Source organism: Rhododendron vialii, chromosome 10a (genome assembly GCF_030253575.1).
Source record: "Rhododendron vialii isolate Sample 1 chromosome 10a, ASM3025357v1".
NCBI classification, from domain to species: Eukaryota; Viridiplantae; Streptophyta; class Magnoliopsida; order Ericales; family Ericaceae; genus Rhododendron; species Rhododendron vialii.
The window spans coordinates 6,823,197-6,953,616 of NC_080566.1; the positions used below are offsets into that span (position 1 = coordinate 6,823,197).

General features: G+C 40.1%; 2 protein-coding genes and 7 non-coding genes across 9 annotated transcripts; all 9 read right to left on the minus strand.

The window, feature by feature from the left end:
- Nucleotides 1-1,543: 1,543 nt before the first annotated feature.
- Nucleotides 1,544-10,095, minus strand: LOC131302814 (F-box/kelch-repeat protein At3g06240-like). The gene is made up of 3 exons (XM_058329608.1): nucleotides 9,833-10,095; nucleotides 4,526-4,586; nucleotides 1,544-4,434 (listed from the first exon to the last, which is right to left on the minus strand). Exons 1-3 carry the CDS (start codon nucleotides 10,076-10,078, stop codon nucleotides 3,518-3,520), a joined length of 1,224 nt encoding a protein of 407 aa, XP_058185591.1. The 5' UTR covers nucleotides 10,079-10,095; the 3' UTR covers nucleotides 1,544-3,517.
- Nucleotides 10,096-22,121: 12,026 nt separating this feature from the next.
- Nucleotides 22,122-22,325, minus strand: LOC131305730 (U2 spliceosomal RNA). The gene has a single exon (XR_009193293.1). It is a non-coding gene; the product is annotated as a U2 spliceosomal RNA (small nuclear RNA).
- Nucleotides 22,326-44,787: 22,462 nt separating this feature from the next.
- On the minus strand, nucleotides 44,788-45,863 carry LOC131302815 (uncharacterized). The gene is made up of 2 exons (XM_058329609.1): nucleotides 45,762-45,863; nucleotides 44,788-45,360 (listed from the first exon to the last, which is right to left on the minus strand). Exons 1-2 carry the CDS (start codon nucleotides 45,861-45,863, stop codon nucleotides 44,788-44,790), a joined length of 675 nt encoding a protein of 224 aa, XP_058185592.1.
- Nucleotides 45,864-50,678: 4,815 nt separating this feature from the next.
- On the minus strand, nucleotides 50,679-50,883 carry LOC131305725 (U2 spliceosomal RNA). The gene has a single exon (XR_009193289.1). It is a non-coding gene; the product is annotated as a U2 spliceosomal RNA (small nuclear RNA).
- A 16,024-nt stretch (nucleotides 50,884-66,907) lies between these two features.
- Nucleotides 66,908-67,102, minus strand: LOC131305733 (U2 spliceosomal RNA). The gene has a single exon (XR_009193296.1). It is a non-coding gene; the product is annotated as a U2 spliceosomal RNA (small nuclear RNA).
- Nucleotides 67,103-78,399: 11,297 nt separating this feature from the next.
- Nucleotides 78,400-78,603, minus strand: LOC131305732 (U2 spliceosomal RNA). Its single transcript, XR_009193295.1, has one exon. It is a non-coding gene; the product is annotated as a U2 spliceosomal RNA (small nuclear RNA).
- Nucleotides 78,604-93,182: 14,579 nt separating this feature from the next.
- Nucleotides 93,183-93,377, minus strand: LOC131305727 (U2 spliceosomal RNA). Its single transcript, XR_009193291.1, has one exon. It is a non-coding gene; the product is annotated as a U2 spliceosomal RNA (small nuclear RNA).
- Nucleotides 93,378-103,114: 9,737 nt separating this feature from the next.
- LOC131305724 (U2 spliceosomal RNA) lies at nucleotides 103,115-103,319 on the minus strand. Its single transcript, XR_009193288.1, has one exon. It is a non-coding gene; the product is annotated as a U2 spliceosomal RNA (small nuclear RNA).
- Nucleotides 103,320-121,378: 18,059 nt separating this feature from the next.
- Nucleotides 121,379-121,574, minus strand: LOC131305735 (U2 spliceosomal RNA). Its single transcript, XR_009193297.1, has one exon. It is a non-coding gene; the product is annotated as a U2 spliceosomal RNA (small nuclear RNA).
- Nucleotides 121,575-130,420: the final 8,846 nt, after the last annotated feature.

A 130,420-nucleotide genomic window follows, 5' to 3' on the forward strand; every position in this document is an offset into this window, starting at 1 on the left:
AAAATTAAGCATTTTGGTGATAGATGAAAAGAAAAGTATGAAAAAAAGAATGTTTTGATTGGCCATTCTATTTTCTCATCCAATCCAAAAAAAATGGTGAAATTTGGTAAGAAATGATTCCCTTTTTTTATCTCTCATTTTCTCACCATTCAAAGGTGATTAAGGATATCATAAAATTCATAAAACGAGAATGTAAGAATCAATGATTTGTCCATTAAAAAAAAATGAATAATCCAGATTCACACTTATATGAATTGAATGGTCCCAGAAAATGTCTCATTACTTTAGGCCAAGTAAGGGTAACCTCAAATCAAATGTCCACTCACGTGCGATTGTAAGGTGTGTTTACTTCTCTTCTTAAGTACCTCCCTACTTCCTAAAACAAAAAAAACAAAAAAGTACCTCCCCGCCAATCCTCATGCACAAAAAAATGAAAAGGATCAGAACTACCAATAAACAAAACTACACAAGGGGTGAACTGTGAAGTGGAAATGAAATAGAAACTTGAGTCGCGTGTGTGTGTGAAAGAGAGGGATATGTGAGTTGTGAGGTTATGCAATTTTGTGTTTTTAATAGTACAAGTTATTTGGTGTGTTTGTGTGAAATATTTGCTTTCTAATTTTCCATCACCGTTCACCTGACTCAACATCTCTGACTCAACACCTTGTACTTGAAAGGAACAAACACTTTGAACTCAACAATAGGCAAGGCTGTGGCTGTGGCTGTGGTGATTTGGTCGTCAGCTTGGCGTTGAGGCAGTAAGGCTGTGGCTGGCAGAGGATGGGTTGAGATGAAGGCTGAGAACGGCAATGGTTTTTGGCAACAAGCGGCAGCTGTTTGGCGGCGGATGGGATGCGAGGTTACGCCGGTTTATTTGCGGCAGTGGCTTTCCAATCGTTTTTGGGACCGGCGACATACGGCGGGTTCACGGCGGTCTTGCTTTGTGGCAGCAAAGGGTTGGCGCTTCGGATTCCAAATTTGCATTTAGGGTTTTGGGGTGTATCTGGACTTTATTGTTGGGCTAATACCCTTGTATTTGAAAGAGATGAAGCGTAAATACTTTCAAAGATCAATAAAACTTTTTCGCCTTTAAAAAAATTAAAAACTCCCAACCCAAGATACTTCGAACAGAAAAGGGTGACATAAGACATTGCGGAAATAGGAAAAATGTAAGCTGTATTTAGCATCCTCCTACATGAATGTACATAGTAAGTCGAATAAATATCAAAATACAGGTATTATATAGCACATTGACTACCAGTCTACCAACAGACAAAAGTGTAACAATCTGAGGTTCCATGAAGCCCCAACACAGAGAAAAAGAAACATAGTATGTAAGTAATAAGAGGGAGAATTCAAAAATCACCCTTGACCATTTATCAAAACCGTTCGTAGACATCTGACCTTTTAGATACGTCAAATAAACAACTGTACTATTGAAATACTCATCAATGTTTCCCCCGCCATCAAACTCTGTCTACATACAAACGGAATCTGTGACATGGCAACGAGATATGGTCCAATTTTTCGCATGCGGATCTTTGTGTGAACATGTACAACTCAAGTGTAAAATCGAAAAGGTACCATAGGGGAGAGGTCCACCATCATTCTCCCTCAAATGCCACACCATCATTGATTGATACAAAAATGCAGACGCTTGAGTCCTTTGTTTTCAAGACAAGACAACAAATTGGGCTGTTGCATATAAGATCAGTGAAATCACCAAACTCTCTCACTCATTTAAGAACCCTAATTTCCTCTTCACCATCGGGTAATACGTCTGTTTTAAGTCCTGATGGTTTTACTCTGTGGGTCCACTACCATTTAGGTGTCAATTTTCCCTCCGAAATACAATGCAATTGCCATGTTACGTCCACGTAATTTCCATAATCACTAAGAGAGTAAACATTTCTGAACCATCAGCTCAATAGCCACACCATCTATTTCACTAGAAAAATTATTGGTGCTCCTGGAGCAATGCTCTAGCCTCTAGGTGCCTCTTACACCACACATTTTTGTAGAACTCACACCAAAGCATGTGGATCTCAAACAAGTGTGGTGGAAGAGACCCCTTGAGTATTGCTCCAGCAGCTCCAAATTAATAATCTCTCTGGCTTTGTAATATGAGATCATATTGATGTAGGAACTATATCGATATCCGATTATGTTTCTTCTATTTCAGTTAACTCAAGTGCTTTTTGGTGCCAAAGTGAAAGCTTCCAAAATCACATGTTAACCTCGTTGACAACAAGAAGTGGGAATCCATCAATTTTATGCTGCACAATACTGTACTGTAGAGAAGACAAGAAGGAATGGCATCCTACTAGATGAATGTACCCCCAGTCAATAGAAACATATGAATCAAAAGTCAAAATGAAAGGTATCATATAGCACATAGACTACCAGCAGACAATAGTGTAACCTTCTGAGGTTCCATGAATCCCCTGCACAAAAAAAGAAAGCGTAGTATACCTAAAAATGAAAATTAACCAATAACCGCACTAATGGTACATCCTGGAGGAAAAAATCTATCGTCCATGACCGAAAAAATGCTTGGTTAGAAATTGGATTAGTCGATGGAACAGATTCACTGTCATTATTTCCATTAAAAAGTAAATGCGGGAAATAATAAGACTGACCATGAAGGTTTTAACCATTGGCCCGAGCACTGGATATTTTTGTCGATGATGTGAAAGCAATAGAAGATGGGTATACAGGATATGCCATGTCTTCTAAAGATTAACCATGTGTCTTACACACAATGTCATTAAATCATATCTTACAGCTACTACTGCATTAGTAACCATATGAAGAGAATAAAAAACCTACAGAAAAAGACTAAAATTGGTGGCATATTCATCAATCAATATCTAAACCCCATCTCAGCCAAAGAATAAAAGTTCTCTCATTGATTCACTATTCAACACCCTTAGTTGTCTGCCTTTTGCAGATTCGGGAAATTCAGACGGGTGATAAGCAAATCAAAATTCAACAGATATTCACGGTCAAAGTTGGTTGTTGCGATTGAGAATCCAGTTCTATACTTAAAATTAGAGTGAATAAAGTTAAATGTCTGATCGATGAAGATCCAATTTGGATGGAAACACATTCCATTATGAAATATACAGAAGAAAAGCCAAGTAAATCCAATGTGTTGTACCTAAAATGGAGTGACAGAGGTAGAAGTATGATCAAGACCATATTCGGAGGCATACAAATTGTACAGTAGGAAAGATTGAAAGATATTCAAGAAAACAAAAGCAGACTACAGATGCATGAAAAGTTAAATGGGTATCCATCATCCTTGTAATTGCTCACTGGGATAGACTGCCTTGGAAGACAGTCAAGAGACATCTCGGAAGCTGAATGGAGCCACTCGTTTACCTTATTAGTTTTTCTTTAGCAGTACTGCAAATGGCAGCAACCTCTGAAAGGACTTCACAAGCCCTTTGTGCAGCACGAAGAGTATTTTAGTTACTCGAGGTCACGAAAGCACATAATGGAAATGTAATTTGATCTAAGACGCTATGTGTCCATCAGGCGCATTGTGTCTATTGACCGAAACCAAGCTCTCCGTGTATGGAACAGCATGTAAATTTGATAGACGACCATGGACTTGATACTCCTTTCTTTCTCGAGTATTACTGTTGTACAACATTATCTGTCCAAGGTTCTTCACAAGGACCTCACCATTTTGCCGAAATCCCAATACCTCGTCAAATGCCGGGAAGCAGGGTCCGATAGTGAACTTCTTAGTCCACGACACCTCGACATCCTCTTTGTTCATTAGCCATATGTCAAAGCACCTTCCTGCCCACCAATTTTGACAAATAACCAGGGCAAGGGAATCTTTCAAAACAGAAAGTTTCGGGTGGTGTGACAAGCAAACTTCTGGCACGGGCATCTCTTTGAACTCCTCATCGGTCATACTAAACGCCACAATCGCCAGTCCAACAGGATGGCAACCACCACTGTAAGCATACCAAAAAAAATCCCCATTCCACGATGTGAATAGACTCTCACTACAGAGGAAACCGGACTCGATGGGGCCCTCATCGTCAACTTCTCTCCAAGAATCTGTACTCAATTCATATATTTCAACTCTTTCATCGTATATTTCAACTCTTTCATCGATGCCCATAATGCTTATATTTCCGAATTTAACCACTTTATAATCATTCGTAATGGGATCATACCCAATTCCCAAATTACTAAAAAAGTCATTTTTGTAGGAAGGTTGAGGAAGTACCCTGAATTCATTCATTGAAGGGTTGCATATCACAATGGTGGAGTTTAAACCGCTGGTGAGACAAACGACGCCATTACAAGGACCCAAGATTTGTAGCGCTTCAATATCTATACCAGTGAAAGATATATCTATATCCTCAACGGGGTTTTCGCCGGTGACAAATGACAAGGCCATACCGCCGAGTTTTTTGTCGATTTATGCATTTCCAAAAAACTATTTGTCAAAATATACTTTTTTTCAAACTATTTTTAAAAAGAGAATAAATTTTACACGGACCCTCCGTGTATACGGGAGGGTCCGCCGAACCAATTACATGAAGACAGCTCAGCTTTTGCAGCTGAGTAAAAAAGACAAACGGCAAAAAAAAAATTCATTTAGGATCCTATACAACAGAAACTTGATTATAAGAGTCATAAAGACAAAATTTAATTATGACACTTTAGAATAATATGATCAGAATAACAAGATCTTTGCACCGGTTCAAACGGATTGAAAATTAGAACACTTAACTTTTTAACCATATTTTTAAATAAATAAATAATCTAAAAAATTATGCACTCTAATTTTTAATCCGTTTGAATCGGTGAGAAAATTTGATCATATTATTCTAAAGAAACATAATTAATTTTATCTTTATGGCTCTCATAATAAGATCTTTGAACAAATTCAAACGGATTAAAAATTAGAGTGCATAATTTTTTAGATTATTTATTTATTTAAAAATATGGTTAAAAAGTTAAGTGTTCCAATTTTCAATCCGTTTGAACCGGTGCAAAGATCTTGTTATTCTGATCATATTATTCTAAAGTGTCATAGTTAAATTTTGTCTTTATGACTCTTATAATCAAGTTTCTGTTCTATAGGATCCTAAATGAAATTTTTTTTTTGCCGTTTGTCTTTTTTACTCAGCTGCAAAAGCTGAGCTGTCTTCATGTAATTGGTTCGGCGGACCCTCCCGTATACACGGAGGGTCCGTGTAAAATTTATTCTCTTTTAAAAATAGTTCAAAACGCACATTCAATGTGAATCACGCATATCGAATGTGCATTATCCGGCGCTGGCATATGCGAGCCGGGCCAGCTGGATATCCAGCGTGTATCACGCATATCCAATGTGCATGATGCATATTCCATATGTGTGATGCATATTTGATAGGCGTCAGCGTTTAAAATCAGATCAGATTGCAAAAGTGTATGCGTCTCGCATACGCTGTACTGTCTCCATTCTCGCGATCTACGATGGTCGTACTGTACGTTCACCGTCGTTCGCCGTTTGCCTCTCTCCGATCTCCGACGTCGCCGTTCGTCATTCTCTCCTCCCTCTCACTGTAAGTCCCTCTCTCTCTCTCCGTAGGTATATATGTATGTATGTATCTCTCTCTCTCTCCGTAGGTATGTATATATATATATATATATATATATATATATATCTCTCTCTCTCTCTCTCTCTCTCCTCGTAGGCCTGTGTTCAATTGCTTGAATGAAAGCTTCATTTACCTCTCTCATGGCTGTAAAAATACTTTTGGCTAACCCTAGGAAAAGTTTGTTTTCTAGGGCTCCGTTTGTTTCGACTTAAAATCTTTTACGTAGAAAAATATTTTCTTGAAAAATCTTTTACTTGGAAAACAATTACCGCACTTTGATTTTTTGGTGTTTGGCTATATTGATCAAAAATATTTGTCCTCCATTTTTGGATTCGGGCAACAAGCAGGGAGACTTAAGGGGTTATGATGAATTGGTACTTGAGAAACCCATGCTCTCTGTCTTTTTCTCTGATTAGAGAAAAGGAAATTAGACACATATGCATAATGGGTAAGAAATGGAGGATCGGATAGGAATTGACTCAAGTGGGGAGAGAGAGAGCCTCTTGTAATCTGTTGGAAGTTGAGCGAGACAGTGGAAACTTGAGATCGGGAGGGCTGGAGGGGTTTGTAAAACAATTTACCGAGATTCATCTGGTAAGTTGTTTTTGGTGATTTGAGTGAAAATGTTTGACAATAAAAATATTTTACCCAGTTTATAAGCAACCAAACCAAGGAAAATGAGGAAGATATTTTACCGGAAAAACTATTTTACATTGAAACAAATGGAGCCTAGGTGTAAAAATGAGGCTAGTGGTGACACAGTTATGTCATGTGAGTGTGAGGAAATAATTATGTTAAACCTGGAAATTTTTTGTGACCATATGTGATGAGGTTGCTAACGTAGGTAGCTTTGCTAGGATTCCTCTTTGGAAGTTTTGCTTGTGTTTGTCATGACTGGGAAATTGTTTGTTTGCTTTCTTTTTAGAATTAATATCAAATAGGACAAAACAATGCAAGTTGAGTCCAAAACTAAAGTTACATATATATTTGGATTTTGGAATACGTAATAGCATATGTCAGCTGATCCCATATATGGTGGTTTTGTATTTCTATATTTTCTTGATTACACTCCATATCAATGTGTGAATATGCATAACCACAGCCACAAGGGTGGTGCAGTGAATAATGTGTTAAAAGTCTATCGATATCCGAAAAAAGTGTTTTGATATGTATGCACCACATAATTAGCACATAGCAGTGAACCACCAAATTAGCATATCTATCACTTATATAGTATTGGTTTTGTCTTAGGAAGTCACATCGGATGCAAAATATTGATATTGGTGTAAGAGTCTACGCGTGTCTCTAGGCCTCCGCGTTGTGGTACTGGAGGACATCTTCAGAAGAAGCATGGGGACACTAACCACAAGAAGGTCGTTGATGCTACAAAGGGTAGAGGTGGGTGTAGAGGTAAGGCTAGGGGTAGGGGTGGGGCCAGAGGTTGACATACAGGTACATTTCTTTTTAATTTTGTGCTTTATTTGTTTTGCATAATCGATTAGTAGGATTAGCACAACCTGGCGTGGGTTTTGATTGTGGAATTTTTATAATTGTATTGGTAATTAGGATGGCAAATGGATCGGTGTGGACATTGAATGATTTTGTTATTGTTTCTGCTATTTCTTTGAGACGCTCAGAATACGGTGAAGAAGTATAGCATGCAACAGAATAATGTGATGAAGACATCAGCATCGTCACCGACTATGTTGGTGTACAAATGCAAGAACCCGGTCCCATGTCAGTGGCGACTAAGAGCAAGAAAGTGTAAGGATGCCGATGAGTGGATAATCAGTCGATACGCAGGACCACACACTTGCGTTGCGGAGAGTGTAACCCAAGATCATCATAATCTTGACGCATGATTCATTTATGAAATTATTGCCCTTATCGTGAAAAAAGATGCAAGCACGAAGGTGAAGGTCCTTCAAGCAATGATTTTAGATAGGCCAGAGGGATTCCAACCATCGTATGCGAAGACTTAGGCTGTGAAGCAAATTGCTATAGCAAGAATTTTTAGGAACTGGGATGAGTCGAACGCAGAAGTCGAAAGTTTCTTGGCCGCGGTGAAAGTTAAAAATCCAAGTACGGAGTACATCCTGCTGTCGAAAGATACAAACATACCAGGATGCCGCACGTGTGATCATTTTTTCTGGGCATTTGGGCCAGCCATTGAAGGGTTCAAATATTCCAGGCCTGTGATAAGCATTGATGGTACCTTCCTAACAGGAAAGTACAAAGGTGTAATTTTGGTTGCTTTGAGTCAGGACGCGGAAAATCAAATATTCCCTATTGCATTTGCCATTGTGGAGAAGGAGGATGTTGATAATTGGGGGTGGTTCTTGTCATGCCTCAGACATTTTGTCACAAATTGAACAGAATTGTGTCTAATTTCAGACAGGCATACTGGTCTATTGTCGTACATCAAAGGAGATCCGCTTTGGAGACCCCCCCATGCTTATCATCGTTATTGTGCCCGTCACATTGGGGCAAACTATATGAGAAGGTTCAACAAAATTGTGGGCAACCAAGTAAAAGTTACGGCCATGGAAATCCAAAAACGAAAGTTTAAAGCACAGCTTGAAAAGACTAAAAAGTTCGGCGACGACGAAAAGGTCTACAAGGAACTAACGGAGGATTTGGTTTTAAAGAAATGGTCATTCGCGCATGATGGAGGTAGGCATTACGGATCAGAAACAACAAACATCTCAGAGAGCTTGAATGGGATCCTAAAAGAAGCTAGGCACCTGCCAATAATGGGAACGGTTATGATGACATTCTACAAAAGCGTGAACTATTTCAATGACAGAGCCGTAGAAGCACTAAAAAAAATTGAGATAGCGGGAAACTGGAGCACGTTTGCCATAAAAAAGTACAAACACTGGAGGAATAAGGCATCAAGACACCAGGTCATTGAGTTTGACCGCGCGGCACAAACTTACGAGGTGCAGACTCCATTGAATCGGATGAGCCCATATAAAGGAAATCACAGGCATTCAGTTGACATGATCAATCGTACGTGCAGTTGCAACAAATTTCAACAATGGAAGATGCCGTGCTCGCATGTGCTTGCGACGTGCATGTTCATGAAAACTTCCCCTTTCGAATACTTCAGCGATGTTTGGTCACTCAAATCAATTATACAAATGTATGCCTCTCAACCATTTAGGTCCCCGCGTGACAAGGTGTATTGGCCTGAAATCATTGGGCCAACCATCATTCCAGACTAAGAACGTATCCGGGGGAGAGGGCGACCCCAAGTCACACGGTTCAGGAACGAGATGGATTGGATTGAGCACCAACCATCACAGAGACAGTCATGCACATTGTGTGGACAAGAAGGACATAATCGAAGAAAAATGTTCCAGAAGCAGGGCAGAAGCGTCAAGTTCAGGAACGAATTTGTAATCGGTAGTAGTAAGATATTTACATATGTATGGAGCTATGTTGTCTTGTACTTGTTTAAATTTCAAATCTTTGTTTTTAAATTCGTAATTTGTAGTTTGTAACTTTCGAGTATGTTTGTAATTTATGATTGTGGTCACATTATAGTTTACTTGTCTCATTGTTGCCAACAATTATTTGTTTTCAATGCCCATTAAAAATAATACTAATTGTTCCAAAAAATACATAACGGGCATATGCAAAATAGTTATTATTTGTAATTAACACCTGCCACTTGGCCATGTTGTCATATTAATCTAAAAATAATAATTACATGGTTAACGCCTTTTGTATATGCATTCTTGAATAACCATATCATCAACTAAGGGGGGTGCAAGTGCAACGTATCCCTGTTATATTCCACCGACCATTCAATAACTCTGTTTGCTGTGAGAACTCTCCAGTCTTTGGGAGCCAAAAAAATGCATGTCCCATTCATCAACATTGACACCTCTACGAGAACTCTCTCTATTTTCTTTTCTTTTTTCTGAATGAAATCGTCAATCCATTTCGATACTTCAATGACTGTTGATCCATTCATACATATAATGCATCACTCACATTCAATATGCATGACGCATATTGGATATGCATCACGCATATGGAATATGCATCATGCACATTGGATATGCGTGATACACGCTGGATATCCAGCTGGCCCAGCTCGCATATGCCAGCGCGGATAATGCACATCCGATATGCATGATGCACATTGAATGTGCATTTTGAACTATTTTTAAAAATAGTTTGAAAAAACGTAAATTTTGACAAATAGTTACTTGGAAAGGCATAAATCGACAAAAAACTCCCATACCGCCCTCGAGGGATCCCTTAACGAAGAGGCAGTCAGTGTTTTGGTTGACGGGAATAGAGGTGAAGTGATCATGATGGAGGGAAATGAAGCTAGGATTTTGGATGAGAGCATACCAGTTTTTGCAGACTGATTTGAATCGAAGAAGGGATTTCACTGGAAGCCTCAGCAGAATCTCCATGAGCAAATCTTCCGGTAGCTTTACGATAGCCATTTTTATTTGATGGTCCGACTGAAGAGTTTTTTGTCGATTTATTCGTTTTCACGGAACTATTTTCCAAAATATACGTTTTTTCAAACTATTTTAAAAAATAGTTCAAAACGCACATTCAATGTGCATCACGCATATCGGATGTGCATTATCCACGCTGGCATATGCGAGCCGGGCCAGCTGGATATACAGCGTGTATCACGCATACCGCATATGCGTGATGCATATTCTATATGCGTGATGCCTATCCAATATGCGTCATGCATATTGAATGTGAGTGATGCGTTATATATACAACAGCCATTGAAGTATCGAAATGGATTGACGATTTCATTCAGAAAAAATAAAAAGAAAATGGAGAGAGTTCTCGTAGAGGTGTCAATGTTGATGAATGAGACATGCATTTTTTTGGCTCCCAAAGAGTGGAGAGAGTTCTCACAGCAAACGGAGTTATTGAACGACCGATGGAATATAACAGGGGATACGTTGCACCTGCACCCCCCTTAGTTGATGATATGGTTAGATGAGAACGCATATACAAAAGGCGTTAACTATGTAATTGTTTTTTTTAGATTGATGTGACAACATGGCCAAGTGGTTGGTGTTAATTACTAATAATAACTATTTTACATATGCCCGTTATGTATTTTTTGGAACAATTAGTATTATTTTTAATAGGCATTGAAAACAGATAATTGTTGGCAACAATGAAACAAGTAAACTATAATGTGACCACAATCATAAATTACAAACATACTCGAAAGTTACAACCTACAAATTTAAAAACAAAGCTTTCAAATTAAAACAAGTACAAGACAACATAGCTCCATACATATGTAAATATCTTACTACTACCGATTACAAATTCGTTCTTGAACTTGACGCTTCTGCCCTGCTTCCGGAACATTTTCTTCGATTATGTCCCTCTTGTCCACACAATGTGCATGATTGTCTCTGTGATGGTTGGTGCTCAATCCAATCCATCTCGTTCCTGAACCGTGTGATTTGGGGTCACTCTCGCCCCCGGATACGTTCTTGGTCTGGAATGATGGTTGGCCCAATGATTTCAGGCCAATACGCCTTGTCACGCGGGGGCCTAAATGGTTGAGAGGCATACATTTGTATAATTGATTTGAGTGACCAAACATCGCTGAAGTATTTGAAAGGGGAAGTTTTCATGAATATGCACGTCGCAAGCACATGTGAGCACTATTGGGAAACTGAATCTCCAAGACCCAGTAATGACGCGTACAGATTATACAACAAAAATTGTAAAAACCCTACAAGGAGAAATTAGGGTTTTACCACAACTCCTGCGTCACGAACGCTGGTTGAACTTGTTACAGCACATCTTGCTTTATGCCACGAATACTGCTCGACCGTACCTTACAATCTTTTGCCATATTCCCTTATACCTCGAATCACGTACCCGTTTGTGGAAACCCTACGTGATTGTTTGTTCTCTCTCTCAGCCCACTTTTTTGATTTCTCAAAAACGTCTTTTGACCTAGAGAACGAAGCGGTATATTTATAGGGCTAGGGCAGGGACCTAAGGATAAATAAATCTGGGCTCCTTGTGTAGATAAGAAATCTTAATCCCACCAGGATTTTATTTCTTATCACACAAATTACAATTCACCCCACTATAGAATTGTAATTGCACTCCCGTCCATATCTCAATTATATTTTGAGCTCCATGTTATTAAATACTTATTAATTTTCCCACGTTAAGATTACAGATACCCGTTGATTAAAATAAATTACTAACAAGCACATCATCTTCCATTGTTGAAACTTGTTGCAACTGCACGTACGATTGGTCATGTCAACTGAATGCCTGTGATTTCCTTTATATGGGCTCGTCCGATTCATTGGAGTCTGCACCTCGTAAGTTTGTGCCGCGCGGTCAAACTCAATGACCTGGTGTCTTGATGCTTTATTCCTCCAGTGTTTGTACTTTTTTATGGCAAACGTGCTCCAGTTTCCCCCCGTCTCAATTTTTTTCGTGCTTCTACAGCCCTGTCATTGAAATAGTTAACGCTTTTTGTAGAATGTCATCATAACCGTTCCCATTATTGGCAGGTGCCTAGCTTCTTTTAGAACCCCATTCAAGCTTTCTAAGATGTTTGTTGTTTCCGATCTGTAACGCCTACCTCCATCATGCACGAATGACCATTTCTTTAAAACCAAATCCTCCGTTAGTTCTTTGTAGACCTTTTCTTCGTCGCCAAACTTTTTAGTCTTTTCAAGTTGAGTTTTAAACTTTCATTTTTGAATTTCCATGGCCGTATCTTTTACTTGGTTGCCCACAATTTTGTTGAACCTCCTCATATAGTTTGCCCCAATGTGACGGGCACAATAACGATGATAAGCATGGGGGGGGGGGTCTCCAAAGCGGACCTCCTTTGATGTACGACAATAGACCAGTATGCCTGTCTGAAATTAGACACAATTCTGTTCGATTTGTGACAAAATGTCTGAGGCATGACAAGAACCACCCCCAATTATCAACATCCTTCTTCTCCACAATGGCAAATGCAATAGGGAATATTTGATTTTCCGCGTCCTGACTCACAGCAACCAAGATTACACCCTTGTACTTTCCTGTTAGGAAGGTACCATCAATGCTTATCACAGGCTTAGAATGTTTGAACCCTTCGATGGCTGGCCCAAATGCCCAGAAAAGACGATAGAACGTGTGGCATCCTGGTATGTTTGTATCTTTCGACAGTAGGATGTACTCAGTACCTGGATTTTTAACTTTCACCGCGGCCAAGAAACTTTCGACTTCTGTGTACGACTCATCCCAGTTCCCAAAAATTCTTGCTATAGCAATTTGCTTCGCAACCCAAGTCTTCGCATACGACAGAGGCTCTCTCTCTCTCTCTCTCTCTCTCTCTCTCCCCCCTCACTTGAGTCAATTCCTATCTATCTGATCCTCCATTTCTTACCCATTATGCATAAGTGTCTAATTTCCTTTTCTCTAATCAGAGAAAAAGACAGAGAGCATGGGTTTCTCAAGCACCAATTCATCATAACCCCTTAAGTCTCCCTGCTTGTTGCTCGAATCCGAAAATGGAGGACAAATATTTTTTTATCAATATAGCCAAACATCAAAAAATCAAAGTGCGGTCATTGTTTTCCAACTAAAATACTTTTCAGGAAAATATTTTTCTACGTAAAAGATTTTAAGTCGAAACAAACGGAGCCCTAGAAAACAAACTTTTCCTAGGGTTAGCCAAAAGTATTCTCAGCCATGGGAGAGGTAAATGAAGCTTTCATTCAAGCAGTTGAACACAGCAGTTGAACACAGCCTACGGGAGAGAGAGAGAGATACATATATACATACCTATGGAGAGAGAGAGAGAGGGACTTACAGTGAGGGGGAGGAGTGAATGACGAACAGCGACGGAGATCTGAGAGAGGCGAACGGCGAACGGAGGTGAACGTACAGTACGGCGATCGTAGATCGCGAGAATGGAGACAGTACAGCGTATGCGAGACGCATACACTTTTTTGCAATCTAATTTTAAACCCTAACGCCTATGGAATATGCATCACACATATCCAATGTGCATCATGCATATTGGATATGCGTGATACATGCTGGATATCCAGCTGGCCCGGCTCGCGTATGCCAGCGCGGATAATGCACATCTGATATGCGTGATGCACATGGAATGTGTGTTTTAAACTATTTTAAAAATAGATTGAAAAAATGTATATTTTGACAAATAATTATTGAAAACGAATAAATCGACAAAAAACTCTTTGACTGAATGGTCATCCCTGTGCTTGAATAGGGAGTGATCTCTGGGTTGGAATTAGGGTTTCTTTTCTTTTTAATTTTAGTTCATCTGTGAAAATTCGAATTGAAAAGAATATGAATACATACATGGGATATATATACCGCATACATACATATTTAAGATTTTTTCCGGATCCCACAAAAATAATCCGAGCCATTCATTTTGTTCAAAATACTATGTTATTTAGGATTCTTGTAAAATACCAGCTCAATCATATATCAGTAAGAGCGTTTAGCAAAAATTGATATTTTGTAAATGCTATTATTGATATTCGATTGAGCTGATAATATACGCAAAAGCCCTAAACAACATATTTTGAACACAATAAGCATCCGAATCATCTCAGGTCCCAAAGACGTATGAACACGAAGTAATGTATGTACTCATAGCAGCTTTGAATTCGAATTTAGTTGCACGAGGCTCGTGTTCGGGTCCTCGTAACTAGTGTGAGACCTGAGATGGGTCCAAAATGATTTTTCGCAAAAATTATGAAAATGTTTTTCTTTGTGATGTTTTTTAACAACAATTTCTTTTCGAAAGATTAGGGTTGTAATTTTCACATTTTCATTTTTTTATATTCTATTCATGTGACTTAGATCATATTTTTTTCTAAGCAATTCACTTGTTTGCACATTAAAATATAGTAATATAAATCCGTATGAATTGAAATAGAGAACAAAGTGTACAGATCAATTACTTCCGCATATAAGTTCTAAAATTCTTTGCCAAACTGATTGATATGCTGATTAGAGATAATTACAAAGGAATTGTGTAAACATACACGACCTCAACTATTTATTAAAAATCTCTCCCTCTCAACCCTAGCCACCACAACTCATCGATCTTCTCTCTTCCCCTTCCCCGCCCCCCATGGGTTCCATACCCTTGTGTGGTGGCGGGAGGGGGAGATTAGGTAGTACCGACTCCATTTCTTTCTTTTTTTATTTTTTTTCCTTCCGTCTCTCCAGATCGACTTGTCATCTGTGAGAGTTTTGTCTCTCATTTTATGAGAGTTTTGTCTCTTGTTCAACGAGAGTTATTAGTTTCGTTTTTAGACAAATTTTGTCTACAGATCGGATTCTTCTCTCAATTGAGGTTGCTTCACAACGATATTTGTGCTTTAGCGTTCTATCCTTACACGATGTCTTTGGCGAGACAACTCGTGGTGGCTTGGCAGATCTGTAGTTCTTGGGAGTTCATTGGCGCGTTCATACTTGGGTGGAGTGCATCTGATCGTTTAGATATGTGGTGTCTTTTGTCCTTAATTTTGCACTTTTTCTCGTTTGAGACTCCTAATTAGATATTAGGCAGTTTAAAAGTGTCGCTATTGCATCAGGCCATATCTAGGTTAGAATGAAAGATATCAATGGTCTTGTGATTTAGTTGTTTTGTATTTTTAGACGATTAGTTTGGCTTTGTGCAATTTCTTTGTAATGATCTCCGTTTTGTAAGTGCCGCTGGACGTTTATCAATACAATCTTCTCACTCTTGGAAAAAAAATTTTTTTTTTAAGACCCCCACATAATTATCTATTTATAATATTTTTATTTTGTTTTCCTTTCTCTTTACAAGACATCGTCACAAGGTGAAACAGATCACATAACAAGATTTTAAAAAACCAGGACCACAAAATTGCTTCTTTGGGCTTCCAATTTTCATGGTCTAAGCAACAAAATCACCTCACAACTAGATGAAATTTCCTGGATTCGATTTGGTTTATCTAATTCTGATAAGATGTATCTGAAATTTGAAGAACAAATTCTCGAGATATTATTGACACCATACATCAATTACATGTAGTATCATCATACGATAGCAAATTCCCACGTGCACATATTGAATTTCCATGAAACTTGATATACAACGGGTGAATTTAGTCGATATATTTAGATTATTGATGAAGTTCTATGAATTTTTTTTTTCCCGGGTATGCAATAAAACTGTTAAAGTCAAATGAAAAATATTATTTGGGTGGGGCCAAGGCAATTAAGCCATCGCGTAAAAGTGGTTAGTTCAAACTACGCTGCCCGTATGCGAACCCCTGTAGTCCCTTTCGAACGACAATTGAGAAGATTGCCAACCAAAATTTATTGAACAAAATTAAACCCGCAAATAAAATTTACAGTTTCACACTTCAAATTTAGAAAAGAGCTTGTCATTATGAGAACAGAAACAAAAACTACATTGATGTTATAGAGCAAGATGGTGAGAGGATCTGGATCTCACATCTATAGGTTTTGCTCAAAAGAACTTCCTTTTTTTGATCAACCACGGAAGTAAGGAATGGCAAATAGAGAACTCCACAATATGCAGCTTTAGATTAGACTAAAATAAGGATAGTTGAAACATTTGTTGCCGATAACTCGGTATCTGCTCCAGTGAACTGAGTAATCCCGATTACCAATTCCACCGTCCATTACCTTATTACTACTGGTTTGATCGAACATGCCAAAATCTAAACAGCCCCAACGGCGCATCAACATACTTGAAGGAGAGTAGTTGGGTAGGCAGAGGAAACTCACTCAACTATTACCCAATGAAAGAAACACCAAAATCATTCGCAAAACTCTCACCTAAAATGGAAGCACAATCCCATGGAGGCACCTTCTCTGATACGTCGCCTGATTATATTGCCCCCAACATTCCTGAACAATCGACTTAATAGCCGCACCACATGTATACCTTTCTACAGTAGTAAAAGCAGATCATATTTACCTAGGACATGTATCCATGCCTGGTTAAGGTGCCAAAGTGATAGCTTCCCTAAACTAGACATCTCCATATGAGAATAGATGCCAACCTAATTGACATCAAGATTAGGGAATCCTTCAATTATATACTGCATAGTCATATATTTTCGAGGAAAGAAGACATAAAAACACCCAGAAAAAACAATTGCTACAAGAACACCCAACTAAGTGAACTAGATGGAAAAAACACCCAGCTATTTTCAAATAAAAGTAACAGCTAATATGTAACAAGGAAATAATACCACCGAACATGCAGCTTTTCATCATTGCCATAGTACTGGATATTTTTAAGGGTGGTGTGACAAGAGTAGAAGATATGAGCTATGGCTTCTAAAGATTAACCTCGCTCTACTGTTTGGAGTGTTGTGTGCAATAAGTGTGAAGAATTAAAGATAAAGTAAAATGGCAAGACCAATTGTGGCTTTACTTTTCAGTCATTTCTTTTCTGTAGGGAATTGAAAAGTTGTTTGTCCATTGTAATAATGTAAGATATGCTTGTAAGGAATATATCCAAGGGAATTCATGTAGGGAATATGTCCATGTAGCCATGTGGCATCTTTATGCTTGGATGCTTTCACTGTCCTAGATTCTATGCTTCTCATTTCTCTATGAAAGGAAGAAGCCACCAGCATTGTACTCCAAGACTTGTGTAATAATATTTTCCTATGTGTCTTTTGATCCTCTCCCTTCTTAGTGATTTTGTTTCTTCCCAAATTGCTTTTAATCTTGTGCAACATCATTCACCATTCTACGGTTGCAGCTACTAGGGTTTTAGTAACAATAGTATATATGTAACAGACATCTACAGAAAAAACTAAAATTGGTGGCAAATTCCTCAATTCATAGCTTGCTTCATGTTTGTTGTGGTCCATTAACCAGTTTAATGTGTTTCACTATTTCTTAACATGACCGATTCAGACGAAATTTCTAATCAAGGGAAATCCATTTCAAAATGCATTCAAGAAAAACCCAAGTTAATTTAACGTGTCGTGTCTTGACATTAGAGTGACAAAGTTCGAAATAGTCTTATAAAAGAAGCTATTTGGATGCAAGTAAATCCCACTATTCAAACTATATCACAGAAAAGACGAGTAAAATCAAGACACAAGATAATAAACAGGTTGCCTATCGTCCAAGCATGAAACTCAAACCTTTCCCTCCTCTGCATCAATTTGCATACCAGAAGAAATCGCCTTCGAGGAGATTTCTCAGAAGCTGATGGGAACCATTCATTTACCTCCTCCTTTTTCCGTTCGCAGTATGTCAAATGACAGCAACCACCTAAAGGACTTGCGAGCCCATTGTGCGGCCAAAAACATATATTTTACCACCTGAGGTTTACAAAAGCCCATAATGGAGATATATAGATGACTCAAACTTGTCCATCATGCTCATTGTGTCTCTCGTAAAAAGCCAAACTCTCGTGTATGGAAGAGCTTGTAAATTTGGTGGTGGAGGATGACCTCATACTTGATCATGGATTTCATACTCCTTCCTTTCTCGAGTATTAAGTTTGTACGACATCATCTGTCCATATCCGCTCTCAAGAAGGAACTCACCGTTTTGCCGAAATCCCAATGCCCAGTCGAGTCCCTGGAAGGCTCCGATAGTGAACCTCAACATCCTCTTCATTCATCACTCATATGTCAAAGGACTTCTCCATCAAAAACTCTTCAGGTGGAAACAAAAATAGATTTGACACCAGTTTGGATAAATAACCATGGCAAAAATAGATCTGACACCAGTACAGAGAGAAGTTTCTCCTCTCTGTACTGGTCTAACAAGCAAACTTCTGGCACATGCATTTCTTCAAATACCTCGTTGGTCATGCTAAACACAACAACCACAGCACCACCATTATGGTAATGGTAGGCATACTAGAAACAATCCCCATTCCACGATGCGTACGAATCACAACAACAGTAGAAACCGGACTGGATAGGGGACTCAGTGTCAACTTCCCTACAAGAATCTGTACTCCAGTCATAAATTTCAATCATTTCATCAATGCCCTCAATTGGTAAATCAGTACTCATCATGCCAAATCTAACCACTTTATAATCATCTGAGGAAGTAACTGAATTCTTCCATCGAAGGGTGGCATAGCACAAGGGGGGCAGTTTAAACCGAATCAGGAGAGACGAACGACGCTGTTACAAGGAGCCAAGATCTGTAGGTGTTTAATATCTAGACCGGTGAAAGAAAAATTTTGAAAGGTTGTTTTGGATTTGCTTCTATAGCATTTGAAATGGAGGTAGGCTAAGTCCAATTTGAAGACCTAATTTTTTACCAAAAATCCGAAGTCACGGCCTTGACGCACAACTTTGCGGTCATCTTGTTAAAGTTTGGGCCATGATACAAAAGTTTGCAGCCATCTTGTCAAAGTTTGCGGCTGAAATTCCCTTATTAAAAAACCTCATGGAAGGAAAAGTGAAAGCTGTTGTTAACCTTCTAATAGTTGCTCCAAAAAGCACCAAACGCGCGCATTCCTTTGAAATTTGTTTATGTAAAGGGGGCAGAACCTCATGGAAGGAAAATTGAAAGCTGTTAAACCTTCTAATCCCATTCTCAGTGCAACTAGGCTATGACAGAATTATTTGGTTCTGATTGGGGTTTTGTTTGGAAGAATAATACATTGTTTGGAAAATAAAATGGGTTTTGAATCAGATATGTATTTCTGCAATACAATGATGGATGTCTATGTGAACTGTCTGTTCATAGGTTATGCCTCTTGGCTGTTTTATGGAACGTCTAATAGTGATCTGGTCTCTTGGACTATGATGATTGCGGGTTATGTTTTTGAAGGAAATATATGTGGTGCTTTCGACTCGTTCCAAGAAATGCGAATGGATTTGGAACCCAGTAATACTGGCTAGCTATTACGACACTTAGTATTGTTCAAGCTATTATTGAGAGGGAGGATGGAGTTCAAAAACTACGGAGATGTATAAACACCAACGATTTGATGAAGAAGTCGGGGTGGAGCTGCATTGAAGTCAAAGGATCGATCCATGGTTTCATTTCTAGAAATTGATGACACGCTCAAATGCTTGAAATCTACGAGCCACTGGATGTTATATGTAGGAATGAAATTACATCAAAAGAGAAAAACAGTGCTCCCGAGGTGCAATTCAAATGCGCCTGAGGCGCCCTACAAAATGAGAGAAAATAGGGTACGCTCGGTGCGCGATTCAATTGGGCCTGAGGCGCATTACATATGTGTGTAATTCAGGATGTCTTATTATAGTGTTAATGTCAACTGTCTGTAGCCTTACATTTGATGCTTTTTAAGCCTTTTGTTTCTTTTCACTGAAAATCTGAAACTTGGTAATACATACATGTATGGTAACGATAGAAATTTTCAAGATCATGTTAACTACACTTAAGCTATTGTTTTCCAATTGTCATGTTGGATTGTGACTTTTGATTTCGCATAAACCATTGTCTGGCTCTGCAACTATTTTGCCACAACCATTGCCTGCATAACCTCTCTCCGATTTCAGACGCATTTATTTGACAGTTTGGCATTTTATTTTATTTTTGCTTGGCAAAAGATGATTTTATAAAAGCTCGATAAGGGTACATCTGCGGGGAAGAAAATGTGGATAAGGAACATGTTGCTAATCCAAAAGAAAAAAATGCAAGAAGGGTACTGTATGTGAAGGTTCTCTGTTTTTCGAGCCAACGAGTCAAACATGGCGTTATGGTTTGTCATGGATGGCCTAGTGGTGATTGCAGAAGGGTTGAACTTCTCTTAACATGGGGTCATGATTCTTTGTGTATTTTGATCCGCCGTTCTTGTTGAAATTCTTCCGTCTAAGCTTCTTGGTTCGGTTATCTGGTTTTGGATTATAGGGAGAGGCACCCCTGTGATTTGGGTTTCGAAAATCAAATCTACAGAAAAGCGAGGAAATGAAATCATATGGCTCTTCTCTTTCTTCCCAACTGTCTAGAGCGTAGTATGTTTGATCCGCCTCATGAAAAATACAATCCAGCATTCAATAAGACTGAGCTGAAGGATTTTTACCTTTAGTCTTGCAAGTGGCACCAGTGGATAACTCAGAGGAAAAGTTGTGAAGCAAATTACCAGTGCGAAGCCTAGTCACTTCCGTTCCAAGAAACAATTAAACAACAGTTTCCAGTCGGCCTTTGCAACTACAAACCAGTTGTTGGAGAATCCATCTAGAGCCCCAAGCATCCATTGAGGAAGCATAATTTGTATTTGGAACCAGAATTATGGAGTTCACAGCTAAAATATTTTGCACTTTTGAGCATGTTGGCATGGAATTCAGTGGTTCATTACATCAAACGAGAAAAAAGTGAATGTTCCCGAGGAGCAATTCAAATGCGCTAGAGGCGCATTACAAAATGAGAGAAAATAGGATGCGCCCGGGGCGCGTTCAATTGCTCCCAAGGCACATTACAAAAAGAGAAAAAATATGGATGGGCCCAAGTGGAACTTAAATGCGCCTGAGGCACATGTGATGCAGCGAAGTGAATGCTCTCTAGGAGAAAATAGGATGCGCCCGGGGCGCGGTCAATTGCTCCTGAGGCACATTACAAAAGGACAGAAATTGTGGATGGGCTCAGGCGCAAATTAAATGCGCCTGGAGCGCACTCAAACTGCGCCCAAGGCGCATATGATGCAGCAAATTGAATGCTCCCAAGGAGCAATTCTCAGGCGCATTACGAAATGATAGAAAATAGGATGCGCCTAGGGCATGTTCAATTGCGCCTGAGGCACATTACAAAAAGATAGAAAATGTGGATGTGCTCGGGGGCAACTTAAATGCGCCTGGGTCGCACCCAAATTGCGCCTCAGGCGCATGAGATGCCGCAAATATTTTTAATTTATTTTTTTACTGAGTTTTTCTTGTCCGAATTGGGAAGAGACTAAAAAAAGGCAATCCTTTAAACATTATAAGGATTGTTAAAGCATAAGAGAGGCACAAGAAGCCCGTACAAAGTGATTCCGTGAGTTCCATCCATGAAGACTTCATTGACATAATATTTTGATTTGCAGGTATATATACATGATTCAAAAGTTTAGAAATGGTTGAAAAATGCAAGTAATATGTGGTTCTTGGACCTGGGGGCACTGTGCTCGTGCTTTTCATGGAGCTCTCTATCTTTGGCCTAAAAAAGTGATCAAAATTTTGTATTTTGGGGTTCTTAAGATCATAACTACAAGAAAACTACTCACAAAATGAACTGACTAAGAGTTTTTCATATTTTTGGGGTCAGTTTGTATTTTCTTTTGGGTAAGTTAAATTCATGAAATCCAAAACCATGTTACAAAAACGAGAGTTCACAACTTGAGAACTACGGAGTTCAGAACAGACCCACCAAAACATACAGATAGGGAAAGAGACCTTAGCCCCGCAATTAAACAGTTGACAACATTATCAATTACACACATCTGCAGATGTCAAGCTAACTAATTTGGTTCTAGACACAAAGTAGCAAAAACCGTTGAACTTTGTTTGGGTGAGGTGCGCCAGGTCAAGGCAATAGTGCATCACCAATGCAACGCACGAGAGGCCACCCCAGTAGCAAGCTACTATAGTGGGCCCGCCCTCTAAAAAAATTATTTATTTTTATAAAAAGTGAGCCGATGGCCGACTTATCAGATATTAAACTAATAAGAACATATACTACACTTGATCTTAGCCAGAAGGCCGAGAAAGGTATGTCTTCTCTTCTCTTGGGCTGCCTATTTTATAGTCACATTTTCTCTCCTTGTTTTTCTGCTTAGTCGTTGTGGGAAAAAACCCCGAAAGTAACACTCGGTTTTGCTGCTTTTACACATATTCTGCATGGTTTGTGTTGTCAGTTCTACTCGGTTGTATGAAGCCTCTAAGCACCTAGTGAGTCCTTGTGTCCACCATTTACATTGTAACTGCTTAACCTATTGAGTATCAGTTTGCTTGGGATAAAAAACCCACCTCAAAACTAGCCCTCTAGATATCTAAATTAGCCCTCTAAATTGCCCAATAATGAGTTCAATATGCATCTCTGTATAGCTTAGAATGTGATTGAGTTGGTTCTAGCTTTAGGAAGTCTTTGCTACCCTTTGAGTTCCCTTTGTTTTTTTCGTAATGGAAAGCAACTTACCAAAACAAACTTGTACTAAAGTTCATTGAGTGGACTCATTCAGTGCGTCGAGGATCAAAACCAAACACTCACACACAAATTGAGAGAAACTTAACTATTATTGGATCATACGCAATAACATTACATACAAAAAAAAAAAAACTCTCTAGAGAGCTCGACTATGGCCCTCTGGTTATCTCTCACCCTCACCACGACTCTCGCCTTGGTTGAATCCTGATGATGAAACGGTTTATGATAATAACCAATTTGGTAGGAAAGTAGATTGGACAAGCTTTCTAATGGTTCAAACCACGAGCGAATTGGAGTTCGGGAGTGTCTGGGGCAACTCCGCAAAGTTGGGACTTCTTGTGCCATTTCAAGATGCGCTCAGGGCGCATTGAAATGCGCCTGGGCGCGAAGGATTGCGCCTGAGACGCATTAATGCTGCTCAAACTTCTCAGACTTGCCTCGGACACCCTCGAACTCCAATTTGCGCGTGGTTTGAACCGTTAGAAAGCTTATCCAATTTACTTTCTATCCCAGTAGTTTGGATAAAAAATCATTTGTACATCAATTGAAGTGACCATTTTACCTTCGATGGGTCAAAATATGATTCATTCCGGTTAAACAAGTGTATGTTTCTCATTTTAAATTGGATAAAAACCCATTATACATCAATAATTAGTGTTTTAAAGTACTAAAAGATAGCAGAATCCAACCATATATGGGAGTTGAACGTACAGTTTCTCTTTCCCCACATTAAACCAAGCGATATTCTTGCTTCTGATTGGTATTTTTTATGGAAGAATGAATTAATCTGAATGATACATTGTTTGGCAACAACTATAACTGTGTTTTGAATCAGAATGATTGATGTCTATGTGAAATGATGGCACATTAGTTAGGGTAGTCCTATGGTACACACCCTTTATTAGGGGGTGTACCGTACGCATCATGATTTTAAACCCTTGGATTTCAAAGTAAATAATCCGGACCACCCATTTGTTAAATCAATTTATAAAATAAAAAAAGGGCTCAGCAGGTAACAGGTTGTTCACTCCTCCTTGACTTTCTCTCCCTCTCCCTCATGTGTAAAAAATACTACAAATTATATAACATAACCACAATTGTTATGACAACACAAAAAATTGACATTTTCTTACCACAATGTGTCGTACCAAAAGAAATCGATCAAAAGATACTAGATACACGACCAAAATATATCGTAGCACAATCAATAATTATTATACCCAAGCAAGATACATGTCTAAAATATCACAAATTAAATATTGTATAACTTAACATCCTAACAGTCCTGATTGATCATTTTAAAAATACACTCACTAACGACATTTAGACTGTACAGTCAATTTATAGTATTTGGTATGAAACCTAGTCCTCTGTTATAGTTGAATGTAATGTAGCTATGTGACTGTGACACAATAATAACAATCAAATCCGTTGAAATTTTTTATGTTTGTTGATTAAGTCACCTACGTAAATTTTTGTCGCAATCAGGTTTAGAAAGCTCCATCATCGACACACAAATTGAATAATAGAATGATATTTTCCATCCAATTAAGTGTCTAGCTATAAGCCATCAACTTCATTCTTGGTACGAATGACCTAATTAATATTATGTAAAAGATAGACGATTTTGATAAAATAAAAAAAACACCCTACGTGGGGCTCAGATGGTGCATTATTATATTTTAATGTTGTATTGAAATTGAACGATGAGATTTGTTGAAGTATGAAAATTTAAGGACTAACTATGTAATTTATCCTAAAAAATAACAACATTCTTTTAAAAAAAAATAGAAACGAAGGGTGTAAGACATGAACCCCAGATCTTTTAGATAAATGTCCAAACTTCAACACTTTATCACTATGGTACACAATTTAGAATTTGTAATTCTAAAGACAATTAGTTATATAATATTTTCTTGTATGTATGGGCTTTATTTTCAGGCTAAAAATTTGAGAAGACAGAGACCTCAAATGCCTCCGTCCTAGTGCTGGGCCTACATTTGTAGATCATATTATAGCCTATGTCATTGGTGTAAATCAATATGTCGATTATAATAATTTTTTTTGAAAGAAAGTACAATGACAATAAACTTACAAAATTATTTAGATTTTACTTCCACGACCTAGTTCCAAGGACCACCATTAAATTTTGATTGGTATGCATAGGGTGAAGGTTTGACACTGATCCATGTGTCAAATATATAGTGCCAATTGTTAAGTGCATCGCCCTGAATATTAATAAGATTGGGTATTAATGTAATTAATTTCACCAATTACAAAAAGGGAAGTAATTTTTACAATCTATTTTTTGATATTCACACTTATTTTTTTGTATTCCATTTTAGTGTCGAAAGTGTATGCATTTGAGACAGTAGGATAAATATTTTTTAAGTGACCTCTCATTTTTCCACGAAGGAATTTTGATTTTTTGAATTAAATTTTGTGGAGAAATAATTTGATTTAGACAATATTTTGAGAGGAAATTGTAGTTGTATTAAAAAATTTGGGTATAGTACTTACTTTTTGGTGAATTTCTTGGATGAAAATTTTGTGCGAGAACTTCATTTTTAGTTTAAATTATTGAGGTATTGTGTAGGGACAAATAACAATTTGAAAAAATAGTATGGAGGGAATCGAAAATTAAGATAATATGGTGGAAATTTTAAAATTTTAAAAACTAATGTGGCGGGAATTGAAAATAATTAGTGGTATTGTATTTTGCCAATTATAATTATCGTTTACTGAACATTCCGATTGAAATTTTTTTATACGACACGTTGTGGGTATGAAAACGCCAATTTATGGTGTTGTCATAACAAATTTGGTTATATTACTAAATTTGTGGTATGATATTTTGTTGATTATAACTATCGTTAATTGAACATTCTGATAGAATTTTTTTATACGACACGTTGTGGGTATGAAAACGTCAATTTATGGTGTTGTCATAACAAATTTGGTTATATTATTGAATTTGCGGTATGGTATTTTGTTAATAATAACTATCGTTAACTGAGCATTTCAATTGAATTTTTTTTATACAACACGTTGTGGGTATGAAAACGCCAATTTATGGTGTTGTCATAACAACTTTGGTTATATTACTGAATTTATGGTATGATATTTTGTTGATTATAACTCGTTAATTGAATATTCTGATTGAATTTTTTTATACGACACGTTGTGGGTATGAAATCGTCAATTTATGGTGTTGTCATAACAAATTTGATTATATTACTAAATTTGTGGTATTTTAGACATGTGTTATTACGGAATATTTTAATTAGTATCATTTGGTACGACACATTGTGGTAAGAAAACGTCAATTTATGGTATTGTCATAATAATTATGGTTTGTTATATAATTTGTGGTATTTAAATATATTTTCTTTTGATACGACACCTTGTGTTAAGAAAATGACAATTTTAGATGTTGTCATAATAATTGTGGATATTTTATAAAAAATTTGGCATTTTACAAATATTTTTGGCTTGAGTATAACAATTGTTGATTCTGGTACGACATATTTTGATTTTGTTACGGAATATCATACGAGTCAAAAAAAATTTGGTACGATTCATTGTGGTAAGATAATGCCAATTTATGGTATTGTTATAACATTTGTGGGTAACATTATTTAATTTTTGATATTGTACGCATATATTTGGTTAGGGTATAAATATTATGGATTTCGGTACGAATAATTATGGTTACATAATAACAATATTTTTTAATTATGGATAACCTGCTAATGACCTGTTCAACAGGTAAATTTTAATGTACAAGTCGTAACTAGAACCATAAATATGCATTCAAAAACCAAAATCCAGCATAATGAAAATCACAAATTGTCATAATTTAGACATACGGTATACCCTGTGTACCATAGCTTCCTCCCATTAGTTATGCCTCTTGGCTGTTTTATGAAAAACTGAATGTCTTGGTGTGCAAAACTGAATGCTCCCAAGGCGCATTACAAAAAGAGGGAAAATAGGATGTCCCAGGGAGCAATTCAATTGCGCCTGAGCAATATTAACTTGAACCTATGGAACAACAGTTGCAAAGCCGATTGGCTGAAAAGAAATTCTGGGTGTGCTAGGCTGGTGCGCAACTTAAATGTGCCTAACAAAAGGAGCGCAAAGCAGGATGCACGCCTAGGGTGCAATTCAAATGCGCCTGAGGCGCATGTGATGCATCTTTTTGCAGTGGTTTTTTCAAGTCCTAGTTACCTAGAGACTATAAAAGGCCAACCTTTAATATGGATTTTTCAAGCAAAAGAGACACACATGAAGCCAGTACGAAGGGCTTCCAAGAGTTCCATCCATGAAGATTTCATTGAACAACTTAGATCGACCTAGAATCAATTACTTCACTGAGGATTTCATATAGAATGTAAAATTACTCATCATCAAATTATTTCTCATCAATGGTGGCATTCTTTTCGAGAATAAATCGTTGTCAGTTTTTGGTTTTGCTCCAAACTCAAACATTCTTTTCACTTGGCAGGTTTTCTTCAATTGGCTTGTGGTACTTATGCTCACACCGTCGCATGGTTGATGGGCTGAAAAGGGAGGGACACTTCCAAGTCGCAACCGTATCTAGTTTAACTTTCAACTTATATTCTTATACTTGTGTGTTGTACCTGTTGTTGTATCAATTAACCTTCTCTTTTTTTGCTAGCAAACGCGGAGGAGGAACCAATACCTGTGAAATCGGCTAGTTCACAGCATGCTTTAGGCTTTTTTTGGATCAAAGATCTTTGATGGGATATATCAACCAAAGTTTAACGTCAAGCTTTTCACTTCATTTTTCCCTTTGCATATTCCTCCTTAAATTCATCATAGAATCCTTGATGCAAACACGTACAGCCTTGATGTGATTTAAACTTGGTTTGGACCGGGTGCACCAAGCCAAGGCGACACTGAAAAGACCCCAAGAGCAAGGTGGGCCTTCCCCCTCAAAAAATTAATTTAGTATCATGTCGGTTGATTGATGATCCACTTACAAACTAATAGGGAAAGAGGCCTTAGCCAACTAATTTGGTTCTTGACACAAAGTAGCAAAAACCTTTGAACTTGGTTTGGGTAGGGTGCGCCAGGCCAAGGAAGTAGTGCAACACCAAGGGGACGCATGAGATTTTTGGGCCAACCGAAACATTCTTAAAAGTCTTCTTTTTTGTTGAGATTTTTTCAATGGGTTTTGGCTTAAAATGAGGTGGGCCAGTTGGTAACCTCAATTCAGTCCACTAAGTCCTAGAGGCCCACTTAAAAACCCAAATTCCTCATTAGAAGCCCCACGCTCCGGCCACAATGACGGGTATACTAGTCCCGCTTTAAGAAAATCGCGGCCAAGTGTCAAAATAAGTAGCCAATAGTAATAAGAAGTGGCCAAGTGTAATAAAACGCGGCCATGAGTAATAACAAGCGGCCAAGTGTCAAACCAAGCGGCCAGGAGTAATAAGAAGCGGCCAAGAGTAATAAGAAGCGGCCAAGAGTAATAACAAGCGGCCAAGTGGTAAAATAACCGGCCAGGAGTAATAAGAAGCGGCCAAGTGTAATAAGATGCGGCTAAGAGTAATAACAAGCGGCCAAGTGGTAAAACAACCGGCCAGGAGTAATAAGAAGCGGCCAAGTGTAATAAGATGCGGCCAAGAGTAATAAGAAGCGGCTAGGAGTAATAAGATGTGGCCAAGATGTCCAAAAACATATCATACGTACACTAGTCACGCTTTTACCAGTAGTAAGCAAGAAAAAAACGCATGAACGACAACGATTTGAACTTCATACTTTGTACTGTTCAAGCTGTTGTTGAGAGGTGGGATGGAGTTGAAGAACTACGGAGATGTATGAACGACAATGATTTACTAAAGATGAAGCCAAGAAGGTGTTGCGTTGATGCCGAAGGTTGATCCTTGATTTTGCTTCTGGAGATCGATCATACCCTCAAATGTCAGAAATCTATGAGCCCGGCCGTGGATGTCATATGTAGGAATGAAATTGTTCTGTTTCCTTTTCAAAGTGCCTCGAGGCCCAAATTTTTTGTTCAAGATTTTTCTCATATACAAATAAATATGGGCTAACACACAAACCAATGAACTATGAAGTGTTTTTTTGTTGATCCAGAATTATGGAATTCATAGTTAGATTTTTCACTTTTGAGCACGTTGGCATGGAATTCAGTGGTTCATTGCATCAAAAGTGAAAAAAGTGAATGCTCCCAAGTAGCAATTCAAATTGCACCTGAGGCACATTACAAGAAGAGATAAAATGACGATGTGCCCGGGCGCAACTTAAATATGCCTGGGGCACACTCGAATTGCGCATGTGATGCAGCAAATATTTTTAATTTGTTTTTTTACCTCACTTTTTCTAGTCCGAATTGGCAGGAGACTAAAAAAAGACAATCCTTTAAATATTATAAGGATTGTTAAAGCATAAGAGAGACACAAGTAGCCCGTACGAAGTATTTTTAACTTTTGGGGAGAATGGTAATCATTTTCAAGGCAAAAATTGCATGGTTTTGCTACCGAAAGTAGACTTTATCACCGTGTTCTCCAAACTTCATTCCTTGGATTCTTATGCAAAGTGCGGGTACGTGGATAGAACAGCTCAAATTGTTTAGTCAAATTCTCTTTAAGAATAGCACCACTAGTTTCAGAATCATACTCAAAATGCCCTCCACTTTGAGAATGCCATTGAACTATTCCAGCAAATGGGCAATGGAAGTTTAGAACTAGTGGCTGATATCTTTTTTTTTTTTCCTTCTTTTGACGAGTTCTGTGGCTGATATCTCATCTTTAAATGCCTCATCGTTGTGTATACCAATATTGGTGGCTTGAAACTCTGGCTGATAGGATGATAAATAGTGCACTCGTGACATGAACATCGGTTATTGAGGGCTGTGGAGCCCGTGGGCTAGGTTTCGAAGCCCTGCAAATTGTTCATCAAATGGTGGAAAAAGGACTGGAGCAGAAAAGTATTGACCTTCTTGAGCTTATTATCTACTTAAGCCACTCTTGGCCTTCCTTCTAAGTGAAGGCTGTAGAGTCTTTTATGCCATGAAATGGAGATTCGGAATGGAACCCGATCTAAATCATTACACTGGTATTGTGGATTTGTTGAGTCAGTCTGGGAAGCTCAACGAGGCCTTCGGTATGGTTCTGAAACAAGTGGCTTTTCTATGAGGTAGTATTTGGGAAGCGCTATTAGCAGCCTGTAGAGTTCAATAGGAACAAAAAAAAATGGGGGGAATATGCAGCTGAAGGCTCTTGGATTTGGAACCCATTAATGCTTGCTATTACACTTAGTAATGTTCAAGAAGTTGTTTACATTTGATGCTTTTTAAGCCTTTTGTTTCTTTTCACTGAAAATCTGAAACTCGGTAATACCTACATGTATGGTAACTATAGAAGTTTTCAAGATCATGTTTTTGCTGACCTTAAAGTTTTCAAGATCATGTTAACTACACTTAAGATATTGTTTGCCAATTGTCATGTTGGATTGTGACTTTTGATTTCCCATGAAAGCAATAAAAATATTGCATCAACCATTGTCTGGCTCTGCAACTATTTTGCCACAACCATTGTCTGCATGACTTTTCTCCGATTTCAAACGCATTAATTTATTTGATAGTTTGGCATAGTTCTTTTTTTGCTTGGCAAAAGATAATTTTATAAAAGCTCGATAACGGTACATCGAGGGGAAGAAAAAGAGTTAAGATATTATTTGCCAATTGTCATGTTGGATTGTGACTTTTGATTTCCCATGAAAGCAATAAAAATATTGCATCAACCATTGTCTGGCTCTGCAACTATTTTGCCACAACCATTGTCTGCATGACTTCTCTCCGATTTCAAACGCATTAATTTATTTGATAGCTTGGCATAGTTCTTTTTTTGCTTGGCAAAAGATAATTTTATAAAAGCTCGTCAAGGGGAAGAAAAAGTGGATAAGCAACAAAAAAAAAAAATTACCAAAAGGGTACTGGGTACTGTATGTGAAGGATTCGTTTACAAATGCCATTGTGTTACAACTTATTGTCATGCTTTCAAATATCTTTTCCTTCAACAATATCAGCTGATTAATGATCTTCTTACGACTTTCTGCAGTGATACTAAGTGAATTTGTATTTGGAACTAGAATTATGGAGTTCACAGTTAAAACATTTTGCCACTTTCGAACATGTTGGCTTGTTATTTAGTGGTTCATTACATTGAAAGAGAAAAAAGTAAATGCTCCCGAGAAGCAATTCAAATGCGCCGCAAAATGAGAGAAAATAGGACGCACCCGAGGCACATTACAAAAAGAGAGAAAATGTGAATGCGCTTGGGCGCAACTTAAATGTGCCGGGGGCACATTGCGCCTGGGGTGCATGTGATGCAGCAAATGTTTCTAATTTGTTTCTTACTGAGTTTTTCTAGTTTGAATTGGTAGGCGACTAAAAAAAGGCAATCCTTTGAACATTATATGGATTGTAAAAGCATAAGAAGGGGACAAGAAGCCAGTACAAAGTGATTCCATGAGTTCCATCCATGAAGATTTCAGTGACATACGTTTTGATTCTTAGGTATAAATGATTCATAATTTGTTCTTCAATGCTTTGCAAGTTGTGTAGGAGATCATGGACCCCATAGTTTCCGAACCTTATAAGGATTGTTAAATTAGTTTCAATTTTACTGATAATTCCAAATCATCCTAGTTTATCCATGCTTATCCTAAATATGTACGCATGATCGATGTAGAAGCATTTCTTATACTAGACTATGGTGTGACAGGGTGATAAATAGAGAACTCGTGACACGGAAATCGATAATCGAGGGCAGTGGAGCACATGGGCTAGGTTTCGAAGCCCTGCAAATTTTTCGTCAAATGGTGGAAGAAGGTGTGGAGCCGAATAGTATGACCTTCGAACTTGAGCTTATTATCTGCTTGTAGCAACTCTGGCCTTCTAATTGAAGGTTGTAGAGTCTTTTATGCCATGAGGATTAGAGGTTGAGATTTTTGGGCATGGCCTATTAAATGACTCGAACCCAACATAAAGTTGGAGGGGCCAGGTTGACAACTTTTTAACTCCAACACGAATATGGTACACTCTAGGGGTGTGCAAAAAACCCGAGCCCCGACGGACCCGACCCGAAGGGTTTCGGGCGGGGCCGAACATGTGGTTCGGTCGGGTACGGGTTGATTTTTTTAAAAAAATCAGTTTTCGGTTTGGGGCTCGGGGTGCTGTTTTTCTTACCCGACCCGACCAAAAGGCAACTAATTCGTATAGATTACTTCGGTTTTGGTCGGACCCGACCCGACCAAAAAAATCGGTTACACGGACGGTTATTCCCCCTCCTTCGGTTCGGGTTCGGGGCCGAACCCGGCCCGCCGACCCGTGCACACCCCTAGTACACTCTGACGAATATGGTATACTTTTTGGGTAAGTTAAATTCATGAAAACCAAAGCCAAGTTACAAAAACTACAGAGTACACAACTTGAAAGAGACTTTAGCCCCGCAATTAAACAGTTGATTCACAATTACATGCATCTGCATATGTCAAGTCAACTAATTTGGTTCTAGACTAGTAGCAAAAGCTTTTGAACTTGGTTTGGGTGGGGTGGGCCAGGTCAAGGCAATAGTGCAACACCAAGGCAACGCATGAGAGACCCTAGTAGCTTGCTAATGTAGTGGGTCCTCCCCCTCAAAAAATTAATTTAATAAGGAGTTAGCCGATAGCCCACATATAACATATCAGTATATGGTCATGTTTTCTCTTCTCGTTTTTCTGCTTCATCAATGTGGGAAATAAACCCCAAAGTAACACACTGGTTTTTTCTGCTTTTTCACATATTTTGTTTGGTTTGTATCGTTAGCTCAACTTGGTTGTTTGAAGCCTCTGAGCACCTTGTGAATCTGTGTGTCTTATTGCTGAATTTATTGAGTATCAGATTGCTTAATATAAAAAAAACTCCCTCTAAATTAGTCGTGTAGATAGCTGGTTTCCCATCCTTTATTAGGGGTCAAGGTTGAACGTCTTGCTACTCTCTTTTTCTCCCTTCCCCTAAAACATGGTGATCAAGATATTTTGATAATGAGTGCTATGGTTTGCGCAGATTGTACTACTCCAAATGTTTTTTAGACTACATATTTGTGGAGGAATTTATGAACGGGGAGAGAAAAGAGCAAGCTAGAAAAATTGATTTATTTAAAGTGTGACCAGTGATCGCGGATTTAAATTAGGTAGGTGAGCCACACTTCAACTTATTTTTGCTATCCAAAGGTACGTACGCATTATTAATAATTACAGTAAAATTTATTTTTCATATCTCATCTTCTTTTTAACGTTGGAAGAATTGGATTCTCTGAATTACAGAAAACCGAGTGACGCTCTCTGCATTGGGAATGATTCTCCATAAATTACATATGGGTATTAGGTAAAGAATTGGGTTGGAACTGTGCGGTACCGTACTGCGCACTTTCGAGCAATTGGATCGCGCATCTAATGGCTCAGATGCAATCAACAATCGAAGAGCCATTTATTGCCGAGATGAGATTCGAGCCATCGGATGCACGATCCAATAACTCAGAGGTGCACAACATAGTGCTGTGCATACCACTGCCAACACCATCCCCTCCATTATCTACGGGGTATGCAAATAGCAGGGGAATATGGGAGGGAGAAAAAGGAACAGAAAAACGACTTTGAGATTAAATAGCTCCTTCATCTCCTTTTGAGAACAAAACAAAAAACGTACTCGAAACTTCTTCAAGGTTGGGTTCTGTAAGTACTAGCTTCTTGTGCCTCTCTTTATGCTTGAACAACCCTTGGAATTGTTGGGATTATTCCCCTAAATCAATTCCACGCGCAAACGGAAGGGTAGTCGAAAAAATTAAACACACAATAAACAAGGAAACAACAGACAAGAAAATACGTAGATCCCCAAATTAGGGTATACGTCCACGGGAGAGAGAGATAATCCACTATACGAAAAATAAGAGATTACAATGTGAGATGAAAAACTATCCTCGAGCTCCCAACACTTGGCTCACTATGTTTTTCACTCACCCCCATCATCTCTATTTTTTCTCACATTACTCTTCTATCACCTCACAGCCGGCTTACTCGGCAACTCCCGAAGGAGTTGTCCATTAACAGGAATCACTTCGTACAGACTTCTTGTGCTTCTCTTATGCTCTAACAATCCTTGTTATGTTTAAAGGATTGCCTTTTTAGTAGATCTCCTGCCAATTCGGACAAGAAAAACTCAATAAAAAATAAATCAAAAAGATTTGCTGCATCACATGCGCCTAAGGCACAATTCGAATGCGGCCCAGATGCATTTAAGTTTCGTCTGGGCGCATCCATACTTTCTCTGATTTTGCAATGCGCCTTAGGCGCATTTGAATTGCTCATCGGGAGCATTTAGTTTTTTCTCTTTTGATGTAATGAACCACTGAATTTCATGCCAACATGCTCAAAAGTGCAAAATGTTTTCACTGTGAACTCCGTAATTCTAGATCAAACAAAAAACAAAAACTCCAGATGTCATTGGTGATCTTTTGTTAGCCCATATATTATTTGGCTATGCGACAAATCATTGTACTCAACGAAATATATATTAGAAAAGCTTTGGGGTGGTTTAGGCAAGCGGAACCGCACTCCTCTTATGAACGATACATTGCCTTTTGAACCGAATTGGATGATGTTATTTCCTCAAAATACAAGGATCGATCTTTAAGAACACCTTTTTACCGTGAAACAAAACCACCGAACCAATTATTGCCCAACACTCAAATACTCTGAGAAATATATGATCACGATGTGTAGACAATGAGAAATATATGATCACAATGTGTAGAAATTACCAGAACGGAAAAAACTACAATACACACCATCATATACGAATTTTGTGGCCGATTTTTACGACTTTTTGTAGCTCACTTTATTAGTTTTTGTGGCTCATTTTAAGAAAGTGTGTACGGTACACATTTATGAATTTTGTGGCTTACTTTTATGAATTTTGGTGGCCCAATATATGAGATTTTATGGTTTATGTATGAATTTTTGTGGTGTTGTATACGAAAAACCCTCTTGAGGAGCACCCCTCTGAGCTCGACTCCCTCAAGTTATCTCTCACCCTCACCACAAGTCGTGCCATGGGTGAATCTTGATGATGAAACGGTTTTTGAGTACTTAATGAAGTGTTGTGAACCCAATGAATCTTGTGGCCGGGCTCTCTTACAGAATGAACGAATACCCTAGAGCTAGGGATGTGGGCATCAAATGGAACTTAGAATGTGTGAATGGGCGCGAAAACGTACTTTAGCCTTTGTCACTCTGATGATCTTTGAATCACTCTCCCTTTGAAAACCTTTTCATAGATAAAAACTTCATTATTTTAATTGTTCATTTCCAACATGGTTTAATATAGTGAAAGCCTTATTTTTTATTACATAATTGGTCTTAATCCGATTCAAAATGAAAACAACACGAGCATTTTATTGAAATAATTTTTTTCCCGACCAATTGAGAGTAAAATGGTCAAGTATTTTGATGTACAAATTAATTTTCATCGAAACCAATTCTTTAGGAAAGTAGATTGGACAAGCTTTCTAACGGTTCAAACCACGAGCAAATTGGAGTTCGGGAGTGTCTGGGGCAAGTCTGCAAAGTTGGGACTTGTTCTGGCATTTCAAGATGCGCCTGGGCGCAAAGGATTGCGCCTGAGATGCATTAATGCTGCTCAAACTTTGCGGACTTGCCCCGGACACCCCCGACCTCCAATTTGCCCTTGGTTTGAATCGTTAGAAAACTTGTCCAATTTACTTTTTATCCAAAGAAGTTTGGATAAAAAATCATTTGTACATCAAAAGAAGTGACCCTTTTACCCTCGATGGGTCAAACTATGATTCATTCCGGTAAAACGCGTGTATGTTTCTTATTTTAAGTTGGATCAAGACCCATTGTTTATGAATAAATAGAGATTTTAAAGTACTTAAAGATGGCGGAATCCAGCCATAAAAAAATTAGTGTTTTGTTAATGAAAACTGAATAGAAACAAGACAACGACAAAAATCGCCAAAGCCCATGAACACCTCGTGAATCCGTGTATCCCAATTACAATGTAGTAACTGCTGAATTTATTGAGTATCAAATTGCTTAGGATAAAACCCCCCTCTAAATTAGCCCTCTAGATAGATGGTTTCCCAACCTTTATTAGGGTCAAGGTAGAACGTCTTTCTTCCTTCCTTTAAAACATGATGATCAAGATATTTCGATAATGAGCGCTATATCATTCCTCGAACGAGAAGCCTGGCAAGGTGTTCGACCACGGCTAAACACTTTCTCAAGTTCTCTCTTTCAGTAACTGTCTACTGTGTGAGAGGAACAAAATAATTTTGTAGGGAAAGTCTCTAGACATAGAGAGCCTAACCTGTAGAAACCTTGTTGACATCAAATCCTGTATGTCTCATGGTCGTGCAGTGCGTCGAGGATCAAAACCAAACACTCACACACAAATTAAGAGAAACTTAACTATTATAGAATCATACATGTACAATAACATTACGAAAAACTCTCTTGAGGAGCACCCCTCTGAGCTCAACTCCTCAGGTTATCTCTCACCCTCACCACAAGTCTTGCCTTGGGTGAATCCTGATGATGAAACGGTTTTTGATTATTTAATGAAGTGTGGTGAGCCCAATGAATCTTGTGGCCAGGCAATCTTACAGAATGAACGAATACCCTAGAACTGGGGATGTGGGCATCAAATGGAACTTAGAATGTGTAAATGGGCACGAAAACGTACTTTAGCCTTTGTCACTCTGGTGATCTTTGAATCACTCTGCCTTCGAAAACCTTTACATAAATAAAACTTTATTATTTTAATTGTTCGTTTCCATCATGTTTTAATACAGTGAAGGCCTTATTTATTATTATATAATTTGTCTTAATTCGATTCAAAATGAAAACAATACGAGCATTTTATTTAAATAATTTTTTCCCGACCAATTGAGGATAAAATTGTCATGTATTTTGATGTACAAATTAATTTTCATCAAAACCAATTCGGTAGGAAAGTAGATTGGACAAGCTTTCTAACGGTTCAAACCACGAGCGAATTGGAGTTCGGAAGTGTCCGGGGCAAGTCCACAAATTTGGTACTTGTTGTGGCATTCAAAGATGCGCCCGGGGCGCATTTAAATGCGCCTGGGCACGAAGGATTGCACCTGAGATGCATTAATGCTGCTCAAACTTTGCGGACTTGCTCCGGACACCCTCGAACTCCAATTTGCGCGTGATTTGAACCGTTAGAAAGCTTGTCCAATTTATTTTCTATTCAATGTAGTTTGGATAAAAAATCATTTGTACATCAAATGAAGTGACAATTTTACCCTCAATGGGCCAAAATATGATTCATTCCGGTAAAACGCGCGTATGTTTCTCATTTTAAGTTGGATCAAGACCCATTGTATATGAATAAATAGAGATTTTAATGTACTACAAGATGGCGGAATCCAGGCATAAAAATTTTGCTTATGTGTTTCTCAGTGCTCATAGAGTATCCAAACTTCATCAAAGCGTAGGAAAAACCGTTTCATCACTTACATTCTCCCAAAACGGGGCTTAAATATTTTCAAATTCAAATTTGGATGTCTTGCTAAAACTACCAACACAACAAAAATTGAGAATATTTCCAAATGAGAAGACATAAAAGGATTAACAGTATTTTCTATATGTCATTCTGCTGCCACCACATTACAACTATGATGTTTAGTGCCGGCACAACGGATTTCTTACATTCTCTATTCCGGAAAATATTCTTAATCCAAAGACATTGGTAAAGTGATGGTGGTGTAGTAGGAGAAAAAGGAATTGAACATATTCTTAATCCAAAACACTTGCTCGAACTTCTTCAAGGTTTGGTTGTGTAATTATCTGCACATCGTGATCAAATATTTCTCAGAGTATTTGGGTGTTGGGCAATAATTGGTTCGTAAAGTTTCGCTTCACTCTAAAAAAAAGAACTTAAAGATCGTTGTATTTGGTTCAAACCATTAGCAAATTGGAGTTCGGGAGTGTTTGGGGCAAAGTCCGCAAAGTTGGACTTGTTGTGCAATATTCAGGATGCGCCCGGGGCGCATTGTAGTGCACCTGGGCGCAAAGGAATGCGCCAGAGGTGCATTAATGCTGCATAGCATGTCAAACTTTACGGATTTGCCCCGGACACCCCTGAACTCCAATTTTCTCGTGGTTTGGACCATTAGAAAGCTTGTCCAATTTACTTTCTAGCCCAAGTAGTTCGGAAAAAATATTGTTTGTACATCTAACGAAGTGACCATTTTACCCTTGATGGGTAAAAAATATGATTCATTCCGGTAAAACGCGTGTATGTTTCTCATTTTAAATTGGATAAAAACCCATTATACATCAATAAACGTACAGTTTTTCTTACCCCACATTGAACCAAGCGATATTCTTGCTTCTGATTGGTATTTTTTGTGGAAAAATGAATTAATCTGAATGATACATTGTTTGGCAACAACTATTACTGTGTTTTGAATCAGAATTATCGTTGTCTATGTGAAATGTTGGTGCATTAGTTATGCCTCTTGACTGTTTTATGAAAAACTGAATGTCTGTTTTAGTAGTTTATTACATCAAAAAAGAAAAACTGAATGCTCCCAAGGCGCATTACAAAAAGAGGGAAAATAGGATGTGCTCAGGGAGCAATTCAATTGTGCCTGAGAAACATTAACTTGAACCTATGGAACAGTTGTAAAGCTGGCTGGCTGGAAAGAAATTCTGGGTGTGCCCGGCCGGTGGGCAATTTAAATGTGCCTTACAAAAGGAGCGCAAAGCATGATGCACGCCTGGGGCGCAATTCAAATGCGTATGAGGCGCATGTGATACATCTTTTTGTAGTGGTTTTTTTTAGTCCTAGTTACCTGGAGACTATAAAAGGCCAACCTTTAATAAGGATTTTTCAAGAAAAAGAGACGCACATGAAGCCAGTACGAAGGGCTTCCAAGAGCTCCATCCATTAAGATTTCATTGAACAACTTGGATCGATCTTGAATCAATTACTTCATTGAGGATTTCATATAGAATGTAAAATTACTCATCAACAAATTATTTCTCATCAATTAATGGTGGCATTCTTTTCAAGAATATTTCATTGAATAAATCGTTGTCAGTTTTTGGTTTTGTTCCAAACTCAAACATTCGTTTCACTTGGTAGGTTTTCTGCAATTGGCTTGTGGTACTAATGCTCACACCGTCGCACGGTTGATGGGATGAAAAGGGAGGGACACTTCCAAGTCGTAACTGTATCTTGTTTAACTTTCAACTTCTATTCTTATACTTGTGTGTTGTACCTGTTGTGGTATCAATTAACCTTCTCTTTTTTTGCTAGCAAACGCGGAGGAGGAACCAATACCCGTGAAATCGGCTAGTTCACAGCATGCTTTAATCCGTGGAGTGGCCTGCAGAAGGAAGGTCTGCACTATTTTTCTCCTTTCTTGCTCAACTTGTTGAACTCTATTAGGCTTTGCTTGGATCAAAGATCTTTGATGGGATATATCATGGGGAATGGAATGATTGAGAAACCAAAGTTTAACGTCAGGGTTTTCACTTCATTTTTCCCTTTGCCTATTCCTCCTTAAATCCATCCAAGAATCCTTGACACAAACACGTACAGCATTGATTTGATTTAAACTTGGTTTGGACGGGGTGCACCAAGCCAAGGGGACACTCAAAAGACCCCAAGAGCAAGGTGGGCCTTTCCTCTCAAAAAATTAATTTAGTATCATATCAGCTGATTGATGATCCACTTACAAACTAATAGGGAAAGAGACCAACTAACGTGGTTCTTGACTCAAAGTAGCAAAAACCTTTGAACTTGGTTTGGGTAGGGTGTGCCAGGCCAAGGCAGTAGTGCAACACCAAGGTGACGCATGAGATTTTTGGGCCAACTGAAAAATTCTTAAAATTTTTTTTTTGTTGACATTTTTTCATTGAGTTTTGGCTTAAAATGAGGTGGGCCAGCTGGTAAACTCAATTTAGTCCACTTAGTCCTAGAGGCCCACTTCAAAACCCAAATACCTCATTAGAAGCCCCACGCTCCGGCCACGATGATGGGTATACTAGTTCCGCTTACAGAAAATCGTGGCCAAGTGTCAAAACAAGCAGCCAATAGTAATAAGAAGCGGCTAGTTGTAATAAAACGTGGCCAAGAGTAGTAATAACAAGTGGCCAAGTGTCAAAACAAGCGGCCAGGAGTAATAAGAAGCGGCCAAGTGTAATAAGACGTGGCCAAGAGTAATAACAAGCGGCCAATTGTAATAAGATGTGGCCAAGAGTAATAACTAGCGGCCAAATGTCAAAAAAACGGCTAGAGTAATAAGAAGCAGCCAAGAGTAATAAGACGCAGGCAGGAGTAATAACAAGCGGCCATGAGTAATGAAAAGCAACCAAGTGTTAAAACAAGCGGCCAGGAGTAATAAAAAGCGGCCAAGTGTAATAAGTCGCGTCCAAGAGTAATTACAAACGACCAAATGTCAAAAAAGCGTCTAGGAGTAATAAGAAGCAGCCAACAGTAATAAGACGCGGCCAAGAGTAATAACAAGCGGCCAAGTGTCGAAACAAGCGGCCATGAGTAATACGATGCAGTCAAGTGTAATAAGACACGGCCAAGAATTCCGAAAAAAGATCATACACTAAAACGCGTGTTCCGTAACCACGTTTAAAAAATAGCGGCCAGATGTTGAAACATGCTGCTAGGAGTGATAAGATGCGGCCTAGATGTCCGAAAACATATCATATGTTCACTAATCACTCGTTTACCAGTAGTAAGCAAGAAAAAAACGCATGAACGACAACGATTTGAACTTCATACTTTGTACTGTTCAAGCTGTTGTTGAGAGATGGGATGAAGTTGAAGAACTACGGAGATGTATGAATGACAATGATTTACTGATGAAGCCAAGAAGGAGCTGCATTGAAGCCGAAGGTTTGATCCATGGTTTTGCTTTTGGAGATCGATCACACCCTCAAATGCCAGAAATCTATGAGCTCGGCTATGGATGTCATATGTAAAGGCAGATCCTCTTAGAACTTAAGAATTCTGGAATCCCTTCCTGTAAGGCCCTAAGCAGACCACTGGCGCAGTACCCTGATTTTGATCTACAAGCCACACCACATGGCCCAAAAGCTTAAGCACAAGGTACTAGTAGTAGCCCACAATGTTTGTTACATGCCCAAGATCATCCATATAAACTTCCAATGTGGGACGGGGTGTTGCAATCTCCCCAACGTTATAGCCTCGCGCCCTCGCGAGGGGTTGAGCACTATAATCACGGATACTAATCAAACCAATAACCAAATCCAACCAAACTCCAAGGCCCACATGGTTGTGTACATGGATAGCTTTGATACCACCTGTAACAGCCCAAGTAGACCACTGGCCCAGTACCCCGATTTTGATCCACAAGCCATACCCTATGGCCAAAAGCTTAAGCACATGGTACTAGTAGTAGCCCATAAGGTTTGTGATATGCCCAAGATCATCCATATAAACTTCCAATGTGGGACGGGGTGTTGTACTTCCTATTTGAGAGACAATAGTGAACTTATTATTATGAAAAGGGGAAAGGGCTTTTTCAGCTTGCTGACTAAGGTTGGCAGCAAAATTCAATCAAAGGTAGATCCTCTTAGAACTTAAGAATCCCGGAATCCCTTCCTATTTGAGAGACAATAGTGAACTTATTATTATGAAAAGGGGAAAGGGCTTTTTCAGCTTGCTGACTAGGGTTGGCAGCAAAATTCAATCTTCGATACCACATAACATAAGAAAGTCGTGGAGTGCATAAGCCTTTGATGAGCATAATAGCCCCCTCGGGCATGCTCCTTGTACAACCTAGCGAAGAGCTAGTGAGGGCCGGAATAGAATATCGAATATAGTGTAGAATCAGATTTGAAGCTCTTTACTAGGATTGGAACAAGCGAGGAACAAGTGACCATCCTCAGAATGAACCTTAACAGCATGCACCCACCTACAACTGATTTACCCGGAGGATGAGAGACTAAGTTCCTCTTCCAGGTGGAAAAAGAATGCTTCTAATGAGGTCCATCATTTTGACATGGCCTTAAATCTCAGGAAAATGATTTATTGGTCAACATGAGTTCGATTCTTTTCCGCAAGCAATTCGGAAACTACCCATGCAACCCCTACCCAAGAGTCATTTTACAACTGAAATTCAGTGGACTTGATCAATGCACTGATTCATTTGATGGAGACCCAATTCGCTTAATATTTGTCTTGAATAATCAGTACCAAAAAATTGATAGCGAAATTTCAGAGAAAGGCCAGTTTAGCGAGAGGTGAGAGCTTCTCTCTCTGTAGAGGAGTGGCTACCTCGCCCTTCTTGCTTTTACTAGTACTAAGCAAGAAGAAAACACGTGTTCCATGACCACACTGTGTGGCCCGTGATATCCGGTTCGAGTCCTTCCTCCGCTGGTTCAGTGGCTTCCTAGCCTTCTCCACATAGCCTGCACAGTGAGCGCACGACTAAGACCTGGCCGAAGGTTGCCTGACAAGGCCCTCCGGCGAGAGGATAAGTATGTGCAGAAAGAAAGGGAAGAGACTAGGGTTTTGAGTCGGTATTCGCGAGTATGAGTGCGTACCTTCCCAGAGGCGTTATCCTTTGGTACTTATAGAGCCTCCCTGACTTGCTCTCCAAGCACGGGCACGTGCCTTGCGCGGGCCAGGCGGCGTCGTCGTGACGTCACCGGATGAATCTGGTAACCGTTTTGGTGTGAGCTGGCACATTCCACGTGCGTTCATGATTATCCTTTGGTGTAACCGCCTCAGCACGCGGGGTGACACGTGAGTGTGCAGGTGGCCGAGCCTGTAAGATCGTAGGGGTAGCCGAGCCTGAAGGGACTTTGGGCCAGGCAAAAATCGTCTACGGGGCCACCTCCCAAAGGTGGCCGAGCTTGACATGGTTCTTTCCATTGCTGGATGCAAAACGAAGGCAAAGCCGACGACCGGCATGTCTCTGCGTAGCCGAGCCCCGGCAAAGCCAGAGTTGAGTTCGGTCCGCTACAATAGCCCCTCAATCTCTACCGACGCCGAGCGCGTGGTAGGGATTGATGTTAGTTTTTGGCCGAATCTGCTTTTCGCCGAACGCGAGCCATTAATAAGCTTCTGCTGAGCCTCAGTCTTGCCGAGCGCGCCCGTTTACATGAGGACTTGAAGGTCGAGCGTGAGAAGGTGAGGAGCTACAAGGGCAGCCTGAAAGTGGTGAAGGCTCAGGTCGCCGAGATGGAGAAGGAAAGGGAAGAGATGGCGGAGAAGCTGAAGAAGGCCGAGCGTGAGGTGGCCAGGGTGTTGAGGAGAGAGAAGAGAAAAATGAAGGAGTTAGATGGGGCGGCGTATCAGGCTGGTTTCGACCGAGCTGGAGCCGAATATATGAGGGACGCTCGGTCGATGGTAAATGATGCCATCAGGATGAGAGTACCTTTCTTCTACCGAACGGGATATAAGGACGGTGTGAAGGCGACTTGTCGAGTCATGCAACTCGAGGCCGATATGAATTTGATGAAAACGATTCCCGCCCCAGTTATTCCCGAGCTCGTTCTTCCTTACATCGAAGAGGAGTGTGCACCCGTCCCTCTCGAGGAGTTTCCCGAGAGTGAAGAGGACGTGGAAGACCTTACTGATGCCGACGTCGATGCAGAAGACTTAACAGGCATGGAGAAAGATGGTGACGGTGGTAAGAAGGCTACCGCTGATGCCGAACAGGAGCCTATGAACATCGATAAGGATGCTCGGGCCAAAGTTGCAGCTGCCACTGGTGGTGCTGATGTCAATACTGTTGTAGCCGGAGCTAGTGTTAATGTTGAAGAGGCTGCTCAAGGTTGAGAGGGAAATGCCCGCAAGTGCCGGATTCGGGGTGGCCGATCACCGTAGTCGACTACCCTTTATTTTCGTACTATTTAACTTTTGATTTTCTAGCACTTGAACTTTTTGTTGGACTGGACGGGTCCGAACTCGGATTTTGCCGTTTTCAGATGTAATTTTGTGGGAAGTCGACTTTGAACGATACGCCGAGCTTGAATGCATGATGTGGTTCTCTTTCCTTTTGTTTGCAATGTTCTCATCTTTGGAAAATTTTGACATGCTTGTTTTGAAATGGTAGTTATCCATAGCCCCTACTTTGGTCTGGGTTCAGCTAAGTAGTTGAATAATAGCTGAGCCTTGACCAAAGGATGAAAATCGGGCAGAGTTTTATTTGCCGCCGAGCTTGACGTTATCCTTGGCCATTGTGCTAGTGTAGTTGATATTATGTAAGCAGCCGAAAGTTGGATGGGTGCCCTTCTTGTGACTGGGGCTCGGCTGAGTTGCCAGCCCCTGGCCAAGGTATTGAGGGTTTTGAATGTTGAACGTTTATGGGTGGTTTGCTCACCAAAGCGTGAGTGTAACCGGGCTGTAGCCGACCTTAATGTCTTGCTAAGCCAAACCGTAACCTAGATTCCAGCCGCAATGTGTGTCTCTAGGCTTGGTGGACCTGGTGTCCATTTGTTGCTTCTTTGGGCAGCAATACTGGCCGAAGCAAGGGCGTGAAAGCCGTTTGTGGGTGTGACCGTGGTCGCGCTCAGTGAAAGTGATGGTCCACTTGGACAGTTCGTCTGGTCGTGGGCATTTCGACTCGGGTCCTACCGCAAGTACTTGTTTAGAAGTGGAGGCACGATCGAGGTCGGCTTGGAGGTTTGATTCGGATTCTCTGGTGACCGGGCCGTGGATAACATGTATCGTCGGCCGCGGTTCATTGGGGTTGGGATTTCTGGCAGTTTGAAGGGTGGGTGTTTTTGTTCGGTCAATGTACTGATCGAGATGTCCTTGGGCCACTAGACGCTCCAGTAGTGCCTTATACGGGGCGCACGCCGTTGTGTAATGGCCGAGCTCATTATGGTACGAGCATTTCTTTTTTGGGTTCTGATCCGCTTGGCCATTGTCTCTGCCGAGCTTCCCTTGCGGCCACTAGAACCATGGTTGCCTCATGATCTCCTTTAAAAAAGACCAAATGGGTTCTTTAAAGTGGGTGGTTTCAACCACGTAGTCGTGCACTTTTGGTTGATGTTTTTTCCCCTCCTTGATGTTGTTGACATGTTTCTTCGGCTGGGGTTGCTGGGTCGACATTGCTGTCGGTAGCTGAGTGGTCGCCGTAGGTAGGAAGGTGGCTGAATTGGGAATCCCCTGGGCTGCTCGGTCTGCGTAGAACTCTTCGATAGCACAAAAGCGCTCCACTACACGCATCAACTCTCCCATGTCGTGTGGAGGTCGAATAGCCAATTCGTCTAGTATCTTACTGCCAGATTCCAATCCATTTTTGAAGGTGCGTGCGGCCCAGTACTCATCAATTCCAGGAGTTTCATTGAAAAGTTGCCAGTACCGCTCGGCGTAGTGTCTGAGTGTTTCATTTGGGAGCTTCCTCATTTGGGACAAGGATTCAGGCTCCTTGGCCGTCCTATTACTGGTGATAAAGCGAGTGTTGAAGGCGTGTTCAAGGTCGGCCAGGTTCCGTTTGGATCCAGCAGGCAATTTGTTGAACCACTGAAGTCCAAGGGAGCCGAGGCTGGATGGGAACGCTTTGCATTTGATTTCATGCTTAACGGTGCACAGCTCGATGGTTTGGCGGAAGTGAATGAGGTGAGTGTAGGCTTCGCAAGTGGTTGGATCAAACTTTGTGAACTTTGGCAGGTGGAAGTTAGGTTCGGCTGTGGTGTTGATTATGTGGGATGTGAAGGGCGAGACACTGAGGTCCTTTAGCTGTCGCTCAAAGCCCGGACGTGGTGGTTTGCCGAGTACATCTGTCCGTGTCCATTTTGGGTCTCTCTCTTTAGACTCCTTTTCTGAGGGTTTATCTCGGATTCGGCTTCGGAGCTTGTCGCGTAGATCCGCCATCCGTTGAGGGCCGTCAACCGACTTTTCCCTATAGCGACAAAGGTCGTTACCATTTTCCATCCCTTCGATCTGTACACCTTTCCCCTTTCGCCGAGCCTGTTTTCCAGCGTCGAGGTTTTCTGCTGGGATCTCTCCGAGGCGTTCGAAGACATGGCGTCTGGTTGCCGCGGAGTCTCGGCTATGGTGTGAAACCGTTGTGCGAGAGAACTCCGTGCGACCGGTCGAGTATGTTCTCGTGAAAGACTCGGTGTCCCTCGTGTGGGTTCACTCGCGGTGGGACCTTGAGCAGCGCGATCCTGATGTCGTGGGCCGATTGTAGAGGATAAGTTCCCTGGCGTCTCCCCTCTCTAGAGTAAACCCAAGGCAGTCTTTGACGGAGACGCGGTGGCCTGCCTCGTTGGGTTGCTCTTGCTGTGGAGGTGGAGGAGGAGGTGGGGGAGGAGGGCTTCTTCACCTCCGCCTTCCGCCTTCTGCCTCAAGTGGACATGGAGGCGGCCGGCGTCGCGTCCTGCAGATGTTGCTTCATCTGGGCCACCTCCGCCTTCAGTGCTGCCAGTTCATTATCTCTTTCGTTGTCTCGTCGTTGTAGCAGGCGGATGTAGGCCGCCATTATGTCGTCCACGGCCGGAGATAGCCTGGAGCTGGGCGGGAGCGAGATGGACATGTGCCTTTCGGGGAACGGTTGAAGAATTGTGTTTCCACTGGCGTCTTTGGCCCCCGAAACGGTAACGTCCGGTGGATCTCCGCCCATCGTGATTGAAATTTTGATTGTCTTTGGAAGAGGAAGGTGGTTTAGAGGAGTTTTGAGCCATTTGGATCAGAAGCGTTTCACGTCGGGTTCACCAATTGTGTGGCCCGTGATATCCGGTTCGAGTCCTTCCTCCGCTGGTTCAGTGGCTTCCTAGCCTTCTCCACGTAGCCTGCACAGTGAGCGCACGACTAAGACCTGGCCGGGGGTTGCTCGGCAAGGCCCTCCGGCGAGAGGATAAGTATGTGCAGGAAGAAAGGGAAGAGACTAGGGTTTTGAGTCGGTATTCGCGTGTATGAATGCGTACCTTCCCAGAGGCGTTATCCTTTGGTACTTATAGAGCCTCCCCGACTTGCTCTCCAAGCACGGGCACGTGCCTTGCGCGGGCCAGGCGGCGTCGTCGTGACGTCACCGGATGAATCTGGTAACCGTTTTCGTGTGAGCTGGCACATTCCACGTGCGCTCATGATTATCCTTTGGTGTAACCGCCTCAGCACGCGGGGCGACACGTGAGTGTGTAGGTGGCCGAGCCCGTAAGATCGCGGGGGTAGCCGAGCCTGAAGGGTAGCCGAGCCTAAAGGGTAGCCGAGCCTGAAGGGACTTTGGGCCAGGCAAAAATCATCTACGGGGCCACCTCCCAAAGGTGGCCGAGCTTGACATGGTTCTTTCCGTTGCTGGATGCAAAACGAAGGCAAAGCCGACGACCGGCATGTCTCGGCATAGCCGAGCCCCGGCAAAGCCAAAGTTGAGTTCGGTCCGCTACACACACTTTCAAAACATCAAGGCTAGGTTTCAAAACATGCGTCCAGGAGTAATAAGACGCGGCCAAAAGTAATAAGATGCGGCCAAGACGTCCAAAAACAGACCATACACTAATCACGCTTTTACTAGTAGTAAGCAAGAAGAAAATGCGTCTATTGGAGTGATAATAAAATTTTGAAACGTTGTTTTGGATTTGCTTCTATAGCATTTAAAATGGAGGTAGGCTAAGTCCAATTTGAAGACTTAATTTTTTACCAAAAATCCAAAGTCACGGCCATGACACACGACTTTGCAGTCATCTTGTTAAAGTTTGGGCCATGATACAAAAGTTTGCAGCCATCTTGTCAACGTTTGCTGCTGAAATTCCTTTATTAAAAAACCTCATGGAAGGCAAAGTGAAAGCTGTTGTTAACCTTCTAATAGTTGCTCCAAAAAGCACCAAACGCGCGCATTCCTTTGAAATTTGTTTATGTAAAGGGGGCAGAACCTCATGGAAGGAAAATTGAAAGCTGTTAAACCTTCTAATCCCATTCTCAATGCAACTAGCTATGACAGAATTATTTGGTTCTGATTAGGGTTTTGTTTGGAAGAATAATACATTGTTTGGAAAATAAAATGGGTTTTAATCAGATATGTATTTCTGCAATACAACGATGGATGTCTATGTGAACTGTCTGTTCATAGGTTTTGCCTCTTGGCTGTTTTATGGAGCGTCTAATAGTGATCTGGTCTCTTGGACTATGATGATTGCGGGCTATGTTTTTGAAGGAAATATATGTGGTGCTTTCGACTCGTTCCAAGAAATGAGAATGGATTTGGAACCTAGTACTATTGGCTAGCTATTACAACACTTAGTACTGTTCAAGCTGTTGTTGAGAGGGAGGATGGAGTTCAAGAACTACGGAGGTGTATGAACAACAACGATTTGATGAAGAAGCTGGGGTGGAGTAGCGTTGAAGCCAAAGGATCGATCCATGGTTTCATTTCAGGAAATTGATGACGAGCTCAAATGCTTGAAATCTATGAGCTAGCCACTGGATGTTATATGTAGGAATGCAATTACATCAAAAGAGAAAAACTATGCTCCCGAGGTGCAATTCAAATGCACCTGAGGCCCCCTACAAAATGAGAGAAAAAAGGGTACGCCCAGGGCGCGATGCAATTGTGCCTGAGTGGCATTGCATATGTGTGTAATTTAGGATGTCTTATTATAGTGTTGATGTCAACTGTCTGTAGCCTTACACTTGATGCTTTTTAAGCCTTTTGTTTCTTTTCACTGAAAATCTGAAACTGGGTAATACATACATGTATGGCAACGATAGAAGTTTTCAAGACCATGTTAACTACACTTAAGATATTGTTTTCCAATTGTCATGTTGAATTGTGACTTTTGATTTCGCATCAACCATTGTATGACTCTGCAACTATTTTGCTGCAACCATAGCCTGCATGACCTCTCTCCGATTTCAGATGCATTTATTTGATAGTTTGGCATTTTATTTTATTTTTGCTTGGCAAAAGATGATTTTATAAAAGCTTGATAAGGGTACATCTGCGGGGAAGAAAATGTGGATAAGGAACATGTTGCTAATCCAAAAGAAAAAAATGCAAGATGGGTACTGTATGTGAAGGTTCTTTGTTTTTCGAGCCAACGAGTCAAACATGGCGTTATGGTTTGTCATGGATGGCCTAGTGGTGATTGCAGATGGGTTGAACTTCACTTAACATGGGGTCTTGATTCGTTGTGTATTCTGATCTGCCGTTCTTCTTGTTGAAATTCTTCCGTCTAAGCTTCTTGGTTCGGTCATTTGGTTTTGGATTATAGGGAGAGGCACCTCTATGATTTGGGTTTTGAAAATCAAATCTCCAAAAAAGCGAGGGAATGAAATCATATGGCTCTTCTCTTTCTTCCCAACTGTCTAGCGCGTAGTTTGTTTGATCCGCCTCAGGAAAAATACAATCTAGTATGCAATAAGACTGAGCTGAAGGATCTTTACCTTTAGTCTTGGAAGTGGCACCACTAGATAACTCAGAGGAAAAGTTGTGAAGCAAATTACCAGTGCGAAGCCTATTCACTTCCGTTCCAAGAAACAATTAAACACCAGTTTCCAGTCGGCCTTTGCAACTACAAACCAGTCGGTAGAGAATCCATCTAGAGCCTCAACCATCCATTGAGGAAGCATAATTTGTATTTGGAACCAGAATTATGGAGTTCACAGCTAAAACATTTTGCACTTTTGACCATGTTGGCATGGAATTCAGTGGTTCATTACATCAGACAAGAAAAAAGTGAATGTTCCCGAGGAGCAATTCAAATGCGCTAGAGGCGCATTACGAAATGAGAGAAAATAGGATGCGCCCGGGGCGCGGTCAATTGCTCCCAAGGCACATTACAAAAAGAGAGAAAATATGGATGGGCCCGGGAGTAACTTAAATGCGCCTGAGGAACATGTGATGTAGCGAAGTGAATGCTCTCTAGGAGAAAATAGGATGCGCCCGGGGCGCATTCAATTGCTCCTAAGGCACACTACAAAAGGACAGAAATTGTGGATGCGCCCGGGCGCAAATTAAATGCACCTGGAGCACACTCGAACTGCGCCCGAGGCGCATGTGATGCAGCAAAGTGAATGCTCCCGGGGAGCAATTCTCTGGCACATTACAAAATGATGGAAAACAGGATGCACCCGGGGCATGTTCAATTGCGCCTGAGGCACATTACAAAAAGAGAGAAAATGTGGATGTGTCCGGGCGCAACTTAAATGCGCCTGGGTCGCACCCGAATTGCGCCTCAGGCACATGTGATGTAGCAAATATTTTTAATTTGTTTTTTAACTGAGTTTTTCTTGTCCGAATTGGGAAGAGACTAAAAAAAGGCAATACTTTAAACATTTTAAGGATTGTTAAAGCATAAGAGAGGCACAAGAAGCCCGTACAAAGTGATTCCGTGAGTTCCATCCATGAAGACTTCATTGGCATAATATTTTGATTTGCAGGTATATGTACATGATTCAAAAGTTTAGAAATGGTTGAAAAATGCTAGTAATATGTGGTTCTTGGACCTGGAGGCACTGTGCTCGTGCTTTTCATGGAGCTCTCTATCTTGGGCCCAAAAAAGTGATCAAAATTTTGTATTTTTGAGGTTCTTAAGATCATAACTACAAGAAAACTACTCACAAAATGAACTGACTGATAGTTTTTCGTATTTTGGGGTCGGATTGTATTTTCTTTTGGGTAAGTTAAATTCATGAAAACCAAAACCATGTTATGAAACCTACAGTTCACAACTTGAGAACTACAGAGTTCAGAACAGATCCACCAAAACATACTGATTGGGAAAGAGACCTTAGCCCCACAATTAAACAGTTTACAACATTATCAATTACACACATCTGCAGATGTCAAGCTAACTAATTTAGTTCTAGACACAAAGTAGTAGAAACCGTTGAACTTTGTTTGGGTGGGGTGCACCAGGTCAAGGCAATAGTGCAACACCAAGGCAACACATGAGAGGCCGACCCAGTAGCAAGCTACTATAGTGGGCCCTCCCTTTCAAAAAATTTATTTAATTTAATAAAGAGTGAGCTGATGGCCAACATATCAGATATTAAACTAATAAGAACAGATACTACACTTGATCTTAGCCAGAAGGCCGAGAAAGGTATGTCTTCTCTTCTTGGGATGCCTCTTTTATAGTCACATTTTCTCTCCTTGTTTTTCTGCTTAGTTGATGTGGGAAAAAAACCCCAAAGTAACAAACTGGGTTTTGCTGCTTTTGCACATATTCTGCTTGGTTTGTGCTGTTAGTTCTACTCGGTTGTTTGAAGCCTCTGAGCACCTAGTGAGTCCTTGTGTCCACCATTTACATTATAACTGCTTAATCTATTGAGTATCAGATTGCTTGGGATAAAAAAACCCCATCGAAATTAGCCCTCTAGATATCTAATTTAGCCATCTAAATTGCCCAATAATGAGTTCAATATACAACTCTGTATAGCTTAGAATGTGATTGAGTTGGTTCTGGCTTCAAGAAGTCTTTGCTACCCTTTGAGTTCCCTATGTTTTTTTCTTAATCAAAAGCAACTTACCAAAACAAACTTGTACTAAAGTTCATTGAGTGGACTCGTGCAGTGCATCGCGGATCAAAACCAAACACTCACACACAAATTGAGAGAAACTTAACTATTATTGGATCATACGCAATAACATTACAAAAAAAAAAACTCTCCAGAGAGCTCAACTCCGGCCCTCATGTTATCTCTTACCCTCACCATGACTCTCGCCTTGGTTGAACCCTGATGATGAAACGGTTTATGATAATTTAATGAAGTGTGGAGAGCCCAATGAACCTTGTGGACACTCTTAATAAATGAACAAGTACCCTAGAACTAGGGATGTGAGCATCGAATGGAGCTTAGAATGTGTAAATGGGCACAAAAATATACTTTAGCCTTTGTTGCTCCGATGATGTTTGAATCAGTCTCCCTTCGACGAACTTTTCATAAATAAACTTCATTATTTTAATTGTTTGTTTCCATAATGCTGCGAAAACCTTATTCATCATTATATAATTGGTTTTAATTTGATTTAAAATGAATACGATACAAGTATTTTATTGAAATAATGTGTTTTTCGACCAATTGAGTGTAAAATGGTCATGTATTTTGATGTACAATTATTTTTCATCGAAACCAATTCGGTAGTAAAGTAGATTGGACAAGCTTTATAATGGTTCAAACCACGAGTGAATTGGAGTTCGGGAGTGTCTGGGGCAAGTCCGCAAAGTTGGGACTTGTTGTGCCATTTCAAGATGCGCCTGGGCGCGAAGGAGACGCATTAATGCTGCTCAAACTTTGCGGACTTGCCCCGGACACCCCCGAACTCCAATTCGCGCGTGGTTTGAACCATTAGAAAGCTTGTCCAATTTATTTTCTATCCAAAGTAGTTTGGATAAAAAATCATTGTACATCAAAAGAAGTGACCATTTTACCCTCGATGGGTCAAATACTGATTCATTCCGGTAAAACAAGTGTATGTTTCTCATTTTAAATTGGATAAAGACCCATTATACATCAATAATTAGTATTTCAAAGTACTAAAAGATGGCGGAATCCAACCATATATGGGAGTTGAACGTACAGTTTCTCTTTCCCCACATTAAACCAAGTGATATTCTTGCTTCTGATTGGTATTTTTTGTGGAAGAATGAATTAATCTGAATGATACATTGTTTGGCAACAACTATAACTGTGTTTTGAATCAGAATGATTGATGTCTATGTGAAATGTTGGTGCATCAGTTATGCCTCTTGGTTGTTTTATGAAAAACTGAATGTCTGTTTCAGTAGTTCATATATTACATCAAAAAATAAAAACTGAATGCTCCCAAGGCGCATTACAAAAAGAGGGAAAATAGGATGTGCCCATGGAGCAATTCAATTGCGCCTGAGGAACATTAACATGAACCTATGGAACAACAGTTGTAAAGCCGGCTGGCCGAAAAGAAATTCTGGGTGTGCCCGGCCGGTGCGCAACTTAAATGTGCCTTACAAAAGGAGCGCAAAGCAGGATGCACGCTTGGGGCGCAATTCAAATGCGCCTGAGGCGCATGTGATGCATCTTTTTGCAGTGGTTTTTTTAGTCCTAGTTACCTGGAGACAATAAATGGCCAACCTTTATTAAGGATTTTTCAAGCAAAAGACACACACATGAAGATTTCATTGAACAACTTGGATCGATCTCGAATCAATTACTTCACTGAGGATTTCATATAGAATGTAAAATTACTCATCATCAAATTATTTCTCATCAATGGTGGCATTCTTTTCAAGAATAATTCATTGAATAAGTCGTTGTCAGTTTTTGGCTTTGTTCCAAACTCAAACATTCTTTTCACTTGGTAGGTTTTCCCCAATTGACTTGTGGTACTAATGCTCACATCGTCGCACGGTTGATGGGATGAAAAGGGAGGGACACTTCCAAGTCGCAACCGTATCTAGTTTAACTTTCAACTTCTATTCTTATACTTGTGTGTTGTACCTGTTGTTGTATCAATTAACCTTCTCTTTTTTTGCTAGCAAACGCAGAGGAGGAACCAATACCCCTGAAATCGGCTAGTTCATAGCATACTTTAATCCGTGGAGTGGCCTGCAAAGGAAGGTCTGCTCTATTTTTCTCCTTTCTTGCTCAACTTGTTGAACTCTATTTGGCTTTGTTTGGATCAAAGATCTTTGATGGGATATATCAAGGGGAATGGAATGATTGAGAAACCAAAGTTTAATGTCAGGCTTTTCACTTCATTTTTCCCTTTGCCAATTCCTCCCTAAATCCATCCAAGAATCCTTGACGCAAACACGTACAGCCTTGATGTGATTTAAACTTGGTTTGGATGGGGTGCACCAAGCCAAGGCGACACTCAAAAGTGCCCAAGAGCAAGGTGGGTCTTCCCCCTCAAAAAATTAATTTAGTATCGTGTCAGCTGATTGATGATCCACTTACAAACTACTAAGGAAAGAGACCTTAGCCAACTAAATTGGTTCTTGACACAAAGCAGCAAAAACCTTTGAACTTGGTTAGGGTAGGGTGTGCCAGACCAAGGCAATAGTGCAACACCAAGGCAACGCATGAGATTTTTGGGCCAACTTAAACATTTCTAAAAGTTTTTTTGTTTGTTGAGATTTTTTCAATGGGTATGGCTTAAAATGAGGTGGGCCAACAGGTGAGCTCAATTTAGTCCACAAAGTCCTAGAGGCCCACTTCAAAACCCAAATTCCTCATTAGAAGACCCACGCTCTGGCCACAATGATGGGTATACTAGTCCCGCTTTCAGAAAATTGCGGCCAAGTGTCAAAACAAGCAGCCAATGTAATAAGAAGGGGCCAAGTGTCAAAAAAAGCGGCCGGGAGTAATAAGAAGCGGCCAAGTGTCAAAACAAGCGGCCAAATGTAATAAAAAACGGCCAACTGTAATAAGACACGGCCAAGGGTAATAACAAGCGGCCAAGTGTCAAAACAAGCGGCCAGGAGTAATAAGAAGCGGCCAAGTGTAATAAGACGCAACCAAGAGTAATAACAAGCGGCCAAGTGTCAAAACAAGCCGCTAGGAGTAATAAAAAGCCGCCAAGAGTAATAAGGCGCGGCCAAGACTAATAAAAAGCTGCCAAGTATCAAAATAAGCGGCCAGGAGTAATACAATGCGGCCAAGTGTAATAAGACGCGGCCAAGATATTCAAAAAATGATCATACACTAAAATGCGTGTTTCGTAACCACGCTTTAAAAAATAGCGGCCAGATGTTTAAACATGATGCCCGGATTAATAAGATGCGGCCAAGATGTCCGAAAACATATCATACGTACACAAATCACGCTTTTACCGGTAGTAAGCAAGAAAAAAACGCATGAACGACAACGATTTGAGCTTCGTACTTTGTACTGTTCAAGTTGTTGTTGAGAGGTGGGATGGAGTTGAAGAACTACGGAGATGTATGAACAACAATGATTAGTGAAGAAGCCAAGAAGGAGCTGCGTTGAAGCTGAAGTTTTAATCCTTGGTTTTGCTTCTGGAGATCGATCACACCCTCAAATGCCAGAAATCTATGAGCCTGGCCGTGGATGTCATATGTAGGAATGAAATTGTTCTGTTTCCTTCTGAAAGTGCCTCGAGGCCCAAATTTTTTGTTCAAGATTTTTCTCATATACAAATAAATATGGGCTAACACAAGAACCATTGAACTATGGAGTTTTTTTTTTTGTTGATCCAGAATTATGCAGTTCACAGTTAGGTTTTGCACTTTTGAGCATGTTGGCATGGAATTCAGTGGTTCATGACATCAAAAGAGAAAAAAGTGAATGCTCCCGAGTAGCAATTCAAATTGCGCCTGAGGCACATTACAAGAAGAGAGAAAATGTGGATGCACTTATGCGCAACTTAAATACGTCTGGGGCACACTTGAATTGCGCCTAAGGCGCATGTGATGCAGCAAATATTTCTAGTCCAAATTGGTAGGAGACTAAAAACAGACAATCCTTTAAATATTATAAGGATTGTTAAAGTATAGGAGAGACACAAGAAGCCCGTACGAAGTATTTTCAGCTTCTGGGTAGAACGGTAATCGTTTTCAAGGCAAAAATTGCATGGCTTTGCTACTGAAAATGGACTTTATCACTGTGTTTTCCAAACTTCATTCCTTGGATTCTTATGCGAAGTGCGGGTACATGGATAGAACAGCTCAAATTGTTTAGACAAATTCTCTTTAAGAATAGCACCACTAGTTTCAGAATCATACTCAAAAAGCCCTCCATTTTGAGAATGCCATAGAACTATTCCGGCAAATGGGCAATGGAAGTTTAGAAATAGTGGCTGACATCTTTTTTTTTCCCTTCTTTTGACGAGTTTTGTGGCTGATATCTCATCTTTAAATGCCTCATCGTTGTGTATACTAATATTGGCGGCTTGAAACTCTGGCTGATAGGATGAAAAATAGTGCACTCGTGACATGGGCATCGGTTATTGAGGGTTGTGGAACCCGTGGGCTAGGTTTCGAAGCCCTACAAATTGTTCGTCAAATGGTGGAAAAAGGACTGGAGCAGAAAAGTATTGGCCTTCTTGACCTTATTATCTACTTGTAGCCACTCTTGGCCTTCCTTCTAAGTGAAGGCTGTAGAGTCTTTTATGCCATGAAATGGAGATTCGGAATGGAACATGATCTAAATCATTACACTTGTATCGCGGATTTGTTGAGTCGGTCTGGGAAGCTCAACGAGGCTTTCGATATGGTTATGAAACTAGTGGCTTTTCTATGAGGTAGTATTTGGGGAGCGCTATTAGTAGCCTATAGAGTTCAATAGAGTTCAATAGGAACAAAAAAATAGGGGAATATGCAGCTGAAGGCTCTTGGATTTGGAACCCAATAATGCTTGCTATATATTACACGTAGTAATGTTCAAGAAGTTGTTTACATTTGATGCTTTTTAAGCCTTTTGTTTCTTTTCACTGAAAATCTGAAACTTGGTAATACATACATGTATGGTAACTATAGAAGTTTTCAAGATCATGTTTTTGCTGACCTTAAAGTTTTCAAGATCATGTTAACTACACTTAAGCTATTGTTTGCTAATTGTCATGTTGGATTGTGACTTTTGATTTCCCATGAAATCAATATAAAATTGCATCAACCATTGTCTGGCTCTGCAACTATTTTGCCACAACCATTGCCTGCATGACTTCTCTCCGATTTCAAACGCATTAATTTATTTGATAGTTTGGCATAGTTCTTTTTTTGCTTGTCAAAAGATGATTTTATAAAAGCTCGATTTTATAAAAGCTCGTTTACAAATGCCGTTGTGTTACAACTTATTGTCATGCTTTCAGATATCTTTTCCTTCAACAATATCAGCTGATTAATGATCCACTTACGACTTCCCCCTGTGACACAAAGTGAATTTGTATTTGGTACCAGAATTATGGAGTTCACAGTTAAAACATTTTGCCACTTTCGAGCATGTTCGATTGTTTTTCAGTGGTTCATTACATCGAAAGAGAAAAAAGTAAATGCTCCTGAGAAGCAATTCAAATGCGCCTGCGGCGCATTATGAAATGAGAGAAAATAGGATGCACCCGAGGCACATTACAAAAAAAGAGAAAACGTGGATGCGAACGGGCGCAACTTAAATGCGCCAGGGGCACATTGCGCCTGGGGTGCATGTGATGCAGCAAATGTCTGTAATTTGTTTCTTACTGAGTTTTTCTAGTCTGAATTGGCAGGCGACTAAAAAAAGGCAATCCTTTGAACAATATAATTAAGGATTGTAAAAGCATAAGAAGGGGATAAGAAGCCCGTACGAAGTGATTCCATGAGTTCCATCCATGAAGATTTCATTGACATACGTTTTGATTCTCAGGTATACATGATTCATAATTTGTTCTTCAATGCTTTGCAAGTTGTGTAAGAGATCATGGACCCCATAGTTTCCGAACCTTATAAGGATTGTTAAATCAGTTTCAGTTTTATTGATAATCCCAAATCGTCCCAGTTTATCCATGCTTATCCTAAACATGTACGCATGATCAATGTAGAAGCATTTCTTATGCTAGACTATGGTGTGACAGGGTGATAAATAGAGAACACGTGACACGGAAATCGATAATCGAGGGCAGTGGAGCACATGGGCTAGGTTTCGAAGCCTTGCAAATTTTTCGTCAAATGGTGGAAGAAGGTATGGAGCCGAATAGTATGACCTTCGATCTTGAGCTTATTATCTGCTTGTAGCAACTCTAGCCTTCTAATTGAAGGATGTAGAGTCTTTTATGCCGCGAGGATTGGAGGTTGAGATTTTGGGCATGGCCTATTAAATGACTCGAACCCAACATAAAGTTGGAGGGGCCAGGTTGACAACTTTTTAATTCCAACACGAATATGGTACACTCTGACGAATATGGTATACTTTTTGGGTAAGTTAAATTCATGAAAGCCAAAGCCAAGTTACAAAAACTACAGAGTACACAACTTGAAAGAGACCTTAGCCCCGCAATTAAACAGTTGATTCACAATTACACACATCTGCATATGTCAAGTCAACTAATTTGGTTCTAGACACGAAGTAGCAAAAGCTTTTGAACTTGGTTTGGGTGGGGTGCGCCAGGTCAAGGCAATAGTGCAACACCAAGGCAACGCATGAGAGACCCCAGTAGCTTGCTAATGTAGTGGGTCTCCCTCAAAAAATTAATTTAATAAGGAGTGAGCCGATAGGCCACATATAACATATCAGTATATGGTCATGTTTTCTCTTCTCGCTTTTCTGCTTAGTCAATGTGGGAAACAAACCCCAAAGTAACACACTGGTTTTTTTCTGCGTTTTCACATATTTTGCTTGGTTTGTGCCGTCAGCTCAACTCGGTTGTTTGAAGCCTCTGAGCACCTTGTGAATCTGTGTGTCTAACTGCTGAATTTATTGAGTATCAGATTGCTTAATATAAAAAAAAAAAACCCCCTCTAAATTAGCCGTGTAGATGGCTGGTTTCCCATCCTTTATTAGGGGTCAAGGTTGAACGTCTTGTTACTCTCTTTTTCTCCCTCCCCTAAAACATGCTGATCAAGATATTTCGATAATGAATGCTATGGTTTGCGCAGATTGTACTAATCCAAATGTTTTTTAGACTACAAATTTGTGGAGGAATTTATGAACGGGGAGAGAAAAGAGCAAGCTAGAAAAATTGATTTATTTAAAGCGTGACCAGTGATCGCGGATTTGAATTAGGTAGGTGAACCACACTTCAACTATTCACAATTCTACAATTTGCCATCCAAAGGTACGTACGCACTATTAATAATTACAGTAAATTTTATTTTTCATATCTCATCTTTTTTTTAACGTTGGAAGAATTGGATTCTCTGAATTACAGAAAACCGAGTGACACTCTCTGCATTGGGAATGATTCTCTATAAATTACATATGGGTATTCGGTATAGAATTGGGTTGGTACTGTGCAGTACCGTACTACGCACTTTTGAGCAATTGGATCGCGCATCCAACGGCTCAAATGCAATCAACAATCAAAAGTCATTTATTGCCGAAATGAGATTCGAGACATTGAATGCACGATCCAATGACTCAGAGGTGCACAACACAATACTGAACATACCACCGCCAACACAATCCCGCTCCATTATCTACGGGGTATGCATATAGCAGGGGAATATGGGAGGGAGAAAAAGGAACAGAAAAACGACTTTGAGATTAAATAGCTCCTTCATCCCCTTTTGAGAACAAAACAAAAAACTTACTCGAAACTTCTTCAAGGTTGGGTTCTGTAAGTACTAGCTTCTTGTGCCTCTCTTTATGCTTGAACAACCCTTGGAATTGTTGGGATTATTCCCCTAAATCAATTCCACGCGCACACGGAAGCGTAATGGAAAAAATTAAACATGCAATAAACAAGGAAACAACAGACAAGAAAATACGTGGTTCCCCAAACTAGGGTGTACGTGCACGGGAGAGAGAGATAATCCACTATAAGAAAAATAAGAGATTACAATGTGAGATGAAAAACTCTCCTAGAGTTCCTAACACTTGGCTCACTATGTTTTTCACTCACCCCCAACATCTCTATTTTTCCTCACATTACTCTCCTCTCACCTCATAGTCGGCTTACTCGGCAATTCCCAAAGGAGTTGTCCATTAACAGGAATCACTTCGTACAGACTTCATGTGCCTCTCTTATGCTTTCACAATCCTTATTATGTTTAAAGGATTGCATTTTTAGTCTCCTGCCAATTCGGACAAGAAAAACTCAAGAAAAAATAAATCAAAAAGATTTGTTGCATCACATGCGCCTAAGGCACAATTCGAGTGCGGCCCAGATGCATTTAAGTTGCGTCTGGGCGCATCCATACTTTCTCTAATTTTGCAATGCGCCTTAGGCGCATTTGAATTGCTCATCGGTAGCATTTAGTTTTTTCTTTTTTGATGTAATGAGCCACTGAATTCCATGCCAACTTGCTCAAAAGTGCAAAATGTTTTCACTGTGAACTCCGTAATTCTGGATTAAACAAAAAACAAAAACTCCCGATTGTTGGGGTCCACCCATAGTGGCGGGTTATTTTGTGTATTATCCTTAGTGTTGGGTGTTGAGCGTATTTACCCTTGGAATCCCTTATATATAGTTGTAAACCCTATTAGGGTTAGGGTGTGACTGAAATCATGTGAAGGAGAGGGTGAGGTCGAGTGGGTGAGCCAGTGTGGCTCACCGGAGCGGTGGAGAGAGGTTTTTTCATCTTGTATTATTGTGTAAATAATATTAAGGGAGTTTTTCCTCATATCGTTATGTTGTTGGGTGACCCCGAATCCTAACAATTGGTATCAGAGCACAGGAGAGCAAAGGGGGGTCACTGGAAAAACGTACGACTTCCATTGACGCACTGTTCGAGAAAGTGGTCAGAATTGAAACTGTTTGGAATCGATTTTGATCAGTGGGTTTTGTGAGCCTCACAGAGACGATCGCCACAGTATGTGGGTGGTCGAGTTTCATCACCGGATGAAGGCTCGGGACCCATTCGATCGCAGCGGGCAGAGGCGGCGACGGGCATAGAGGCTGTTTTGAAAAGCCCGAAGTTGCAGATGATCGAAGATGAGTTTTGAGCACTGGGTTATGTTCACCTCGAGGAGACGATCACGGATTGGGGTAGCACATCGCCGGAGGAGCTCGGAGGTGGCGAAAATCGCCCATCAAAGGCGGGTGAAGTGGCGGCGAGCAGTGGTTTGAAAAGCCCAGATATCAAACGAGGTCGGATAAGAGATTTGAGCACGAGGTTGTGTTCGTCTCGTCAAGACGATCACGGGGATATGTGGAACATCGCCGGAGTAGCCCGTACGCGCCGGTCAAAGTTTGTTGTTGACTGCGCGTGAGATCTAGTCTCTGGAGTGTGCCACATCGGCAGCCAATCAGGACGCCACGTGGCAATGAGTCAACAGCCACATGGTGCCATGTCATCTGCCACATCATCAGATGCCACATCAGTCGGTCAACGATGACATGGCTGGTCAATGGTCAACGTTTGTCTGGTCAACAGGGTCAACGGTCAAACTGCTTGGTCAACTAGAATATTCCAGATTGGTTTTTCGCGTTTTTCGAAGTCGTTCGGACTCCGTTTTTCACGTGTGAGTAGTCAATTTTGACTAACTCAACGTTCTGGATCCATCTGTGGACTCCATTTTCACATTGGAGGCTCCTAGACTGGGGCTATTGCTTAGTTGAGCAGGAATCGAGTGTTTGGAGGTGGTTCGGGTTGTGTGGAGGCTTGTTACAACATAGTGATTTGTTCCAGACGGCCATGGGAGGTCGTGATCAGTCGCAGGAGACCTAGTGAGCAAGGATACATTCTTTCGAGCGTTGCATCCCGGTTCGGGGGGTGCTGGAGAGCTTGTCTGGTAATGACACAGGCGCTTATTAGGGGCGACATATCGGAGATCAAGGGTTGCAGGGAAAAGCCTAGAGTGGAACAAGGATGGACCGAGTGGCAAGAGAAGACCCTGGAGAGATGACTGAGAGTGGTAGGATGCGCTCGGAGTGGCGGATGTGATGAAGACCTATTATCGGGAGTTGCAGCTGTGATTCAGGCTGCATGAGGATGATGATGGGCAATCGATACATGCTTGTGGAGAGTACAAACAGATGGAGCTGATGTTTGGTACTAGACAAGCAATATGAGTTTTTGTGATAGTGAACAGGTGAAGTAACAGTTGCGGAGACACACAGGAAGGGCATTGGAGTACAAGGAGTCATGACCTGAGATGTACAGGAGTCTTGGTTACCGAATCAGATTGTGTGTGGAATAGTCTACGGATGGTGGGCAACTGGTTATTTGGGAGGTGTTCATGGGAGCTCCGGACAAAGGGATTGAGATGGAGACCAGACAATGCATCGCTGGGATCTCTTCCTTTATGGATATTGTGACTGGATTCTCTTTAGGATGTGCGGCCGCATAAAGAGATATGGAGTCATGGATCGTGTCCTGTGAGGATGCGAGCACTCCGGTCAAGGAGGTGCGAACACTCTATTGAGGGGGTGCTTAATATCGGCAGAGATGTCGGTATTGCAGCCGGACAGCGCTACGGGTTTAGCCTCGGAAGATCTAGTCTTGCAAGGAGACATTCAGTCCGGCAGGAGTACTTCGATGAGGGAGTGCTAGCAGCTAGACTTGGAGTCACACAGGCGCTTTGCTAGAGAGGCTGGACGTACGGATGCAACGATTACCCACTCTGGGTGGAGGGGGTAATTGTTGGGGTCCACCCATAGTGATGGGTTATTTTGTGTAACATCCTTAGTGTTGGGTATTGAGCGTATTTACCCTTGGAATCCCTTATATATAGTTGTAAACCCTATTAGGGTTAGGGTGTGACTGAAATCATGTGAAGGTGACGGTGAGGTCGAGTAGGTGAGCCAGTGTGGCTCATCGGAGCGGTGGAGAGAGGTTTTTTCATCTTGTATTATTGTGTAAATAATATTAAGGGAGTTTTTCCTCATATCGTTATGTTGTTGGGTGACCCCAAATCCTAACAATGTCATTGGTTCTTCTGTTAGCCCATATATTATTTGGCTATGCGACAAATCATTGTACTCAATGAAATATATATTAGAAAAGCTTTGGGGTGGTTTAGGCAAGCGGCCGGAACCGCGCTCCTCTTATGAACGATACATTGCCTTTTGAACCGAATTGGATGATGTTATTTCCTCAAAATACAAGGATCGATCGTAACTACACTTTTTTACCGTGAAACAAAACCACCGAACCGATTATTGCCCAACACTCAAATACTCTGAGAAATATATGATCACGATGTGTAGACTTTGAGAAATATATGATCACGATGTGTAGATAATTACCAAAACGGAAAAAACTACAATACACACCATCATATGTGAATTTTGTGGTTGATTTTTACGACTTTTTGTAGCTCACTTTATCAGTTTTTGTGGCTCATCTTACGAAAGTGTGTACGGTACACCTTTATGAATTTTGTGGCTTACTTTTATGAATTTTGGTGGCCCAATATAAGAGATTTTATGGTTTATATATAAATTTTTGGGGTGTTGTATACGAAAAACCCTCTTGAGGAGCACCCCTCTGAGCTCAACTCCCTCAAGTTATCTCTCACCCTCACCACAAGTCGTGCCATGGGTGAATCCTGATGATGAAACGGTTTTTGTGTATTTAAAGAATGAACGAATACCCTAGAGCATGGGTGAATGTGTAAATGTTTTCGCACCCATGGGTGAATCTTGTGGTCGGGCACTCTTACAGAATGAACGAATACCCTAGAGCTAGGGATATGGACATCAAATGGAACTTAGAATGTGTAAATGGGCGCGAAAACGTACTTTAGCCTTTGTCGCTCTGATGATCTTTGAATCACTCTCCCTTTGACAACCTTTACATAAATAAAAACTTCATTATTTTAATTGTTAATTTCCAACATGTTTTAATACAGTGAAAGCCTTATTTTTTATTATATAATTGGTCTTAATCCGATTCAAAATAAAAACAATACGAGCGTTTTATCGAAATAATTTTTTTCCCAACCAATTGAGGGTAAAATGGTTAAGTATTTTGATGTACAAATTAATTTTTATCGAAACCAATTCATTAGGGAAGTAGATTGGACTAACTTTCTAACGGTTCAAATCACGAGCGAATTGAAGTTCGGGAGTGTCTAGAGCAAGTCCGCAAAGTTGGGACATGTTGTGGCATTTCAAGATGTGCCCGGGCCGCATATAAATGCGCCTGCGCGCAAAGGATTGCGCCTGAGACGCATTAATGCTGCTCAAACTTTGCGGACTTGCCCCGGACACCCCCGAACTCCAAGTTGTGTGTGGTTTGAACCGTTAGAAAGCTTTTCCAATTTACTTTCTATCCAAAGTAGTTTGGATAAAAAACCATTTGTACATCAAAGGAAGTGACCATTTTACCCTCGATGTGTCAAAATATGATTCATTCCGGTAAAACGCGTGTGTGTTTCTCATTTTAAGTTGGATCAAGACCCATTGTATATGAATAAATAGAGATTTTAAAGTACTTAAATATGGCGGAATCTAGCCATAAAAAAATTTGCGTTTTGTTAATGAAAACTGGATAGAAACAAGACAACTACAAAAATTGCAGAAGCCCATGAACACCTCGTGAATCCGTGTATCCCAATTACATTGTAGTAACTGCAGAATTTATTGAGTATCAGATTACTTAGGATAAACCCCCCCTCTAAATTAGCTCTCTAGATAGATGGTTTCCTAACCTTTATTAGGGGTCAAGGTTGATCGTCTTTCTTCCTTCCCTTAAAACATGATGATCAAGATGTTTCGATAATAAGCGCAATATCGTTCCTCAGACGAGAAGCCTGGCTAGATGTTCGACCATGGCTAAACACTTTCTCAAATTCTCTCTTTCAGTAACCATCTACCGTGTGAAAGGAACAAAATAATTTTGTAGGAAAAGTCTCTAGACATAGAGAGCCTAACCTGCAGAAACCTTGTTGACATCAAATCCAGTATGTCTTATGGTCGTGCAGTGCATGGAGGATCAAAACCGAACACTCACACACAAATTGAGAGAAACTTAACTATTATAGGATCATACGCAATAACATTACAAAATCTCTCTTGAGGAGCACCCCTCTGAGCTCGACTCCCTCAGGTTATCTCTCACCCTCACCACAAGTCTTGCCTTGGGTGAATCTTGATGATGAAATGGTTTTTGATTATTTAATGAAGTGTGGTGAGTCCAATGAATCTTGTGGTTGGGCAATCTTACAGAATGAACGAATACCCTAGAAATGGGGATGTTGGCATCAAATGGAAATTAGAATGTGTAAATGCGCAGGAAAACGTACTTTAGCCTTTGTCGCTCTGGTGATCTTTGAATCACTCTCCCTTTGAAAACCTTTACATCAATAAACAATTATTGTTTTAATTGTTCGTTTCCAACATGTTTTAATACAGTGAAGGCCTTATTTATTATTATATAATTTGTCTTAATCCGATTCAAAGTGAAAACAATACGAGCGTTTTATTTAAATAATTTTTTTCCCGACCAATTGAGGATAAAATGGTCAAGTATTTTGATGTACAAATTACTTTTTATCGAAACCAATTCGGTTGGAAAGTAGAATGGACAAGCTTTCTAACGGTTCAAACCACGAGCGAATTGGAGTTCAGGAGTGTCCGGGGCAAGTCCGCAAATTTGGGACTTGTTGAGGCATTTCAAGATGTGCCCGGGGCGCGTTTAAATGCGCCTGGGCGCGAAGGATTGCTCTTGAGACGCATTAATGTTGCTCAAACTTTGCGGACTTGCCTCGGACACCCCCGAACTCCAATTTGCGCGTGGTTTGAACCGTTAGAAAGCTTGTCCAATTTGCTTTCTATCCAAAGTAGTTTGGATAAAAAATCATTTGTACATCAAAGGAAGTGACCATTTTACCCTCGATGGGTCAAAATATGATTCATTCCGGTAAAACGCGTGTATGTTTCTCATTTTAAGTTGGATCAAGAACCATTGTATATTAATAAATAGAGATTTTAAAGTACTTAAAAATGGTGGAATCCAGACATAAAAAAATTTGCATTTTGTTAATGAAAACTAGATAGAAACAAGACAACTACAAAAATCGCCGAAACCCATGAGCACCTCGTGAATCCGTGTATCCCAATTACATTGTAGTAACAGCTGAAATTATTGAGTATCGATTGGTTAGGATAAACACCCCCCCCCCCCCCCCCCCCCCCCCCCCCTCCCGCCCTTAATTAGCCCTTTAGATAGATGGTTTCCCAACCTTTATTAGGGGTCAAGGTTGACGTTTTTCTTCCATCCCTTAAAGCATGATGATCAAGATATTTCGATAATGAGACCTATATCATTCCTCGGACGAGAAGCCTAGCTAGGTGTTCGACCAATTGAGGATAAAATGGTCATGTATTTTGATGTAAAAATTAATTTTCATCGAAACCAATTTGGTTGGAAAGTAGAATGGACAAGCTTTCTAACAGTTCAAACCACGAGCGAATTGGAGTTCGTTAGTGTCCGGGGCAAGTCCGCAAATTTGGGACTTCTTGTGGCATTTCAAGATGAGCCTGGGCCCGAAGGATTGCGCCTGAGACGCATTAATGCTGCTCAAACTTTGCGGACTTTTCCCGGACACACCCGAACTCCAATTTGCGCGTGGTTTGAACCGTTAGAATTCTTGCCAATTTACTTTCTATCCAATGTAGTTTGGATAAAAAAATCATTTGTACATCAAATGAAGTGACCATTTTACCATTGATGGGCCGGAATATGATTCATTCCGGTAAAACGCGTTATGTTTCTCATTTTAAGTTGGATCAAGACCCATTGTATATGAATAAATAGAGATTTTAATGTACTATAAGATGGCGGAATCCAGGCATAAAAAATTTGCTTAAGTGTTTCTCAGTGTTCATTGAGTGTCCAAACTTCATCAAAGCGTAGGAAAAACCGTTTCATCACTGACATTCTCCCAAAGCGGGGCTTAAATATGAGCAGTGCTACGTGCACAACAGCTTATACACAGCAGCTGTGCACAGATGCCATTTTCTCCAGGCTCGGGTCGCACAAAGATGATCGGAGCCGCTCATTTTGTTCTAAATATTTCTCAGAGTATTTGGGTGTTGGGCAATAATTGGTTCATAAAGTTTCGCCTCACTCTAAAAAAAAGACTTAAAGATCGTTATATTTTGAGGAAATAACATCATCCAACCTGGTTTAAAAGGAGGTGTATCGTTCATAATTATGGGAGAGCGCGGTTCCGCGTGCCTCAAACACACCACAGGCTTTTCAAAGATATTTTGGTTGACTGTTTGATTACTTTTACTGGTGTCATTATGCAATTCTTCTAGCATAAAATCCTACATAATCTCACATAGAATATAAAATTTTCAACCGTACCAAATTGGACAGCCAATCAAAAAAAATACCAAATTGGACATGACATGTTGATGCGCCCAGGCGCAACTTAAATGCTTGGGGCACACTCGAATGGCACTGGAGGCGCATGTGATGCCGCAAATATTTTTGATTTGTTTTTAACTGAGTTTTGACAGTAAATAGTTGACACATCTGCGGATGTCAAGCCAACTTATTTGGTTCTAGACATGAAGTAGCAGAATCCTTTGAACTTGGTTTGGGTGGGGTGCGTCAGGCCAATGCAATAGTGCAACACCAAAGCGACGCATGAGAGACCCAAGTAGACGTACTATAGTGGGCCCTTCCCCTCAACAAATTAATTTAATAAAGAGTGAGCTGATGGCCCACATATCAGATATTAAACAAATAAGAACAGATACTACACTGGATCTTAGCCAGAAATCCGAGAAAGGTATGTCTTCTTTTCTCTTGGTCTGCTTATTTTATAGTCGCGTTTTCTCTCCTCGTTATTCTGCATTGTTGATGTGGGAAACAAACCCCGAAATTGCAAACTCTCTAATTGGTTTGTGCCGTCAATTCGACTTGGTTTTTTGAAGCCTATGAGCACCTTGTGAATCCGTGTATCTCAGTTACATTGTAATAACTGCTGAATTTATAGAGTATCAGATTGGTTAGGAAAAAATCCCCTCCCCCCCCCCCCCCCCCCCCCTCTCTAAATGCGCCTGGGGCGCACTCGAATGGTGCCTGAGGCGAATGTGATGCAACAAATATTTTTAATTTGTTTTTTATTGAGTTTTTCTAGTCCGGATTGGGAGGAGACTAAAAAAAGGCAATCTTTTAAACATTAAAAGGATCATTAAGCATAAGAGGCACAAGAAGCCCGTAAGAAGTGATTCCATGATTTTCATCCATGAAGATTTCATTGACATATGTTTTGATTCAAAAGTTTAGAAATGGTTCAAATATGCAAGTAATATGTGGTTCTTGGATTTGGGGGCACTGTGCTCGTGATTTTCATGGTGCTCTCTATCTTGGGCCAAAAAAGTGATCAAAATTTTGTATTTTTTGGGTTCTAAAGATCATAACTACAAGAAAACTACTTAAGAAATGAACTGACTGAGAGTTTTTCGTATTTTTTGGGTCGGTTTGTATTATTTTTGGGTAAGTTAAATTAAATTCATGAAAACCAGAGTTCACAACTTGAAAATAACAGAGTTCAGAACAGACCCACCAAAACAAGCTGTAAAAAATTGGTCATAGGTTCATTATGTGAATTTCATAAGCCCCACAAATCCACCTATTAATTTTGTAAGGTGTCAAGTCCAATTTACGAAGTTCGAACAGTCCACTCTCTAGGGTATGGGGTAGGGTAGGGTACCCAAGGGTTTAGTCACTTTCTTAAGATTTTAGGGTGCACTTCCTTATTGTAGGATAGGGTACCCATTCTTAACAATTTGTTATGCAAAGGTGCGTACCCATTCTTAACAATTACTAAAATTTATTTTTCATATCTCATCTTCTTATTACTGTTGGAAGATCTGAATTAGAGGAAACCAAGTGATCTAAAGCTGTTTGAAATTAACTATTATTGAGAAATGGTTTGGGATTCTGTCCTATGATCCTGGAGAAGATCATTCCTCGGATGAAAATTAAGCCTCATGTCCTCTTGGAGAAGACTACCCAATAATGAGTTCAATAAGCAGCTTTTGTTCCCTTTGTTCTGCTTTTAATACTGTGAAAACCTTATTCATCATTATATAATTGGTTTTAATTTGATTAACAATGAATAAGATACAAACGTTTTATTGAAATAATGTGTTTTTCGACCAATTCAGGGTAAAATGGTCATGTATTTTGATGTACAAATTATTTTTCATCGAAACCAATTCGGCAGGAAAGTAGATTGGACAAGCTTTCTAACGGTTCCAACCATTAGCAAATTGGAGTTCGGGAGAGTTTGGGGCAAGTCCGCAAAGTTGGACTTGTTGTGCAATGTTCAGGATGAGCCCGGGGCGCATTGTAGTGCGCCTGGGCGCAAAGGAATGTTCAGGATGCGCCCGGGGCGCATTTTAGTGCGCCAGAGGCGCATTAATGCTGCATAGCATGTCAAACTTTACGGACTTGCCCCGGACACCCATGAACTCCAATTTTCTCGTGGTTTGGACCGTTAGAAAGCTTGTCCTATTTACTTTCTAGCCCAAGTACGTAGTTTAGATAAAATATTGTTTGTACATCTAATGAAGTGACCATTTTACCCTTGATGGGTAAAAAATATGATTCATTCCAGTAAAACGCGTGTATGTTTGTCATTTTAAATTGGATAAAAACCCATTATACAACAATAAACATACAGTTTCTCTTACCCCACATTGAACCAAGCGATATTCTTGCTTCTGATTGGTATTTTTTGTGGAAAAATGAATTAATCTAAATGATACATTGTTTGGCAACAACTATAACTGTGTTTTGAATCAGAATGATTGATGTCTCTGTGAAATGTTGGTGCATTTGTTATGCCTCTTTGCTGTTTTATGAAAAAATGAATGTCTGTTTCAATAGTTCATTACATCAAAAAGGAATAACTGAATGCTCCCAAGGCGCGTTACAAAACGAGGGAAAATAGGATGTGCCCAGGGAGCAATTCAATTGTGCCTGAGAAACATGAGCTTGAACCTATGGAACAACAGTTGTAAAGTCGGCTAGCTGAAAAGAAATTCTGGGTGTGCCCGGCCGGTGCGCAATTTAAATGTGCCTTACAAAAGGAGCGCAAAGCATGATGCACGCCTGGGGCGCAATTCAAATGCGCCTGAGACACATGTGATGCATCTTTTTGCAGTGGTTTTTTTTAGTCCTAGTTACCTGGAGACTATAAAAGGCCAACCTTTAATAAGGATTTTTCAAGCAAAAGAGACACACATGAAGCCAGTACGAAGGGCTTCCAAGAGTTCCATCCATGCAGCTTTCATTGAAAAACTTGGATCGATCTCAAATCAATTACTTCACTGAGGATTTCATATAGAATGTAAAATTACTCATCATCAAATTATTTCTCATCAATGGTGGCATTCGTTTCAAGAATAATTCATTGAATAAATCGTTTTCTATTTTTGGTTTTGTTCCAAACTCAAACATTCTTTTCACTTGGTAGGTTTTCTTCAATTAGCTTGTGATACTAATGCACACACCGTCGCACAGAAGATGGGCTGAAAAGGGAGGGACACTTCCAAGTCGCAACCGTATCTAGTTTAACTTTCAACTTCTATTCTTATACTTGTGTGTTGTACCTGTTGTTGTATCAATTAACCTTCTCCTTTTTTGCTGGCAAATGCGGAGGAGGAACCAATACCCATGAAATGACTAGTTCACAACATGCTTTAATCCGTGGAGTGGCCGGCAGAAGGAAGGTCCGCACTATTTTTCTCCTATCTTGCTCAACTTGTTGAACTCTATTAGGCTTTGTTTGGATCAAAGATCTTTGATGGGATATATCAAGGGGAATGGAATGATTGAGAAACCAAAGTTTAACATCAGGCTTTTCACTTCATTTTTCCCTTTGCCTACTCCTCCTTAAATCCATCCAAGAATCCTTGACGCAAACACGTACAGCCTTGATGTGATTTAAACTTGATTTGGACGGGGTGCACCAAGCCAAGGCGGGTGCACCAAGCCAAGGCGACACTCAAAAGACCCCAAGAGCAAGGTGGGCCTTCCCCCTCAAAAAATTAATTTAGTATCATATCAGCTGATTGATGATCCACTTACAAACTAATAGGGAAAGAGACCTTAGCCAACTAACGTGGTTCTCGACACAAAGTAGAAAAAACCTTTGAACTTGATTTGGGTAGGGTTTGCTAGCCCAAGGCAGTAGTGCAACACGAAAGCGACGCATGAGATTTTTGGCCCAACTGAAACATTCTTAAAAGTTTTTTTTTGTTGAGATTTTTTCATTGGGATTTGGCTTAAAATGAGGTGGGCCAGCTTGTAAGCTCAATTCAGTCCACTAAGTCCTAGAGGCCCACTTCAAAACCCAAATTCCTCATTAGAAGCCCCACGCTCCGGCCATGATGACGGGTATACTAGTCCCGCTTTCAGAAAATCGCGGCCAAGTATCAAAACAAGCGGCCAATAGTAATAAGAAGCAGCCAATTGTAATAAAACGCGGCCAAGAGTAGTAATAACAAGCGGCCAAGTGTCAAAACAAGAGGCCAGGAGTAATAAGAAGCGGGCAAGAGTAATAACAAGCGGCCAAGTGTCCAAACAAGCGGCCAAGAGTAATAAGATGCGGCCAAATGTAATAAGATGCGGACAAGAGTAATAACAAGCGGCCAAATGTCAAAAAAGCGGCTAGGAGTAATAAAAAGCGGCCTAATAAGGCGAGGCCAAGAGTAATAACAAGCGGCCAAGTGTCAAACAAGCGGCCAGGAGTAATACGATGAGATCAAGTGTAATAAGACGCGGCCATGATATCCGAAAAAAGATCATACACTAAAACGCGTGTTCCGTAACCACGCTTTAAAAAATAGCGGCCAGATGTCGAAACATGCTGCCAGGAGTAATAAGATGCGGCTAAGATGTCTAAAAACATATCATACATACACTAATCACTCTTTTACCGGTAGTAAGCAAGAGAAAAACGCATGAACGACAATGATTTGAACTTCATACTTTGTTATGTTCAAGCTGTTGTTGAGAGGTAGGATGGAGTTGAAGAACTACGGAGATGTATGAATGACAATGATTTACCAAAGAAGCCAAGAAGGAGTTGCATTGAAGCCGAAGGTTTGATCCATGGTTTTGCTTCTAGAGATCGATCACACCCTCAAATGCCAGAAATCTATGAGCCCGGCTTTGGATGTCATATGTAAAGGCAGATCCTTTTAGAATTTAACAATTCTGGAATCCCTTCCTGTAATATCCCAAGTAGACCACTGGCCTAGCTAGTACCCTGATTTTGATCCACAAGCCACACCACATGGCCCAAAAACTTAAGTACAAGGAACTAGTAGTAGCCCACAAGGTTTGTTATATGCCCAAGATCATCCATATAAACTTCCAATGTGGGATGGGGTGTTGCAATCTCCCCAACGTTATAGCCTCGCGCCCTCACGAGGGGTTGAGCACTATAATCACCGATACTAATCAAACCAATAACCAAATCCAACCAAACTCCAAGGCCCACACGGTCGTGTACATGGATAGTTTTGATACCACCTGTAACAGCCCAAGTAGACCACTGGCCCAGTACCCCGATTTTGATCCACAAGCCACACCCTATGGCCAAAAGCTTAAGCACAAGGTACTAGTAGTAGCCCATAAGGTTTGTGATATGCCCAAGATCATCCATATAAACTTCCAATGTGGGACGGGGTGTTGCACTTCCTATTTGAGAGACAATAGTGAACTTATTATTATGAAATGGGGAACGGGCTTTTTCAGCTTGCTGACTAGGGTTGGCAGCAAAATTCAATCAAAGGCAGATCCTCTTAGAACTTAAGAATCCCGGAATCCCTTCCTATTTGAGAGACAATAGTGAACTAATTATTATGAAAAGGAGAAAGGGCTTTTTCAGCTTGCTGACTAGGGTTGGCAGCAAAATTCAATCTTCGATACCACATAACATAAGAAAGTCGTGGAGTGCATAAGCCCCTGATGAGCATAGTAGCCCCCTCGGGCATGCTCCTTGTACAACCTAGCAAAGAGCTAGTGAGGGCCGGAATGGAATATCGTATATAGTGTAGAATCAGATCTGAAGCTCTTTACTAGGATTGGAACAAGCGAGGAACAAGTGACCATCATCCACTACTACAATAAACCATAAAGATCACAGCTATTGGCCGTGATTGTAAGTTTTCTATCACACTCTTGCTACCGTGATGGATCTGGGTGTGATTGTAAGTCACTCTCTTTTATCACAGTTATAAACCGTGATTGAAAGAGAGAAACAATCACGGCCAAAAGGCGTGATCGTTTCTCTTTTATCACGGTTATAAGCCGTGATTGTTTCTTTTAGGCGAGATCATTTCTCTTTCTGGGTGTGATTATATGTCACTTTAGATCACGGTCTATAGCCGTGATTGAAAATTCAAAATGATCACACCACCATAAACTGAGATGGAAAACCATTGCGTGTGATCTGTTCTTTGTATCTACTAGACCATCTTTTCTTGTCATTGCCAAGTTTTGAACCCACGCACCCTTAATTGATTTCCTAAGCCCTTACCACTAAGCTAGTCAAGAACTTCTGTTACATTAGGAAAACAAAAATATTTATAATTACTTCCTAAAGTGAGAAAACTTTTTTTTCCCCTTAAAATTTGCTGAATTTTTTGAAATGCAATTAACATGATATTAAAATATATAAAAATACATATATAAACATTATTTAAAAAATTTTAAAAATATGACAACAAATCTTTTGCTAATCAAAATTAGTTATTGGTCACAAAAGATTTTCTTGGGGCGAAAATTTTAGTTTTAGCTAATAAATTTAGTAGACAATATTGTTTTTTGTTATAGTGTAAGCTTTGTATTTTTATGAAAACTATCACAACCTGCAGATTATAACATTATAGACAAACTTTAGATTTTTTTATTTATTATAAACTAACCATTTCACATAGATTTTGTGTTTATATTGAATTTCAATTTCAATGGTGGCTTCTCAATTGGATTTTAATCCTTTTCAAATAAGGCTAAGCCATAATAATATAATTGTTTTTTCACCTAATGTGTCAAACGTATACTTGGAAGACATCCGAAATAACTAAATTTCACTACTATAATAAATCATAAAGATCACGGCTCGCCCACGTAAAAATCGGGCACTAGTGGAACAGTTCGCCCGTCATTGAAGAAACAACTGAGCACTGGTGGAACCCAGTTGTGGAATTTGCCTTCTCTCTCTATATCTTTTTGGACGTGAAGATAAAGATGAAACGTAAAGATTTTTTGGGATGAGTGCAATTAGGGCTTATCTTCTTACCTTTTGTAAAAAAGAAAAAATAAACTTTTCAAAGTTCTTAAACGACATCGTTTTTCTCACATAACTTTTCAAAGTCTACCTAAATGCGTATCAGCCCGCCTACGTGAAAATTCAGATTGCGAGCCTAAATAGGTAGGCTTTTTATCTCACCGTAAGAGTGTGATCATTTATCTCATTTTTTTCCGAGCTAAATTTTTTTATCACGCTACAAGGGTGAGGTCATTTCTCTTTTATCTCGCCGCAAGAGTGTGATCATTTATCTCATTCTTTTCCGCCCTAAAATCTTTTATCATGCTACATGGGTGAGGTCTTTTCTCTTTTTTATCACGCCACAAGAGTGAGATCTTTTCTCTTTTATCTCGCCACAAGAGCGAGATCTTTTATCTCATTTTTTTTTGCCCTAAAATCTTTTATCACGCCTCAAGGGTGAGGTTGTATTTCTTTTATCTCGCCACAAGAGCGAGATCTTTTATTTCGCGCTAAAACTCACTTTTTATCTCAGTTTTGGACTTAAACTGAGATAAAAAATTTAAGCACTACTTTTTATCACGCTTTCACTGAAAACCGTGATCTTTGTGAATCTTCTTAGTGTGACGCATATCTATTATTGTAGTAGTGATCAGAATGAACCTTAACAGCATGCGCCCACCTACAACTGATTTGCCCGGAGGAAGAGAGACTAAGTCCCTCCTCTAGATGGAAAAAGAATGCTTCTAATGAGGTCCATCATTTTGACATGGCCTTAAATCTCAGGAAAATGATTTATTGGTCAACATGAGTTCGATTCTTTTCTGCAAGCAATTCGGAAACTACCCATGCAACCCCTACCCAAGAGTCATTTAACAACTGAAATCCAGTGAACTTGATCAATGCACTGATTCATTTGATGGAGACCCAATTCCCTTCATATTTGTCTAGAATAATCAGTACCAAAAAATCGATAGCGAAATTTCAGAGAAAGGCCAGTTTAGAGAGAGGTGAGAGCTTCTCTCTCTATAGAGGAGTGGCTACCTCCCCCTTCTTGGTTTTACTAGTACTAAGCAAGAAGAAAAACGCGTGTTCCAGGACCACGCTTTCAAAAAATCGCAGCCAGGTGTCAAAACATTCGTCCAAGAATAATAAGACGCGGCGAAAAGTAATAAGATGCGGCCAAGACGTCCAAAAACAGACCATACACTAATCACGCTTTTACAAGTAGTAAGCAAGAAGAAAACGCGTCTATTGGAGTGGTAATATAATTTTGAAAGGTTGTTTTGGATTTGCTTCTATAGCATTTGAAATGGAGGTAGGCTAAGTCTAATTTGAAGACCTAATTTTTTACCAAAAATCCGAAGTCACGGCCATGACGCACGACTTTGCAGTCATCTTGTTAAAGTTTGGGCCATGATACAAAAGTTTGCAGCCATCTTGTCAAAATTTGCGGCTGAAATTCCTTTATTAAAAAACCTCATGGAAGGCAAAGTGAAAGCTGTTGTTAACCTTCTAATAGTTTCTCCAAAAAGCACCAAACGCGCGCATTCCTTTGAAATTTGTTTATGTAAAGGGGGTAGAACCTCATGGAAGGAAAATTGAAAAAGCTGTTAAACCTTCTAATCCCATTCTAAGTGCAACTAGCTATAACAGAATTGTTTGGTTCTGATTGGGGTTTTGTTTGGAAGAATAATACATTGTTTGGAAAATAAAATGGGTTTTGAATCAGATATGTATTTCTGCAATACAATGATGGATGTCAATGTGAACTGTCTGTTCATAGGTTATGCCTCTTAGGTGTTTTATGGAACGTCTAATAGTGATCTGGTCTCTTGGACTATGATGATTGGGGTTATGTTTTTGAAGGAAATATATGTGGTGCTTTCGACTCGTTCCAAGAAATGAGAATGGATTTGGAACCCAGTAATACTGGCTAGCTATTACGACACTTAGTATTGTTCAAGCTGTTGTTGAGAGGGAGGATGGAGTTCAAGAACTACGGAGATGTATAAACGGCAACGATTTGATGAAGAAGTCGGGGTGGAGCTGCATTGAAGCCAAAGGATCGATCCATGGTTTCGTTTCTGGAAATTGATGACACGCTCAAATGCTTGAAATCTACGAGCCACTGGATGTTATATGTAGGAATGAAATTACATCAAAAGAGAAAAACAGTGCTCCCGAGGTGCAATTCAAATGCGCTTGAGGCGCCCTACAAAATGAGAGAAAATAGGGTACGCCCGGTGCGCGATTCAATTGGGCCTGAGGCATGTTACATATGTGTGTAATTCAGGATGTCTTATTATAGTGTTAATGTCAACTGTCTGTAGCCTTACATTTGATGCTTTTTAAGCCTTTTGTTTCTTTTCACTGAAAATCTGAAACTTGGTAATACATACATGTATGGTAACGATAGAAATTTTCAAGATCATGTTAACTACACTTAAGATATTGTTTTCCAATTGTCATGTTGGATTGTGACTTTTGATTTCGCATAAACCATTGTCTGACTCTGCAACTATTTTGCCACAACCATTGCCTGCATAACCTCTCTCCGATTTCAGACGCATTTATTTGACAGTTTGGCATTTTATTTTATTTTTGCTTGGCAAAAGATGATTTTATAAAAGCTCGATAAGGGTACATCTGCGGGGAAGAAAATGTGGATAAGGAACATGTTGCTAATCCAAAAGAAAAAAATGCAAGAAGGGTACTGTATGTGAAGGTTCTCTGTTTTTCGAGCCAACGAGTCAAACATGGCGTTATGGTTTGTCATGGATGGCCTAGTGGTGATTGCAGAAGGGTTGAACTTCTCTTAACATGGGGTCATGATTCTTTGTGTATTCTGATCCGCCGTTCTTCTTGTTGAAATTCTTCCGTCTAAGCTTCTTGGTTCGGTTATCTGGTTTTGGATTATAGGGAGAGGCACCCCTGTGATTTGGGTTTCGAAAATCAAATCTACAGAAAAGCGAGGGAATGAAATCATATGGCTCTTCTCTTTCTTCCCAACTGTCTAGAGCGTAGTATGTTTGATCCGCCTCATGAAAAATACAATCCAGTATTCAATAAGACTGAGCTGAAGGATCTTTACCTTTAGTCTGTTGAAGATTGGAGTTTTCTCACGTTTTTCACAAGAGGGAGGATTTTTGTCAAAGAAGATCTTCAGAGGATTGACTCAAAATCCCCTCCAGCAGCTATGTTTGACAAAAAGAAGCTCTAAGATAAACTTGCATTAATGAGGAAGAGTCTCAATGGGAATTTTCTTCTCTGGCGTGGCTGTGAACATGGGTTTTCTCTTCCCTATATATACCCTAGTAGTTTGCTATTGTAAAGTAGCACAGAGATCTGAGAGTTTGTGAGTTTGGGTGGGTGTACACTGGGATTGGGTGAGAGTTTGTAAATCCTCCAAATACAAATCAGTTGTCCGTGGAGTAGGCGATTTGCGGAACCACGTAAATCCATTGTCTCTGTGTTCAATTGGGTGTGTGTGTTTCTTTGTGTGTTTTTGGTTTGATCCTTATTTCCACAACATAGTCTTGGAAGTGGCACCAGTGGATAACTCAGAGGAAAAGTTGTGAAGCAAATTACCAGTGCGAAGCCTAGTCACTTCCGTTCCAAGAAACAATTAAACAACAGTTTCTAGTCGGCCTTTGCAACTACAAACCAGTTGTTGGAGAATCCATCTAGAGCCTCAAGCATCCATTGAGGAAGATTAATTTGTATTTGGAACCAGAATTATGGAGTTCACAGCTAAAACATTTTGCACTTTTGAGCATGTTGGCATGGAATTCAGTGGTTCATTACATCAAACGAGAAAAAAGTGAATGTTCCCGAGGAGCAATTCAAATGCGCTAGAGGCGCATTACGAAATGAGAGAAAATAGGATGCGCCCGGGGCGCATTCAATTGCTCCCAAGGCACATTACAAAAAGAGAGAAAATATAGATGGGCCCAAGTGGAACTTAAATGCGCCTGAGGCACATGTGATGCAGCGAAGTGAATGCTCTCTAGGAGAAAATAGGATGCGCCTGGGGCATGTTCAATTGCGCTTGAGGCACATTACAAAAAGAGAGAAAATGTGGATGTGCTCGGGGGCAACTTAAATGCGCCTGGGTCACACCCAAATTGCGCCTCAGGCGCATGAGATGCCGCAAATATTTTTAATTTGTTTTTTTACTGAGTTTTTCTTGTCCGAATTGGGAAGAGACTAAAAAAAGGCAATCCTTTAAACATTATAAGGATTGTTAAAGCATAAGAGAGGCACAAGAAGCCCGTACAAAGTGATTCCGTGAGTTCCATCCATGAAGACTTCATTGACATAATATTTTGATTTGCAGATATATATACATGATTCAAAAGTTTAGAAATGGTTGAAAAATGCAAGTAATATGTGGTTCTTGGACTTGGGGGCACTGTGCTCGTGCTTTTCATGGAGCTCTCTATCTTTGGCCTAAAAAAGTGATCAAAATTTTGTATTTTGGGGTTCTTAAGATCGTAACTACAAGAAAACTACTCACAAAATGAACTGACTAAGAGTTTTTCATATTTTTGGGGTCAGTTTGTATTTTCTTTTGGGTAAGTTAAATTCATGAAATCCAAAACCATGTTACAAAAACCAGAGTTCACAACTTGAGAACTACAGAGTTCAGAATAGACCCACCAAAACATACTGATAGGGAAAGAGACCTTAGCCTTGCAATTAAACAGTTGACAACATTATCAATTACACACATCTGCAGATGTCAAGCTAACTAATTTGGTTCTAGACACAAAGTAGCAAAAACCATTGAACTTTATTTGGGTGAGGTGCGCCAGGTCAAGGCAGTAGTGCAACACCAATGCAACGCACGAGAGGCCACTCCAGTAGCAAGCTACTATAGTGGGCCCGCCCTCTAAAAAAATTATTTATTTTTATAAAGAGTGAGCCGACGGCCGACATATCAGATATTAAACTAATAAGAACATATACTACACTTGATCTTAGCCAGAAGACCGAGAAAGGTATGTCTTCTCTTCTCTTGGGCTGCCTATTTTATAGTCACATTTTCTCTCCTTGTTTTTTTGCTTAGTCGTTGTGGGAAAAAACCCCGAAAGTAACACTCGGTTTTGCTGCATTTACACATATTCTGCATGGTTTGTGTTGTCAGTTCTACTCGGTTGTTTGAAGCCTCTAAGCACCTAGTGAGTCCTTGTGTCCGCCATTTACATTGTAACTGCTTAATCTATTGGGTATCAGTTTGCTTGGGATAAAAAACCCACCTCAAAATTAGCCCTCTAGATATCTAAATTAGCCCTCTAAATTGCCCAATAATGAGTTCAATATGCATCTCTGTATAGCTTAGAATGTGATTGAGTTGGTTCTGGCTTTAGGAAGTCTTTGCTACCCTTTGAGTTCCCTTTGTTTTTTTCTTAATGGAAAGCAACTTACCAAAACAAACTTGTACTAAAGTTCATTGAGTGGACTCGGGCAGTGCGTCGAGGATCAAAACCAAACACTCACACACAAATTGAGAGAAACTTAACTATTATTGGATCATACGCAATAACATTACATACAAAAAAAAAAAAAACACTCTCTAGAGTGCTCGACTATGGCCCTCTGGTTATCTCTCACCCTCACCACGACTCTTGCCTTGGTTGAATCCTGATGATGAAACGGTTTATGATAATAACCAATTCGGTAGGAAAGTAGATTGCACAAGCTTTCTAATGGTTCAAACCACGAGCGAATTGGAGTTCGGGAGTGTCTGGGGCAACTCCGCAAAGTTGGGACTTGTTGTGCCATTTCAAGATGCGCTCAGGGCGCATTGAAATGCTCCTGAGCGCGAAGGATTGCGCCTGAGACGCATTAATGCTGCTCAAACTTCTCGGAATTGCCCCGGACACCCTCGAACTTCAATTTGCGCGTGGTTTGAACCGTTAGAAAGCTTATCCAAATTACTTTCTATCCCAGTAGTTTGGATAAAAATCATTTGTATATCAATTGAAGTGACCATTTTACCCTCGATGGGTCAAAATATGATTCATTCCGGTTAAACAAGAGTATGTTTCTCATTTTAAATTGGATAAAAACCCATTATACATCAATAATTAGTGTTTTAAAGTACTAAAAGATAACAGAATCCAACCATATATGGGAGTTGAACGTACAGTTTCTCTTTCCCCACATTAAACCAAGCGATATTCTTGCTTCTGATTGGTATTTTTTATGGAAGAATGAATTAATCTGAATGATACATTGTTTGGCAACAACTATAATTGTGTTTTGAATCAGAATGATTGATGTCTATGTGAAATGACGGCGCATTAGTTATGCCTCTTGGCTGTTTTATGAAAAACTGAATGTCTGGGTGTGCAAAACTGAATGCTCCCAAGGCGCATTACAAAAAGAGGGAAAATAGGATGTCCCAGGGAGCAATTCAATTGCGCTTGAGCAACATTAACTTGAACCTATGGAACAACAGTTGTAAAGCCGGCTGGCGGAAAAGAAATTCTGGGTGTGCCAGGCTGGCGCGCAACTTAAATGTGCCTTACAAAAGGAGCGCAAAGCAGGATGCACGCCAAGGGTGCAATTCAAATGCGCCTGAGGCGCATGTGATGCATCTTTTTGCAGTGGTTTTTTTTAGTCCTAGTTACCTAGAGACTATAAAAGGCCAACCTTTAATATGGATTTTTCAAGCAAAAGAGACACACATGAAGCCAGTACGAAGGGCTTCCAAGAGTTCCATCCATGAAGATTTCATTGAACAACTTAGATTGACCTTGAATCAATTACTTCACTGAGGATTTCATATAGAATGTAAAATTACTCATCATCAAATTATTTCTCATCAATGGTGGCATTCTTTTCGAGAATAAATCGTTGTCAGTTTTTGGTTTTGCTACAAACTCAAACATTCTTTTCACTTGGCAGGTTTTCTTCAATTGGCTTGTGGTACTTATGCTCACACCGTTGCACGGTTGATGGGCTGAAAAGGGAGGGACACTTCCAAGTCGCAACCGTATCTAGTTTAACTTTCAACTTATATTCTTATACTTGTGTGTTGTACCTGTTGTTGTATCAATTAACCTTCTCTTTTTTTGCTAGCAAACGCGGAGGAGGAACCAATACCCGTGAAATCGGCTAGTTCACAGCATGCTTTAGGCTTTGTTTGGATCAAAGATCTTTGATGGGATATATCAACCAAAGTTTCACATCAGGCTTTTCACTTCATTTTTCCCTTTGCATATTCCTCCTTAAATTCATCGTAGAATCCTTGATGCAAACACGTACAGCCTTGATGTGATTTAAACTTGGTTTGGACGGGGTGCACCAAGCCAAGGCGACACTGAAAAGACCCCAAGAGCAAGGTGGGCCTTCCCCCTCAAAAAATTAATTTAGTATCATGTCAGTTGATTGATGATCCACTTACAAACTAATAGGGAAAGAGGCCTTAGCCAACTAATTTGGTTCTTGACACAAAGTAGCAAAAACCTTTGAACTTGGTTTGGGTAGGGTGCGCCAGGCCAAGGAAGTAGTGCAACACCAAGGCGAGGCATGAGATTTTTGGGCCAACTGAAACATTCTTAAAAGTTTTCTTTTTTGTTGAGATTTTTTCAATGGGTTTTGGCTTAAAATGAGGTGGGCCAGCTGGTAACCTCAATTCAGTTCACTAAGTCCTAGAGGCCCACTTAAAAACCCAAATTCCTCATTAGAAGCCCCACGCTCCGGCCACAATGATGGGTATACTAGTCCCGCTTTAAGAAAATCGCGGCCAAGTGTCAAAATAAGTAGCCAATAGTAATAAGAAGCGGCCAAGTGTAATAAAACGCGGCCATGAGTAATAACAAGCGGCCAAGTGTCAAACCAAGCGGCCAGGAGTAATAAGAAGCGGCCAAGAGTAATAAGAAGCGGCCAAGTGTAATAAGATGCGGCCAAGAGTAATAACAAGCGGCCAAGTGGTAAAACAACCGGCCAGGAGTAATAAGAAGCGGCCAAGTGTAATACGATGCGGCCAAGAGTAATAAAAAGCGGCTAGGAGTAATAAGAAGCGGCCAAGAGTAACAAGACGCGGCCAAGAGTAATAACAAGCGGCCGAGTGTCATAACAAGTGGCCAAGAGTATTACGATGCGGCCAAGTGTAATAAGACGCGGCCAAGATATCCGAAAAACGATCATACACTAAAACGCGTGTTCCGTAACCACGCTTTAAAAAATAGCGGCCGGATGTCCAAACATGCTACCAGGAGTAATAAGATGTGGCCAAGATGTCCAAAAACATATCATACGTACACTAATCACGCTTTTACCAGTAGTAAGCAAGAAAAAAACGCATGAACGACAACGATTTGAACGTCATACTTTGTACTGTTCAAGCTATTGTTGAGAGGTGGGATGGAGTTGAAGAAGTACGGAGATGTATGAACGACAATGATTTACTAAAGATGAAGCCAGGAAGGTGTTGCGTTGATGCCGAAGGTTTGATCCTTGATTTTGATTCTGGAGATCGATCATACCCTCAAATGTTTGAAATCTATGAGCCCGGCCGTGGATGTCTGCTTCGTTCTCCAAGATAATGTGGAATAATACCCCAAGCGTAGGGCTTAACACGTCGGTTGAAGCATAATAAATCGGAAATCCGGGATCGTACCCAAGGGAATAATTATATGGCTTGGTCGGATTTGTAGATGCAAGTAAGGGCTTTCGGCCTTTAGACAGCCAACTTTGTTTTACTTTAAACAGTGGAAATAAAAGGCTAAATTAAAAAACGAATTAACTAGAGAAAAGATAGGCTAGGTCTAGGAATTATTAACACCCAAGACTCGAGCTAAATCACACTCTTCACCCAATTACACAATTTAAGATACTTGATTATAGTTCTCAAATCAGAACATAAAATGATTTGAGAACCAAGCTAGCTCTAGAATTCATTTGGCAAATACCTCGAGCGACAGAGCTCTAAGCATCATGTGTGGTGGGTAGGCGATGCTCCCACCTACACATGATCAAAGAGGTTAACACCTCGGTAATTTGTCAAACAAACCCGAATCCCACATCAATTTTCAAATCAAAGATTAAAGCTTTATTGGGTGCAAAATGCAATTTTCGCCCGAGCCATGAGAAGCTAATCATCCCATGACCTAACCCTTGAAACTACTCACACATATCTAGAGAGATAAGAGCAAGCAAAAATTTACTAAGCATAATTGAAAAGCAACACTAGAAGAAAATTAGAGATTATGATAGATTGGGAGTAAAGAAACAACTTTAATTAAAGCAACAATATCGAAAATTAACAACTAAGGGCAGAAATTAAAATATTTAAAACTGAAAATGAAGAACACTCAAGAACAATTTGAATTGCAATGAAATCTAATTTAGATCTAGAAAATTGTACTATTTGAATCTATCTACTTGTTTTTTACAAAACAATGACATAAGCTTTTATATCCTGAAGATCCGCGCCTGGAATATTCCCAAGATGCTCAGGAAATTCGCTCTTAAGTCCCTCGGCATCGATGGCAACAGCCTTAGAGTGCTCTACTAAGGGGGTCGGCATCGATGTAACATACGGCATCCCATCGATGCCGAGATGGATAAGAGACTGGACCACTAAGGGGCTCGGCATCGATGGACCTTAGAACTTGACATCGATGCCGACTGCATTAACCCAGACTTCTGCCTTGGCTGCCTGCCTCTTGCTCGGGCAAATCTGGTTCTGCTCAGGCAAGTCAGCTTCTGCTCGGGCAAATCAGCTTCGAATCAGCTTCTGCTCGGGCAAGTCAGCTCCTGCTCGGGCAATGACATGCCTTACGCCTCGAAAACTCCCCTATTTGGCGATTTACCTATAAAACAGAACTAGAACACTCTACAAGCAAACAACGTTAACAATAACTAATTAGTAATTAAATTAAACTAAAACTAAACACTAGCGCACCCTACATTACATTCTCGGGTGCTTATCAATGTCATATGTAGGAATGAAATTGTTCTGTTTCCTTTTGAAAGTGCCTCGAGGCCCAAATTTTTTGTTCAAGATTTTTCTCATATACAAATAAATATGGGCTAACACACGAACCAATGAACTATGAAGTGTTTTTTGTTGATCCAGAATTATGGAATTCATAGTTAGATTTTGCACTTTTGAGCACGTTGGCATGGAATTCAGTGGTTCATTACATCAAAAGTGAAAAAAGTGAGTGCTCCCGAGTAGCAATTCAAATTGCGCCTGAGGCACATTACGAGAAGAGATAAAATGACGATGCGCCCGGGCGCAACTTAAATATGCCTGGGGCACACTCGAATTGCGCATGCGATGCAGCAAATATTTTTAATTTGTTTTTTTACCTCACTTTTTCTAGTCCGAATTGGCAGGAGACTAAAAAAAGACAATCCTTTATATATTATAAGGATTTTTAAAGCATAAGAGAGACACAAGAAGCCCGTACGAAGTATTTTCAACTTCTGGGGAGAATGGTAATCATTTTCAAGGCAAAAATTGCATGGTTTTGCTACCGAAAGTAGACTTTATCACTGTGTTCTCCAAACTTCATTCCTTGGACTCTTATGCAAAGTGCGGGTACATGGATAGAACAGCTCAAATTGTTTAGTTAAATTCTCTTTAAGAATAGCACCACTAGTTTCAGAATCATACTCAAAATGCCCTCCACTTTGAGAATGCCATTGAACTATTCCAGCAAATGGGCAATGGAAGTTTAGAACTAGTGGCTGATATCTTTTTTTTTTTCCTTCTTTTGACGAGTTCTGTGGCTGATATCTCATCTTTAAATGCCTCATCGTTGTGTATACCAATATTGGTGGCTTGAAACTCTGGCTAATAGGATGATAAATAGTGCACTCGTGACATGAACATCGGTTATTGAGGGCTGTGGAGCCTGTGGGCTAGGTTTCGAAGCCCTGCAAATTGTTCGTCAAATGGTGGAAAAAGGACTGAAGCAGAAAAGTATTGACCTTCTTGAGCTTATTATCTACTAAAGCCACTCTTGGCCTTCCTTCTAAGTGAAGGTTGTAGAGTCTTTTATGCCATGATCATGAAATGGAGATTCGGAATGGAACCCGATCTAAATCATTACACTTGTATTGTGGATTTGTTGAGTTGGTCTGGAAAGCTCAACGAGGCCTTCGGTATGGTTCTGAAACAAGTGGCTTTTCTATGAGGTAGTATTTGGGAAGCGCTATTAGCAGCCTGTAGAGTTCAATAGGAACAAAAAAAAAAAGGGGGGGGGGGGGGGGGGAATATGTAGCTGAAGGCTCTTGGATTTGGAACCCAATAATGCTTGCTATTACACTTAGTAATGTTCAAGAAGTTGTTTACATTTGATGCTTTTTAAGCCTTTTGTTTCTTTTCACTGAAAATCTGAAACTTGGTAATACCTACATGTATGGTAACTATAGAAGTTTTCAAGATCATGTTTTTGCTGACCTTAAAGTTTTCAAGAAAATGTTAACTACACTTAAGATATTGTTTGCCAATTGTCATGTTGGATTGTGACTTTTGATTTCCCATGAAAGCAATAAAAATATTGCATCAACCATTGTCTGGCTCTGCAACTATTTTGCCACAACCATTGTCTGCATGATTTTTCTCCGATTTCAAACGCATTAATTTATTTGATAGTTTGGCATAGTTCTTTTTTTGCTTGGCAAAAGATAATTTTATAAAAGCTCGATAACGGTACATCGAGGGGAAGAAAAAGAGTTAAGATATTGTTTGCCAATTGTCATGTTGGATTGTGACTTTTGATTTCCCATGAAAGCAATAAAAATATTGCATAAACCATTGTCTGGCTCTGCAACTATTTTGCCACAACCATTGTCTGCATGACTTCTCTTCGATTTCAAACGCATTAATTTATTTGATAGCTTGGCATAGTTCTTTTTTTGCTTGGCAAAAGATAATTTTATAAAAGCTCGATAACGGTACATCGAGGGGAAGAAAAAGTGGATAAGCAACAAAAAAAAAATTTGCCAAAAGGGTACTGGGTACTGTATGTGAAGGATTTGTTTACAAATGCTGTTGTGTTACAACTTATTGTCATGCTTTCAGGTATCTTTTCCTTCAACAATATCAGCTGATTAATGATCTTCTTACGACTTTCCGCAGTGACACTAAGTGAATTTGTATTTGGAACTAGAATTATGGAGTTCACAGTTAAAACATTTTGCCACTTTCGATCATGTTGGCTTGTTATTCAGTGGTTCATTACATCGAAAGAGAAAAAAGTAAATGCTCCCGAGAAGCAATTCAAATGCGCCGCAAAATGAGAGAAAATAGGACGCACCCGAGGCACATTTACAAAAAGAGAGAAAACGTGGATGCGCTTGGGCGCAACTTAAATGTGCCGGGGGCACATTGCGCCTGGGGTGCATGTGATGCAGCAAATGTTTCTAATTTTTTCTTACTGAGTTTTTCTAGTCTGAATTGGTAGGCGACTAAAAAAAGGCAATCCTTTGAACATTATATGGATTGTAAAAGCATAAGAAGGGGACAAGAAGCCAGTATGAAGTGATTCCATGAGTTCCATCCATGAAGATTTCATTGACATATGTTTTGATTCTTAGGTATACATGATTCATAATTTGTTCTTCAATGCTTTGCAAGTTGTGTAGGAGATCATGGACCCCATAGTTTCCAAACCTTATAAGGATTGTTAAATCAGTTTCAATTTTACTGATAATCCCAAATCATCCCAGTTTATCCATGCTTATCCTAAATATGTACGCATGATCGATGCAGAAGCATTTCTTATACTAGACTATGGTGTGACAGGGTGATAAATAGAGAACTCGTGACACGAAAATCGATAATCGAGGGCAATGGAGCACATGGGCTAGGTTTCAAAGCCCTGCAAATTTTTCGTCAAATGGTGGAAGAAGGTGCGGAGCCGAATAGTATGACCTTCGATCTTGAGCTTATTATCTGCTTGTAGCAACTCTGGCCTTCTAATTGAAGGTTTTAGAGTCTTTTATGCCATGAGGATTAGAGGTTGAGATTTTGGGCATGGCCTATTAAATGACTCGAACCCAACATAAAGTTGGAAGGGCCAGGTTGACAACTTTTTAACTCCAACACGAATATGGTACACTCTAGGGGTGTGCAAAAAACCCGAACCCCAACGGACCCGACCCGAGGGGTTTCGGGCGGGGCCGAACATGTGGTTCAGTCGGGTACGGGTTGATTTTTTTGAAAAAAATCAGTTTTCGGTTTGGGGCTCGGGGTGTTGTTTTTTCTCACCCGACCCGACCCGACCCGACCAAACCCGACCAGAACTACTAATTCATATAGATTACTTCGGTTTTGGTCGGACCCGACCCGACCCGACCAAAAAAATCGGTTACACGGACGGTTATTCCCCCTCCTTCGGTTCGGGTTCGGGGCCCAAAAATTGGATAACCGACCAGTCGGGTCGGGTTCGGGGCCGAACCCGACCCGTCCGACCCGTGCTCACCCCTAGTACACTCTGACGAATATGGTATACTTTTTGGGTAAGTTAAATTCATGAAAACCAAAGCCAAGTTACAAAAACTACAGAGTACAGAACTTGAAAGAGACTTTAGCCCTGCAATTAAACAGTTGATTCACAATTACATGCATCTGCATATGTCAAGTCAACTAATTTGGTTCTAGACACGAAGTAGCAAAAGCTTTTGAACTTGGTTTGGGTGGGGTGCGCCAGGTCAAGGCAATAGTGCAACACCAAGGCAACGCATGAGAGACCCCAGTAGCTTGCTAATGTAGTAGGTCCTCCCCCTCAAAAAATTAATTTAATAAGGAGTGAGCCGATAGCCCACATATAACATATCAGTATATGGTCATGTTTTCTCTTCTTGTTTTTCTACTTCATCAATGTGGGAAATAAACCCCAAAGTAACACACTGGTTTTTTCTACTTTTTCACATATTTTGTTTGGTTTGTATCGTCAGCTCAACTTGGTTGTTTGAAGCCTCTGAGCACCTTGTGAATCTGTGTGTCTTACTGCTGAATTTATTGAGTATCAGATTGCTTAATATAAAAAAAAAACCCCTCTAAATTAGCCGTGTAGATAGCTGGTTTCCCATCCTTTATTAGGGGTCAAGGTTGAACGTCTTGCTACTCTCTTTTTCTCCCTTCCCCTAAAACATGGTAATCAAGATATTTTGATAATGAGTGCTATGGTTTGCGCAAATTGTACTAATCCAAATGTTTTTTAGACTACATATTTGTGGAGGAATTTATGAACGGGGAGAGAAAAGAGCAAGCTATAGAAAAATTGATTTATTTAAAGTGTAAGCAGTGATCGCGGATTTGAATTAGGTAGGTGAACCACACTTCAACTTATTTTTGCTATCTCATCTTTTTTTTAACGTTGGAAGAATTGGATTCTCTGAATTACAGAAAACCGAGTGACACTCTCTGCATTGGGAATGATTCTCCATAAATTACATATGGGTATTAGGTAAAGAATTGGATTGGAACTGTGCAGTACCGTACTGCGCACTTTCGAGCAATTGGATCGCGCATCCAACGGCTCAGATGCAATCAACAATCGAAGAGCCATTTATTGCCGAGATGAGATTCGAGCCATCGGATGCACGATCCAATGACTCAGAGGTACACAACACAGTGTTGCGCATACCACTGCCAACACCATCCCCTCCATTATCTACGGGGTATGCAAATAGCAGGGGAATATGGGAGGGAGAAAAAGGAACAAAAAAACGACTTTGAGATTAAACAGCTCATTCATCTCCTTTTGAGAACAAAACAAAAAACTTACTCGAAACTTCTTCAAGGTTGGGTTCTGTAAGTACTAGCTTCTTGTGCCTCTCTTTATGCTTGAACAACCCTTGCAATTGTTGGGATTATTCCCCTAAATCAATTCCACACGCAAACGGAAGGGTAGTCGAAAAAATTAAACACACAATAAACAAGGAAACAACAGACAAGAAAATACGTGGATCCCCAAACTAGGGTATACGTCCACGGGAGAGAGAGATAATCCACTATACGAAAAATAAGAGTTTACAATGTGAGATGAAAAACTATCCTCGAGCTCCCAACACTTGGCTCACTATGTTTTTCACTCACCCCCAACATCTCTATTTTTTCTCACATTACTCTTCTATCACCTCACAGCCGGCTTACTCGGCAACTCCCGAAGGAGTTGTCCATTAACAGGAATCACTTCGTACAGACTTTTTGTGCCTCTCTTATGCTCTAACAATCCTTGTTATGTTTAATAGATTGCCTTTTTAGTAGATCTCCTGCCAATTCGGACAAGAAAAACTCAATAAAAAATAAATCAAAAAGATTTGCTGCATCACATGCGCCTAAGGCACAATTCGAGTGCGGCCCAGATGCATTTAAGTTTCGTCTGGGCGCATCCATACTTTCTCTGATTTTGCAATGCGCCTTAGGCGCATTTGAATTGCTCATCGGGAGCATTTAGTTTTTTCTCTTTTGATGTAATGAACCATTGAATTTCATGCCAACATGCTCAAAAGTGCAAAATGTTTTCACTGTGAACTCCGTAATTCTGGATCAAACAAAAAACAAAAACTCCAGATGTCATTGGTGATCTTTTGTTAGCCCATATATTATTTGGCTATGCGACAAATCATTGTACTCAACGAAATCTATATTAGAAAAGCTTTGGGGTGGTTTAGGCAAGCGGAACCGCGCTCCTCTTATGAACGATACATTGCCTTTTGAACCGAATTGGATGATGTTATTTCCTCAAAATACTCAACGAAATATATATTAGAAAAGCTTTGCGGTGGTTTAGGCAAGCGGAACCGCGCTCCTCTTATGAACGATACATTGCCTTTTGAACCGAATTGGATGATGTTATTTCCTCAAAACACAAGGATCGATCTTTAAGTACACCTTTTTACCGTGAAACAAAACCACCGAACCAATTATTGCCCAACACTCAAATACTCTGAGAAATATATGATCACGATGTGTAGACAATGAGAAATATATGATCACAATGTGAAGAAATTACCAGAACGGAAAAAACTACAATACACACCATCATATACGAATTTTGTGGCCGATTTTTACGACTTTTTGTAGCTTACTTTATTAGTTTTTGTGGCTCATTTCATGTGTACGGTACACCTTTATGAATTTTGTGGCTTACTTTTATGAATTTTGGTGGCCCAATATATGAGATTTTATGGTTTATGTATGAATTTTTGTGGTGTTGTATATGAAAAACTCTCTTGAGGAGCACCCCTCTGAGCTCGACTCCCTCAAGTTAGCTCTCACCCTCACCACAAGTCGTGCCATGGGTGAATCCTGATGATGAAACGGTTTTTGAGTACTTAATGAAGTGTTGTGAACCCAATGAATCTTGTGGCCGGGCTCTCTTACAGAATGAACGAATACCCTAGAGCTAGGGATGTGGGCATCAAATGGAACTTAGAATGTGTAAATGGGCGCGAAAACGTACTTTAGCCTTTGTCACTCTGATGATCTTTGAATCACTCTCCCTTTGAAAACCTTTTCATAGATAAAAACTTCATTATTTTAATAGTTCAATTCCAACATGGTTTAATATAGTGAAAGCCTTATTTTTTATTACATAATTGGTCTTAATCCGATTCAAAATGAAAACAACACGAGCGTTTTATTGAAATAATTTTTTTCCCGACCAATTGAGGGTAAAATGGTCAAGTATTTTGATGTACAAATTAATTTTATCGAAACCAATTCTTTAGGAAAGTAGATTGGACAAGGTTTCTAACGGTTCAAACCACGAGCAAATTGGAGTTCGGGAGTGTCTGGGGCAAGTCTGCAAAGTTGGGACTTGTTCTGGCATTTCAAGATGCGCCTGGGCGCAAAGGATTGCGCCTGAGACGCATTAATGCTGCTCAAACTTTGCAGACTTGCCCCTGACACCCCCGACCTCCAATTTGCCCTTGGTTTGAATCGTTAGAAAACTTGTCCAATTTACTTTTTATCCAAAGTAGTTTGGATAAAAAATCATTTGTACATCAAAAGAAGTGACCCTTTTACCCTCGATGGGTCAAACTATGATTCATTCCGGTAAAACGCGTGTATGTTTCTTATTTTAAGTTGGATCAAAACCCATTGTTTATGAATAAATAGAGATTTTAAAGTACTTAAAGATGGCGGAATCCAGCCATAAAAAAATTAGCGTTTTGTTAATGAAAACTGAATAGAAACAAGACAACGACAAAAATCGCCAAAGCCCATGAACACCTCGTGAATCCGTGTATCCCAATTACAATGTAGTAACTGCTGAATTTATTGAGTATCAGATTGCTTAGGATAAAACTCCCCTCTAAATTAGCCCTCTAGATAGATGGTTTCCCAACCTTTATTAGGGTCAAGGTAGAACGTCTTTCTTCCTTCCCTTAAAACATGATGATCAAGATATTTCGATAATGAGCGCTATATCATTCCTCGAACGAGAAGCCTAGCAAGGTGTTCGACCATGGCTAAACACTTTCTCAAGTTCTCTCTTTCAGTAACTGTCTACTGTGTGAGAGGAACAAATTAATTTTCTAGGGAAAGTCTCTAGACATAGAGAGCCTACACTGTAGAAACCTTGTTGACATCAAATCCTGTATGTCTCATGGTCGTGCAGTGCGTCGAGGATCAAAACCAAACACTCACACACAAATTAAGAGAAACTTAACTATTATAGAATCATACGCAATAACATTACGAAAAACTCTCTTGAGGAGCACCCCTCTGAGATCAACTCCTCAGGTTATCTCTCACCCTCACCACAAGTCTTGCCTTGGGTGAATCCTGATGATGAAACGGTTTTTGATTATTTAATGAAGTGTGGTGAGCCCAATGAATCTTGTGGCCAGGCAATCTTACAGAATGAACGAATACCCTAGAACTGGGGATGTGGGCATCAAATGGAACTTAGAATGTGTAAATGGGCACGAAAACGTACTTTAGCCTTTGTCACTCTGGTGATCTTTGAATCACTCTGTCTTCGAAAACCTTTACATAAATAAAACATTATTATTTTAATTGTTCGTTTCCATCATGTTTTAATATAGTGAAGGCCTTATTTATTATTATATAATTTGTCTTAATCCGATTCAAAATGAAAACAATACGAGCATTTTATTTAAATAATTTTTTTCCCGACCAATTGAGGATAAAATTGTCATGTATTTTGATGTACAAATTAATTTTCATCAAAACCAATTCGGTAGGAAAGTAGATTGGACAAGCTTTCTAACGGTTCAAACCACGAGCGAATTGGAGTTCGGAAGTGTCCGGGGCAAGTCCACAAATTTGGTACTTTTTGTGGCATTTAAAGATGCACCCGGGGCGCATTTAAATGCGCCTGGGCACGAAGGATTGCGCCTGAGATGCATTAATGCTGCTCAAACTTTGCGGACTTGCTCCGGACACCCTCGAACTCCAATTTGCGCGTGATTTGAACCGTTTGAAAGCTTGTCCAATTTACTTTCTATTCAATGTAGTTTGGATAAAAAATCATTTGTACATCAAATGAAGTGACAATTTTACCCTCAATGGGCCAAAATATAATTCATTCCGGTAAAACGCGCGTATGTTTCTCATTTTAAGTTGGATCAAGACCCATTGTATATGAATAAATAGAGATTTTAATGTACTACAAGATGGCGGAATCCAGGCATAAAAATTTTTCTTAAGTGTTTCTCAGTGCTCATAGAGTATCCAAACTTCATCGAAGCATAGGAAAAACCGTTTCATCACTTACATTCTCCCAAAACGGGGCTTAAATATTTTCAAATTCAAATTTGGGTGTCTTGCTAAAACTACCAACACAACAAAAATTGAGAATATTTCCAAACGAGAAGACATAAAAGGATTAACAGTATTTTCTATATGTCATTCTACTGCCACCACATTACAACTATGATGTTTAGTGCCGCCACAACGGATTTCTAACATTCTCTATTCTGGAAAATATTCTTAATCCAAAGACATTGATAAAGTGATGGTGGTGTAGTAGGAGAAAAAGGAATTGAACATATTCTTAATCCAAAACACTTGCTCGAACTTCTTCAAGGTTTGGTTGTGTAATTATCTGCACATCGTGATCATATATTTCTCAGAGTATTTGGGTGTTGGGCAATAATTGGTTCGTAAAGTTTCGCTTCACTCTAAAAAAAAGAACTTAAAGATCGTTGTATTTGAGGAAATAACATCATCCAACCTAGTTTAAAAGGAGGTGTATCGTTCATAATTATGGGAGAGCGCGGTTCCGCGTGCCTCAAACACATGCACCACAGGCTTTTCGAAGATATTTTGGTTGACTGTTTGATTACTTTTACTAGTGTCATTATGCAATTCTTCTAGCATAAAATCCTACATAATCTCACATAGAATATAAAATTTTCAACCGTACCAAATTGGACATGACATGTTGATGCGCCCGGGCGCAACTTAAATGCGCTGGGGCACACTCGAATTGCACCTGAGGCGCATGTGATGCCGCAAATATTTTTAATTTGTTTTTTTACTGTGTTTTAGACAGTAAATTGTTGACACATCTGCAGATGTCAAGGCAACTTATTTGGTTCTAGACATGAAGTAGCAGAATCCTTTGAACTTAGATTGGGTGGGGTGTGCCAGGCCAAGGCAATAGTGCAACACCAAGGCGACGCATGAGAGACCCAAATAGACCTACTGTAGTGGGCCCTCTCCCTCAAAAAATTAATTTAACAAAGAGTGAGCCGATGGCCCACATATCAGATATTAAACAAATAAGAACAGATATTACATTGGATCTTAGCCAGAAAGCCGAGAAAGGTATGTCTTCTTTTCTCTTGGGCTGCTTATTTTATAATTGCGTTTTCTCTCCTCGTTATTCTGCATAGTTGATGTGGGAAACAAACCCCGAAATTGCAAACTGGGTTTTGCACTACATGGTTTGTGCCGTCAGTTCAACTCGGTTTTTTGAAGCCTATGAGCACCTTGTGAATCCATGTATCCCCGTTACATTGTAGTAACTGCTGAATTTATTGAGTATCAGATTGGTTAGGAATGCCCCCCCCCCCCCCCCCCCCCCCCCCCCCCCCCCCCCCCAAATGCGCATGGGGCCCACTCGAATGGCGCCCGAGGCGAATGTGATGCAACAAATATTTTTAATTAGTTTTTTTATTGGGTTTTTCTAGTCCGAATTGGGAGAAGACTAAAAAAAGGCAATCCTTTAAACATTAAAAGGATCATTAAGCATAAGAGGCACAATAAGCCTATACGAAGTGATTCCATGAGTTCCATCCATGAAGATTTCATTGACATATGTTTTGATTCAAAAGTTTAGAAATGGTTGAAATATGCAAGTAATATGTGGTTCTTGGATCTGGGGGCACTATGCTCGTGATTTTCATGGAGCTCTCTATCTTGGGCCAAAAAAGTGATCAAAATTTTGTATTTTTTGGGTTCCAAAGATCATAACTACAAGAAAACTACTTAAAAAATGAACTGACTAAGAGTTTTTCGTTTTTTTTGGATCGGTTTGTATTATTTTTGGGTAAGTTAAATTCATGAAAACCAGAGTTCACAACTTGAAAACAACAGAGTTCAGAACAAACCCACCAAAACAAGCTGTAAAAAATTGGTCTTAGGTTCATTATGTGAATTTCATAAGCCCCACAAATCCACCTATTAATTTTGTAAGGTGTCAACTCCAATTTACGAAGTTCGAACAGTCCACTCTCTAGGGTAGGGGGTAGGGTAGGGTACCCTAGGGTTTAGGCACTTTCATAAGATTTTAGGGTGCACTTTCTTATTATAGGACAGGGTACCCATTCTTAACAATTTGTTATGCAGAGGTGCGTACCCATTCTTAACAATTACTAAAATTTATTTTTCATATCTCATCTTCTTATTACTGTTGGAAGATCTGAATTAGAGGAAACCAAGTGATCTAAAGCTGTTTGAAATTAACTATTATTGAGAAATGGTTTGGGATTCTGTCCTATGATCCTGGAGAAGATCATTCCTCGGATGAAAATTAAGCCTCATGTCCTCTTGGAGAAGACTACCCAATAATGAGTTCAATAAGCAGCTTTTGTTCCCTTTGTTCTGCATTTAATACTGTGAAAACCTTATTCATTATTATATAATTGGATTTAATTTGATTAAAAATGAATAAGATACAAACGTTTTATTGAAATAATGTGTTTTTCGACCAATTCAGGGTAAAATGGTCATGTATTTTGATGTACAAATTATTTTTCATCGAAACCAGTTTGGTAGGAAAGTACATTGGACAAGCTTGTTAACGGTTCAAACTATTAGCAAATTGGAGTTCGGGAGTGTTTGGGGCAAAGTCCGCAAAGTTGGACTTGTTGTGCAATGTTCAGGATGCGCCCGGGGCGCATTGTAGTGCACCTGAGCGCAAAGGAATGCGCCAGAGGTGCATTAATGCTGCATAGCATGTCAAACTTTACGGACTTGCCCCGGACACCCAATTTTCTCGTGGTTGGGACCATTAGAAAGCCTGTCCAATTTACTTTCTAGCCCAAGTAGTTTGGAAAAAATATTGTTTGTACATCTAACGAAGTGACCATTTTACCCTTGATGGGTAAAAAATATTATTCATTCCGGTAAAACGCGTGTATGTTTCTCATTTTAAATTGGATAAAAACCCATTATACATCAATAAACGTACAGTTTTTCTTACCCCACATTGAACCAAGCGATATTCTTGCTTCTGATTGGTATTTTTTGTGGCAAAATGAATTAATCTGAATGATACATTGTTTGGCAACAACTATAACTGTGTTTTGAATCAGAATTATCGTTGTCTATGTGAAATGTTGGTGCATTAGTTATGCCTCTTGACTTTTTTATGAAAAACTGAATGTCTGTTTCAGTAGTTCATTACATTAAAAAAGAAAAACTGAATGCTCCCAAGGCGAAATTACAAAAAGAGGGAAAATAGGATGTGCCCAGGGAGCAATTCAATTGTGCCTGAGAAACATTAACTTGAACCTATGGAACAGTTGTAAAGCCGGCTGGCCGGAAAGAAATTCTGGGTGTGCCCGGCCGGTGGGCAATTTAAATGTGCCTAACAAAAGGAGCGCAAAGCATGATGCACGCCTGGCGCGCAATTCAAATGCGTATGAGGCGCATGTGATACATCTTTTTGCAGTGGTTTTTTTTTAGTCCTAGTTACCTGGAGACTATAAAAGGCCAACCTTTAATAAGGATTTTTCAAGAAAAAGAGACGCACATGAAGCCAGTACGAAGGGCTTCCAAGAGTTCCATCCATAAAGACTTCATTGAACAACTTGGATCGATCTTGAATCAATTACTTCATTGAGGATTTCATATAGAATGTAAAATTACTCATCAACTAATTATTTCTCATCAATTAATGGTGGCATTCTTTTCAAGAATATTTCATTGAATAAATCGTTGTCAGTTTTTGGTTTTGTTCCAAACTCAAACATTCGTTTCACTTGGTAGGTTTTCTTCAATTGGCTTGTGGTACTAATGCTCACACCGTCGCACGGTTGATGGGATGAAAAGGGAGGGACACTTCCAAGTCGTAACTGTATCTTGTTTAACTTTCAACTTCTATTCTTATACTTGTGTGTTGTACCTGTTGTGGTATCAATTAACCTTCTCTTTTTTTGCTAGCAAACGCGGAGGAGGAACCAATACCCTTGAAATCGGCTAGTTCACAACATGCTTTAATCCGTGGAGTGGCCTGCAGAAGGAAGGTCTGCACTATTTTTCTCCTTTCTTGCTCAACTTGTTGAACTCTATTAGGCTTTGCTTGGATCAAAGATCTTTGATGGGATATATCAAGGGGAATGGAATGATTGAGAAACCAAAGTTTAACGTCAGGCTTTTCACTTCATTTTTCCCTTTGCCTATTCCTCCTTAAATCCATCCAAGAATCCTTGACACAAACACGTACAGCATTGATTTGATTTAAACTTGGTTTGGACGGGGTGCACCAAGCCAAGGGGACACTCAAAAGACCCCAAGAGCAAGGTGGGCCTTTCCCCTCAAAAAATTAATTTAGTATCATATCAGCTGATTGATGATCCACTTACAAACTAATAGGGAAAGAGACCAACTAACGTGGTTCTTGACACAAAGTAGCAAAAACCTTTGAACTTGGTTTCGGTAGGGTGTGCCAGGCCAAGGCAGTAGTGCAACACCAAGGCGACGCATGAGATTTTTGGGCCAGCTGAAACATTCTTAAAATTTTTTTTTTGTTGACATTTTTTCATTGAGTTTTGGCTTAAAATGAGGTGGGCCAGCTGGTAAGCTCAATTCAGTCCACTTAGTCCTAGAGGTCCACTTCAAAACCCAAATTCCTCTTTAGAAGCCCCACGCTCCGGCCACGATGATGGGTATACTAGTTCCGCTTACAGAAAATCGCGGCCAAGTGTCAAAACAAGCAGCCAATAGTAATAAGAAGCGGCCAGTTGTAATAAAACGTGGCCAAGAGTAGTAATAACAAGTGGCCAAGTGTCAAAACAAGCGGCCAGGAGTAATAAGAAACGGCCAAGTGTAATAAGACGTGGCCAAGAGTAATAACAAGCGGCCAAGTGTCAAAACAAGCGGTCGAGAGTAATAAGAAGCGGCCAAGGGTAATAAAATGCGGCCAAGAGTAATAACAAGCGGCCAAATTTCAAAAAAATGGCTAGAGTAATAAGAAGCGGCCAAGAGTAATAAGACGCAGGCAGGAGTAATAACAAGCGGCCATGAGTAATAAAAAGCAGCCAAATGTTAAAACAAGCGGCCAGGAGTAATAAAAAGCGGCCAAGTGTTATAAGACGCGTCCAAGAGTAATTACAAACGACCAAATGTCAAAAAAGCATCTAAGAGTAATAAGAAGCAGCCAACAGTAATAAGACGCGGCCAAGAGTAAGGCCATCCACAATGGTATAATCAAAAATGGATAACCAAAAGTTGACACATCACCTTTTGATTATTCATTTAAGAGGTTGTTAAGCTTACCAATGTTGAGGTTCACAATGGTCACTTCTAGTCCATAACCAAAATAAGGGGTCCACAGCCTAAAATTGGTTATCCAAAACTTAAAAATGCTTTTGATTATTGAAAAATGTTGCTAGTTTTGGTTATCCAAAACCTAAAATTTGATTATTTTTAAGGATGTTGCTAAGTTTGATTATACCATTGTGAGCCATTTTTTGCACAAACATTGTTAACTTTAAAAACAATTGACATTTGATTATATCACTGTGGATGGCCTAATAACAAGCGGCCATGAGTAATACGATGCAGTCAAGTGTAATAAGACACGGCCAAGATATCCGAAAAAAGATCATACACTAGAACGCATGTTCCGTAACCACGCTTTAAAAAATAGCGGCCAGATGTCGAAACATGTTGCCAGGAGTAATAAGATGCAGCTAAGATGTCTAAAAACATATCATACATACACTAATCACTCTTTTACCGATAGTAAGCAAGAAAAAAACGCATGAACGACAATGATTTGAACTTCATACTTTGTACTGTTCAAGCTGTTGTTGAGAGGTAGGATGGAGTTGAAGAACTACGGAGATGTATGAATGACAATGATTTACCGAAGAAGCCAAGAAGTAGTTGCATTGAAGCCAAAGGTTTGATCCATGGTTTTGCTTCTGGAGATCGATCACACCCTCAAATGCCAGAAATCTATGAGCCTGGATTTGGATGTCATATGTAAAGGCAGATCCTTTTAGAATTTCAGAATTCTGGAATCCCTTCTTGTAACGCCCCAAGTAGACCACTGGCCTAGCTAGTACCCCGATTTTGATCCACAAGCCACACCACATGGCCCAAAAGCTTAAGCACAAGGTACTAGTAGTAGCCCACAAGGTTTGTTATATGCCCAAGATCATCCATATAAACTTCCAATGTGGGACGGGGTGTTGCAATCTCCCCAACGTTATAGCCTCGCGCCCTCGCGAGGGGTTGAGCACTATAATCACCGATACTAATCAAACCAATAACCAAATCCAACCAAACTCCAAGGCCCACATGGTTGTGTACATGGATAGTTTTGATACCACCTGTAACAGCCCAAGTAGACCACTGGCCCAGTACCCCGATTTTGATCCACAAGCCACACCCTATGGCCAAAAGCTTAAGCACAAGGTACTAGTAGTAGCCCATAAGGTTTGTGATATGCCCAAGATCATCCATATAAACTTCCAATGTGGGACGGGGTGTTGCACTTCCTATTTGAGAGACAATAGTGAACTTATTATTATGAAAAGGGGAAAGGGCTTTTTCAGCTTGCTGACTAAGGTTGGCAGCAAAATTCAATCAAAGGTAGATCCTCTTAGAACTTAAGAATCCCGGAATCCCTTCCTATTTGAGAGACAATAGTGAACTTATTATTATGAAAAGGGGAAAGGGCTTTTTCAGCTTGCTGACTAGGGTTGGCAGCAAAATTCAATCTTTGATACCACATAACATAAGAAAGTCGTGGAGTGCATAAGCCCCTGATGAGCATAGTAGCCCCCTCGGACATGCTCCTTGTACAACCTAGCGAAGAGCTAGTGAGGGCCGGAATGGAATATCGAATATAGTGTAGAATCAGATTTAAAGCTCTTTACTAGGATTGGAACAAGCGAGGAACAAGTGACGATCATCAGAATGAACCTTAACAGCATGCACCCACCTACAACTGATTTATCCGGAGGATGAGAGACTAAGTCCCTCTTCTAGGTGGAAAAAGAATGCTTCTAATGAGGTCCATCATTTTGACATGGCCTTAAATCTCAGGAAAATGATTTATTGGCCAACATGAGTTCGATTCTTTTCCGCAAGCAATTCGGAAACTACCCATGCAACCCCTACCCAAGAGTCATTTTACAACTGAAATTCAGTGGACTTGATCAATGCACTGATTCATTTGATGGAGACCCAATTCCCTTAATATTTGTCTTGAATAATCAGTACCAAAAAATCGGTAGCGAAATTTCAGAGAAAGGCCAGTTTAGCGAGAGGTGAGAGCTTCTCTCTCTATAGAGGAGTGGCTACCTCGCCCTTCTTGCTTTTACTAGTACTAAGCAAGAAACTAGTACTAAGCAAGAAGAAAACATGTGTTCCATGACCACACTTTCAAAAAATCAAGGCCAGGTTTCAAAACATGAGTCCAGGAGTAATAAGACGCAGCCAAAAGTAATAAGATGCGGCCAAGACGTCCAAAAACAGACCATACACTAATCACGCTTTTACTAGTAGTAAGCAAGAAGAAAACACGTCTATTGGAGTGATAATAAATTTTGAAACGTTGTTTTGGATTTGCTTCTATAGCATTTAAAATGGAGGTAGGCTAAGTCCAATTTGAAGACTTAATTTTTTACCAAAAATCCTAAGTCACGGCCATGACACACGACTTTGCAGTCATCTTGTTAAAGTTTGGGCCATGATACAAAAGTTTGCAGCCATCTTGTCAACGTTTGCTACTGAAATTCCTTTATTAAAAAACCTCATGGAAGGCAAAGTGACAGCTGTTGTTAACCTTCTAATAGTTGCTCCAAAAAGCACCAAACGCGCGCATTCCTTTGAAATTTGTTTATGTAAAGGGGGCAGAACCTCATGGAAGGAAAATTGAAAGCTGTTAAACCTTCTAATCCCATTCTCAATGCAACTAGCTATGACAGAATTATTTGGTTCTGATTGGGGTTTTGTTTGGAAGAATAATACATTGTTTGGAAAATAAAATGGGTTTTAATCAGATATGTATTTCTGTAATACAACGATGGATGTCTATGTGAACTGTCTGCTCATAGGTTTTGCCTCTTGGCTGTTTTATGGAACGTCTAATAGTGATCTGGTCTCTTGGACTATGATGATTGCGGGTTATGTTTTTGAAGGAAATATATGTGGTGCTTTCGACTCGTTCCAAGAAATGAGAATGGATTTGGAACCTAGTAATACTGGCTAGCTATTACGACACTTAGTACTATTCAAGCTGTTGTTGAGAGGGAGGATGGAGTTCAAGAACTACGGAGGTGTATGAACGACAACGATTTGATGAAGAAGCAGGGGTGAAGTTACGTTGAAGCCAAAGGATCGATCCATGGTTTCATTTCAGGAAATTGATGACGAGCTCAAATGCTTGAAATCTATGAGCTAGCCACTGGATGTTATATGTAGGAATGCAATTACATCAAAAGAGAAAAACAATGCTCCCGAGGTGCAATTCAAATGCGCCTGAGGCACCCTACAAAATGAGAGAAAATAGGGTACGCCCAGGGCGCGATGCAATTGTGCCTGAGTGGCATTGCATATGTGTGTAATTCAGGATGTCTTATTATAGTGTTGATGTCAACTGTCTGTAGCCTTACACTTGATGCTTTTTAAGCCTTTTGCTTCTTTTCACTGAAAATCTGAAACTGGGTAATACATACATGTATGGCAACGATAGAAGTTTTCAAGACCATGTTAACTACACTTAAGATATTGTTTTCCAATTGTCATGTTGAATTGTGACTTTTGATTTCGCATCAACCATTGTATGACTCTGCAACTATTTTGCTGCAACCATTGCCTACATGACCTCTCTCCGATTTCAGACGCATTTATTTAACAGTTTGGCATTTTATTTTATTTTTGCTTGTCAAAAGATGATTTTATAAAAGCTCTATAAGGGTACATCTGCGGGGAAGAAAATGTGGATAAGGAACATGTTCCTAATCCAAAAGAAAAAAATGCAACAAGGGTACTGTATGTGAAGGTTCTTTGTTTTTTGAGCCAACGAGTCAAACATGGCGTTATGGTTTGTCATGGATGGCCTAGTGGTGATTGCAGTTGGGTTGAACTTCACTTAACATGGGGTCTTGATTCGTTGTGTATTCTGATCCGCCGTTCTTCTTGTTGAAATTCTTCCGTCTAAGCTTCTTGGTTCGGTCATTTGGTTTTGGATTATAGGGAGAGGCACCTCTGTGATTTGGGTTTCGAAAATCAAATCTACAAAAAAGCGAAGGAATGAAATCATATGGCTCTTCTCTTTCTTCCCAACTGTCTAGCGCGTAGTTTGTTTGATCCGCCTCATGAAAAATACAATCTAGTATGCAATAAGACTGAGCTGAAGGATCTTTACCTTTAGTCTTGGAAGTGGCACCACTAGATAACTCAGAGGAAAAGTTGTGAAGCAAATTACCAGTGCGAAGCCTACTCACTTCCGTTCCAAGAAACAATTAAACACCAATTTCCAGTCGGCCTTTGCAACTACAAACGAGTCGGTGGAGAATCCATCTAGAGCCTCAACCATCCATTGAGGAAGCATAATTTGTATTTGGAACCAGAATTATGGAGTTCACAGCTAAAACATTTTGCACTTTTGAGCATGTTGGCACGGAATTCGGTGGTTCATTACATCAGACTAGAAAAAAGTGAATGTTCCCGAGGAGCAATTCAAATGCGCTAGAGGCGCATTACGAAATGAGAGAACATAGGATGCGCCCGGGGCGCGTTCAATTGCTCCCAAGGCACATTACAAAAAGAGAGAAAATATGGATGGGCCCGGGAGCAACTTAAATGCGCCTGAGGAACATGTGATGCAGCGAAGTGAATGCTCTCTAGGAGAAAATAGGATGCGCCCGGGGCGCGTTCAATTGCTCCTAAGGCACATTACAAAAGGACAGAAATTGTGGATGCGCCCGGGCGCAAATTAAATGCACCTGGAGCACACTAGAATTGCGCCCGAGGCGCATGTGATGCAGCAAAGTGAATGCTCCCGGGGAGCAATTCTCTGGCGCATTACAAAATGATGGAAAACCGGATGCGCCCGGGGCATGTTCAATTGCGCCTGAGGCACATTACAAAAAGAGAGAAAATGTGGATGTGCCCGGGCGCAACTTAAATGCGCCTGGGTCGCACCCGAATTGCGCCTCAGGCACATGGGATGTAGCAAATATTTTTAATTTGTTTTTTTATTGAGTTTTTTTTGTCTGAATTGGGAAGAGACTAAAAAAAGGCAATCCTTTAAACATTTTAAGGATTGTTAAAGCATAAGAGAGGCACAAGAAGCCCGTACAAAGTGATTCCGTGAGTTCCATCCATGAAGACTTCATTGGCATAATATTTTTATTTGCAGGTATATATACATGATTCAAAAGTTTAGAAATGGTTGAAAAATGCAAGTAATATGTGGTTCATGGACCTAGAGGCACTGTGCTCGTGCTTTTCATGGAGCTCTCTATCTTGGGCCTAAAAAAGTGATCAAAATTTTGTATTTTTGAGGTTCTTAAGATCATAACTACAAGAAAACTACTCACAAAATGAACTGACTGATAGTTTTTCGTATTTTGGGGTCGGTTTGTATTTTCTTTTGTGTAAGTTAAATTCATGAAAACCAAAACCATGTTATGAAACCTACAGTTCACAACTTGAGAACTACAGAGTTCAGAACAGATCCACCAAAACATACTGATTGGGAAAGAGACCTTAGCCCCGCAATTAAACAATTGACAACATTATCAATTACACACATCTGCAAATGTCAAGCTAACTAATTTAGTTCTAGACACAAAGTAGCAGAAACCGTTGAACTTTGTTTAGGTGGGGTGCGCCAGGTCAAGGCAATAGTGCAACACCAAGGCAACACATGAGAGGCCGACCCAGTAGCAAGCTACTATAGTGGGCCCTCCCTCTCAAAAAATTTATTTAATTTAATAAAGAGTGAGCTGATGGCCAACATATCAGATATTAAACTAATAAGAACAGATACTACACTTGATCTAAGCCAGAAGGCCGAGAAAGGTATGTCTTCTCTTCTTGGGATGCCTCTTTTATAGTCACATTTTCTCTCCTTGTTTTTCTGCTTAGTTGATGTGGGAAAAAAACCCCAAAGTAACAAACTGGGTTTTGCTGCTTTTGCACATATTTTGCTTGGTTTGTGCTGTTAGTTCTACTCGGTTGTTTGAAGCCTCTGAGCACCTAGTGAGTCCTTGTGTCCACCATTTACATTATAACTGCTTAATCTATTGAGTATCAGATTGCTTGGGATAAAAAAAACCCCTCGAAATTAGCCCTCTAGATATCTAAATTAGCCATCTAAATTGCCCAATAATGAGTTCAATATACAGCTCTGTATAGCTTAGAATGTGATTGAGTTGGTTCTGGCTTCAGGAAGTCTTTGCTACCCTTTGAGTTCCCTTTGTTTTTTTCTTAATCAAAAGCAACTTACCAAAACAAACTTGTACTAAAGTTCATTGAGTGGACTTGTGCAGTGCATTGCGGATCAAAACCAAACACTCACACACAAATTGAGAGAAACTTAACTATTATTGGATCATACATAATAACATTACAAAAAAAAAAACTCTCCAGAGAGCTCAACTCCGGCCCTCATGTTATCTCTTACCCTCATCATGACTCTCGCCTTGGTTGAATCCTGATGATGAAACGGTTTATGATAATTTAATGAAGTGTGGAGAGCCCAATGAACCTTGTGGACACTCTTAATAAATGAACAAGTACCCTAGAACTAGGGATGTGAGCATCGAATGGAGCTTAGAATGTGTAAATGGGAAAAAAAATATACTTTAGCCTTTGTCGCTCCGATGATGTTTGAATCGGTCTCCCTTCGACGAACTTTTCATAAATAAACTTCATTATTTTAATTGTTTGTTTCCATAATGCTGCGAAAACCTTATTCATCACTATATAATTGGTTTTAATTTGATTTAAAATGAATACGATACAAGTGTTTTATTGAAATAATGTGTTTTTCGACCAATTGAGTGTCAAATGGTCATGTATTTTGATGTACAATTATTTTTCATCGAAACCAATTCGGTAGTAAAGTAGATTGGACAAGCTTTATAATGGTTCAAACCACGAGTGAATTGGAGTTCGGGAGTGTCTGGGGCAAGTCTGCAAAGTTGGGACTTGTTGTGCCATTTCAAGATGTGCCTGGGCGCGAAGGAGACGCATTAATGCTGCTCAAACTTTGCGGACTTGCCCCGGACACCTCCGAACTCCAATTCGCGCGTGGTTTGAACCATTAGAAAGCTTGTCCAATTTATTTTCTATCCAAAGTAGTTTGGATAAAAAATCATTTGTACGTCAAAAGAAGTGACCATTTTACCCTCGATGGGTCAAATACTGATTCATTCCGGTAAAACAAGTGTATGTTTCTCATTTTAAATTGGATAAAGACCCATTATACATCAATAATTAGTATTTCAAAGTACTAAAAGATGGCGGAATCCAACCATAGATGGGAGTTGAACGTACAGTTTCTCTTTCCCCACATTAAACCAAGTGATATTCTTGCTTCTGATTGGTATTTTTTCTGGAAGAATGAATTAATCTGAATGATACATTGTTTGGCAACAACTATAACTGTGTTTTGAATCAGAATGATTGATGTCTATCTGAAATGTTGGTGCATTAGTTATGCCTCTTGGTTGTTTTATGAAAAACTGAATGTCTGTTTCAGTAGTTTATATATTACATCAAAAAATAAAAACTGAATGCTCCCAAGGCGCATTACAAAAAGAGGGAAAATAGGATGTGCCCAGGGAGCAATTCAATTGCGCCTGAGGAACATTAACATGAACCTATGGAACAACAGTTGTAAAGCCGGCTGGCCGAAAAGAAATTCTGGGTGTGCCCGGCCGGTGCGCAACTTAAATGTGCCTTACAAAAGGAGCGCAAAGCAGGATGCACGCTTGGGGCGCAATTCAAATGCGCCTGAGGCGCATGTGATGCATCTTTTTGCAGTGGTTTTTTTTAGTCCTAGTTACCTGGAGACAATAAATGGCCAACCTTTAATAAGGATTTTTCAAGTAAAAGACACACACATGAAGCCAGTACGAAGGGCTTGAGTTCCATACATGAAGATTTCATTGAACAACTTGGATCGATCTCGAATCAATTACTTCACTGAGGATTTCATATAGAATGTAAAATTACTCATCATCAAATTATTTCTCATCAATGGTGGCATTCTTTTCAAGAATAATTCATTGGATAAGTCGTTGTCAGTTTTTGGCTTTGTTCCAAACTCAAACATTCTTTTCACTTGGAAGGTTTTCTCCAATTGACTTGTGGTACTAATGCTCACATCATCGCACGGTTGATGGGCTGAAAAGGGAGGGACACTTCCAAGTCGCAACCGTATCTAGTTTAACTTTCAACTTCTATTCTTATACTTGTGTGTTGTACCTGTTGTTGTATCAATTAACCTTCTCTTTTTTTGCTAGCAAACGCAGAGGAGGAACCAATACCCGTGAAATCGGCTAGTTCATAGCATACTTTAATCCGTGGAGTGGCCTGCAGAAGGAAGGTCTGCACTATTTTTCTCCTTTCTTGCTCAACTTGTTGAACTCTATTAGGCTTTGTTTGGTTCAAAGATCTTTGATGGGATATATCAAGGGGAATGGAATGATTGAGAAACCAAAGTTTAATGTCAGGCTTTTCACTTCATTTTTCCCTTTGCCAATTCCTCCCTAAATCCATCCAAGAATCCTTGACGCAAACACGTACAGCCTTGATGTGATTTAAACTTGGTTTGGATGGGGTGCACCAAGCCAAGGCGACACTCAAAAGTGCCCAAGAGCAAGGTTGGTCTTCCCCCTCAAAAAATTAATTTAGTATCGTGTCAGCTGATTGATGATCCACTTACAAACTAATAGGGAAAGAGACCTTAGCCAACTAAAATGGTTCTTGACACAAAGCAGCAAAAACCTTTGAACTTGGTTAGGGTAGGGTGCGCCAGGCCAAGGCAATAGTGCAACACCAAGGCGACGCATGAGATTTTTGGGCCGACTTAAACATTTCTAAAAGTTTTTTTGTTTGTTGAGATTTTTTCAATGGGTTATGGCTTAAAATGAGGTGGGCCAACAGGTGAGCTCAATTTAGTCCACAAAGTCCTAGAGGCCCACTTCAAAACCCAAATTCCTCATTAGAAGACCCACGCTCTGGCCACAATGATGGGTATACTAGTCCCGCTTTCAAGAAATCACGGCCAAGTGTCAAAACATGCAGCCAATGTAACAAGAAGCGGCCAAGTGTAATAAAACGCAGCCAAGAGTAATAACAAGCGGCCAAGTGTCAAAACAAGCAGCTGGGAGTAAAAAGAAGCAGCCAAGAGTAATAAGAAGCGGCCAAGTGTAATAAAAAACGGCCAACTGTAATAAGACAAGGCCAAGAGTAATAACAAGCGGCCAAGTGTCAAAACAAGCGGCCAGGATTAATAAGAAGCGGCCAAGTGTAATAAGACGCAGCCAAGAGTAATAACAAGCGGCCAAGTGTCAAAACAAGCCGCTAGGAGTAACAAAAAGCCGCCAAGAGTAATAAGACGCGGCCAAGAGTAATAAAAAGCGGCCAAGTATCAAAATAAGCGGCCAGGAGTAATACAATGCGGCCAAGTGTAATAAGACGCGGCCAAGATATTCAAAAAATGATCATACACTAAAACGCATGTTCCGTAACCACGCTTTAAAAAATAGCGGCCAGATGTCGAAACATGATGCCCGGATTAATAAGATGCGGCCAAGATGTCCGAAAACATATCATACGTACACAAATCACGCTTTTACCGGTAGTAAGCAAAAAACCGCATGAACAACAACGATTTGAGCTTCGTACTTTGTACTGTTCAAGTTGTTGTTGAGAGGTGGGATGGAGTTGAAGAACTACGGAGATGTATGAACAACAATGATTAGTGAAGAAGCCAAGAAGGAGCTGCGTTGAAGCTGAAGTTTTAATCCTTGGTTTTGCTTCTGGAGATCGATCACACCCTCAAATGCCAGAAATCTATGAGCCTGGCCGTTGATGTCATGTGTAGGAATGAAATTGTTCTGTTTCCTTTTGAAAGTGCCTCGAGGCCCAAATTTTTTGTTCAAGATTTTTCTCATATACAAATAAATATGGGCTAACACAAGAACCATTGAACTATGGAGTTTTTTTTTTGTTGATCCAGAATTATGCAGTTCACAGTTAGGTTTTGCACTTTTGAGCATGTTGGCATGGAATTCAGTGGTTCATGACATCAAAAGAGAAAAAAGTGAATGCTCCCGAGTAGCAATTCAAATTGCGCCTGAGGCACATTACAAGAAGAGAGAAAATGTGGATGCACCTATGCGCAACTTAAATACGCCTGGGGCACACTCGAATAGCACCTGAGGCGCATGTGATGCAGCAAATATTTTTAATTTGATTTTTACCTCATTTTTTCTAGTCCAAATTGGTAGGAGACTAAAAACAGACAATCCTTTAAATATTATAAGGATTGTTAAAGTATAGGAGAGACATAAGAAGCCCGTACGAAGTATTTTCAAGTTCTGGGGAGAACGGTAATCGTTTTCAAGGCAAAAATTGCATGGTTTTGCTACTAAAAATGGACTTTATCACTGTGTTTTCCAAACTTCATTCCTTGGATTCTTATGCGAAGTGCGGGTACATGGATAGAACAGCTCAAATTGTTTAGACAAATTCTCTTTAAGAATAGCACCACTAGTTTCAGAATCATACTAAAAAAGCCCTCCATTTTGAGAATGCCATAGAACTATTCCGGCAAATGGGCAATGGAAGTTTAGAAATAGTGGCTGACATCTTTTTTTCCCCCTTCTTTTGACGAGTTTTGTGGCTAATATCTCATCTTTAAATGCCTCATCGTTGTGTATACTAATATTGGCGGCTTGAAACTCTGACTGATAGGATGAAAAATAGTGCACTCGTGACATGGGCATCGGTTATTGAGGGTTGTGGAACCCGTGGGCTAGGTTTCGAAGCCCTGCAAATTGTTCGTCAAATGGTGGAAAAAGGACTGGAGCAGAAAAGTATTGACCTTCTTGAGCTTATTATCTACTTGTAGCCACTCTTGGCCTTCCTTCTAGGTGAAGGCTGTAGAGTCTTTTATGCCATGAAATGGAAATTCGGAATGGAACACGATCTAAATCATTACACTTGTATCGCGGATTTGTTGAGTCGGTCTGGGAAGCTCAACGAGGCTTTCGATATGGTTATGAAACTAGTGGCTTTTCTATGAGGTAGTATTTGGGGAGCGCTATTAGTAGCCTATAGAGTTCAATAGGAACAAAGAAAATAGGGGAATATGCAGCTGAAGGCTCTTGGATTTGGAACCCAATAATGCTTGCTATATATTACACGTAGTAATGTTCAAGAAGTTGTTTACATTTGATGCTTTTTAAGCCTTTTGTTTCTTTTCACTGAAAATCTGAAACTTGGTAATACATACATGTATGGTAACTATAGAAGTTTTCAAGATCATGTTTTTGCTGACCTTAAAGTTTTCAAGATCATGTTAACTACACTTAAGCTATTGTTTGCTAATTGTCATGTTGGATTGTGACTTTTGATTTCCCATGAAATCAATATAAAATTGCATCAACCATTGTCTGGCTCTACAACTATTTTGCCACAACCATTGCCTGCATGACTTCTCTCCGATTTCAAACGCATTAATTTATTTGATGGTTTGGCATAGTTCTTTTTTTGCTTGTCAAAAGATGATTTTATAAAAGCTCGTTTACAAATGCCGTTGTGTTACAACTTATTGTCATGCTTTCAGATATCTTTTCCTTCAACAATATTAGCTGATTAATGATCCACTTACGACTTCCCCCCGTGACACAAAGTGAATTTGTATTTGGTACCAGAATTATGGAGTTCACAGTTAAAACATTTTGCCACTTTCGAGCATGTTGGATTGTTATTCAGTGGTTCATTACATCGAAAGAGAAAAAAGTAAATGCTCCCGAGAAGCAATTCAAATGCGCCTGCGGCGCATTATGAAATGAGAGAAAATAGGATGCACCCGAGGCACATTATAAAAAGAGAGAAAATGTGGATGCGAACGGGCGCAACTTAAATGCGCCAGGGGCACATTGCGCCTGGGGTGCATGTGATGTAGCAAATGTCTGTAATTTGTTTCTTACTGAGTTTTTCTAGTCTGAATTGGCAGGCGACTAAAAAAAGGCAATCCTTTGAACAATATAATTAAGGATTGTAAAAGCATAAGAAGGGGACAAGAAGCCCGTACGAAGTGATTCCATGAGTTCCATCCATGAAGATTTCATTGACATGTACATACGTTTTGATTCTCAGGTATACATGATTCATAATTTGTTCTTTAATGCTTTGCAAGTTGTGTGAGATCATGGACCCCATAGTTTCCGAATCTTATAAGGATTGTTAAATCAGTTTCAGTTTTATTGATAATCCCAAATCGTCCCAGTTTATCCATGCTTATCCTAAACATGTACACATTATCAATGTAGGAGCATTTCTTATGCTAGACTATGGTGTGACAGGGTGATAAATAGAGAACACGTGACACGAAAATCGATAATCGAGGGCAGTGGAGCACATGGGCTAGGTTTCGAAGCCTTGCAAATTTTTCGTCAAATGGTGGAAGAAGGTATGGAGCCGAATAGTATGACCTTCGATCTTGAGCTTATTATCTGCTTGTAGCAACCCTGGCCTTCTAATTGAAGGATGTAGAGTCTTTTATGCCGCGAGGATTGGAGGTTGAGATTTTGGGCATGGCCTATTAAATGACTCGAACCCAACATAAAGTTGGAGGGGCCAGGTTGACAACTTTTTAATTCCAACACGAATATGGTACACTCTGACGAATATGGTATACTTTTTGGGTAAGTTAAATTCATGAAAACCAAAGCCAAGTTACAAAAACTACAGAGTACACAACTTGAAAGAGACCTTAGCCCCGCAATTAAACGGTTGATTCACAATTACACACATCTGCATATGTCAAGTCAACTAATTTGGTTCTAGACACGAAGTAGCAAAAGCTTTTGAACTTGGTTTGGGTGGGGTGCGCTAGGTCAAGGCAATAGTGCAACACCAAGGCAACGCATGAGAGACCCCAGTAGCTTGCTAATGTAGTGGGTCCCCCTCAAAAAATTAATTTAATAAGGAGTGAGCCGATAGGCCACATATAACATATCAGTATATGGTCATGTTTTCTCTTCTCGCTTTTCTGCTTAGTCAATGTGGGAAACAAACCCCAAAGTAACACACTGGTTTTTTCTGCTTTTTCACAAATTTTGCTTGGTTTGTGCCGTCAGCTCAACTCGGTTGTTTGAAGCCTCTGAGCACCTTGTGAATCTGTGTGTCTAACTGCTGAATTTATTGAGTATCAGATTGCTTAATATAAAAAAAAAACCCCTCTAAATTAGCTGTGTAGATAGCTGGTTTTCCATCCTTTATTAGGGGTCAAGGTTGAACGTCTTGCTACTCTCTTTTTCTCCCTCCCCCTAAACATGCTGATCAAGATATTTCGATAATGAATGCTATGGTTTGTGCAGATTGTACTAATCCAAATGTTTTTTAGACTACAAATTTGTGGAGGAATTTATGAACGGGGAGAGAAAAGAGCAAGCTAGAAAAATTGATTTATTTAAAGTGTGAGCAGTGATCGCGGATTTGAATTAGGTAGGTGAACCACACTTCAACTATTCACAATTCTACAATTTGCCATCCAAAGGTACGTACGCGTTATTAATAATTACAGTAAAATTTAGAAGAAATTAAATAGGCATCCTGTTTGGAGAACTTATTTAGGTGTCCATCCTGGCGAGTTTGAATACTTATGTTTCCATCTTCAAATTGTCAAGTTGCCCTATTTTACCCCTATTTATACATTAATATATTAATATATATTTTTATGGGATATACCAGATTTTTAATCCCACAATTATAGGGATTATGCAAATCTCTCTCTCTCTAATCCCACATATCTTCTCTCTCTCTCTCCTCCCCCATCCCATTCACCTAACATAACGTGCTTCATTCAATTTCATCAGCGACAACCACCATGAAATTCCTCCTCATTCTATTCTACCTGATACAAACCCAACTCTACTTTCCTTCTCCCACTTCACGTTACTATGGTGGCCATAGGAGAGAGAGAGAGGAATACTGGGTTTTGACTACGGAATAGTGCAGGCACCATTAGTAATCAGCCTAATCCCTTTTGAAAGAGGCTCCGTTCCCTTTTTTTCGGTCAACCCCATAACCCCTGACTTTCCCAACATTCTCCCACTTTTCCCCCTATTCCCACAATCTCCCAGTTGAATTACAAATCCCTAGAAAACAAAACAATCAGTCCTTAATTTGTGTAACCCGCTCCACTTGATTTTGATCGGCCAAAGCCAACATCTCATCTGGCCTCTGCCTCTGCCCCTGGTTCTCTAACAGGCCGTGGATGGCCCACGCCACTAGAGCGATCCAGTGCTTCTGATCATGTGACTCTCCATCCGCGGAATCATTTAGCCGTGGGTTTCGGCCAGGTGTTTCTTCATGCTGATTTTGTTTGTGAGGAAATAGTTTTTTTTTTTTTGCGTAAACGTGAGGAAATAATTTTGTCATTATTTCGGAATGCGTGTTTCGAGTTCTCCGAATTTTGTCATTATTTTTGTTTAGTGTATTGTAGTTTCATGGGCACAATTTTACGATACATATTCATGATCATTTTTGTTTCATGGTGATTCATAAATTTTTCGGAATTGTTTGTTTTGGTTTCTCCGCCGATGCTTGCCGTTACCAGATTTCGTTGCCGAAATATCAGTTTTAGGTATTATGTTTTTCGATTTTTGTCATGTTTGTGAATTGATAATAATTTGTTCATCTACCTCGATTGAAACCGACACTTCTCAAAACTTGTCATATTTTCTGATTTTTGTCATATTTTTTATCTGATCATGTTTTGTTCATCTACTTCGATCGAAACCTACACTTCTCGAAACTTGCCATGCTTTCCAATTTTTTCATGTTTTTTAATTGATATTTTTTGTTCATCTAACTCGATCAGGTTTTGCCATGTTTTGTAAATTAATCATGCCATGTTTTTCGGCTTACACATTCATTTTTGTAAAAGTCGTGTTTTCTTTTTAGATTTTAGGGGAATGAAATATGGGAGAGAAGATTAGGAGAGAGGAAAAAAATTCAAAAAATTAGGTGAGAAATATTTGAAAAATGAGAGAGAATTGGGATAATTAGAAAAAATAAAAAAAGAGAAAGATTTGAAAAATTAGGAGAAAGAAAAGGGTAGTTTAGAATTTAATTGAATTTGAGGATGGAAAGATAAATATTTAAACACATTAGGATGAATACCTAAATAAGTAGGGTGAAATGGATGGCTAATTAAATTCCCCTAAAATTTATTTTTCATATCTCATCTTTTTTTTAACGTTGGAAGAATTGGATTCTCTGAATTACAGAAAACCGAGTGACACTCTCTGCATTGGGAATGATTCTCTATAAATTACATATGGGTATTCGGTATAGAATTGGGCTGGTACTGTGCAGTACCGTACTACGCACTTTCAAGCAATTGGATCGTGCATCCAACGGCTCAAATTCAATCAACAATCAAAAGTCATTTATTGCCGAAATGAGATTCGAGACATTGGATGCACGATCCAATGACTCAGAGGTGCACAGCACAATGCTGGGCATACCACCGCCAACACAATCCCCCTCCATTATCTACGGGGTATGCATATAGCAGGGGAATATGGGAGGGAGAAAAAGGAACAGAAAAACGACTTTGAGATTAAATAGCTCCTTCATCCCCTTTTGAGAACAAAACAAAAAACTTACTCGAAACTTCTTCAAGGTTGGGTTCTGTAAGTACTAGCTTCTTGTGCCTCTCTTTATGCTTGAACAACCCTTGGAATTGTTGGGATTATTCCCCTAAATCAATTCCACGCGCAAACGGAAGCGTAATCGAAAAAATTAAACATGCAATAAACAAGGAAACAACAGACAAGAAAATACGTAGTTCCCCAAACTAGGGTGTACGTGCACGGGAGAGAGAGATAATCCACTATAAGAAAAATAAGAGATTACAATGTGAGATGAAAAACTCTCCTAGAGCTCCTAACACTTGGCTCACTATGTTTTTCACTCACCCCCAACATCTCTATTTTTCCTCACATTACTCTCCTCTCACCTCACAGTCGGCTTACTCGGCAATTCCCAAAGGAGTTGTCCATTAACAGGAATCACTTCGTACAGACTTCATGTGCCTCTCTTATGCTTTAACAATCCTTATTATGTTTAAAGGATTGCCTTTTTAGTCTCCTGCCAATTCGGACAAGAAAAACTCAAGAAAATATAAATCAAAAAGATTTGTTGCATCACATGCGCCTAAGGCACAATTCGAGTGCAGCCCAGATGCATTTAAGTTGCGTCTGGGCGCATCCATACTTTCTCTGATTTTGCAATGCGCCTTAGGCGCATTTGAATTGCTCATCGGTAGCATTTAGTTTTTTCTTTTTTGATGTAATGAACCACTGAATTCCATGCCAACATGCTCAAAAGCGCAAAATGTTTTCACTGTGTGAACTCTGTAATTCTGGATTAAACAAAAAACAAAAACTCCCGATTGTTGGGGTCCACCCATAGTGGCGGGTTATTTTGTGTAACATCCTTAGTGTTGGGTGTTGAGCGTATTTACCCTTGGAATCCCTTATATATAGTTGTAAACCCTATTAGGGTTAGGGTGTGACTGAAATCATGTGAAGGAGAGGGTGAGGTCGAGTGGGTGAGCCAGTGTGGCTCACCGGAGCGGTGGAGAGCGGTTTTTTCATCTTGTATTATTGTGTAAATAATATTAAGGGAGTTTTGCCTCATATCGTTATGTTGTTGGGTGACCCCGAATCCTAACAATTGGTATCAGAGCACAGGAGAGCAAAGGGGGGTCACTGGAAAAATGTACAACTTCCATTGACGCACTGTTCGAGAAACTGGTCAGAATTGAAACTGTTTGGAAATCGATTTTGATCAGTGGGTTTTGTGAGCCTCACAGAGACGATCGCCACAGTATGTGGGTGGTCGAGTTTCATCACCGGATGAAGGCTCGGGAGCCATTCGATCACAGCGGGCGGAGGCGGCGACGGGCATAGAGGCTGTTTTGAAAAGGCCGAAGTTGCAGATGATCGAAGATGAGTTTTGAGCACTGGGTTATGTTCACCTCGAGGAGACGATCACAGATTGGGGTAGCACGTCGGAGGAGGAGGAGGAGCCCGAAGTTGCAGATGATCGAAAACGAGTTTTGAGCACTGGATTATGTTCACCTCGAGGAGACGATCATGGATTGGGGTAGCACGTCGCCGGAGGAGCTCGGAGGTGGCGAAAATCGCCCATCAAAGGCGGTGAAGTGGCGGCGAGCAGTGGTTTGAAAAGCCCAGATATCAAATGAGGTCGGATAAGTGATTTGAGCACGAGGTTGTGTTCGTCTCGTCGAGACGATCATGGGGATATGTGGAACATCGCCGGAGTAGCCCGTACGCGCCGGTCAAAGTTTGTTGTTGACCGCGCGTGAGATCTAGTCTCAGGAGTGTGCCACATCAGCAGCCAATGAGGACGCCACGTGGCAATGATTCAGCAGCCACATGCCATGTCATCTGCCACATCATCAGATGCCACATCATCCGGTCAACGATGACGTGGCTGGTCAATGGTCAACGTTTGTCTGGTCAACAGGGTCAACGGTCAAACTGCTTGGTCAACTAGAATATTCCAGATTGGTTTTTCGCATTTTTCGAAGTCGTTCGGACTCCGTTTTTCGCGTGTGAGTAGTCAATTTCGACTAACTCAACGTTCCGGATCCAACTGTGGACTCCATTTTCACATTGGAGGCTCCTAGACTGGGGCTATTGCTTAGTTGAGCAGGAATCGAGTGTTTGGAGGTGGTTCGGGTTGTGTGGAGGCTTGTTGCAACATAGTGATTTGTTCTAGACGGCCATGGGAGGTCATGATCAGTCGCAGGAGACCTAGTGAGCAAGGATACATTCTTTCGAGCGTTGCATCCCAGTTCGGGGGGTGCTGGAGAGCTTGTCTGGTAATGACACAGGCGCTTATTAGGGGCGACATATCGGAGATCAAGGGTTGCAGGGAAAAGCCTGGAGTGGAACAAGGATGGACCGAGTGGCAAGAGAAGACCTTGGAGAGATGACTGAGAGTGGTAGGATGCGCTGGGAGTGGCGGATGTGATGAAGACCTATTATCGGGAGTTGCAGCTGTGATTCAGGCTGCATGAGGATGATGATGGGCAATCGATACATGCTTATGGAGAGTACAAACAGATGGAGCTGATGTTTGGTACTAGACAAGCAATATGAGTTTTTGTGATAGTGAACAGGTGAAGTAACAGTTGCGGAGACACACAGGAAGGGCATTGGAGTACGAGGAGTCGTGACCTGAGATGTACAGGAGTGTCGGTTACCGAATCAGATTGTGTGTGGAATAGTCTACATATGGTGGGCAACTGGTTATTTGGGAGATGTTCATGGGAACTCCGGACAAAGGGATTGAGATGGAGACCAGACAATGCATCGCTGGGATCTCTTCCTTTATGGATATTGTGACTGGATTCTCTTCATGATGTGCGGCCGCATAAAGAGATATGGAGTCATGGATCGTGTCCTGTGAGGATGCGAGCACTCCGGTCAAGGAGGTGCGAACACTCTATTGAGGGGGTGCTTAATATCGGCAGAGATGTCGGTATTGCAGCTGGACAGCGCTACGGGTTTAGCCTCGGAAGATCTAGTCTTGCAAGGAGACATTCAGTCAGGCAGGAGTACTTCGGTGAGGGGGTGCTAGCAGCTAGACTTGGAGTCACACAGGCGCTTTGCTAGAGAGGCTGGACGGATGCAACGATTACCCACTCTGGGTGGAGGGGGTGATTGTTGGGGTCCACCCATAGTGATGGGTTATTTTGTGTAACATCCTTAGTGTTGGGTGTTGAGCGTATTTACCCTTGGAATCCCTTATATATAGTTGTAAACCCTATCAGGGTTAGGGTGTGACTGAAATCATGTGAAGGTGACGGTGAGGTCGAGTAGGTGAGCCGGTGTGGCTCATCGGAGCAGTGGAGAGAGGTTTTTTCATCTTGTATTATTGTGTAAATAATATTAAGGGAGTTTTTCCTCATATCGTTATGTTGTTGGGTGACCCCAGATCCTAACAATGTCATTGGTTCTTCTGTTAGCCCATATATTATTTGGCTATGCGACAAATCATTGTACTCAATGAAATATATATTAGAAAAGCTTTGGGGTGGTTTAGGCAAGCGGCCGGAACCGCGCTCCTCTTATGAACGATACATTGCCTTTTGAACCGAATTGGATGATGTTATTTCCTCAAAATACAAGGATCGATCCTAACTACACTTTTTTACCGTGAAACAAAACCACCGAACCTATTATTGCCCAACACTCAAATACTCTGAGAAATATATGATCACGATGTGTAGACTTTGAGAAATATATGATCACGATGTGTAGATAATTACCAAAACGGAAAAAACTACAATACACACCATCATATGCGAATTTTGTGGCTGATTTTTACGACTTTTTGTAGCTCACTTTATCAGTTTTTTGTGGCTCATCTTACGAAAGTGTGTACGGTACACCTTTATGAATTTTGTGGCTTACTTTTATGAATTTTGGTGGCCCAATATAAGAGATTTTATGGTTTATATATAAATTTTTGGGGTGTTGTATACGAAAAACCCTCTTGAGGAGCACCCCTCTGAGCTCGACTCCCTCAAGTTATCTCTCACCCTCATCACAAGTCGTGCCATGGGTGAATCCTGATGATGAAACGGTTTTTGAGTATTTAAAGAAGAGTTGTAAGCCCAATGAATCTTGTGGTCGGGCACTCTTACAGAATGAACGAATACCCTAGAGCTAGGGATATGGACATCAAATGGAACTTAGAATGTGTAAATGGGCGCGAAAACGTACTTTAGCCATTGTCGCTCTGATGATCTTTGAATCACTCTCCCTTTGACAACCTTTACATAAATAAAAACTTCATTATTTTAATTGTTAATTTTCAACATGTTTTAATACAGTGAAAGCCTTATTTTTTTATTATATAATTGGTCTTAATCTGATTCAAAATGAAAACAATACGAGCGTTTTATCGAAATAATTTTTTTCCCGACCAATTGAGGGTAAAATGGTCAAGTATTTTGATGTACAAATTAATTTTCATCGAAACCAATTCATTAGGGAAGTAGATTGGACTAACTTTCTAACGGTTCAAATCTCGAGCGAATTGGAGTTCGGGAGTGTCTAGAGCAAGTCCGCAAAGTTGGGACATGTTGTGGCATTTCAAGATGTGCCCGGGCCGCATATAAATGCGCCTAGGCGCAAAGGATTGCGCCTGAGACGCATTAATGCTGCTCAAACTTTGCGGACTTGCCCCGGACACCCCCGAACTCCAAGTTGCGCGTGGTTTGAACCATTAGAAAGCTTTTCCAATTTACTTTCTATCCAAAGTAGTTTGGATAAAAAATCATTTGTACATCAAAGAAAGTGACCATTTTACCCTCGATGTGTCAAAATATGATTCATTCCGGTAAAACGCGTGTGTGTTTCTCATTTTAAGTTGGATCAAGACCCATTGTACATGAATAAATAGAGATTTTAAAGTACTTAAATATGGCGGAATCCAGCCATAAAAAAATTTGCGTTTTGTTAATGAAAACTGGATAGAAACAAGACAACTACAAAAATTGCAGAAGCCCATGAACACCTCGTGAATCCGTGTATCCCAATTACATTGTAGTAACTTCGGAATTTATTGAGTATCAGATTACTTAGGATAAAACCCCCCTCTAAATTAGCTCTCTAGATAGATGGTTTCCTAACCTTTATTAGGGGTCAAGGTTGATCGTCTTTCTTCCTTCCCTTAAAACATGATGATCATGATGTTTCGATAATGAGCGCAATATCGTTCCTCGGACGAGAAGCCTGGCTAGATGTTCGACCATGGCTAAACACTTTCTCAAATTCTCTCTTTCAGTAACCGTCTACCATGTGAAAGGAACAAAATAATTTTGTCGGGACAGTCTCTAGACATAGAGAGCCTAACCTGCAGAAACCTTGTTGACATCAAATCCAGTATGTCTTATGGTCGTGCAGTGCATGGAGGATCAAAACCGAACACTCACACACAAATTGAGAGAAACTTAACTATTATAGGATCATACGCAATAACATTACAAAATCTCTCTTGAGGAGCACCCCTCTGAGCTCGACTCCCTCAGGTTATCTCTCACCCTTACCACAAGTCTTGCCTTGGGTGAATCCTGATGATGAAATGGTTTTTGATTATTTAATGAAGTGTGGTGAGCCCAATGAATCTTGTGGTTGGGCAATCTTACAGAATGAACGAATACCCTAGAAATGGGGATGTTGGCATCAAATGGAAATTAGAATGTGTAAATGCGCAAGAAAACGTACTTTAGCCTTTGTCGCTCTGGTGATCTTTGAATCACTCTCCCTTTGAAAACCTTTACATCAATAAAACATTATTGTTTTAATTGTTCGTTTCCAACATGTTTTAATACAGTGAAGGCCTTATTTATTATTATATAATTTGTCTTAATCCGATTCAAAGTGAAAACAATACGAGCGTTTTATTTAAATAATTTTTTTCCCGACCAATTGAGGATAAAATGGTCAAGTATTTTGATGTACAAATTACTTTTTATCGAAACCAATTCGGTTGGAAAGTAGAATGGACAAGCTTTCTAACGGTTCAAACCACGAGCAAATTGGAGTTCGGGAGTGTCCGGGGCAAGTCCGCAAATTTGGGACTTGTTGAGGCATTTCAAGATGTGCCCGGGGCGCGTTTAAATGCGCCTGGGCGCGAAGGATTGCTCCTGAGACGCATTAATGCTGCTCAAACTTTGCGGACTTGCCTCGGACACCCCCGAACTCCAATTTGCGCGTGGTTTGAACCGTTACAAAGCTTGTCCAATTTGCTTTCTATCCAAAGTAGTTTGGATAAAAAATCATTTGTACATCAAAGGAAGTGACCATTTTACCCTCGATGGGTCAAAATATGATTCATTCCGGTAAAATGCGTGTAGGTTTCTCATTTTAAGTTGGATCAAGACCCATTGTATATAAATAAATAGAGATTTTAAAGTACTTAAAGATGGCGGAATCTAGCCATAAAAAAATTTGCGTTTTGTTAATGAAAACTGGATAGAAACAAGATAACTACAAAAATCGCCGAAGCCCATGAGCACCTCGTGAATCCGTGTATCCCAATTACATTGTAGTAACATTTGAAATTATTGAGTATCGATTGGTTAGGATAAACCCCCCCCCCCCCCCCCCCCCCCCCCCCCCCCCGGTAAATTAGCCCTCTAGATAGATGGTTTCCCAACCTTTATTAGGGGTCAAGGTTGAACGTTTTTCTTCCTTCCCTTAAAACATGATGATCAAGATATTTCGATAATGAGACCTATATCATTCCTCGGACGAGAAGCCTAGCTAGGTGTTCGACCAATTGAGGATAAAATGGTCATGTATTTTGATGTAAAAATTAATTTTCATCGAAACCAATTTGGTTGGAAAGTAGAATGGACAAGCTTTCTAACAGTTCAAACCACGAGCGAATTGGAGTTCGTTAGTGTCCGGGGCAAGTCCGCAAATTTGGGACTTGTTGTGGCATTTCAAGATGAGCCTGGGCCCGAAGGATTGCGCCTGAGACGCATTAATGCGGCTCAAACTTTGCGGACTTGCCCCGGACACACCCGAACTCCAATTTGCGCGTGGTTTGAACCGTTAGAATTCTTGCCAATTTACTTTCTATCCAATGTAGTTTGGATAAAAAATCATTTGTACATTAAATGAAGTGACCATTTTACCATTGATGGGCCGGAATATGATTCATTCCGGTAAAACGCGTTATGTTTCTCATTTTAAGTTGGATCAAGACCCATTGTATATGAATAAATAGAGATTTTAATGTACTACAAGATGGCGGAATCCAGGCATAAAAAATTTGCTTAAGTGTTTCTCAGTGTTCATTGAGTGTCCAAACTTCATCAAAGCGTAGGAAAAACCGTTTCATCACTAACATTCTTCCAAAGCGGGGCTTAAATATTTTCAAATTCAAATTTGGGTGTCTTGCTAAAATTAGCAACACAACAAAAATTGAGAATATTTCCAAACGAGAAGACGTAAAAGGATCAACAGTATTTTCTATATGTTATTCTACTGCCACCACATTACAACTATGATCTTTAATGCCGCCACAACGGATTTCTAACATTCTCTTTTCAGGAAAATATTCTTAATCCAAAGACATTGGTAAAGTGATGGTGGTGTAGTAGGAGAAAAAGGAATTGAAAACGACTTTGAGATTAAATAGCTCGTTCATCTCCTTTTGAGAACAACACAAAAAGAAAAACAAAACACTTGCTCGAACTTCTTCAAGGTTTGGTTGTGTAATTATCTGCACATCTTGATCATATATTTCTCAGAGTATTTGGGTGTTGGGCAATAATTGGTTCATAAAGTTTCGCCTCACTCTAAAAAAAAGACTTAAAGATCGTTGTATTTTGAGAAACTAACATCATCCAACTTGGTTTAAAAGGAGGTGTATCGTTCATAATTATGGGAGAGCGCGGTTCCGCGTGCCTCAAACACACCACAGCCTTTTCAAAGATATTTTGGTTGACTGTTTGATTACTTTTACTGGTGTCATTATGCAATTGTTCTAGCATAAAATCCTAGATAATCTCACATAGAATATAAAATTTTCAACCGTACCAAATTGGACAGCCAATCAAAAAAAATACCAAATTGGACATGACATGTTGATACGCCCAGGCGCAACTTAAATGCACTGGGGCACACTCGAATGGCACTGGAGGCTCATGTGATGCCGCAAATATTTTTAATTTGTTTTTAACTGAGTTTTAGACCGTAAATAGTTGACACATCTGCGGATGTCAAGCCAACTTATTTGGTTCAGGACATGAAGTAGCAGAATCCTTTGAACTTGGTTTGGGTGGGGTGCGTCAGGCCAATGCAATAGTGCAACACCAAAGCGACGCATGAGAGACCCAAGTAGACGTACTATAGTGGGCCCTTCCCCTTAAAAAATTAATTTAATAAAGAGTGAGCTGATGGCCCCACATATCAGATATTAAACAAATAAGAACAGATACTACACTGGATCTTAGCCAGAAATCCGAGAAAGGTATGTCTTCTTTTCTCTTGGGCTGCTTATTTTATAGTCGCGTTTTCTCTCCTCGTTATTCTGCATTGTTGATGTGGGAAACAAACCCCAAAATTGCAAACTCTCTAATTGGTTTGTGCCATCAATTCGACTTGGTTTTTTGAAGCCTATGAGCACCTTGTGAATCCATGTATCTCAGTTACATTGTAGTAACTGCAGAATTTATAGAGTATCAAATTGGTTAGGATAAAATTCACCCCCCCCCCCCCCCCCCCTACTCGAATGGTGCCTGAGGCGAATGTGATGCAACGAAAATTTTTAATTTGTTTTTTATTGAGTTTTTCTTGTCCGGATTGGGAGGAGACTAAAAAAAGGCAATCTTTTAAACATTAAAAGGATCATTAAGCATAAGAGGCACAAGAAGCCTGTAAGAAGTGATTCCATGATTTCCATCCATGAAGATTTCATTGACATATGTTTTGATTCAAAAGTTTAGAAATGGTTCAAATATGCAAGTAATATGTGGTTCTTGGATTTGGGGGCACTATGCTCGTGATTTTCATGGAGCTCCCTATCTTGGGCCAAAAAAGTGATCAAAATTTTGTATTTTTTGGGTTCTAAAGATCATACCTACAAGAAAATTACTTAAGAAATGAACTGACAGAGAGTTTTTCGTATTTTTTGGGTCAGTTTGTATTATTTTGGGTAAGTTAAATTAAATTCATGAAAACCAGAGTTCACAACTTGAAAACAATAGAGTTTAGAACAGACCCACCAAAACAAGCTTTAAAAAATTGGTCATAGGTTCATTATGTGAATTTCATAAGCCCCACAAATCCACCTATTAATTTTGTAAGGTGTCAAGTCCAATTTATGAAGTTCGAACAGTCCACTCTCTAGGGTATGAGGTAGGGTAGGGTACCCAAGGGTTTAGGCACTTTCTTAAGATTTTAGGGTGCACTTCCTTATTGTAGGATAGGGTACCCATTCTTAACAATTTGTTATGCAAAGGTGCGTACCCATTCTTAACAATTACTAAAATTTATTTTTCATATCTCATCTTCTTATTACTGTTGGAAGATCTGAATTAGAGGAAACCAAGTGATCTAAAGCTGTTTGAAATTAACTATTATTGAGAAATGGTTTGGGATTCTGTCCTATGATCCTAGAGAAGATCATTCCTCCGATGAAAATTAAGCCTCATGTCCTCTTGGAGAAGACTACCCAATAATGAGTTCAATAAGCAGCTTTTATTCCCTTTGTTCTGCTTTTAATACTGTGAAAACCTTATTCATCATTATATAATTGGTTTTAATTTGATTAACAATGAATAAGATACAAACGTTTTATTGAAATAATGTGTTTTTCGACCAATTGATGGTAAAATGGTCATGTATTTTGATGTACAAATTATTTTTCATCGAAACCAATTCGGCAAGAAAGTAGATTGGACAAGCTTTCTAACGGTTCCAACCATTAGCAAATTGGAGTTCGGGAGTGTTTGGGGCAAGTCCGCAAAGTTGGACTTGTTGTGCAATGTTCAGGATGAGCCCGGGGCGCATTGTAGTGCGCCTGGGCGCAAAGGAATGTTCAGGATGCGCCCGGGGCGCATTGTAGTGCGCAGAGGCGCATTAATGCTGCATAGCATGTCAAACTTTACGGACTTGCCCCGGACACCCCTGAACTCCAATTTTCTAGTGGTTTGGACCGTTAGAAAGCTTGTCCTATTTACTTTCTAGCCCAAGTACGTAGTTTAGATAAAATATTGTTTGTACATCTAATGAAGTGACCATTTTACCCTTGATGGGTAAAAAATATGATTCATTCCGGTAAAACGCGTGGATGTTTCTCATTTTAAATTGGATTAAAACCCATTATACAACAATAAACGTACAGTTTCTCTTACCCCACATTGAACCAAGCGATATTCTTGCTTCTGATTGGTATTTTTTGTGGAAAAATGAATTAATCTAAATGATACATTGTTTGGCAACAACTATAACTGTGTTTTGAATCAAAATGATTGATGTCTATGTGAAATGTTGGTGCATTTGTTATGCCTCTTGGCTGTTTCATGAAAAATTGAATGTCTGTTTCAATAGTTCATTACATCAAAAAGGAATAACCGAATGCTCCCAAGGCGCATTACAAAATGAGGGAAAATAGGATGTGCCCAGGGAGCAATTCAATTGTGCCTGAGAAACATGAGCTTGAACCTATGGAACAACAGTTGTAAAAGTTGTAAAGTTGGCTGGCTGAAAAGAAATTCTAGGTGTGCCCGGCCGGTGCGCAATTTAAATGTGCCTTACAAAAGGAGCGCAAAGCATGATGCACGCCTGGGGCGCAATTCAAATGCGCCTGAGACACATGTGATGCATCTTTTTGCAGTGGTTTTTTTTAGTCCTAGTTACCTGGAGACTATAAAAGGCCAACCTTTAATAAGGATTTTTCAAGCAAAAGAGACACACCTGAAGCCAGTACGAAGGGCTTCCAAGAGTTCCATCCATGAAGCTTTCATTGAAAAACTTGGATCGATCTCGAATCAATTACTTCACTGAGGATTTCATATAGAATGTAAAATTACTCATCATCAAACTATTTCTCATCAATGGTGGCATTCGTTTCAAGAATAATTCATTGAATAAATCGTTTTCTATTTTTGGTTTTGTTCCAAACTCAAACATTCTTTTCACTTGGTAGGTTTTCTTCAATTGGCTTGTGATACTAATGCTCACACCGTCGCACAGTAGATGAGCTGAAAAGGGAGGGACACTTCCAAGTCACAACCGTATCTAGTTTAACTTTCAACTTCTATTCTTATACTTGTGTGTTGTACCGGTTGTTGTATCAATTAACCTTCTCCTTTTTTGCTGGCAAACGCGGAGGAGGAACCAATACCCATGAAATCGACTAGTTCACAGCATGCTTTAATCCGTGGAGTGGCCGGCAGAAGGAAGGTCTGCACTAATTTTCTCCTATCTTGCTCAACTTGTTGAACTCTATTAGGCTTTGTTTGGATCAAAGATCTTTGATGGGATATATCAAGGGGAATGGAATGATTGAGAAACCAAAGTTTAACGTCAGGCTTTTCACTTCATTTTTCCCTTTGCCTACTCCTCCTTAAATCCATCCAAGAATCCTTGACGCAAACACGTACAGCCTTGATGTGATTTAAACTTGATTTGGACGGGGTGCACCAAACCAAGGTGACACTCAAAAGACCCCAAGAGCAAGGTGGGCCTTCCCCCTCAAAAAATTAATTTAGTATAATATCAGCTGATTGATGATCCACTTACAAACTAATAGGGAAAGAGACCTTAGCCAACTAACGTGGTTCTCGACACAAAGTAGAAAAAACCTTTGAACTTGGTTTGGGTAAGGTTTGCTAGGCCAAGGTAGTAGTGCAACACGAAGGCGACGCATGAGATTTTTGGCCCAACTGAAACATTCTTAAAAGTTTTTTTTTGTTGAGATTTTTTCATTGGGATTTGGCTTAAAATGAGGTGGGCCAGCTTGTAAGCTCAATTCAGTCCACTAAGTCCTAGAGGCCCACTTCAAAACCCAAATTCCTCATTAGAAGCCCCACGCTCCGGCCATGATGACGGGTATACTAGTCCCGCTTTCAGAAAATCGCGGCCAAGTATCAAAACAAGCAGCCAATAGTAATAAGAAGCAGCCAATTGTAATAAAACGCGGCCAAGAGTAGTAATAACAAGCGGCCAAGTGTCAAAACAAGAGGCCAGGAGTAATAAGAAGAGGCCAAAAGTAATAACAAGCGGCCAAGTGTCCAAACAAGCGGCCAGGAGTAATAAGATGCGGCCAAATGTAATAAGACGCGGCCAAGAGTAATACCAAGCGGCCAAATGTCAAAAAAGCGGCTAGAAGTAATAAAAAGCAGCCTAATAAGGCGAGGCCAAGAGTAATAACAAGCGGCCAAGTGTCAAAACAAGCGGCCAGGAGTAATACGATGCGATCAAGTATAATAAGACGCGGCCATGATATCCAAAAGAAGATCATACACTAAAACGCGTGTTCCGTAACCAGGCTTTAAAAAATAGCAGCCAGATGTCGAAACATGCTGCCAGGAGTAATAAGATGTGGCTAAGATGTCTAAAAACATATCATACATACACTAATCACTCTTTTACCGGTAGTAAGCAAGAAAAAAACGCATGAACGACAATGATTTGAACTTCATACTTTGTACTGTTCAAGCTGTTGTTGAGAGGTAGGATGGAGTTGAAGAACTACGGAGATGTATGAATGACAATGATTTACCGAAGAAGCCAAGAAGGAGTTGCATTGAAGCTGAAGGTTTGATCCATGGTTTTGCTTCTAGAGATCGATCACACCCTCAAATGCCAGAAATCTATGAGCCCGGCTTTGGATGTCATATGTAAAGGCAGATCCTTTTAGAATTTAAGAATTCTGGAATCCCTTCCTGTAACGCCCCAAGTAGACCACTGGCCTAGCTAGTACCCCGATTTTGATCCACAAGCCACACCACATGGCCCAAAAGCTTAAGTACAATGTACTAGTAGTAGCCCACAAGGTTTGTTATATGCCCAAGATCATCCATATAAATTTCCAATGTGGGACGGGGTGTTGCAATCTCCCCAACGTTATAGCCTCGCGCCCTCACGAGGGGTTGAGCACTATAATCACCGATACTAATCAAACCAATAACCAAATCCAACCAAACTCCAAGGCCCACATGGTCGTGTACATGGATAGCTTTGATACCACCTGTAACAGCCCAAGCAGACCACTGGCCCAGTACCCCGATTTTGATCCACAAGCCACACCACATGGCCCAAAAGCTTAAGCACAAGGTACTAGTAGTAGCCCACAAGGTTTGTTATATGCCCAAGATCATCCATATAAACTTCCAATGTGGGATAGGGTGTTGCACTTCCTATTTGAGAGACAATAGTGAACTTATTATTATGAAATGGGGAACGGGCTTTTTCAGCTTGCTGACTAGGGTTGGCAGCAAAATTCAATCAAAGGCAGATCCTCTTAGAACTTAAGAATCCCGGAATCCCTTCCTATTTGAGAGACAATAGTGAACTAATTATTATGAAAAGGAGAAAGGGCTTTTTCAGCTTGCTGACTAGGGTTGGCAGCAAAATTCAATCTTCGATACCACATAACATAAGAAAGTCATGGAGTGCATAAGCCCCTGATGAGCATAGTAGCCCCCTCGGGCATGCTCCTTGTACAACCTAGCAAAGAGCTAGTGAGGGCCGGAATGGAATATCGTATATAGTGTAGAATCAGATCTGAAGCTCTTTACTAGGATTGGAACAAGCGAGGAACAAGTGACCATCATCAGAATGAACCTTAACAGCATGCACCCACCTACAACTGATTTGCCCGGAGGAAGAAAGACTAAGTCCCTCCTCTAGATGGAAAAAGAATGCTTCTAATGAGGTCCATCATTTTGACATGGCCTTAAATCTCAGGAAAATGATTTATTGGTCAACATGAGTTCGATTCTTTTCTGCAAGCAATTCGGAAACTACCCATGCAACCCCTACCCAAGAGTCATTTAACAACTGAAATCCAGTGAACTTGATCAATGCACTGATTCATTTGATGGAGACGCAATTCCCTTCATAGTTGTCTAGAATAATCAGTACCAAAAAATCGGTAGCGAAATTTCAGAGAAAGGCCAGTTTAGAGAGAGGTGAGAGCTTCTCTCTCTATAGAGGAGCGGCTACCTCGCCCTTCTTGGTTTTACTAGTACTAAGCAAGAAGAAAAACGCGTGTTCCAGGACCACGCTTTCAAAAAATCGCGGCCAGGTGTCAAAACATTCGTCCAAGAGTAATAAGACGCGGCGAAAAGTAATAAGATGCGGCCAAGACGTCCAAAAACAGACCATACACTAATCACGCTTTTACCAGTAGTAAGCAAGAAGAAAACGCGTCTATTGGAGTGGTAATAAAATTTTGAAAGGTTGTTTTGGATTTGCTTCTATAGCATTTGAAATGGAGGTAGGCTAAGTCTAATTTGAAGACCTAATTTTTTACCAAAAATCCGAAGTCACGGCCATGACGCACGACTTTGCAGTCATCTTGTTAAAGTTTGGGCCATGATACAAAAGTTTGCAGCCATCTTGTCAAAATTTGCGGCTGAAATTCCTTTATTAAAAAACCTCATGGAAGGCAAAGTGAAAGCTGTTGTTAACCTTCTAATAGTTGCTCCAAAAAGCACCAAACGCGCGCATTCCTTTGAAATTTTTTTATGTAAAGGGGGTAGAACCTCATGGAAGGAAAATTGAAAAAGCTGTTAAACCTTCCAATCCCATTCTAACAGAATTATTTGGTTCTGATTGGGGTTTTGTTTGGAAGAATAATACATTGTTTGGAAAATAAAATGGGTTTTGAATCAGATATGTATTTCTGCAATACAATGATGGATGTCAATGTGAACTGTCTGTTCACAGGTTATGCCTCTTAGGTGTTTTATGGAACGTCTAATAGTGATCTGGTCTCTTGGACTATGATGATTGCGGGTTATGTTTTTGAAGGAAATATATGTGGTGCTTTCGACTCGTTCCAAGAAATGAGAATGGATTTGGAACCCAGTAATACTGGCTAGCTATTACGACACTTAGTATTGTTCAAGCTGTTGTTGAGAGGGAGGATGGAGTTCAAGAACTACGGAGGTGTATGAACGACAACGATTTGATGAAGAAGCTGGGGTGGAGCTGCGTTGAAGCCAAAGGATCGATCCATGGTTTCATTTCAGGAAATTGATGACACGCTCAAATGCTTAATCTATGAACCACTGGATGTTATATGTAGGAATGCAATTACATTAAAGAGAAAAACAATGCTCCCGAGGTGCAATTCAAATGCACCTGAGGCACCCTACAAAATGAGAGAAAATAGGGTACACCCAGGGCGCGATTCAATTGTGCTTGAGTGGCATTACATATGTGTGTAATTCAGGATGTCTTATTATAGTGTTGATGTCAACTGTCTGTAGCCTTACACTTGATGCTTTTTAAGCCTTTTGTTTCTTTTCATTGAAAATCTGAAACTTGGTAATACATACATGTATGGTAACGATAGAAATTTTCAAGATCATGTTAACTTCACTTAAGATATTGTTTTCCAATTGTCATGTTGAATTGTGACTTTTGATTTGGCATCAATCATTGTATGACTCTGCAACTATTTTGCCACAACCATTGCCTGCATAACCTCTCTCCAATTTCAGACGCATTTATTTGACAGTTTGGCATTTTATTTTATTTTTGCTTCGCAAAAAATGATTTTATAAAAGCTTGATAAGGGTACATCTACGGGGAAGAAAATGTGGATAAGGAACATGTTGCTAATCCAAAAGAAAAAAATGCAAGAAGGGTACTGTATGTGAAGGTTCTTTGTTTTTCAAGCCAACGAGTGAAACATGGCGTTATGGTTTATCATGGATGGCCTAGTGGTGATTGCAGAAGGGTTGAACTTCTCTTAGCATGGGGTCTTGATTCGTTGTGTATTCTGATCCACCGTTCTTCTTGTTGAAATTCTTCCGTCTAAGCTTCTTGGTTCAGTTATCTGGTTTTGGATTATAGGGAGAGGCACCTCTGTGATTTGGGTTTCGAAAATCAAATCTACAAAAAAGCAAGGGAATGAAATCATATGGCTCTAGCTCTTTCTTTCCAACTATATAGTGTGTAGTATGTTTGATCCGCCTCATGAAAAATACAATCCAGTATGCAATAAGACTACGCTGAAGGATCTTTACCTTTAGTCTTGGAAGTGGCACCAGTGGATAACTCAGAGGAAAAGTTGTGAAGCAAATTACCAGTGCAAAGCCTACTCACTTCCGTTCCAAAGAAACAATTAAACACCAGTTTCCAGTCAGCCTTTGCAACTACAAACCAGTCGGTGGAGAATCCATCTAGAGCCTCAACCATCCATTGAGGAAGCATAATTTGTATTTGGAACTAGAATTATGGAGTTCATAGCTAAAACATTTTGCACTTTTGAGCATGTTGGCATGGAATTCAGTGGTTCATTACCTCAAACGAGAAAAAAGTGAATGTTCCCGAGGGGCAATTCAAATGCGCTAGAGGCACATTACGAAATGAGAGAAAATAGGATGCGCCCGGGGCACGTTCATTTGCTCCCAAGGCACATCACAAAAAGAGAGAAAATATGGATGGGCCCGGGAGCAACTTAAATGCGCCTGAGGCACATGTGATGCAGCGAAGTGAATGCTTTCTAGGAGAAAATAGGATGCGCCGGGGGCGCGTTAAATTGCTCCTGAGGCACATTACAAAAGGACAGAAATTGTGGATGCAGCAAAGTGAAAGCTCCCGGGGAGCAATTCTCAGGCGCATTACAAAATGATAGAAAATAGAATGCGCCCGGGGCACGTTCAATTGCGCCTGAGGCACATTACAAAAAGAGAGAAAATGTGGATGTGCCCGGGCGCAACTTATATGCGCTTGGGTCGCACCCGAATTGCGCCTCGGGAGCATGGGATGCAGCAAATATTTTTAATTTGTTTTTTTACTGAGTTTTTCTTGTCCGAATTGAGAAGAGACTAAAAAAAGGCAATCCTTTAAACATTATAAGGATTGTTAAAGCATAAGAGAGGCACAAGAAGCCCGTACAAAGTGAAACCGTGAGTTCCATCCATGAATACTTCATTGACATAATATTTTGATTTGCAGGTATATATATACATGATTCAAAAGTTTAGAAATGGTTGAAAAATGCAAGTAATATGTGGTTCTTGGACCTGGGGGCACTGTGCTCGTGCTTTTCATGGAGCTCTCTATCTTTGGCCTAAAAAAGTGATCAAAATTTTGTATTTTTGGGGTTCTTAAGATCATAACTACAAGAAAACTACTC

Coding starts and splice junctions, on each gene's coding strand:
- LOC131302814 (XM_058329608.1), bottom strand. CDS start 10,078: ATGGCTATCGTAAAGCTACCGGAAGATTTGCTCATGGAGATTCTGCTG. Junction 4,587..9,832: donor GTCGATTTATGCCTTTCCAA/GTAACTATTTGT, acceptor TTTTTTACTCAG/CTGCAAAAGCTGAGCTGTCT. Junction 4,435..4,525: donor CCCTCCCGTATACACGGAGG/GTCCGTGTAAAA, acceptor AAATCGACAAAA/AACTCGGCGGTATGGCCTTG.
- LOC131302815 (XM_058329609.1), bottom strand. CDS start 45,863: ATGTCTTCGAACGCCTCGGAGAGATCCCAGCAGAAAACCTCGACGCTG. Junction 45,361..45,761: donor GATCGAAGGGATGGAAAATG/GTAACGACCTTT, acceptor CTTGGACTTCAG/TGGTTCAACAAATTGCCTGC.